This window comes from Vombatus ursinus, unplaced genomic scaffold (assembly GCF_900497805.2).
Source record: "Vombatus ursinus unplaced genomic scaffold, bare-nosed wombat genome assembly UNPS02014811.1, whole genome shotgun sequence".
Classification (NCBI taxonomy): Eukaryota; Metazoa; Chordata; class Mammalia; order Diprotodontia; family Vombatidae; genus Vombatus; species Vombatus ursinus.
In genome coordinates, this window is record NW_020954589.1 from 13,973,944 (window position 1) to 14,092,529 (window position 118,586).

Sequence of the window (118,586 nt, forward strand, 5' to 3'; positions counted from 1 at the left end):
TGTCAATAAATTCTTCATAGTTTGGAGTGAGAGAATGAAAGAAGATGTTCATAGGCCTATAAACTTTTGAAGTATTCCTGAAAATGTAGCAGACAAAGCCTGGACCCCTAGAAAAAAGTTAAGGAGTCCTCAATTCAAGGGCATGAAATGGGCTTACTTACTTAGTTGTAGGTTGGGATTCTGCAGAAGCAGCCAGTAAAAATTTAAGGAGTCAGTGATGGACTGGGATGTGAACAGAATTATTCCTTTGTAGATCTAAGGTTCATTCTAAATGATGACATTACATTTGGTGATGAAAAGCAACCTGGTGTAGATGAGAATATGTTGGATTTGGGGTTTAGGAAGACCTTGGTTTAAATTTGATCTCAGATCCTTTCTAGCAGCATGGTCCTGAACAAATCACTCAACATCCCTGATCCTCAGTTTCCTCATCTTTAAAATAGGGCTACTATGGTAAATATTATGATATGCCAAAAGATGTAGCCTTAGAGATGGACGTAGTGACATATAGACCTCGCTATTTTCCATCTGTAGGTATGAATCCTAAGATAACAGATTTGAAATTGGAAGCAAGTGTAGAAGAAAAATTGTGTACTCTCTTTTGGGTGAAAGGCTGCCAAAATCAATTTATGAATTCATTCATTCTAATTACAAGCATCTCTGCTTAGAGAAATCCAAAAAGGGAAAGAAATCCACCCTGCCTTTAAAAATTGCTTTCTTTCCCACAAGCCATTTTCACCCACAACTTACAATATTCCCCAAGACAAAATTCCACAATAAGATACAACAAATTTATAAAACCCAGGTTTAAAGCTCAGTTAAGAGTTTTAATTCTTCGGATAGTACTTACATTTTGGCATACCCTGAAGAATCATTTTCCTAAAAACATTCAAACCCTGTTTGACTGACCACTCTATCCAGGGTTTCAGCCTGGTCAATGGGGCACTCCAGAGGTACTTTTATAATCTGAATTAACTAATGACTTTCTTCTTTCTCTTAGTCTGATCATTACCCCCATCATTTCTGGGAGGAGTCCTTTCTGGGATGATTGGGACTTTTTCTTGGTAACTGGTTAGGCCTTGGATAAGAATGATGTTAAAAGATTTCAGTGCAGGACATTGGAAATTGATAGCTAAAGAAAACTGACATTGTGTAGGGTGCCTTGGGGGCAGCTAGATGGCACAGTGGATGGAGTACTAGGCCAGGAGTCAGGAAGACTTGAGTTCAAATCTGGTCCAAGACACTTACTAGCTGTGTGACCCTGAGCAAGCCATTTAACTCTGTTTACCTCAGTTTCCTCAACTGTAAAAGGAGCTGGGGAAGGAAATGGCAAACCAATCCAGTGTCTTTGCCCAGAAAATCCCAAATGGGGTCATGAAGAGTCAGACACGACTGAAAAACAATTGAACAAGAAAATAGGTTGCCTTTACTTAACTGTTTTTCTTTGTTACAATAGAGAGCTTAGTGTTAGGATTACTGCGGTTAATATTTAGAAATAATTGTTGTAAAAACAAAAAGCATCAATAAAATATATACACTTTAAAAAAAAGACTAAGCATATGAAAAATACTCTAAATCACTATTGATTATTGAAATGCAAATTAAAATAACTCTGAGCAATACTACTTCTAGGTCTGTACCCCAAAGAGATCAAAGAGGAAGCAAAAGGACATATATGTATATAATATATATGTATATATTTATATGTATATACATGCACACAAATATATACACACAAAATATTTATAGTAGTTCTTTTTGTGATGGCAAAGAATTGGAAATTGAGGGGGTGCTCATCAATTGGAGAATAGCTAAACAAGTTACGGTATATGATTGTGATGGAGCACTATTGTGCTATATAAGAAATGATGAGCCCGTTGATTTTTAGAAAAATGTGTCAAGGCTCATATGAACTGATGCAAAGTGAAGTTAGAAGATCCGGGAGATCATTGTGCACAGTAACGACAATGTTACAATGAAGATCACTTGTGAAAAACTTGGCTCCTCTGGTCAATACAATGATCTAAGACAATTCCGAAGGATTCATGATGAAAAACTGCTTCCACCTATAGAGAGAGAAATTATGAACTCTGAGTGCAAATTGAAGTATGATTTTCTCCAAAAAGAAAGCATGTCTTGCATACATATTTCCATCCTTTTCTTTAAGCTGGTTGTTAAGTATTTACCAGCGTATCCACAGCCTGATCCTACTACTGCCTGGAGCGGAAGCTCTGCTTGCTACCTGGGCCAGGTCACCCTTCCATCAGCAGCCTGGTGGCCCCCCCAGGCCCAAGGACTCACCATGTTGGTGCCAGACTTCACGTATTCACCTATAAGCTTCAGTCCTGCCGCAGCTCATAACTCACAAGCTCAAGCAATTCCCCAGCCTCGGCCCTACTCTCCGTAGTGGGGATTACAGGCATGCGTCGCCACACTCAGACTTGATGCGACTTCAAGACTTCTTGGGTTTCTGATGACGGAGACCAAAGAGAAGCAACAAAGTGATATTGGAGTAAGTGTCGTGGACTGTGAAATTTAAGAAAATCCAGGATAATGGAGAACAAACAGCCGACTCTCGGCTATTTCAAGAAAAGTGAAATAAATGCAAAGACAAAAATGGAAATTAAATGGATTCCAGGTCTTAAAGACATTGCTGAAGAGATGATTTTTAAAAAATGTTAAAAAGAATCAACTGTAACTCCTTGGGAATAATTTTTATTTATTTTTATTTTTAAATTCAACTTTATTTTATTTTCAGTTCCTTATTCTCTTTTCCCTCCTCCCCCTGTCCCACCCACTGAGAAGGCATGCAAAACAAATTGGGAATGGTTTTTAGAGAAGGAAAAAGATGAGTCACTTTCTTTTTTTTTAATTAATTTATTTTGATTTATCAACCATCACTTCCATAAGTTTTTGAGTTTTAAATTTTTCTCCCCCTCCCTCCCCACCTCTCTCCCCAAGACAGCGCACAATCTGCTATAGGCTATACATATACATTCCTATTAAACATATTTTCACATTAGTGATGTTGTAAGGAAGAATTAGAACCAATAGGAGGAACCACCAGAAAGAGGAAACAAAACACAACAGAAGAGAAAAAAATAGCAAATAGTGTGCTTCGATCTGCATTCAAACTCCATGGTTCTTTCTTTGGATGTGGATAGCATTTTCCTTCATGAGGCCTTTGGAGATGTCTTAGATCCTTGCATTGCTGAGAAGGGTTAAGTCTATCAATATTAGTACCTACCTGATTATGTTATTCCCTTTTTGAGGCAAATCTGATGAGGGTAAGGTTCAAACAACGCTCATCTCTCTCCCTTCTTTCCCTCTGCTTTAATAAGTTTCTGTGCCTTTTCCTGTAATGTAATTTACCCTTGTCTGCCTCCCCCTTTCCTTTTCTCTCAGTACATTTTCTTAGATCAGATTAATCCACTTACTTGGATCCATTTGACCCACTTGATTAGTTTTTTTTTTTATTATTACATCAAAGTCAACTTATACTCACCCCCTTTATGTATACCCCTTTAACATGGTGTAATAACAATACAGTTCTCAAGGGTTACAAGTGTCATTTCCTTTGTAGGGATGTAAAAAGTTTGCCCTTATCAATAACATGTTGTTTCTTTCTGTCCCATTTACCTTTTTATGTCTCTCTTGAGTCTTGTATTTGAAGATCAAATTTTCCGTTGAGCTCTGGTCTTTTTATCGGGAAGTCCCATATTTCATTGAATATTCATCTCCTCCCCTGAATGATCATGCTCATTTTCACTGGGTAGTTGATCCTTGGTTGTAATCCAAGCTCCTTTGCCTTACAGAATATCATATTTTACACCCTATGGTCTTTTAATGTAGAAGCTGCAAGGTCCTGTGTAATCCTGACTGTGGTTCAATGATATTTAAATTGTTTCCTTCTGGATACTTACAGTATTTTCTCTTTGACCTGGTAATTTTGGAATTTGGTTACTATATACCTTGGCGTTTTCAATTTGGGATCTCTTTCAGAAGGTGATCAGTGGACTCTTTCTATGGCTATTTTACCCTCTGGTTCTAGGACTTCAGGGTAGTTTTCCTTTATGATTTCCTGGAAGAGACTGCCCAGGCTCTTTTTTTCATCATGATTTTCAGGTAGACCAATAATTTTTAAATTGTCTCTCCTGGATCGATTTTCCAGGTCAGTTGTTTTACCAACGAGGTATTTTACGTTTTTATCTATTTTTTTCATTCTTTTGTTTTTTTGTTTGACTGATTCTTGCTCTCTCATAGAGTCATTAGCTTCCATTTGCCCAATTCTAATTTTTAACAAATTGTTTTCTTCTATTAGATTTTATACCTCCTTCCCCATTTGGTCAATTGTATTTTTTAGGGATTTGTTTTTTTCACCGTACTTTTTTTCCAATTGGCCAATTGTATTTTTTAAGGACTTGTTTTCTACAGTGAATTTTTGCCCTTCCTTTTCCAAGCTATTGACTGTCTCTTGCATACCTCTCATTTCTTTTCCCACTTTTTCTTCTACCTCTCTCATTTGACTTTTAAAATCCTTCTTGAGCTCTTCTAAGAGACTTTTTGGGCTTCAGACCAGTTCATATTCCCTTTTGAAGTTCCAGATGTGGGTTTATTGACAATGTTGTCCTCTTCAGAATTTGTGCCTTGATCTTCACTCTTCCCATAGTAAGAATCTATTGTACGTTTCTTTTTGCTCATGGTGTTTGCTTATTTCCTGGCCTTCAAAGAGATTGAGCTCTCCTGCTGGGGAGCAGAGGGCACAGACCCAAGCTTCTTGTGTTGGGATCCTAGAGCCTGGTCACTGGCTTTGTGTGCTGGGGCCTCCAGTGCTGGCAGTTGGAGGCTGTAGGGTTCTGGCAGCTTATGTGGTGTTGAGCTGGAATCAGCAACACTGGAACTCAGGGGGTAGGATTGGTTAGTATGACTTCTGGAGATTTCCTGCTCACCCTGGCCTTTCCTTCCTTTCACTTTCTTCCGCTCCTTTCAGATAAATGTTGCAGGATGTTTATCTGCCTAGGGCCCCTTAGAGTGCTGCTTCCCTTAGTTTTGCTGAGGCACTGGGAAACCCATTTATTGTAGAATGCTGAGGCACCTGGTGGTTTTCCAAGCTGGCTTCCACTGCTTCCTCCATCCTCACTGACGTACTCAGGGGTTCAGGTGTTGGTGTTTGTCTGCTCCACCACCTGGGTTTCAGGATCTCCTCCTGGTATGCTGAGGTGGGGCTTTCGGCTAGCTTGCTGGGACACCTCCTGTTCTGTACTGCTCCCCTTCTCCCAGGGCAAGAGAGGCCTTTCCCATTAATCCCTCAAGCTACTTGGGCTACCGGACTGCTGCACTCCATCTTTCTTCTGGTTCATCTGTTCTAGGGTTTTTCCTGGGGTGACATTTTCTGGGCTTTCAGAGGTTAATAAGGGAGGGTAAGAGCAACTTACTTCTTAATCCGCCATCTTGGCTCCCAGAAGTGGAAGCCAATGAGCCACTTTCTAACAATAAATTCGACCATCCATACTTTGCTGAAGAAGTTGTAGAAATAGGTACAAAGGTGGGGTGTGAGGAGGGAGGAATCCACAAGGTCTCCAGAAGAAAAAGCTGAGAGCAAGAAAGACAAAAGGTTTGAAATGGCTTTGGTTATGATGAATCATGAAGAGAATGGCAGGAAATAATTCGATTACAACTGGGGGTAAAGCAACAGGATCTGAATAAAAAGAAGGAACAGCTGATGAAAAGGAAGGAACTATTGGAAGATGACTTTGAGGTGAATGGTCCAGATATACCATCCCAGGCAATGCATCTCTCTCACTTCATTAGCTTAGATCCTTCCAATACTAATTTCAAGAGAACAAAAACTATGGGGGAAAGCCTGGCAAAGGCTGGACAAGGGTGACAAAGATATATATTCCCTATGCCAGTAGAATCTGAGACCCAACTCTTGTCCTTTCCCAAGGTGACCCAATCCTCAGGGTTCTACCCCTTGGCTTTTAGCCCACTTTTTCTGTGTCCCTTACTCCAGGTGAAAGGAAACAAATTCTAGAGTGTACTATGCATATGCAGATAGAAATAAATAACAAATAAAAAAGAGATCAATTAATTGTGCAGAAAGAAAACTTTATTTAGTTCATAAGAGCATTTAAAATATTACAAAGTTGTTAAATGTTTATCAGAACACAGTCAGATTAGTGAGATTCTGTTTCTTGTCAACTATCAGTTTTATTCTTGGTAGAATTTTTCAAAGAGATTCTCACCTATCATGCTCAGTTGTCAGACTATTTCTTGCTTTGGATTTGATCAAGAACAAGACTGGGAATTCTGATTCACAGAGAGAAGTTATTAGAAACCAGAGTTTCTGAACCTGAGGTATAGGCACGCTACTTTTGGAATTTTGCAATAGGATATTATAATTATTTGCTAAAAATTCCCCGTGCCCCCTTAACAAGCTTCTAGTACCTCTTGAGAGTATGCATACCACAGGTTGGTAACAGGTATACCCTAGGGTGGAAACACACATACCCCAGGGTGGGAACATACATGCCCTAGGGTGGGAACACACGTGCCTAGGTGGGAACAAATGTCCTATCACTAGCCTAATAAATGGTTTGCTATAATGAAGACAGTTAGCTTGAGCTTTTATTGATCAATGGAGACTATTCAGTAAAACAGTCATCATCATTTATGTCACAGAAAATATTCCTCTCATAAGTAATTTTCTTTGTGTATCTACACTATGCCTTGTGATTCTTCTGACAATATTTTAAATATACTGTAGGAAAGTGTCAGAAGCAGTGGGCTGAGCCTTGAAGGAAGAAAAGGATTCTAAGGGCAGAGGTGGTAAGGGAGAGCATTCCAGTCATGAGGTACAGCCTGCGCAAAGGGATGGACATGAGAGATGACATGTTATGTACAGGGAATAGCTAATAGGTCATTCCGACCAGGGGGCAGCTAGATGGTGCGAGAGATAGAGCGCTGGCCTTGGAGGCAGGAGGACTTGCATTCCAATCCAGCCTCAGATACTTACAAGCTGTGTGACCCTGGGCAAGTCTCTTAACCCTGTTTGACTCAGTTTCCTCATCTGTAAAATGAGCTGGAGAAGGAAATGGCAAAGCGCTCCAGTATCTTTGCCAAGAAAACTCCAAATGGGGTCACAAAGAGTCACACATGACTGAAACGAAATGACCAATCAATAAATTGGAGAATCTACAGAGGAAGGCAATCAGAATGGCGAAGGGCCTTAAGCCCATGCCATGTAAGGATCAATTGAAAGAATGGGAGATGGCTAGCCTGGAGAACACAAGTCTCAAGGGGAAATGATAGCTGTTTTCAAATATGTTGAAGGACTGTCGTGGGGAGGAGAGGTTAGCCCTGTTCAATCTGGCCCCAGAAGACAGAAGTTGCAGAACAGTCAATTTAGACTTACTGTCAAGGAGAAACTTCCTAATAATTTTTTGCGGTTGTTTGTTTAGTGGTTTCAGTCATGTCCAGCTCCTCGCAATCCCATTTGGGGTTTTCTGGTCAAAGATACTGGAGCAATTTGCCATTTCCGTCTCTAGCTCATTTGACAGATGAGGAAACTGAGGCAGACGGGGTTAAGTGACTTGCCCAGGGTCACACAGCTAGTAAGTGTCTGAGGTTGGATTTGAACTCAGTCAGAGGAGTCTTTCTGACTCTGGGCCCCGCGCTCTATGCACTACGGTGTCACCTAGCTGCCTTCCTAACAATTAGACCCATCCAAAAATGGAATGGGGTGCTTCCAGAGGTGGTGGAGCTCCTGCCCGCCGGAGGTTTTCAAGCAGAAGCTGTTTGATCATTTGTCAGGTATCTCACACATGAATTGGACTTTCCCTTCCCCTTCAAATTCCGTTAAGTACGGGGGCTGGGCCAGCGATCTGTAAGACCTCTCAGAGCCTGACTGGGAAATGGGGACAGGCTTAATCTAAAGCAGCATGTGCAGATCCTAGGGCCAGTGGGACCCACAGGGTGAGATCTCCTTCCGTCCTGACCAGGCTCCTCCTACTCTGACCATCACTGCGGGGAGGGGGTCAGGGATCCTTCCTCTTTCCTCACGTCTGAAGGCAGGAGCAGGACTGCTTGTTGCCCGGCAAGGACGGGCTCACTTCCTGAACGCCTTAGCCAGCCGGCAGGACAGTAGGGCTGCTGTTAGGTTTGGAGGCTGGAAGCCTCACCTTCATTTCTGTGCGGCAGAGCGTAGGGGAGAGGCGCCTGGCGCCCTGCAGGATGGAGAGAGAAGGAGACAGCTTGGTGAAGGTGTTTAACCTGCTGACTGTGATGGAAGACAGCAGGTATGGCTTGGGGAGACTGCCGTATGAAGAGGCTGTGCTAGCAGATAGAGGCTGGGCTGGAGCCTGGCGATGACAGCAGGAGGGCCACTGCTATGGGGGATGGGACACCTTTTTAGTACCTTCAGAATTAATAGGAGCAACCTATCAGATTTAGATCTAGAAAGGACCTCAGAGGTCATCTAGTCTAACCCCAGATGGGGGAAGAAACTGAAGCCCAGAGAAAGGAAGCGACTTTGCCTAAGGTCCCACAGATTAGTGTCAGAGGCAGGACTTGAACCCAGGTCCTCTGACTACAGAACCAAGGCTTCTTCCACTGGATCATGCTGTCTCAGTCCTTGGCCCCTTCACTGTGGTCCTCTCATCTCTTAGGAACCTTAGGCTACAATTAGATATCAAATCCATCCAAATTCCAAATTCCAAAAATGTTCCTACTAACTGCTGACTTTACGCCCATTTTCCCCCCTGCGTGGTGCCTCACTCTGTCTTACGGTTCTCAGCAAACATGTTTCATCCTGTCCTGGTGCAGTGTAGGGACCTGGAGGTTCAGGAAAACAGACTTAGGGAATAATAGTAGTTATGTAAGAAAGAGACTCTGTGTATGTGTGAGTGTGTTCTGAAATGTAAGTGTATATATGAGATGCAAAGGGGCGGCCAGGTGGCACAGTGGACAGAGTGCCAGCCTGGAGGCAGGAGGACTTGAGTTCAAATCCAGCCTCAGACACTTACTAGCTGTATGACCCTGGACAAGTCACTTCACCCTGTTTGCCTCAGTTTCTTCATCTGTAAAATGAACTGGAAAAGGAAATGGCAAACCACTCTAGTATCTTTGCCAAGAAAACCCCAAAACGGGATCACAGAGAGTTGGATGCGACCAAAACGACTTAAGGAGAACAGTAATATACGATACACATGCATATAATATGGGGGTTATGTGTATGAATGTATATTAAACATGGATATGTGTTTGTGTACTATATATATGCTCATGCATCTGGAAACTACTTAAGTAGGAGTCTGGTCTGTGAAAAGTTGGTATGGGGTTGTACAGCTCTCCCTGACTGAACTGTAACCTCACCTCTTACTCCCCCTCGCCTCCTTCTTCCTGTTTCCTTGGCTCTCCAATCTTGTCTTCTTCTGTCCTCCAGATCACTGCCTGGCTCCCAAAATGTCTCCCTCCTCCTCTCCCCACATTCCCACATACTCAGCTGGCATCATGCCTAATTGTAACCTCTTCCCATGTGTTCATCTTCTCATTCTTGAACTTCAGCTTTGAGTGGGTGGGGTGGGTCGAGACAGTGGACAGGGATTGGCCCTGCAGACAGATAAGATGGGGTACTACGTGGCAACTCCTGGAAATATGGCATTGCATAGTTCATATGTTTGGGGTGGTATTGGGGTTCTAGCTTGAACCTCTGGCTCCTGATGGTGTGAATGAATGAATAAATGAAAAGACATTTATTAAGTACCTACTATGTGCCACATACTCTGATACAGACAGAAAAATAAGACAGTCTGTTCTCTAAAGGAGCTCACATTCTAATGGGAGGAGGCAATGCATATAGGAGGGCTCTGCTACAGGGTAGATGGAAAGGCCTGTTAGTTCAGCAGCAAGGTGGGTGGTGAGACTGGAGGTTCTTGAGAGTACTTCAGCAGGGCAGATGGCAAGGGCCTGAAATCCAGAGGGTTCAGTGGCAAGACAGATGGTGAGGGCCGGCAGTATGGAGGACATGGCAACAGGGCATATGGACCTACATTCCCCAGCTTGGCAACTCTGTCCTCTCTCAGCAGCTGCAGTGCCCATCACCCATCCTGGAAGCTTAGGAGAGTTTACCTCAGGACAAAGCATCCTTAACATTCTACTTGTATATGCTGTATGAATGACATTCATTCTTTGATTTATTAAAAAAAAAATTTGCTGGGTACCCACTTTATGTTAGGTGCTATGAAGCATATAGAAATGAATAATACATCATCCCTGTCCACAAGGAGCCTATAATCTAGTGAGAAAGATACTAGAGCATGTACCCAAATAGCTATAATATTAGGCAGTATAAGTGTGGAATGAGTGAGGACTGAAAAAGATCTTCACAAGTCAAGATTAATCAGATGAATTTTGACAAAGATACAAGTTTTGTACTTGGTTTCAAAAAAATCATTTTCACAATGACATGACAAGGGAGTTGTAGTTAGACAACTTGTGTGTGTGTGTGTGTAAAAAGAACTGGACATTTTAATGACATACAAACTTAATTTGGGTCAATGATGTAACATGGCCACTGAGAAAGCTAAAGCTATGTTGGGATGCATAAAGAGCAATGAGGTATCCAGAATATAGAGGGGCTGTATCAGGAGCATTCCTTTTGGTTTGGGCTATCACGTTTTAGGAAGGACATTGACAAACTGGAAAGTGTGTAGAGGAGGGTCCCCAGGATGGCGAGAGGACTGGAGATGAAGCCATCTGAGGACTGACAGAAGGAATTCGGTATCTTTGATCTGCAGAACAAAAGACTCAGGGAACGTGATGGCTGTTTTCAAGAGTCCCAAGGGCCGTCTCATGGAAGGGGCCTTAGGCTCATCCATCTTGGCTCCAGAAGGCAGAACTAGGAACCATAGGAGGAAGATGCTGACAGAAGATTTAGGTTAGATAAAGGGGAAAACTTCCTCAAATGAATGCTGCATAGAAGAAGAATGGTCTTCCTCAGTGGGTTTCCCATAACTAGAGGTCTTCAGGCATGAGAACTGAGTAAACAGTTTGTCAGAGATATCTAGAGGGGATTGCTGTTTGAGGCACAGATTTGGGGAGGAAATTTATCTATTTACTAAAAATATTTATTTATTAATAAACAAGCATTTATTAAGAGCCAAGCGCTGTGCTCTCAGCACTTTACAAACGCCTTGTTTGATCTTCACAACAACCCTGTGAGGTAGGTTCTAATATCCCCATTTTATAATTGAGGAAGCCAAGGCGAACGAAAGTGAAGTGATTTGACCAGGGTCATACAACTTGTAATTGTTTGAGGCTGGATTTGAACCTGTGTCTTCCTGACTCTAGCCCAGCACTCTATCCACTGAGCCACCTAGTTGTTCCTTCATAGGAGCATATCTTCATAAATATCAAGCTGGAAAGGGTCTTTAAAGGTCATCTATGAAGGAAGTGGCAGACCACTGCAGTATCTTTGCCAAGAAAACCCCAAAAAGGGGTCACAAAGAGTTGAATGCAGCTGAAAACAACTTAACGTCCACAATCGGAATTCCAATCCATTCATTTTACAGATGAGGTCCTAGAGAGCTGAAGTGGATTGCCAACACCACAGACACAGTAAGGGGCAGAGCCAGGATTTTCCCCCAGGTCCTCTGAGTCCAAATCCATCGATCTTTCCACTGTACCACTGTACCGCTGTACCAACTCTAAGAGCCCTCCAATTCTTTTTTTTTTTTTTTTTTAGGCAATTTGGGTTAAGTGACTTGCCTAGGGTCACACAACTAGTGTCAAGTGTTTGGTCTGAGGCTGGATTTGAACTCGGGTCCTCCTGACTTCAGACCTGCTCCATCCACTGAGCCACCTAGCTGCCCCTAGAGCCTTCCAATTCTAAAAAATGTCTATTCAGGGGACAGGATGCATATCCCAGCTGAGGTTATAGATGAGGAGCTGGAAGAGACCTTAGAGGTCATGGGGTCCAACCCTTTAGTTTATACAAGGTTGCTGTTGTTTGTCTTTCATTCTTGAAGAGGGCCAATGACATCAGCAGGATAATGTCTTGACTTGCTAGTAAATTGGATTTAAGTGAGGCAGAGCTGTGCAAAGTCATCAGCCTCACTCTCTCCTCCAGCGTCGTTGGAGTCCAGCGGCAAGATGTAGGTCAAGACAACTGGGGATGGCTCTGGATCTAATGGGAGACCTCGGCCTCATCAAGCTAAGATCTTTCCCGGGTCTCAGTTGGTCTGAGACAACACCCATTCGGTGATTCAAGGCTAGGTAAGAATTGAGTCAAAAGAGGGCCTAGTTTACCGACCCAAAAGAATCAATCTGGAAGGGAGAGACCCTCCGGGTTTAAGCTAGAGGGGTTAAACGACCTCCCTAAGGTCACACAGGTAGGAAGCGGCAGAGCTGGCATATTTGCCAGTGAATCCAATTCTAATGGGTACACCACCTCTTTTGCAGGGGTGGGAGTAGATGACCTCCAAGGTCCCTCCCAGCTTTAAATCCAGGTTCTCGTGACAACTCTTATAATCCCCGACCCACCCCAATTCTCTTCAGTACTTAGGGCACTGGGGTTATTCCCTCCGTACTGCATCATCATCCCGCCCTTGGCGAGCCCCCATCGCCAGGTGCCCGTTAACCGCGTCTGTGTCTCCTCTCACAAACCTGTTGGAATTGGAGTCATCCATCAGGACGACCCTCTGTAGGTAGAACGCACTCCCTGAGGTGTCGGGGTGGGGAGGGCAGTAGAGGTGGGGTGGAGAAGTGCTTCCTGACTCTTTTTGGGGGGAGGGGATCTTCCTTAGGGGATCTACAACTATTTGTGCTCAGTAGCTCTTGGCTTCTCGAGGGCAGGGGTAGCATCAAGAGGAAACAGAAGCTCTACTGGGGTTTTTTGGGGGGAGAAATGCAGAAGCAGAAACCGAGACAAAATATAGAACAGAAAACAGTTACAGTGTTTCTGGACACAGCCAACAGAACTCTCATCCTGCTGGAAGAGCTGTGGTCAGAGGCAAGAAGGATGGGTCATAACTTTAGAGCTGAAAGGGACACAAGAGGTTATCTAGTCCAATTCCCTTATTTTACAGATGAGGAAACAGGCCCAGAGAGGCCTTGCCCTAACATGACATGGATGGTAAATGGCAGTGCTAGGATTTGAATCCAAGCCTTCAGGCTCCAAATCCAGGGCTCCAGTCATCAAGGAGTGTGGGGTAGTGGAAAGATTCAAGAGAACCTAGAGGCAGTGTAATGCTAGTGTGGTAGGAAGAGCATTGGACTGCAGTCAGAAAACTTAGACTGTAATCTCAGCTCTGTCCCTAACTTGCTAATATCCTCATTTTACAGTTGAGGAAACCGAGGCAGACAATGTTAAGTGACTTGCACAAGGTCACACAACTGGTGAGTGTCTGAGGCTGGATTTGAACCTAGGTCTTCCTGATTCTAGGCCCAGTACTCTATGCATTTGCTGTGTGTTCTTGAGGAAGTTAGGACTCAGTTACCCCCTCCTCAAAAGGAGGGTGTTGGATTAGATGAGCCCTAGAATGCTTCCCAGCTCCAAATGCTAGTCCCAGCTCCTTCACTTACTTGTAATCTTGGCTAAGTCACTTCTCTTCTACAAAACTCAGTTTCCTCTTCTGTAGAAAGTCAAATCAGTTAACACTTAAAAAAATTATTTCCGGCTCTCCACTGGAAGGGCAAATATGGAAGCTGTAGCTTAAATACTTTGTCCACATAATGAGAAGATGGGACTTATTGGAAAAGATCCTGATGTTGGGAAAGATTGAAGGCAAAAGGAAAAGGGAATGGCAGAAGATGAGATGGATAGGTAGCATCCTGGCAGCAAAGAATGCGAGCTTAGACAGACTTTAGGAGATAGCGGAGGATGGAAGGATGACATGAGTGAACACCGAACAACAAGGATTTACCTTGAAGGGTTGCTGGGAAACTCAAGACGGGTGATGCCTGTGGAGAAGCTTTGGAAAGTATAAGGGACTACAAGTGAGAGGGAAAGGGCAAATGAACATGAAATTCAGGGGAAAGAGGAAGTGTTCCGGGAGTGTGGAGAGGGGGATTGGGATGCGGGGAGGGAAAGGAGGAGCAAGGGAGCTGGGGCCTACTGAGCAGCCAGCTGAGATGGCTAACAGATTGTTTCACAGGTAAACACACAGGTAACACCATTTGTGGGGTAGGGCTCCTAACACTAACAAGTGTTATAGCACAGGTGCGCTTTTTCATCCGGTCAGACAGGAAGACAGGAATGGAGTCATAATAAGGGGTTGAATAAGCTTGCTTTACTCTAATCTAATATTCTTAAAAGAGGTTGATAATGGGAGCACCAACTCCTACAACATTCCCTAATCACACTTCTCACAGTGGCGGGTGAGAATGGTAGGAGTTACTGTTGAGGTTTAGAGATTTAGGGGTGGGGGCAGCTAGGTGGCATAGTGGATAGAGCACCGGCCCTGGAGTCAGGAGGACCTGAGTTCAAATTTGGCCTCAAATTTGAACATTCACTAGCTGTGTGGCTTAACCGCAATTGCCTCACCAAAAAAAACCCACAAAAAAACCAAGAGATTTAGGGGTGCTGGGACCCCAAAATCATGACACACAGGTCCCACCTGAACGAATTTGACCCAAGCCCTCTTTCAGCTGAAGACAAGGTTTATTAGAACATCGATCACAGTGGGTGAGATTTAAAGAATCCACCATATTGGCCAGACTCTTAAGGAATCTAAGTATTTGTATCTCTAATGCAAGAGGGTCAGATCTTAGGAATCTCAGCACCTTCATGGAGGTCAGATGGACCTTATATACAGAAAGACTGTGGGAGGGATCTAGGAGTGGCCAAGTGATCTGGGGTGATTGGAGGAGGGGCCTATAGAGGATCTGGATGGGAGTGGCCAGTAAGGTGGGGTGACTGTGAGGTAATTGAACCCAGGGACCAGGACCATGTGGCTAAGGGAGAGTCTAGATAGGATTAAGGGTGGGAAGTGGCAGGGGACCTAGAAGTAAGACAGTGGAGGGCTAGGCTAGGTTAAGGGTAATAGAGAATTGGGAGATTGGGTTTAGGGGATAATGAAAGGCCAGTTGTTAGGATTATAGCCTCAGGCTGAATTCCAGAGATTTGGCCATGTGGGAAAGTCCAGGTGATGAGGATGGGAGCTAGACCTCAAAAAGAAAAACCCTGGACTTTCCCACATGGCTTAATCTCTGGCGGTCCCCTGAGGCTATAGTCCCATCAACTGGCCTTTCATTGTGACTATGCCCAATCTCTGTTACCCTTAAAGTAGCTTGGCCCTCCATTGTCTTACTTCCTTGTGCCCCCCCCCCAGTCATTTCCCACCCTTAATCCTGTCGAGGCTCCATTCTCCCTTGGCCACCCCTGGAGTTCTATTACCTCAGACTACTTGGCCACTCCTAGATCCCTCCCATAGTCTTTCTGTATATAAGGTCCATCTTGTCTCTATTAAGATGCTCAGATTCCTAAAATCTAGCCACTGCTCAAATTCTTAGAATCTAGATAATACTTGCAGACTCCTAGATTCCTTAAGACTTTGGCTAATATGGTGAATCTTCAATAAACCTTATTTTTGGCTGAAAGAAGGCTTGGGTCAAATTCTTTCAGGCAGGACCCGTGTGTTGTGATTTTGGGATTCCAGCACCCCTAACCTCTAGACCTCATCATATGGTTCCCTGACCGGGAATCAAACCTGGGCCACTAGACCACCAGGGAGGTAAGACAATGGAGGGCCAGGCTTTGTTAAAGGTAATAGAGATTGGGCATAGCCACAATGAAAGGCCAGTTGATGGGATTATAGCCTCAGGGGAACACCAGAGATTAGGCCATGTGGGAAAATTTAGGGCTTTTCCTTTTTGGGGTTTAGCTCCCATCTTCATCACAAGGCTTTTCCTTTTAGGGGTTCAGATCCCATTCCCATCATTAAGACTCCTACTGGTCCCCTAAACCTCAAAGGGGCTGGTTGAGGCAAACACAGATTCTCCCCAAGCCTTGATGGGGGCCAATCAAGGCAGGCACATGCATTCCTCTATGCATTACCCAAATCCCCAAAATGGGTTCCCCACTTACTGACCAGTGCCCACTTGCTTTATAGGGCAATAGACAAAGAAGGCATCTTGCCAACATTAAGGTCACAGGTTAATTTAAGCAATATCATCATGACTTAGCGCAGCGCAGGCCTTTATTATGTCATCCCTATATCTCAATTGTGACTGCAAGGGGGAGATGTTTTCAACCATAATTCATGGGAAATATCCAGGATCCTGGAACTATTATCTAAAAAGGATTAACAAAATCTTCCTTACTCAGATGTAAGGCCTGAAAGGACCTTGGATCCAGAGAAGATAGCCCCAGGGAAGATGTCCTGGTCTTAAACTGTCTATAGATAGAGATAGGGATTAGATCTGTGGTTTTATTGGAAAGGTGGGCCTCCCAGATGAGGAAACTCCTACTACCGATGCAGGTTTCACCTTCTTGACAATTTACAGAGGGTAGCCCAGAGCAATGACAAATTAAATGATTTGCTCTGTATCAAGGGGCGGGGGGGGGGGGGGATCTGTCAGAGATGGGATTTGTACTCAAGTCAGTGTGGGGTGTGGAAACAGCATTTTTGTTGTTGTTCAGTTGTTTTTCAGTTGAGTCTGACTCTTTGTGACCCTTCTTGGGATTTTCTTGGCAAAGATACTGGAGGGTTTTGGCATTTCCTTCTCCAGCTCATTTTACAGATAAGGAAACTGAGGCAAAGAGGCATTTCCTTTTCCAGCTCATTTTACAGATAAGGAAACTGAGACAAAGAGGGTTGCCCAGGATCCCACAGATAATGCCTAAGGTCAGATTTGTACTCAGCTCTTTCTGACTCCAGGCCCAGCACTCTATCCACTGAGCCATCTAGCTGCCTCTTCCAAACCCATAGTCTGCTACAAAGAAGGGAGGTATATTTTATTTTTATTTTCTTTTTTTCATTATGAATTTAACAAACATCAACCAACAAGAACATTTCAATACACAAAGAAAAACAGAAAAGAACTGTATGTGAAGCTCTGAACTTCTATTAGTCTGGGTTGTTTTTTAAAAATGCATGTCATATTTAGCTCAATAGTAACAAAACCGCCCTTGCCTGTGTCGGTTTCTCAATTTCCATGCTCTTTTGCGTATTTAAAAACAAAAACAAAACATTTATTTTGACAATGTTTTCTTCCTCTTGGTCTTTTGTTTTTTGTATCACAATTACTGACACCCCCTCACACCCACACCCACATACCCACACACCCACACATATATATTCTTTCTCTCTCCTTCACACTTCCCCTTCTGCCCTCTTCCGCCCCCCCCCAAATACAAACCTTCTTTCAGAACACAGTCAATTCAACCAACAGACACAGTGGCCATATTGAAAAACGTGTCTCTGGTCCTTCAGAAGGTGCATTTTGCCACCCCTGGTGCCAAGCTCAATCGTCATAATTACAGTGCTCCAATGCATTTTTGTAGCTGTTAGTGCTTTTTCCGTTTACATGTATTCATAGTGTCTAATGCTTCTATGGTTCTTTTTATTTCATTTTTCATCAGTCTTCTAATGGGTTTTGGGATGCCTTGAGAAGGGTTGGGATCCCACTCCGTGGAGATGGTCAAACAGATTCTGAATGATCACTTGTGCATACAGTAGCAAGAATTCCTTTTTCTGTGTGTTTATAAGGTACAGGAGTGTGTTGATTAATGTTTAACAACTGGCTCTCTGAAAAATACAAATGAAACTCATTGGAAATTCAACAATTGGCTTCAGTACACCTCTGGGCACACACATATGCATATACACACACATATATGTACATCCCTGGGTACTCATAATACATACTGGCTGGTATAAACATACATATACATATATGCATACGTGTATATACAAATGTATTATCTAAATACCTATATATTTAGATAATATGATCATATCTCTCCATGATTTATCCACATCATATCTATCCATGCCACTTGTGAACTGTTTCCATACATAAAATATTTAAATTATAAATATAATTTAAATAATTACATATAATATTATTATATAACATAAAATATAGTATATTATATATAATATAGTATAATATATAAAATATATTTATATATACATATAATATAAAATAAATATTTAAATATGTTTGATACATACTATATTATTATCTATTATCTATTATCTATAATTATAAATATAACATATAAATATGATTTATTTAAAAATTATAAATATAATTTAAATAATTATATGTTATATTGTATACAATATAATATATAAAATATATTTATATATACATATAATATATAAAATAAATATTTAAATATGTTTGATGCATACTATATTATTGTCTATTATCTATAATATATAAATATGACATAAATGTTATTTATTTAAACATTATAAATATAATTTAAATAATTATATATTATATAATATAATTATATAATTACATATTATAATTATATAAATATATATTATAAATACTTAAATATGTTTGCTACATACTATATTATTATCTATAATATATAAATATAACATATTTTATATATGGAAGCAGTTCACAAGTCGCATGGATAGACATGACTTAGTCTGGCCTATGTTTGTGGAAAGTGAGAGGACCATGTTCACACTGATATCTGGGATATCAGCCAGATATCTGGGAGGAAGAAAGCGCAGGCAAAGTTCAGGACCAACAAGGCTGGGAAATCTCTTCTCCAATCTCCCAGATAGCTTTACAACTAGAATGATATCTATGCGCCACCCATCAAATATTTCTGATGTAGAGGGAGGATAGATTCAGGACAAAAGCTGCTTCTCTGGTCACTCTTAAGGGGGGAGGGAGGTAGCCCTTAGTCTATACTCACCAACTTGGCCTCTTCCCACCAAATACTGGTTACGCTAAGGACCATTATAAATAGTGACTAGAGATTAAACCCATTTACCAAACACAAATCAGAAAAATCCCATAGATTAAAATACACAACGCACACACACTCACACTCACACACAAATATACAGACAGACAGACAAAAATATGCCAGAGTAATCAACTCTCCAGCTGGAAGAGCTCTCAGCTCAAACCGGGAGAATTATCTGGAGGTGGGATGGAAATCGTCTCTCATTGTCTATGGAGTTGCGGGCTGTGGAGATCAAGGAACGTGATAGGGCCAACTCCCACGTATGCCCTTGGTTCAGAGGGTTCCAGTCTGATTTCTCTCAGTCTCTCTCTCTCTCTCTCTCTCTCTCTCTCTCTCTCTCTCTCTCACTCTCTCTCTCTTTCTCTCTCTTTTCTCCATCCCCTCTCCTCTCCTTTCTCTCTTTCCTTTCTCTCTCCTCTCACTCTCCTGTCTCTTTCTCCCCTCTCTCCTTTCTCTTTCTTTCTCTCTCTCCCCTCTCCTTTCTCTCTCTCTTTGTCTCTCTCTGTCTCTCTGTTCTTTTTCTGTTTCTTTCACTTTATCTCCTTTCTTTTCTCTCTCTGTCTCTGTCTGTCTGTCTGTCTCTCTCTCTCTCACACACACAAATTGTATATGAAGACATATACAGTGTAAATAGAAGGTAATTTCAGAGGAAAGACCCTAGTCATGGAGGTGGAGGGAGAGGAGAAGAACTGGGAAAGGCCTGCAGAAGGAAGGGAGTCTTAAAGGAGGCCAGGGAAGTGAGAAGGCTGGACTGAGGAGGGAGCACATTTCAGGCACTGAGGACAGCCAAGGCAAAGGCATGGAGTTTGGAGATCAAGTGCTGTATGTGAGGAATAGCAAAGAGGCCTGTGTCTATGGATTATAGAGTGTGTTGCTGTCATTGTTGTTGCTGTATCATTCCAGTTGTGTCTGACTCTCCGTGACCCAATTTGGGGTTTTCTTGAGAGAGATACTGGAGTGGTTTGCCATTTCCTTCTCGAGCTCATGTGACAGATGAGGAAACTGAGGCAAACAAGGTGAAGTGACTTGCCCAGGGTCACAGAGTTGGTAAGTGTCTGAGGCCGGATTTGAACTCAGGAAAATTGAGTCTTCCTGACTTCTGGCCCAGCACTCTGTGTACTGTTCTACCTAGCTGCCATTTGTAGAGTCTACAGATAGAAGTAAAAAGTAAGGAGACTGGAAAGGCAGGAAGGGGCCATGTTGTGAAAGGCTTTGAATGCCAAGGAGAGGACTTTATTTTTGATCCTAGGGATAATAGGGAGCCACTGGAGTTTACTGAATAGGGGGATGATATGGTCTAAACTGTACTTTAGCAGCCGAATCAGGGATGGATTGGGTGGACACCGCAAACTGATGATGAACTAGGTCCAGATTCTAACAGGAGGAGAAAACAGACTGTCACCTTTGGAAAATTGTATTGTGCTTTTAATGGCCCTAAGTTTGTTCCTGAAGCAAAAGTCCATCTTTTTAACAAAATATTCTTCCACTGATGTTGTGTCACATGAAATACCAGTCTCCCCCCTCCCCCCCCACAAAAATAAAGTTCGTAGGTTGCCCAGAGGGTCAGCTAGGTGGTACAGTGGATGGAGCATTGGGCTTGGAATCAGGAAGATTCATCCTCACTTAACCCTGTTTGCCTCAGTTTCCTTTTCTGTAAAATGAGCCAAAGAAGGAAATGGCAAACCACTCCAGCATCTTTGCCACAAAAACACCAAATGAGGGCACAAAGACACAGACACAATAACAAATAACCAAAGGGTCGTGGAGAGGTGCATGGTGGGCATGAGTAAGTCTCCAAGACATTCCCAATGAAGAATTCTGCTTTAGAAAAGATGCGCAGGACATCATCAGAGAACCGGGTGACCTGAACACAGTTTGGTCTGGTCACATACAGAGAGTAAGGATAGGCCACATCCTCCACCAGAATTCATACAGTATATCTCCACCAAGAGCCAGCAGAACACTGGGTACATCTTCCATTTTGGGGAAGACTCATTTACAAGATGGCACAGAGAAGATTCACACTGGATGGGCAGGTATCATAGATAGGTGATGATTTGCATTGTGGGAAAGCCCACAAAGATGAGATAACAGTTCCATTAAGATATCAAAGATGCTATGGGCTACGTTTACAAAGACAAAAATGAAATCATCACAGCCCCCAAGAACTCACCTTCCACTGGGTAAATTCAACATGTAAATGGAAAAATAAATAAAAGATAATTTGAAGAAGGAGGAAGCACTAACAGCTAGGGACTTCAGGAAAGGTTCCCCACTGGAGGTAATACCTCCTTGAAGGCTTCATTCTAATAGAGAATTGAAATTGAAAATTAAATTGAAAACCGAGAAAGATAGACTAGAGCTGAGCTGAAAAGGGCTTTAATTGCGCTTTCCAAGCTAAGGAGCTTGTATTTTATTCTAGAGACAATAGGGAGCCATTAAAGATTCCTGAGCAGGAGAGTGGCATTTAGAGAGGGGAGACATTGGAAACAGGGAGACCAATTAGGAAGCTAACCCAATAGTCTAAGTGAAGGGTGAGGAGAGCCTGAGCTAGAGTGGTAGCTACATGAATGGGGACAAGGAAGAAGAGTAAGAGATATTGAGGCCTTTGCAACTGTCACTAACCAGTCTCACTGACCTTGAGAACATCTCCTATATATGAGTGTATGAGAGGCAACATGATGCGGTGAGTTCTTGACTAGAATCCTGGAGCCAGGTGAGAGCTGGGGTCAAATACCAACTCTGGCATTTTATTAGCCCTATTTTCACTTTCCTCATCTGTCAGTGGTAACACTGGTGCCTCAGAGAGCTGGTGTTGGGAAAGTACCAGATAAGCTGTAAAGGGCTATGAAAATGTGACCTGTTGCTATCATTATATTTAGATCGGGCTTGCTTAATTTCCTGACACTTTTAAAATACTGCAAACCAAGAAACAAAATCAAGCTAAGTAGACCAAGTTCAGGAGAAGCAGGGAAGCTGGAGAGCTTCTCAATCCCATCCCTGCCCCGCCCCACAACTTCTCTTTCTCCATTTATTCCCTGTATAGTTTGGGGAGGAAGCAGCATCACCTCTCTCTTAGATGTAAATCACTAGCCTCAGCAGAAGCTCTCTCTGTGTGTCTCTCCTCTCTCTTTCTATCTCTCAGTCTCTCTGTGTCTCTCTCGCCCTCCTCTCTCTCTCTGTCTCTCTCTCTCTGTCCTCTCTCTGTGTGTCTCTCCTCTCTCTGTCTCTCAGTCTCTGTGTGTCTCTCTGCCTTTTCTCTCTCCCTCCTCTCTTTCTCTCTTTCCCTGTCTCCCTCTCTTTCTCTCTCTTCTTTCTCCTTTCTCTTTCTCATTTTCTCTTTCACATTGTCTCTCTCTCATTTTCTTATTCTCTCTTTTTTGTTTTATTCTCTCCCCCACCTCTTCCTCTCTTACTCTTCTTTTCCTCCTCCTCTCTCTTTCTAATTTTATCTTTCAAATTGTTCTCTCTCTCATTCTCTTTTTCTCAGTCTCATTTTCTCTCTTCCTCTCTTAGCTTCTCTCTTATTCTCTCTCTCCATCTCCTCATCTCTCTCGTTCTTTCACATTGTTCTTTCTCGTTCTCTCTCATCTTCTCTTTTATTCTCTTTCTCTACTTCCTCTTCTCTTTCCTTTTCTCTTTCACTTGTTTTCTCTCATTCTCTCTCTCCCCCTCTTTTTCTCATTGTCTACTCACATTGTTCTCTTTCTGGGTCTAATGAATTACTGGGCATTTAAAAGGCCTCTCCCTTTAAATTTAAAGGGCTGCAGTGGTCAAGTCAACAAGCATTTATTGAACACGTATTAGAGGTTGAACAAGAAGAGAAATCCTTCCACTCTTCATCACCCACAGTCTTTTATATATAGGCCTAAGAGTGAAGAATTGGGTGTAGTGGTACTTCGTAGGCTATTCTTCAAATCTCTGTGGCCAAATGGGCATCTGTTGAGGACGCTTGTGTTCACATGTGCATGTGAAGCTATGAACAAGTTTTACAAATGTGGGTGTGCACAAGATTCTTTTTGTTTATGTGTGTGCAAAGACCTATATGTGTTTGCAAAGACCATATATGATTCTGTGGGAGTGCACCAGTTCCTGTCTGAGTGTGTGTGTTTAAACAGGGAAGTAGGTTGTTCCCCAAAGACAAGAAACACAAAGTCCACTTTGACTCATGTTCAAAAGCTGAGGTTACTGAGAAACAGTGACCTGGGGACTGGAGCGGGATGGGTGATGGAGATGGTGGAAAACTTGTTTTCACTTCTGCCTTATGTGAGGGCTGCATTAGGGGGCTTCTGAAGTCCTCTCCAGTTCTAAATTTCTGAAAGTGTCATTTCCTTCCCTTCTTCCCTCCCTCCCTAGACTAGGAGCTGGAAACTCAAAGAAGAGTGAGAATATTAGACATTCCATCTCCTGCCTAGGATGGTAGCAATAGGCTTGTGGAGGTGGGAAGCAGGGTGTGTGGGCTTTTACTCCCCAGGCTTTCCAACCCTCAGCTCACCAGTTACCTAACTGGTCCTTCCCACATGAGCATGCCCGTTCAGTTCCTTAAGACACAGGTATCTGAAACAACTTAGAGTTAGGAAGGATGTTAGAAACCATTGAGTCTAAATTTTTTTTTTAAGTCAATTGGGGTTAAGTGACTTGCCCAGGGTCACACAGGTAGTAAGAGTCAAGTGTTTGGTCTGAGGCATCACGACTAAAATTTAAAAACAATGTTCTGTGGTTCTGCGTCCCATATCCAGGGCCTCTCACAAGCAGCAAGCCAAGGACAGACCTTCTCCCAAAAGCTACTCTGCCTCCTCCGGGGTGGGACAGCTCAAACCGTTCTCTCCAGGCCTTCTTGGGACCCCAGAAGGTGAGACTGAAGACCCCAGGTCTGAGCAAGAGCAGCATGGCTCCACATCCGCGAAACCCCAGACACTTACGGAACCCCTCTTTGATATGACTCCAGGGTCCTGGCAAAGTGAAAGTCTGGAAGAACAACTGGGACCTGGCCATCGGGCAGTCAGCACCAGGTTACTGAGCTCCCTGAGGAATAAGATCTCAGGTGGAGTCTGGAGGAAGTCATGTGAAGCTACAGTAAACATCAGGAAGCAGGTTCCTAAGGGCTGATGCTGGGGCAAGGGAGGTGACCCTGCTATCCATCACCCCTTACCCACTTGTCATCACATCTCAAAGAGTGTGAGCCGCTGGGGTCTGGACTCAAGGGGGAGTGAGCAGCCCTCTGAGAAAGAGTTGTCTGACCATCAAAGGCAGCATTTGGGCAATTAGATGCTTGGGTTTTTTTCCTGGGTTTCTCCCCATCTCCCGCTGTGACCTGGGATCCCTCCACCTTCGGAGCCTCTGTTTCCTTTCTTACCAAGGAGGCAATGTGATGATACAGTGGAAAATGCCTTTAATTGGGAGCTAGGAGGCCTGAGTTATAGCTCTGACTTTTCCATTGAGTAGGGTGACCCTGGGTAAATAATTTTATTTATCTGGGACTCAGTCTCCCCACCTATAAAATGGGAATAACACCTGTCTTGTGAGGATGTCTAAGATTCAAATGAGATAATATATATATGTGAAAGTACTTTGGAAAGTACAAAGTGCCATTCAAATAGGAAGCATTTTTATTAGTACCGTTATTACTTATCATCATGAATTAGTATTAGTATGTTACCAGTATAATAATGTGAAATTTTCAAGATTATTATGTATTAGGAATTTATTAGTGATAACAATAAAAATTGTTGGTGGAGTGAGAGGGTGACAATAAAAACCTAGGCTGGACCAAAGTCGGTTGCCTCACTACCATTTATATAGCACCTTAAGGGTTACAAAGTGCTATGTTATGACTATTACCTCATTTGGTCCTCACAGCACCCGGGAAGGTAGGTGCTATTATTATTATTCCCATTTTACATATGAGGAAACTGAGGTAGAGAAAGGTTAAGTGACTTGCCCAGGGTCATACAGTTATTTTGTATCCGAGGCAGGATTTGAACTCAAGTCTTCCTTACTACTAGGTACTGTACCTAGTTCTCTCAACAAATGTATATAAAGTGCCCACAGTGGCACTATGTTAAGCCCTGGGGAGACAAAGGCAAAAACCAGAAACAATTCCTGCCCTCAGGGGGTTTACATTCTACTGGGAGGTGTAACATGTGAGCAAATAAGTAAATACAATATACATTGAAGAAGGAGGGAGGACTAATTTCTAGCGGGGAATGGGAAGGGCTTTGTGAAGGTGGCGGCAGCTGACCTGAGCCTGGAAGGAGGCTAAGGAATCCTGGATCCCGAGAGGAGGAAACAGAGCATTCCAGGCACAGGGGCCACGGTAAGGCTAGTGACGTGGCCAGGATGCTGAGGATGTGAGGGCTGGACACAGAACTAGCAAGGGATTTGAATGTTAGAGGAGTTTGGCTCCCGCTGCCTCCTGCCCTGTCCTTACGACCTGTCGGAGAAAAGGTTCTTGTTTCCATTTTCTAATCCCCAACCTGCCTCCCCAGCTGCAGGAGCCAGAAGAGAATAAAATTGTCAGGGAGCTCCTGGAGACAGAGCAGGCCTATGTGTCCCGCCTCCATCTGCTGGATCAGGTGAGTGATTGACATGCCCCGCCTCCCACCTCCACCTCCAGGATTCCTCTCCTCTCATGTTTAAATGTCTTTCGTGTTCAGAGAGCACAATGCTGGGCACTGAGGGAGGGAATTGGCATGGCAACAGTGGAAAAGTGTGCTGGGTTTGAAGTCGGGGCCTTGGGTTTGAATCCCCACTCAGTTGCTTCCTCCTTAATAATAGTAATAATAGTTACATTAATAATACAATTAATTAATAATATAATAAACTCATTATATAGCACCTGCTATGTGCTAAGTGCTTTACAAATATGATCTCATTTGATCCTCACAACAACCCTGGGAGGTAGGTGCTATTATGATCTCCATTTTACAGATGAGGAAACTGAGGCAAACAAAGTAATTCACCCAAGGCCACAAAACTAGTAATAATAATGATAATAATAATAACAGCTAAAATTTATATAGCACCCACTATGTACCAGGCACTATGCTAAGCATTTTACAAATATGATCTCATTTAATTTTCACAACAACCCTGTGAGGTGGGTGTTACTATTATGTCCATTTTACAGATGAGGAAACTGAGGCAGAGGTTAAATGATTTGCCCAAGCTCACACAGCTAGTAATAATGATGCTATTGCTGTTGCTGCTGATAATGATGATGATGATGATAACAGCTAACATTTATATAGTACCTACTATGTACCTGGGCAGGTAGGTGGCCCAGTGGATACAGTGTTGGGCCTGGAATCAGGAAGATTCCTCTTCATGAGTTCAAATCTAGCCTCAGACACTTCCTAGCTGTGAGACCCTGGGCAAGTCACTTAACTGTTTGCCTCAGTTTTCTCATCTGTAAAATGAGCTGGAGAAGGAAGTGGCAAAACACTTAGTAAACATCTCTGCCAAGAAAACCCCACATGGGGTCACAGAGTCGGAAACAATTGAAAAACAACACAAACTATGTACCTATAACATGTAAGGTCTTTGCAAATACTATCTCATTTGATCTTCAGAATAGCCTTGTGATGTAGATGCTATTACTATCCCCATTTTACAGATGAGGAAACTGAAGTCAACAGAAGCTAAGTACTTTGCCCAGAGCCACATAGCTAGTAAGTGTCTGAGGCAGGATTCAAACTCAGATCTTTCTGATCTCAGGCCCAGCTGAACACCTAGCTGCCTAATAAACAATATATAAACACTAGCTAACTATTATTTATGTGGCCTTGGACAAGTGCTCTCTGGGCCTCAGTTTCCTCATGTGTAAAATGAGGGAGAAAGGGTGGCCTAAATACCTCTCAGGTTCTGAATTTATAATTTCACCCTTAGAGAAAGTTTCTGTTCCTTTAAGGAGCTGATGATTTCATATAGGAGTCAGAAAACTTCGGCCAGTGAATTTGGCCCCGGCCTGTTTTTGTATAGCCTAGGAGCTAAGAATTGTTTGTACACTTTAAAATAGTCAGAGACGGTTCACTAACCCCCGAATTCTTGTAGGAAGATGGAATATAAAAATCTTATAAAGCAAAGACCAGGTCTTTGCCAATTTAAACCTGACACTGCATCCGCGGGCCCATCAGATCCTGGCTGTGTGACCTTGGGCAGGTCACCCAGCTCTCTGGCACTCCGCTTTCTCCACTCTGTGTGCTGCTCTCTGAGCCGGACAGGGCGCCTCTCTCCTAGGAGGGCCGCCTGGCTGCCTGAACCCCTCTCCCATCCATCTGAATGAATTCTGCCTCCAGGTTTTCTTTGAGGAGCTGCTGAAGGAAGCTCGTAGCAGCAAGGCTTTCTCTGAAGATGTTGTTAAACTCATCTTTTCCAACATCTCCTCCATTCACCAATTCCACTCCCAGTTCTTCCTCCCAGAGCTTCAGAAGCGAGTGGACGAATGGTGAGTCGGGGTGGCTGGGTCCACCTGGGGAGGGAGAAGGCAGTGGGGTGCTTTGCACATAGTAGGTACTCCACAGATGTTTGTTGAATTGAATTGAGTTGACATAGTGGACTAGATATCAGGAGAACCAGCATGGGCACTGCGGATCTTGGGAAAAAATTTTCCCTCACCAGGTCTCATTTTTTTCTTCTGTAAAGGGGGGGAGACAATATGGCTCACTGAGGGCCAAACGTGGCCTGGCACCAGTTTTTGTACAGCCTGAGAGATAAATACAATTTATTTTAAAATGTAAGCACTATTTTTTTGCTCATGAGCCATACATACAAAAACACATGACAGGACAAATTTGGCCCTCCGGCCATGGCTTACTGACTCTTGGATAGTGGACGGAGGACTGGCCTTGGAGTCATAAACACTTGGAATCAGGTCCTACTTCTGATATATACTAGCCATTCTGACCACGGATAAGTAAATTAAATCAAAAGAAATATGTGTGTGTGTGTGTGTATACATATATATGAAAAGCACTCCTTGTAAATCTCAAGAATTGAGGTCAATGTGATCTATTATTTGGAGGCAACTATGTGATATAGTGGGCAGAGTGCCAGGTTTGGAGTCAAGAAGACCTGAATTTGAATCTTGTTCCAGTTGCCCACTAACTAAATGACCCTGGGCAAGCCTCTTTACTTCTCTCAGACTCAGTTTCCTCATCTGGGAAATGGGGATAATAAAAACTTTCCAAGGTTGTCATGAGGGTCAAATGAGATAATATGTAAAATGCTTTCTCACCTTAAAGTACTATATGAATGTTAACCATTACAAGTATCAGCACTACTTAACCTCTCAGAGACCAGCTTTCAAAGGCCAAGTTACAGATAAGTTGCATTGCTGGTGGAGTGTACCACACATGAATTCCCTTCATACAGGTGAAGATCCCTACCCCCTGGCACCCCACCCCCATCCCCAAAAGGAAGTTAGGTGTTAAAACTGATGATCATTCAGTTCTAAAATTCTTTGATTCCATCTCTTTGGAAAGAGTCAGAGATCAAGGAGAGGTGCTGGGGTTAATTTTACAGACCGAGCTATGTACTCCAATGAGTATAGATTGAGAGCTCATTATGTGGTCATCTCTGTGCTAAAAGGGAGTCACAGAAATGGAAGGCACAGTCCCTGTCTTCAAGGAGTTTATTATTAGACAAGGAGCCACTCCTTAAATTATTCAGTTATACTTCCTCACAACTTCCCTAAGCATAGGAAGAAGAAAAAGGAAACAATAATTTGTTAAGCACCTACTATGCACCAGGCAAGAGCAGCTAGATGGTATGGTGGATAGAGTGCTGGGCCTAAAATCAGAAAGACTCCTCTTCTTGAGTTCAAATCTGGCCTCAGACACTTACTGGCTGTGTGACCCTGGGCAAGTCACTTCATCCTATTTGCCTCAGTTTCCTCATCTATTAAAAAAGGAGCTGGAGAAAAAAATGGCAATCTACTCCAGTATCTTTGCCAATAAAACTCCAAATGGGCTCATGTAGAGTCAGACATGACTGCACAATGACTGAACAGTGCCAGGCACTGTGCTAAACACTTTACAAACATTTTTTCATTGGAGCCTCACAAAAATCCTGGGAGAAAGGTAATATTACAATCTCCATTTTACAACTGAAGAAACTGAGGCAGACAGAGGTTAAGTGACTTGTCTGTGGACTCACAACTTAGTAAGGGTCTGAGGCCAGATTTGAACTCAGGTCTTCACTACTACAGGACCACTGCTCTATTCATTGCACCGTCTAGCTGCCTTAATTAATGTTTGTTGAACTGAATTGACTTGAATTCTATAGTTGGATAATAAGAATTGGAAGGGAACTTTGAGGTCATTGAGTCCAATCCCCTCAATTTACAGATCAGGAAACTGAGGCACAAAAAGGTTAAAGTGACTTGTCCACAGTGACTCAGGTAGTAACTGGCATATAACAAATCCTCTGACACCAAATTCAGCATTCTTTGTGCTGGACGGCATCATAGTATTAATTGTGGTTGTCATCAGAGTTACTTCTTCCTGGAGGACATCAGGGCTATCCTGGTCTATTAGAATTATTGGCAACCCTTGCCATATCTGGATTATAAGGTCACAGATTTAAAATTAGAAGGGACCTTAAAGTCCATTGAGCCCAATTCCATTATTTTACACATGAGGAAACCGAGGCCCAGAAAAGTTGAGCGACACAAAAAGTCACAAAGTAAGTATCGGGTGGGATACAAACCCGAGTCTTAATTCCAAGTTCAATCATGCCTCACCCGCTGCACCACAAAGCCTAGATACTATTGGTCCAAAGGCCTGAGGATAAGGGATGAGGTCCTTGCCCACAGGGCTGCCGTCCCCCGCATTGGTGACGTGATCCAGAAACTGGCGCCCTTTCTGAAGATGTATGGCGAGTATGTGAAGAACTTTGAGCGGGCAGCAGAGCTGCTGGCCATATGGATGGAGAAGTGTCCACCCTTCCAAGAGGTCATCGCTCGAATCCAGGTGGAGAGCCTGAAGCTCTAGATGCCAGAGCGGGGGTGGGAGGAGGAACAGAATGGGCACAGGGATGGGAAAGGAAAGACAGAGAGGCCGTTCCACGTCCACCCTTGACATCTCAAATGAGGAGAGAACAAATTCTCATCTTTCCCACATCATCATTTGAAAATCTGAGGGCCTAGGAAAATACCTGTTCCTAAGCCCCTTCGTACGCATGCCACACATAAACCAAGAGTCACCGTCGGGGCCCGGTCAGCCGGACGGCCAGCCTGTCCTCACTCTGTCGGCCTCATCTCCCACCTCTCCCTTTCAGGTGAATGGGGCAGCACGCACTGTCCCATCAGACTCTGTCACTCCCCTCCCAAACTATGGATATCTCCGGCCAAATTCATATAATCCTAGCTCTGGGAGGGGCCTTAAAGGTCCCATTGTCCAACTCCCTCCTTCACAGAGGAGGAAACTGAGACGCAGAAAAGGCAAGGTCACACGGGAATTTCAGGACAGAGCTGAGGCTAGAATCTGGGTCTCCTAAATCTTCCCGCTACCCCATCCTGTATCTCTTCCCTCTGGATCCACCCCCAGGCCTGGAATATCTGCATTCTGCCCCATCTAGGCTGAGTAGTAGTCTGACCTTCCCTCCACTCCCACCCCCTCGCTTCCCTTCTTGACCCAAGAACAGCGAGGTCTCTGGCAACCTCACCCTGCAACATCACATGCTGGAGCCCGTGCAAAGGATCCCTCGCTATGAGCTGCTGCTGAAGGAGTATGTGCAGAAGCTGCCCCCTGATGCCCCGGACCAGGCAGATGCCCAGAGTAAGGTCTTAGCCCTACGGACGTGGGAGGGATAGATTGGACAGGGGCCTGGGAACAGAGCCGTTTCTTCATTTATTCAGTCAATGACCAAATGGCCTCATTTCCTATTCTGAGCCCCCGTTGGTGGCGCTTTGCTTGTGCCTCTCTTAGGACCCTCTCATGTATTGTGTACCTTATTCTACAGTTACATTCTTATTTTAAGTTATGTCTTCTTTCTTCCTTTTTTAAAGTTTATTTTTAGTTTTCAACATTCACTTTTATAAGATTTTGAGTTGCAAATTTTTTGCCCTCCTTCCCCTCCCCCCTCCCCAAGACAGCATGCAATCTGATATAGGCTTTACATGGACAGTCAAATTAAACACATTTCCACGTTAGTCATGTTGTGAAAGAAGAATCAGATATGTCTTATTTATTTCAATGTTCTGTTATTATTTGCCAAATGGAATCAAGAACCTAATACGTGCAACAAATAGATACAGGTGTTAGGAGAGATATTTTTTATTGTTGTTGTTTGTCCTTTGTTCTCAAAGAGGACCATGACATCTGGAAATTGGTGCCATGACTTGCAAGTGAATTGGATTTAAGTGAGAGAGGGCTGGGCAAGGTCACCAGCCTCACTTTCTCCTCCAGAGCCATCTGGGTCCAATGGCAAGACATAGATCACGATAATTAGAGATGGCCCCCACTAGGAGAAAAGAAAAGTATATAAGTCTCAGTTCCTACCCTTGAAGAGCTTATGGTCTTTATACCCTGGAGTGAGGAATCAAACCCTAGAGAATGAGATTCAGGAATTGTCTTAAACCAGAGGTGGGGAACCTGTGGCCTCAAGGCCACATGTGGGCCCTCTAGGTCCTCAAGTGTGGCCCTGGTTCCCCACCTCTGTCCTAAACTAAGACTGCTTAATATGGGCTCTGCACATAGTAGGTGCTTAATAAATGATTATTAAATTGAATGGCATTTCCCCACCACTGTGAACCCTTGGTAATATCTACCCTGTGTAAGCCTTCTCGACCCTTTTGCCCAAGGCTTTGTCTCTAACATGAGTTGGGGGTAGGAGTCAACTGGGAAAAAAGATACATGTCCTTCCTGACATCAGCGTCTCAGCTTAGGAACCAGCCCCAAATATTCCTTCCCCTAATAACCCATTGTAGACCTGCCTCTTTTTGGGGGGTTCTAAAGAGCCTCTTTCAGAACCCAGAACCGCCCCCCTCCTCCTCACCAGTTTTAGTGTACCAGCTTTCAGAAAGCAAATCCTTTCCCCTATCCATCCTTTTTGTGACTTTGTGACTCTCTTTCAGAAGCTCTGGACGTGATCTTCTCTGCTGCTCAGCATTCTAACGCAGCCATCACTGAGATGGTGAGCTGGGACCCCTCAGCAGGGTGGGAGCCTCAAATCCTAAAGTTTCTAGGATCTTCCTGCTAGGCCCCCTTGCTCCCCAAAACCCCCCACATCCCTGTGCTGTGGCTGCCCCCTCATTCCTGGACTTCCTCATCCCTGATTTACTTTGGGTCCACTATAACCACTTGCCCTCGAAGCTGCTATTTGCCTTGGATCCCGTCATCTGCTAACACACTCTCATTCCCTCATCCCTCTCAATCAACCCATGAACATGCTAGAGATGAAGCAAGATGCTGGGGTTACCAAAGCAAAAGCAAGGCAGTACCTGCCCTCAGGGAGCTTACATTCTATCAGAGAAAACAACTTGAGTTGTTTGAAACACACACGTAAATACAAAGTAATTCCTAGTGGGGAACCCTAGTAGTCCGTGGGACCAGGAAAGCCTCTCGGGACCAGGAAAGCCTCTCAGGACCAGAGATGAAACAGGTTGTCCACTTCTTGGCAGAGAGATGATGGACTCAGGATGAAGAATGAGTCATCTATTGGATTCCAAGGGAGAAGGCTTGGACAAGGTGCAATCTACAGAGAGCAAATTGGAATTTATTTTGTTTGACTATGTATATTTGTCACAATGATTTTGCTTTTCTGTTTTTTCCCCCAGTGGAGGGGGGAAGAGGGAAAGAAAATTAGTTTTTGTTCATTGAAAAAGTAAAATAAAATTTAAAAATTAACCCTCAAAAAAAAAAAAAAGGAAAGGCCTCATGTATGGGTCAAGTTTGAGCTTGGCTAGGAGCTTCGCTTGCTAAGAGGTGGAGGTGAGGAGAGAATGCATCCCAGGCCTGGGAACAACCTGTCTAAAAGTTATGGAAAAGGTGCTCACTCATACTCTCTTACATCTTCTGATATATGCTACCTCCCTACAGGGAAATCTTCTCAAGCTAGATCTATGTCTTCTTGTTAAAAGCATACTTTTCAGACAAAATGTCTTATTTAGCTCTCTTGTCTGCATGTTTCAGGGGTTCTTCCACTCTAGAAGTCAGACGGTTCTGGACTTCTGTGATCCAGGTTCTCCCTAAGAACCAGGGGATACAAAATGGCCTGAATGTACTTCATGTCCTTCCTGTATTGGGTTTTCTCCTTCTCTCTCTCCTTCCCCAGGAGCGTCTACAGAACCTGTGGGATGTGTACCAGCGTCTGGGCCTTGAGGACGATATTGTGGATCCCTCCAACGAATTGCTCCAGGAAGGCCCCATCCAGAAGATCTCCTTCAGACATAGCAGCACCATGGAGCGATACTTGTTCCTGGTAGGGGAGAGGGTCTCAAAGTACTGAGGCTGTTTGTCACTAGGATATGGGACTGCGAAGGTCTTTCTGACTCCAAGGCCAGCATTCTGGCCACTATACTATGATGTCTTTGCTCAGGTATGGGTTAGACCAGGTCAGAGGCGTGCTGGTGAATGTTTAACAACCAGCTCATCCAGAAAAAAAGTATGAAAGACACACCTAATCTGCATTATTAATATTTTCTCCATCTTTTTCTTAAGTCCAAGGGTTTTTTTTTAAGTTCTGCAGATTGAACTTTAAGTTCTATGAATTAAAGAGAACACTAACTCAAGCCCTAATTTGTAGCTTTGCTGATGTCAGAGGTGTAAATGCTTATACAGAAGATTTAACAATAGGCTTTTAGGAACCTATCTGATCCAACCTCAACACACCCCTGGACCAGGTGAACTCTGAAGTTCCTTCCAGTTCTGTTACTCTGTAGAAGTACAGGACAAACCCACCATCTGTCTGGTCTGGGTTCACTAAGTTCCTGCCACTGGCAGGAGAAGATTAAGGAGAGGCCTACTGAGTCACTCCTAGCTCTGGATCCCTTTGATGTTGTATCATCTAGGACAAATCATAGGCTTTCTGATGCCCTCAGGAGGAAAGAGTTAGCACAGGTAAATCTCTCTGGTGCTTCACCACACTGGGTCCTGCTCTCTAGGGGCTGTCTGTCCACTTCGTAGCCCTAGGGCCCTGTTGAGGATCATGAAGTTCAAAGACTCCTTTGACTGTTATGGCTGGAAGAACCTGGCACATGGAGATGACATTTGGGTAAATGCCATCCTCATCATCATGTAAACTACAGGAGACATGGCCATCTCCCCATGGTCCTTTGATGAGAACACGTGCCCTCGGAGACTAAGAATCTATTCGATTCCAAGCGAGAAGCTTGGACAAAGTGCAATCTACAGAGAGCAAGCTCTGAGCTGAGAATTTGAATTTCACTTGAGTTTGAGTGCCTAGCTCTGTCGCTTACTGGGCAGCTAAATAGTGAAGTGGATTGAGTGTAAGACCTAGAGTCAGGGAGACCTGAGTTTGAATCCTGCCTTAGACACCAACGTGTGACTCTGGGCAAATCATTTAACCTCCTTGCCTCAGTTTACTCATCTGTAAAATGGGGATGATGATAATAAAAACACTTTTCTCCCATGGATGTGGTGAGGATCACATGAGATAATACATAAAATGCTTTGTAAACCATAAAGTACCATATAAATGACAATTATTATGATTACTACTGCTCAGCATGAGCTCTTGGATAAGTCACTTAAATTCTATTTTTATTTTTAAGCAATTGGGGTTAAGTGACTTGCCCAGGATCACACAGCTAGTAAGTGTCACGTGTTTGGTCTGAGGCCAGATTTGAATTCAGGTCCTCCTGACTTCAAGGCCAGTGTTCTATCCACTGTACCACCTAGCTGCCCCCTAAGTCACTTAAATTCTCTGGGCCTAATTTTCCTTATCTGTAAAGGGCTGAGTGAATTCAGTCATTTTTCAGTTGTGTCTGACTCCTTGTGACCCCATTTGGGATTTTTTTGGCAAAGATACTGGAGTGATTTGCCGTTTTCTTCTCCAGCTCATTTTGCAGATGAGGAAACAGAGGCAAACAGAGTTAAACAGAGTGAATTGCCCAGGGTCATACAACTAGTAAGTTCAAATCTGAGGCCACATTTGAACTCAGATTCGCCAGGCCTGGTGCTTTATCCACTGTGCCACCTAGCTGCCCCCTCATCTGTAAAGGAGGATTATTAATACCTGCACTGAGAGATAGGGTGCTTTAGTGGCTAGAGAGCTGGCTTTGGGGTCAGGAATGCCTAGGTTCAAGTCTCATCTCTGACATATACTGACTGCGTGACCCTGGACAAAAGAAATATACCTCCCAACTCCCCTTTCCCCCCACTCTTTAAAACTATATGTTGCAAGATATCTGCATGATCTACATTTGGAGAAGGGATTTCTGTACTAGAAGTTCCCTGTGCTAGCAAAATCACAGATCCAGATGTTTAAAGTATATAGATAGATAAATAGATAGATAGATAGATAGATACACACAGACACACAGACACACACACACACACACACACACACATATATATGTGTGTATATATATATCTATATATGACCCATATTATTTGGCCATTGTGAGACTTAAATGAGATAATGTATGTAACTTTTTAAAGTGTTAGGTTCATGTTGGCCATTATTGTTTGAATGGTGACCATATATCCTTTCCTCCATCAGTTCAACAATATGCTGCTGTACTGTGTACCTAAGGTGATTCAGGTTGGGGCTCAGTTCCAGGTGAGGACACGAATAGATGTGGCTGGGATGAAGGTGAGATTCTCTCTGGCCCCTCCACTCTACTTATTGTATGGATATCTTCTGTTTTTATATTATCCCCCCCCCCCCAATATATCCTTCCCTTCTCCCCTACCCAGTAAGCCATATCTTGTAACAAATGTAAGATACATGGGAGTGGAGTGTGACTAAATATGTAGATGTGGTTTGTGGGTAGTGTGGATAGTATGATCTGAAATCTGATCTAAGCCCATCTGGTCTTTCCTCTTTTGTGGGGAGTAGGAGAAACATTGTCCTGGCCCTTTCAGCAGCTAAATGGGAGAAGGGACAGGTAAGCAGGCAAGGTCCAGGATCTCCAAAGCTGGGCAATCTGTCCTTCAGTCTCCAAGAGGGAGATAGATTGAGCGTATCTTTCTGCCACCTGCCAAATCTCTAGTCTAGGAGGTACAATAGGTTCAGAACAAAAGCTGCTTCCTTGATCACTCTTAAGGGGGGAGGGCAGCCCCCAGTTTATACTTGCTAGTTTAGCCCCTTCCCACCAAACAATGGTTACACAAAGGGCCATCATAAATAGAAAGAATAAGTAAGTTCATTTATCTAAGCAAAACAGTAAATAGAAGACATTCAGAGACATTCCACAGATTAGAGTATATCAGAGAATATACAAAAGTGAATGAGATCTTCAGCTGGGATTGAGATAAGATCTCAGCTCAAATTAGGAGAAAGATGATGATATCACCAAGGAGAGGTCCACTCCTCATAGTCTCCCTGGAGATCAAGGAACATGATGGAATCAGTTCCAGTACATGTCCTTGGATCACAGCTCCAATCTACCATTCAACTCTCTCTTTCTCTCTCTCTCTCTCTCTCTCTCTCTCTCTCTCTCTCTCTCTCTGTCTCCTCTCTCTGGGCTTGGAATCAGTGAGACTCATTTTCATGATTTCAAATCTAGCTCCATACACACTAGCTGTGTGACCCTGGGCAAGCCACTTAACCCTATGTGCCTCAATTTCCTTATCTGGAAAATGACCTGGAGAAGGAAATGGCAAACCACTCTGGTATCTTTGCCAAGAAAACCACAAATGGGGTCACAAAGAGTCAGACACAATTGAACAACAAACAAAAAAAAATAGAACTGTAGTAGCAAAATATTCTTGCCTCCCCATAAATGTAAGAAACCCTCTCCCATATATACATACAGATCAATGAGAAGAGCAGGTATATGCAAAGCTAGTATTAGGGTAAACACTAGAAGAGTGATGCATATTTAGTGATCACAGCTTCCCTTCTTAAGTTCTCAGAAATCCCTTTAAAAATGAGTTCTAGAATTATTCAAGTCAAGCTCATTAGTCTACAAGTCTGAAGAAGCTATCTTTTTTTCCCCTTTCTTGATAATCTGGACAAGATTTTCTTGTCTCTAGTGATATGGCACCCATCCCATTCTCTGGGTTTTTTCAGCTCTCACTGATAGTGGTTTGGCAATCAAATCTACAAATTATCTCAGTACTGGGGAATGTAGTTTATTTGAGACTAGGGACTCAATCTCATTGGGAGAAGTTAGGTGCTTGCTTACCATGGCCTCACTTAACCTGGGTTTCAAATTCTGTTAACCTCTTTTGGTCTATCTTTCCCAATTAGATTATTCTCTTAGGTAGAAAAAAAGGAAGAAAAATAGGAGTTGAATAGTTCAACCTTTTCTCCATCATCCATCATCACCAGTATCTTATCTCTTCTTTGACCTTCCTTTTGGCCCCCAGCATAGCTTATCAAAAGTCCCCTCCTCCTTTATCAGGGTGGAGTGGATAGAGTGCCAGGCCTGGAGTCAGGAAGACCTGAATTCAAATCCAACCTCAGACACTTACCAGCTGGGTGATCCTGGGCAGGTCACTTAACCTTGTTTGCCTCAATTTCCTCTGCCCTATTGTGCCACCTAACTGCCCCCCCCCTTTTTTGGTGACATTACCTGTCCTTGCTCCCATCTTCTGTCCATGTCTTTAAAAAGTCTAAGTTATTTGAATTGTCGATCTCCATCAGTGTCTCTAGAAAGCTCCTCCTTTCCTTCCTTATCAGAATAATTTACCTAGTTAGAATTTCATTATTGAGAGCATTCTACCTCTCTAGAGTCAACATTCCCTACAGAATCTTAAGCCCTGAAGTCCTGCTTATCTTTTCTCCTAACTCTTCACTCTCCCCAAATTTAGGGGAGTTCATGTATGATTCTCAGATGGGGTAGTCACTTCCTTCTAAGGTTTTGGTTGTTCCTACTTAAGCCAATAGTCCTTCCTTAGTAGTCAGAATCAAATCCAGAATAGCAGTTCCCCTCATCACTTCCTCAACCTTTTGCAGTGATCAGCCATTTGCTTTTAGCAAAGAGTTCCAGCAGATAGAAAAGCAGTAGCTTCAACTGCTTTATCTCCTCACCATGTATCCCTGAGTCGCACGGTGCCTATATCTTATTTGTGTACTTATTTCTGATCGCAAGTGAATGAGTGTCTAGAGATCGAGTTATGACCTCGTGAGCCTCAAAAGGATGGAAGAGCTGTGAGAGGTCCCCTTAGCAACTGGAGACAAAATTATCTGGTAGTAGCTGTAGCTGAGTTTGGTGAAACCCTGGATTGTGAAGCAACCTTTGTGACTCAGCCCAACAGTGGATTGAGATGGCAACTGAGATGCCAAGTCCTAGAATTACAGATTCCAAGCATACCCTGGCTGATTTTTCCTCCCAAGGTTCTGAAAAATTTCTGGCCCCGGGGAGGAACTATTACCGCCTTTTGATGTAACAGCCATCCATCCCAGAATCTACCAGAAGTGGGTGTCTTGTAACAGGTACACCTGGGAGAATATAGCGTCTCCTACGAACAAGTCTCTTAACTAGCTTGGCCAGCTCCTCCCAGGATGCAATGTCTCAGCTGCATGGTCAATCTTCTCCTGGGATAGGTCAAGCAGGTCACATCTCAAGACTGATTCCTCATCAGATTCAGTTACTGATGCTGTCAGCTACAGAGGTGTCTGCTGCCCACTCCAGTTCCTGAGAGGACCTCTTATATCTCTTCTCACTTTTGAAGTTCTCAAGGTCACAATATGAGTTATTCCATCTCTGGGTACTCATTCACCTAAGATTAGAAAATAAGTAAACAGCAGAAACAGGAACCACAGGTTCAGAGAAATGTGGTAGCCAGGTGAGAGCAGCTGAATCCACTGCCCTTTCCTCCACCTGGAGGCTCATAGCAATCTTCCTCACCAGTTTCAATCCAATACATGGAACACTGGAGAAGGATGAAGAGAAAGGAAATAAGTATTTAATATTAATAGAAACCATCACAGAAGAAAAAATGTAAAAAGATCCAAGGATGCACATAGCAATCCATTTTATATGAACTCAATTCTTGCTCTTTCATCAGCCCTTCTAGCTCCAAAGCCAACCAGAAAACACATAGTACTAGTCTCTCAGTCACTCAAGGCTAAAAGAAGGCAGCTAGAATGCACAACAGATAGAGTGAAGAAAACCTGAGTTCAAATCCTTCCTCAAACACTTACAAATTATATGACTGTGGGCAACTCATTTTATTGCTGCCTGCCTCCATTTCCTCCACTGTAAAATGGGGATAATAACACCACCTACCTCTCGGGGTTATTGTGAGGATTAAATGAGATAATATTTGTGAAGTACTTAGTACGTTACCTGGTACAGTACATTAAATACTTGATAAAGGTTTGTTTCTTTCCTTTCTTCCATAATGTTCCATGGGTTGAAACTGGATAGAGATTATTTGCATGCATTGTATATCCTACCAGGAAGGGCAAATTCACATATGTGCTAAGGACCCCCATCTTACCACTTTGCTTTGAAATTTCTAATTTGCTCCATTTATTGCCCAAACTCTGCATATCTATACATGGACTCTGAAGCTGTGAATATTATTACTGACTTTCTTTCTGGATCTTATCTCCTGGGAATTGTTTTACAGCCAAGGATTTAGAAGTCAGAGATGCGTCACGTGTGAGGAATAGCAAGTAGACTAGCGTATTCAGACTGTAGAGGATATTGAGGGGAATAAAGAACAAGGGGCAGCTAGGTGGCGCCACAGTTCACGGAGTGCTGGGCCTGGAGCCAGAAAGACTCATCTTCGTGAGTTCAAATCCGGCTTCAGACACTTGCTAGCTGTGTGACCCTGGGCAAGTCACTTCACCCTGTTTGCCTCAGTTTCCTCATCTGCAAAATGAGCTGGAGAAGGAAATGGCATACCGCTCCGGTATCTTTGCCAAGAAAACCCCAGTTGGGGTCATGAAGGGTTGGACACAACAACAAAATTTATGAAGATTCTAAAGATAGGAAGGAGCCGTGTTGAAGAAATTTAAAAGCCAGGCAAAGGAATTTATATTTAACACTAGAAGGTAGAGAATTTATTGAGTAGGAAAGTGACATGGTCAGACCTATGTTTTAAGAAAATCATTTTTGCACCTGAGCAGAGGATGGATTGGAGAGGAGACAGATGGGAGGCAGGGAGACCAAATAAGAAGCTATTATAATAATCCAGGGGAGTAGGGATGAGTGCCTAAACTACAATGGTGAAGACTGTGTGAGTGAAAAGAAGGGGATATATGCAAGAGATTTGGGTTTTTTTGCTTCAGTCTGCTTTTCTCTGATTTATTTATTTACTTTGTTTGTTTGTTTTTGCTTTTGGTGGGGCAATTGGGGTTAAATGACTTACCCAGGGTCACACAGCTAATAAGTGTTATGTGTCTGCAAGAGATTTTGTGATGATAGAAATGACAAGATTTAGCAACACATTATCTATGTGGAGCGGAAGAGTGAGGAGTCAAAGATGACAATCAAGTTGTGAACTTGGATGACTTGAAGGCTGATGGTGTCTTCAAAAATAGTAGGGAAGTTCAGAAAAAGGATGAGTTTAGGGGGAAAGGGGAGCATACTGAGTTTGAGATGCCTATGGGACCTCCAGCTAGAAGCGTCCCATCAGTATTTGGCAACGTGGAATTGGAGCTCAGAAGAGAGGCTGCGGCAGGATATATTTAATACAAGGTAACTGATGAGGTCACTAAGCGAGAGAAGAGGGACCAGGAGACTACCTTAGAATACACCCACAAGGGCAGCTAGGTGGCGCAGTGGATAGAGCACCGGCCTTGGATTCAAGAGGACCTGAGTTCAAATCGTCTCAGACCAGATGCTTGACACTTACTAGCTGTGTGACCCTGGGCAAGTCACTTAACCCCAACCGCTTCTCAAAAAAAAAAAAAAAGAATACACGCACAGTTAATGGATGGGACTTGGATGATGATCCAGCCAAGGAAACTGAGAAGGAACAAAGAGAGGGCAGGGTCACAAACCCCCAGAAAGGAGAGTGTTTTCAGGAAGAGGTGACCAATAATGTCAAGACAGGATAGAGAGATCAAGAATGCTATAGAAAGTCAAGAAGGGTAAGGGTGGAGAAAAGGCTGGCAGTAAAAGATCACTTAGTAACTTTAAAAAGAGCAAAAAAAACTTTAAAGTGTTTCTGTTAAAAGATAAGGTTAGAATCCCTATTTCAGACAATATTTAGAAGAGTGAAAGGAGAGAAGGTGAAAGGACTGGATGTAGATGGCTTTTTCAAGGAGTTTGATTAAGAAAAGGAGGAGAATTACAGGATGATAGCTAGTGGGGATGGTAGGATCTAATCTGGGTTTTTGAAGGACAAGGGGAGACTTGGATCTTTCCCCTTTTCATAACTGGTCAGCACGTGGGCATGTAGTTGCTATTTGGCACACTGGAAGAAACCCAAGCACGGCACATTCTCTGTGTGTCAATGGATCATTTCCCTTGCCTTCATGCTTGCTTTCACACCACAATCCCCAGTTCTCTTTTACTGGAAACTCTCACTGGCAAACCACTTGTTCTCCATACCTGTTGTTTATTTAGGAGAATAAATAAAGAGGGTCTGTCTGAGTTCCTAAATAAAAATTTTATGAATAGGTTTTCCATCTTTTTGTCAGGGTTTTCCTCCTTTCTTCTGCTATTCCCACTCACTGGATCTGCAATTCCTAGATTATAATAATATTAGTTTTATCTTAAAGAGTGACTGGTCTCAGCTCTTGGTGATCTTCTACAGATATCCAACTTCTGGTCAGTTTTTGCCTTTCCCCTTTTCTCTTTTTTTCTCAGTGGTCAATGAGAAATCAAAAGGAAGCAATGTGAAGTATTGGATATAGCCCTGGTCTTAGAGTCAGGAAGATTTGGGTTTGAATCCTGCCTCAGGCAGTTAGTGATTGTATAATCCTAGGCAAGTCTCTCAATTACTTTGAGCCTATTACAAATCCTCATTTGCAGGGGCAGCTAGATGGTGCAGCAGATAGAGGACAGACTCTGGAGTCAGGAGGACCTGAGTTCAAATCCGGCCTCAGACACTTGACACTTACTAGCTATGTGACCCTGAACAAGTCACTTAACCCCATTGCCTAGAAAAAACAAACAAACAAAAAACAAATCCTTATTTGTAAAAGAGCATAATAGGGTTGTTACCAGGAACAAATGAGATAATGTGACTCTCAAAGGGTATATGGGGGAAGAGGTCACATCAGTCAGTCAGCAAACATTTATTAAGCACCTACTATGTGTCAGGCACTGTGCTAAGTGCTGAGGATACAGAGAAAGGCAAAAACAGTCCCTAAGGAGCACACAGCCTAATGGGGAGACAACATCAAACGACTATGTAAAAACAAGATATAGACAGGATGAATTGGAGATAATCCAAGGAGGGAAGGCACTAGACTTAAGGAGGAATGGGAATGACTTCCTTTGTTTATTTATTTTTTTTAGGCAATTGGGGTTAAGTGACTTGCCCAGGGTCACACAGCTAGTAAGTGTCAAGTGTTTGGTCTGAGGTTGGATTTGAACTCAGGTCCTCCTGACTTCAGGGCCAGTGTTCTATCCACCTAGCTGCCCCCTCAAATGACTTCCTTTAAAAGAAGGTGGGATTTTAGCTGAGACTTGAAGGAAGCCAGGAGGTAGAGATGACGAGGGAGAACATTCCAGGTGTGAGGGGGTCGCCCGTGAAAACTCCCAGTGCTCTGTGAATTGCACAGAACTTACACTTGCAATCTCTTATGAATACAGCAGCATCCTGGGAAATGTATATAACACACACTTGAAATTCCATGCAAAATCTCCCAATTCTGCTCTTCCTCACACTAAAAAATACCTTGATATAAACAAAAATTTTGAGAAACACTGCAGTAATATATGCAAAAGTACTTTGCAAACTTTAAAATGCTATATAAATATGAGTTATTATTTATTCCCTGCCTGTCTCAGCACCTCCTGTCATAATAAAACCATGTGCATTTATAAAAAAGGAATTTTAAAAGCTGCCTTGTTGCATTCTAGGCAGCTGCCAACTCCCCTACCCCAAGCCTGGCACTTTACCTAAGCCCCTGAACTATCCCTCTGTGCCAGACCCAACAGTCAAACCATGTTGACTCCTAATTAGACGGAGAGGGTCAGGAGCAGGAGCTGTTGGCTACTGTTGGCAGCCTGGAGCTGGCCCCAAAAGTGCACCTCAGGCTGGCATTTTCTGGGCATGGCTCTGCTTGCCTATTCTTGGAGAGGCTGTAAATTATTATATGGAAGCTTATCTGCCCTCGATTTGGCTCAGGCTTTTCTTCCTGAAGTCCACCCTCAGCCTTCTGGGCAATGAAGCATTACTTCTTCCAGTGAACACAGAGTCACTAACCAGGGCCTACATTCTTAGACATGCCCAGGATGTCTACATGCATACAAGCTCATGTTGTGCAGATAAGCATAAGAGGACATTTTCAGGAATGCAATATAACACAATAAATATTTTTAAAAGTACCTACTATGTGCCAGGCACTGTGCTTAGTACTGAGGACACAAATAAGAAAAAAGAAGACAGTCCCTGCCCTCAAGGAGCTTATATTCTAATGGGGGAAGACAAAGCACAAAAGGGAACTAGAAAGTGGGGGAGGGACAATGTACCCAGTATGGGGGCTTGATGATAGTGGAGAGGCATCCGAAGAGTTCAGCCAGTGGGACATGAAGAGTTTGCTGGGCTTCTGAGCCCTCTTTATATGAAGGCTTTAGGTGCTGAGTACCAAAGCAATCTTTTTTTTTTTTTTAGGCAATTGGGGTTAAGTGACTTGCCCAGGGTCACACAGCTAGTAAGTGTCAAGTGTTTGGTCTGAGGTCAGATTTGAATGAGGTCCTCCTGACTTTAGGGACGGTGCCCTAACCACTGTGCCACCTAGTTGCCCCAAAAGCAATCTTTCTGATAAGCTTTTTCCTTTTGCTTTTTGGTGAGGCAATTGGGATTAAGTGACTTGGCCAGGGTCACAGAGCTAGTAAGTGTTAAGTGTCAAGTGTCTGAGGTCACGTTTGAATTCAGGTCCTCCTGACTCTAAGACTGGAGCTCTATCCGCTCCGCCACCTAGCTGCCCCTTTCTGATAAGTTTTGATGAGGAATGTGTCTCTGGATCATGGGCACAATCTTAGCTAGGGTGTGTGTGTGTCTGTGTCTGTGTGTGTGAAAGAAAGAGAGACTCATACATACTCACACATATATATCACATATACAACACATGTCCTACATAAATATATGTGTCCTATATAAACATGTGATATACATTGCATATAAATATATTTGTCATATATAAATATATGTGAGTTACATTTATATATATATATCATATCTATATGGCAGGAGGGGGAATACTCTTATTCCCCATATGCGGCTTGACACTCTTCCCCACAGTGGTTCAGAGACTGCCAGTCCTGTGTCTTCGAGGACTTTGCCGGTTCTCTACTAACCTAAACGTCCAAAAGGTTAGAGGAGAAGATGGACCTCTGGAAAGGGAGAGGGAGTAGAGTCCTAGACCAGTGGAGGTCAGGGGATAGGAAAGAAGGTGCAGTGTGAGACTTCACCCAAGGTCTGACTGTCTCTCTCAGGGTCTGCCTCTGACGCTGTCTCTTACCTACCCCCTCTCCCAACTTCCCATTCAATGGAATCTGTCCCAGGTGCTGAAATTCCTGACTCAAATCTGGTCACGTGGATACGTAATTTGTTGGAGGGATATGTTGACTATGTGTATCTCAAAACATCTCTACATGCGTCTCTTCCCAAGTCTGTTCCATGTGTTTATGCATTTCTGTTAGTATCTGTGCATGTACGTGTCTCTGAGCATGTCTCTAAATGTATGTCTAAGTAGGGATGCCCGTGGAAATGTTTGCAGGTGCGTGTGTCTCTGAATATTCCTCCCTGCGTGTGAATCTCTGGATATCTCTGAGCCACTTATATACCTATGTATATCTAGGGGAGAGTGTATGTGTGTGTGCAAATACACTATCCTTTCCTGGAGAGGATACCATTTATCAGGCAGAAGGGAAGGCGATAATCCCAATGTCTGCTATTCATCTGAGGTGTGTATCACAGAATAATAGAATTAGGTGGGGCTTTAGAACGCAGAGTGCCAGAGCCTAGAACAGGGACGTCAAAGCCGGGAGAGGTCTTAGAACACAGAGCACCAGAGCCTAGAACAGGAACGTCAGAGCTAGGAGGAACTCTGAAAGCCATCCATTCCAGTCCCCTCCTTTATCCTCATTGACTCAAGAGCCAGTGCCTGTGGTTTGAAACCAGGCTGGTCTAAAGGCAGAACCCTGAAGTCACCCAGGGAGATGTGGCCTCCTCCTTCTCCAGGCTTTAGCACCCTGGTCCCTGATCCCTGCCCTCCCCCTTCTCTTCCTGAGGGAAACATCATGTGTGGTCTTCTTGTCTGGACTGTAATTTCCAAGGGCAGCATTTCTCAAACTAATTTGGCCACAAGAAATTCTTGGACTTGAAATCTATTGATGGAATCCGTGAAAGCTAGTTAGGAGGGGCTGAGAGAATGAAATACCCAGCCATAGAGAAAAGCTAGGAAAATGTTGGAACAAATTAAGTGAAATGTAAGCCTATTTTCATGCCAAAAAATGTTGCCACATATAATAAATATATTTGATCCATGTATAATTTGTTCTAGGAGAAGATTTTGATGCTAGTGATATTTTCCCTTCTGAAGAAAATATCATGGTAGCCCTGTTGGCCTTGGAGTCAGAAAGAACTGAGTTCAAACCCTGACTCAGAGATGTATTAGCTGTGTGACCCTGAGTAAGTCACTTAACCTCTGTTTGAGTTTCCTCATCTGTAAAATGGGAAAATAATTGCACCTACCTCCCAGGGTTGATGTGAAGATCAAATGAAATAACATGTAAAGCATTTGGCAAGCCTTCAGGTGTTATACAAATGCTAGCTTTAATTATCTCTCCAAAAGGGAAAATATCACTAGCATGAAAAATTTCTCACAGGCCCACATACTCACATTGCCCCAAACCTCCAGGGTTCAGAGGAACATTTGGAAAGTTTGTTGGATTCCCTCACAGCGACAACTCTCAGAGGTAGGTGCTATTATTATTCTCATTTTACAGTTGAGGAAACTGAGGCAAACAGTGGTTAAGTGACTTGCCCCTGGTCACACAGTAAGTGTCTGAGGCTAGATTTGAACTCTGGAAGATGAGTCTTCCTGACTCCAGGACTGGTGCTCTGTGCACTATGGCACCACCCATAAGTACAGCTGGATGCCCGCTGTCAGGTAGATTATAGAGGGAATTCTATTTTGTATATGGGGTTTGACCACATTCCCGCTGACGTCCTTTCCAACTCAGAAATTTTGTGATTCTGCAGAGAGCTGACTTCTAGAATGCTGTCCAACTCAAGGGTCTAATATATGTGCATTTGTACGGTAGTAGACTGGACAGCAGTGACCGCTTCTTCTCCAGGTTGCAGACTGCCTGCCTCCCCCTCTTTTATGAACCCGCCGGGCCAAAGCCAAACTTGATGTGACCCAGAGCACCCAGTGGGATTCCTTGCTGCTGCTCCTGAATGATTCTTCTTACCCTCTAGGTCCGGGAACTGAATGATGTGGAATTTCCTCACTCTTTCTTGGTGTCCGGGAAACAGAGGACCCTGGAACTACAAGCCCAGTAAGGCATCTTGAGTGTACCCTACAAGGCACAGGGGTGGGGAGCAGACAGGACACCTGTGGGGTCGGATGAGGGTGGTCATGGGGAGATGGAGCCTGACTCTCCTTAATGGATATGTCCTATTTTGGGGCAGGTCTCAGGAAGAAATGAACAGCTGGATCCAGGTAACCTCACCCTCACTCAGCCTGGGAGGTGGGGAGTGGGGAGGGGAAGGCGGTCACAGCTTCAGTAGAGAGAACCCCTTTCCAGCTTTTCTATCCTGCCATCCCCAACTCACAAACATGCCCACAGATCACTTCTCCCAAGACCTTGTTCTCCCTCTGCCAAGTGAATTGAGCTGAAGTCCCAACCCCCTTCCATTTGTCAGGGTCACCCACCCAGGGACAACCTGCTAAATGAGGGAGATGGGCGTTTTCAGTCATTTAATCAGTGTGTAGCTCCTTCAACCGAAAACGATCTCTCCTTTGCCCATTACGTTCTGCCTTGTATCATCTTTATTTATGCACGTGTCCGTGCATTTTGTTTCCCCGGCTAGATCATGATTCGCTTTAGGGCAGACACAAATTCATTTTCATGCGTGAATCCACTATGCTTAGCACATAGTAGGTGGTTAGTAAATACTTGCTGATTCATTGATGTCATTGCCACCACCAGCACCATAGAATGGTAGACACCTTGAGGGCAGGAACTGTGCCATTTTTTATCTTTACATACCCGATGTCCCACATATGATGGGTGCTTAATAAATGCTTGTTGAATTGAATGTGTGGAGAGCCTACGGTGCACCATAATCAGGTACTGAGGAAGAGAGAAAAATAAATATGAGAAAAAATCCTTGCCTTCAAGGGACTTCATGTTTAACTAGGAAGATATGGCGTAGGCACATCAACTTATCAGAAAGCATTTATTAAGCTCCTACTACATGCCAGGTACTGTAGTAGGCTCTAATGATACAAATACAAAGAATAATTAAGTCTCTGCCCTCAAGGAGCATACAGTCTATCAGGAAAGATAACAACACTCTAAGTACTAACTAGAAAGACATGGCACAGACACATCAATCAATCCATCAATAATAATTTACTAAGCCCCTACTATGTGCCAGATACTGTAGTAGGCCATAATGATACAAATACAAAGAATAATTAAGTTCCTGCCTTCAAGGAGCATATACTCTATCAGGAAGTGTAACAATAGTATAATTACTAACTAGAGAGATATGGCACGGATGCATCAATCAGTAATAATTTATTAAGGCCACACTGTGTGCCAGCTAGATGATGCAGTAGATAGAGCGCCAGGCCTGGAGTCAGGAAGACTCATCTTCCTGAGTTCAAATCTGGCCTCAGACACTTCTTAGCTGTGTGACCTTGGGCAAGTCACTTACCTTGTTTGCCTCAGTTTCCTCATCTGTAAAATGACCTGGAGAAGGAAATGGCAAACCACTTCAGTATCTTTGCCAAGAAAACCCCTAAATGGAGTCATGAAGAGTAGGACACGACTGAAAAATGACTAAACAACAACACTGTGCTAGATATATACTAGTTACTGTGGATACAAATACAAAGAATTATAAAGTCCCTGCCCTCAGGGAGCATATATTCTATCAGAAAAGATAACTAACAGTATAAACAGAGCATGATAAATGCCCAGTGGCATTATTATGTTATGATGATGATGATGATGATGATGATGATGTCCCAATGGGACATAAACACTATAGGAGTCAGCTGGGGTGATCAAGGAAGGCTTCTTGGAGGAGGTGACTTGAGATGGACCTTGAATGATAGGGCAGATTTAAATAGGCTAAAAGAAATGGGAGGAGCCTTTGAGGCTTCCTTTATCTCCTGTCTGGAACTAACCCAGCCCTGCTTTGGGGGGTGGGTGTTGAGGTGTGACCTTCCTTCCCACTTGGAGGTGTTTATGCTCAGCCCCTGCCTGTGACCCAGGGTAGACACTAGCTAGTGAATTCATCTTCTTTCAGGTCATTGGAATTCCCCAGGTTACTGTGTGGCTGTGAGAGATCTGCGGGGAGGCCCAGCGTCCTTGGATATGGGGAACTGGTCACTTCAATTACTGTATCATTCTTCCTGTTCCCAGGCTTGCCAGAGGGCCATTGACCAAATTGGGAAGAGGCACGAAACCTTCAAAGCCGCGGTCCAGGGGCCTGAGGGAGACACAGAGGAGCACCAGGTAAATTGCACTGAGCCTTGCCCCTCCCCACAAAGAATACCCCCTGTTTCTCCGCTGTAGCCAGGCCTGCCCGGTGTCCCACATATGATGGGTGCTTAATAAACGCTTGTTGAATGGAATGTGCTGAGAGCCTACAATGCACCATAATCAGGTACTGAGGGAAGAGAGAAAAACAAATATGAGGAAAAGTCCTTGCCTTCAAGGGACTCAATGTTTAACTAAGAAGATATGGCGTCACCTGTGCAGTGTAGGAGGTTCTACACTCCTGCTCCCCCCACCTCCAAAAAAAAATCTTCCTTGCATCTGAAATTTCATGTTTCCAATTTATTTCTTAATATAATTTTTTTTCCAATTTATTTCTTTGGCATCTTCTCCCTGCAAATAAATTCTGAATGAGAGAGCCCATTCCAGTGAGGAGTTAGTGAAAGAGCAGAGCTGTGCAGGATAACAGCGAGAAAAACACTGAATGAGGCAGCTAGGTAGTGCAGCGGTTAGAGCGTGGGACCTAGAGTCAGAAAGGCCTGAGTTCAAATCCGGCCTTAGACACTTGCTAGGTGAGATGACAAGTCACTTCAGATAAGCTTCCTTATCTGTAAAGTAGGGATGGGGCCACTAGGTGGCGCCATAGTACACAGAGTGCTGGGCCTGGAGTCAGGAAGACTCATCTTCCTGAGTTCAAATCTGACCCAGACGCTTACTAGCTGTGTGACCCTGGGCAAGTCACTTCACCCTGTTTGTCTCAGTTTCCTCATCTGCATCTCTGCCAAGAAAACCCCAAATGAGGTCACCAAGTGTAGAACATGACTGACATGACTAAGCAACAAAAGTAGGGATAATAAAATGAGATAGTATTTGTAAAGTGCTTTGTAAACCTTAAAGCATGATGTAAATGCTAGTTCTAATAATAATAATAGTTGTTATTGTTAAGTTTGAAGACCTAGATTCGATTCCCAGACTCACTATTCACTTCTGTGACCTTGGGCAAATCATTTCCCTTCCCTGAGGCTCAGTTTCCTCATCTGTAAAATGGGGCAGAGGGGTCAAATGAAATAATCATAAGGTACCTCATAAGATCTATAACAGAAGTTTTTTTCTTTATTAATGTATTTTAATTTATCAACAATCACTTCCACAAGCTTTTGAGTTTTAAATTTTTCTTCCCCTCTCCCATCTCCCTCCCCAAGACAGCACGCAATCTGATATAGGCTCTACATTATTAAACATATTTTCACATTAGTGATGTTGTAAGTAAGAATTAGAACCAATAGGAGGGACCACCAGAAAGAGAAAACAAAACAAAACAGAAGAAAAAAATAGCAAATAGTATGCTTCGATCTGCATTCAAACTCCACAGTTCTTTCTCTGGATGTGGACAGCATTTTCCATCATGAGTCTTTTGGAATTGTCTTAGATTGTTGCATTGCTGAGAGGAGCTAAGTCTATCAAAGCTGGTCATCACACAATGTGGCTGTTACTGTGTACAATGTTCTCCTGGTTCTGCTCACTTTGCTCAGCATCAGTTCATATAACTCTTTCCAGGTTTTTCTGAAATCTGCCTGCTCATCTTTTCTTATAGCACAATAGTATTCCATTACATTCATATACCACAACTTGTTCAGCCATTTCCCAATTGATGGGCATCCCCTCAATTTCCAATTCTTTGCCACTATAGCAGAAGTTCTTAACCTGGGTGATGGTGGTGAACTTTCTTTTTGTTTTAGTACTTTGATAATCATTTCAATATAATTTATTTCCTTTGCAATCTTACCTATTTTATTTTATGCATTTAAAAACATTATTCAGAGAAAGGAGTCCATAAGCTTCAGCAAACTGCCAAAGAGACCCAGGGCACCCCAAAGTTTAAGAACTCCTGCTCTAAAGTATATGGATGCGGGGGTGGGGAACAATGACTGGCCCAAGGGGTGCTGGGGGGGGAGGGGAGATCAGCTATAAAGGAAGACAGGGCACAGGAAGGGGAAGAGAGGGACATTGAGGAGAAACTGTCTGCTATGTGGCTGCAGCCCCAAGGGGGCTTGGCTGAGGAAGGAACTCTGGGGAGAGGGCAGCTGTCTGGGGGTGGTGTGAAGCTAGGAAGCCCCAGCCAAAGGGATGGAAAAGGAAGGCTAAAGACGGAGGGTGAAGGAAGGGAGTGAGCAAGACGGCATCTGGGAAAAAGACAGTGTGCTCCAGGGGACGGAGCCCTAGGCTGGGAGCCTGGACGCCTTGGGTTCTCATCCTGGCTTTGCTACTAAATTGTGTGATGTGACCAGGGGCAAGTCACTTTCCCTCTATGGTTCTCAGTTTCCTCATTTGTCAAGGGGAAATGATATTAATGCCTCAGAGTTGCTCTAAGTCTTAGTATTTCAGATAGAGTCTGGGAAAATATGAAGTGATAAATAGTTGCAGAGATGGAAGATGAGCGAAGGGAAGAGGGCCAAGAAGTTTCTAAGTCTCCACCCCTCTGCTCAGCTGAAGTCTGAAGAGCTGGGCATCAGAGCTCCCCAGTGGGTCCGTGACAAGATGGTGACCATGTGCATGCGCTGTAAGACGCCCTTCAATGCCCTCACCCGAAGACGGCACCACTGCAGGGCATGCGGCTATGTGAGCACCTCTCCTCCCTCTTCCCTTTCCTTATCTTCATCACCTTCCTCCCTCCCTCACCTATCCCTCCCCTTTCTCAACAGTCTGTCTCTTTCAGTCAATCAACAAACATTTATTGAGAGCTTATTTGCCATGTGTTCAGCACTGTGGTAGGCACTGAGAGGAATGCACAAAGTCATAACTAGGGTAGGACCATAAGGGCTTTGTCCCAAGTCATTGAAATTTAGATGGCACAAAAACTGAACGCATGTAGTTCAGCAGTTAGAAGTGACTATAGTTGTTAATTCGTCTCTCCCATTCAACCAAATATATCTTAATTATATTATTTTTAAATCATGAATTACAAAATTGATTTCCATAATGTTTTGTGCTACTTTCCACAGGCGAGAGGGCATTTGTGTTTCTTGCCTGGCACATAGTAAGCTCTTAATAAACACATTGACTTGATTTAGGTTTTTGTCCCAAGGAGCCAAAATTGCTGCTTATAGCACTTGGGGACATAAAAGTAGTACACATGGTCCTAGCCCTGTTTCCTCCCCTTTCTTTTCTTCTATTCTTTCTATCCTTTGCTGGCTTCTTTTCTCTTCATTATCCTTGACTATTCTTCTCCTGGGACTCAGTCCCAAGGCTCCTGATCTTCTTTCTCTGCGCTCACTCTTTGGGGACTTCATTCATTTTATGGCTTCAATTATTGCCAAAGGTTGTAACTACAATGACACATTTATTGATATTGCCCCCTTTTTTGGGAGAGGGGATGCAGACTTCAGCTAGAAGTGACTTACATGGAAGCAATGCCCATCAGCCCTGTTCCTGGGCTAGGAAGCTGTGTCACCATAGGTGTTGGCAACTTGGACAGAGCCCCAGCTGCCCCCCCCTTAGCTCTGTACTTTGAAGAGCGCAATGAGGGCAGTAAATATTATTGATTGATAGCCACCATTTTGTTTCCCTCTGCCTATCCTTCCTCTTCTTGCTCTCTTTCTTTCACTGCCCCCAATTCATAGACACATATACCCATCTAGTCTCAGGCCAGGCCAGTGCTTGCATTACCCCTGACCCCAGTTTTCCTGCAGGTGGTGTGTGCTAAGTGCTCTGATTACAGAGCTAGGTTGAAATACGACGACAATCGGCTCAACCGGGTCTGCCTCGAGTGTTACGTCTTCCTCACCGGAAACCTCCTGCCAGACGACAAGGAAGATAAGAAGAAAGGGATCCTGGAGGTGAGGAAGGGATGTGGACGCCCTCCAGTGCTACACTGTCCATTTCTCCCCTCCATTGTTCCCGGCCTCCATCTTCTGGCACATCTTCCACCTGTCTATTAACACCCACCCCTCCACTTCCCTCTCTCTGTCCTAGCCACAACAGACACCATTTTCAGACCAGATAAACATTACCACCATGGGAATGGATCCAAACTAAGCCCATCCCTTTTTCCTGCTCTTAGATTGGGATTCTCTGCCTACTCTATCTCTGGGCAGCTAGGTCCAGGCCTGGAGTCAGGAAGACCTGAGTTCAAATCTGATCTCAGACACTTACCAGCTCTGTGACCCTGGGTAAGTCACTTAACCCTGTTTGCCTCAGTTTCCTCATCTGTAAAATGACCTGGAGAAGGAAATGGCAAACCACTCTAGTATCTTTGCAAAGGAAACTCCAAATGGGATCATGAAGAGTCAGACACGACTGAACAGCAACACTCTATCTCTGTGTTCAAGGGAATTCTGAGCTTCACTACCCTGGGCTTCCTTTGTCTCATTCTTCAAAAAATTCTGAGGGTCTTCCACTCCCAAACTGATTCTTTTATGAAGGCAAACTAGGCCCTCTTTTGCCTCAGTTCTTGCCTAGCCTTTAGCTATTGAATGGGTGTTGCCTCAGACAAACTGAGACCTGGGAAAGACCTTAGCTTAAAGAGGCCAAGGTCTCCCCCTGCATCCGGGGCTATTGCCTGTCATCCTGACCTACGTCTTACCATTGGACTTCCATGACTCTGGAGGAGAGAGTGAGGCTGACAGCTCTTGCACAGCCCTGCCTCACTTAAATCCAGCTCACTTGCAAGTCAAGACATCACCCTCCTGATGTCATTGGCCTCTTCAAGAAGAAGGACAAACAACAATCTTCAGAACTCCACCCCAGCTCCCTGGCCCCAGCACTCGCCCTAGTTTAGAGCTTGCATTAGGGAGACTCAGAGTCCACTCCGGGACTCATCTCTCTAGAGCCCAGAATGTATCTAGACTCAGAGAATTTTTGAGTTGTCAGGGGCCTTACAGGTCAATTCAGAAACCAGGGCCCATGTTTTCAGATAATCCGGAACAAAATAGAATTTTAGTTTCTGGTTGGCTTTACTCTTGATTTGACTTAGAATAAAAGAAAAAAGGAGGCACACCACCCCAGTGCACACATTCCACCCCTGATGTAAACTTGCAAAGACAGAACTGATGGACCCTTGCCCACATTAAGAGGAACTGAATAAGTCAAACCAAACCTGAGTTCTTATGCCCCTCGGACTTCCCTGACTCCCCACGTGGCTGTTTTCTTCTCTCTCTCTTCCTTCTTACCTTCCTTCCTTCCTCCCTCCTTTTCTTTTTCTTTCTCCCTCTCTGTCTCTCTCTGTCTTCTTTCTGTCTGTTCCTTCCTTTCTTCTTTCCTTCCAAGAGAGTAAACAATTTCCCCACAGTTGCTCATATTCAAACTCAAGTCTCTCCTGACTCTGAATCCAACCAATGCCCCATACTACCATGTTGTCATCCCTGCCCCAGCCCCTACCTCTTCCCTTCCTCTACCTGACCCTTGTGTCCTGGATGCTCCAGTTTGCTAATGTTCTCCATTGCATCCTGACTGTGGCCTGGAGTCTTCTGTCACTTTTCCTCCAGTATCTTGTCATCTCTACCCAATCCCATGAATGCAAGGCTGCCCTGGTGTTCAATTCTTTTTTTTTTTTTTTTTTTTTTTAGGCAACTGGGGTTAAGCCCAGGGTCACACAGCTAGTAAGTGTCAAGTGTTTGGTCTGAGGCTGGATTTGAACTCAGGTCCTCCTGACCTCAGGGCTGATGCTCTATCCACTGCACCACCTAGCTGCCCCATGGTGTTCAATTCTTGTTGCCCCAATGTAGGTATCCCAGCAATAATGATAAAGGTAGCACATATGTACACACATTACAACGCAATTCAACATTTATTAAGTGTTTCCTGTGTTCCTAAGGTGATATGCTAGCCACTTAAGGAGATACAGACCTAATTCAAGAAGCTTACAGTCTAACTGGGGGCAGAGAGCTACAACACAAACAAATATGTGGTGAGGTTGAGTGGGAAGGGGGCAAAGGAGTGATTCAAGGTGTTTTAACCCCTCCTGGTATACCTTCCAGCCTCACCTACCTCCTTCTTCAAGACTCCCCTGTCCCACTGTCCAGTGGGAACAGAGAAGGCTGGAGGCATGTGGTCTAGATCTGCCCCCTCTGCTATTGTCAGCTCTCCATATTGCTAATGGCAAAGTATTCTCCCAACCTCCAGGGATGGGTATTGTGGTCTAGTGTAATAGACAAATATCCATCTGGGAGTTAGGAAGATCTGGGTTCGAGTGCCGATAAATACTGGTTTATGACCCTCTAAGCCTGGGCAAATCAGTTAACCTCCCAGTGGCCCTACTCCTTCACTGCCCCGTCTGAAAATTCTCTAAAGCTATAAGTTTCAGAGCAGCAGCTGATCTGTCAGTCAGTCAGCTCTCATTTATGAAGCACCTACTATGTGTCAGCACTGTGCTAAGTGCTAGAGATACCAAGATCAAAAAACAATCCCTGCTCTCAAGGAACTCACAGGCTAATGAACTAGTACTGGTGTGTCCACCGGGGACAGGGAACCTCCTATCTGAATTGAAAGCTCAGATCTGGACCCCAAACTTCTCCAGAGCACGGGAGCAACTAAGGCTCTGGGAGGAGGGGTGTTCCGTGTGTCTTCTCCCTCTCCTCCACCAGGGGGCTCCACTAGGAGGGCATTGGTCTGGATAGTGCTACATTGTTAAGGCAAAGAGTGGAAACAGCATCCCTGGGGCTCAGGAATCTTCTCTGGGACACAGGGTACCCCAGGTTTTCTCCTGCCACGAGCACGTGCCCAGTGGCACCTCCACACAGTTGCACACATGCACACTCACGTACTTGAACGCCCGTTTGGAATGCCTTTGCTCCCCCTTTCTACCTCTCCAAATCTTGCCTCCATTGCAAAGCTCACCTCCTCCATGAAGCTTTCCCAGATTGATCCTGCCCACTCAGATCTCTTCCCTCCTCCCGGCTCATATAATCACACCTGGAAGGCACCTTTCAAGACCCTCCTTTTACAGGGAAGGAAATTGAGGAGAAGGTTATTGGTTTCCAATTCCTCCTAGCTCTTTGGGGGGATTGTTTCACACAAACTGATGGGTGTCCCTGTGCATTTCCCAGAAAGAGTCTTCGAAGGTATCGGAACAGAGCCTAATGTGCAGCTTCCTGCAGCTCCTGGGAGACAAGTGGGGGAAGGGCAGTAGCCGAGGCTGGTGTGTCATCCCCAGAGATGACCCCCTGGTGCTTTACATCTATGCTGCCCCACAGGTAATCCCCACCATCAGTAGCCCTTTCTGCCTCTCCCAGAGCCCACCTTCACATTTGCTATCTCCAGCTGTTACAAGAGAAGTAAGCAATAAAGGTATCATCTCTCTCTTTTTTTTTTTATGGGGGGGGAGAAACCAGGTGACTTGCCCAAGGTCACAGAGCAAGTCAGTGATGCAACCAAGATTTGAACCCAAGTCTCCTGACTTGTAGTACAGTGTTCATGCTTCAGGTAGCGATTACTTTTCCCTTTTTCCTTGACACCCACGCCCATGCCTCTTGAAGGGTCCTAATCCTGTCACTCTGTAAGGAGGAAGGGTACTCCTAAACAGGATAAAATTGACCATTATCAATTTTCCTTTCCTTTCCTCCTTTCTTCTCTCCTTCTCTTTCCTTCTCTCCTTCCCTCCCTCTTTTTTACCCCACTTTCTGCCTTCTTGACTTCCCAGGATATGAAAGCTCACACCTCCATTCCCCTGCTGGGGTACCAGGTGACCAGTGGACCCCTGGCCGATCCCCGAGCATTCCAGCTCCAACAATCTGGTCTGGTCTACTCATTCAGGGCTGAATCTGAGGACCTAAAGGGGCAGTGGATGAAGGCCATAGATCGGGCAGCCAGAGGTCCGAGCTTCACCAGAGCAGAGGGTGAACTGTCAGACTGAACTGGGGTGAGGGGAGCTGCATCTTCTTTACCTCTGAACACACACATACACACACACACACACACACACGCCTGCTGATAGGCTACTCCTTCCTTTGAGGTAGAATTATTTTCATCCTCTCCTCTATTAATTCTCATCTCTCTGAATGAAAACAGATGGGACCCCAGAAATGAAACCCTGCATTTAGTCACTATAAATAAGGAAGCTTGTATATCTGTGTTGCTATCCTCTGTGGGAAATGAGAGACTCAGAGGGATGACCCTTTGCTGAAGGGCACCCAGGATGAGGGTGACCTCAAGGCTAGAAATAAAAACAACAGAAAAAGAAATAGCAAGATGGAGGAGGAGGGTCAGAGAGAAGAGGAGCCAGGGGAGGGGGGGTGTAGTGGAAAGAGTTGAACTTCAAGTTGCAGGAGCTGCCTGAAGTTACAGGATCTGCATTCAAATGAGGTTCTCCCACTTACTACCTGTGTGACCTTGGGCAAGTTACTTGGCTTCCCTGGGTCTCAGTTTCCTCACCTGTAAAAATGAGGAGGTTGGACCAGGTGAACTGTAAGGTCCCTTCCAGCTCTAAATCTCTGATCCTGTGATAGAAAGAAAGGGAGGAAGGAAGAAGAAGGGAAGGAGAAAGAGAAGAGGAATGATGGAGGGAAAAGAAGGAAGAGTTAGGTTTAGGGGTAGAGTTTAGAGTTAGGGTTAGGGTTAGTGGGGAGAAGAGAATAAAGAGGGAGAGAGTTGAATTGAGCCCAATATCCCTGGGGGACAGACCCCTCTAGTCAACCCGTCATTTTAATGATGCTGGGACACAGGTGACTGCCAGAGGATGGCAGTGTACCAGGAAAGCCATTTGCATGGCCCCTCGGTCCCTCAGGATGGAAAAGGGGCGTGTTGCATGAAGGCGATGACCCAGGATGATAGGCACTTTTCAAGGTGGCTTGGAAGAAGGATGGTGGGTCATGGTGGGTCATGTTGAGGAAAGGGCCCTGTGCTTGAAAATGGAAGGGGTGAGTCCAAGAAAGAGGAGCGGGCTGCCCCAGGTGACCTCCCACCCGCTTCACATTCTGCCCCAGTGTATCCCACCCCCAACCTCCACTCCACTTCTCATGCCAGATCTTTCCCTAGTCCTGGCTTCCCCAGCTCCGGCACAATCCGCGTTCAACTCTCCAAGCCCGCCACAGAACAGGCAGCTGAGATACAAACCCCAACGCCAGACCCCCGGACAACTGGCCCTGCATACTGTGCCTCAGATAATGCCCTGCAATGGAGCTCCCCAGGGACCTCTCTCCTCCCTCTCCCAGAAGCAGAGCGAGGAGCGCTTGGCATGGAAGGGTCAGGCAGCGGCTAAAACACACCACGTCCACGAGAGGGCGGGCCACCACCACGGAGCACATCCCCTCACATCGTCCTCTGCTTTAGAATCACAGAATGCCTCCTTCTTCGTTTTATACACATAAACTCCTTTGCCTAGAGGAGACCGGTGGACTCCCTCCGAGAGGGTGCTTGAGCAACAAACAGCAATAATAGATAACATTTATGTGGCGTCTTTACATTTGATCCTCCTAATAAGTCTGTGAGGTAGGGGCTATTATTAGCTCCCCCATTTTACAGATTAGGAAACTGAGGCTAAGAGTGGTTAACTGACTTGCACCAGGTCATATAGCTAATAAATTTCTGAAACAGGATTTGAACTCAGGTCTTCCTGACTGACCTTCTATCCACCATCTCTCTCTGTCTCTCTCCATATATATGAATATGTATATATGCATATATGTGTGTTGCATATACAGATATACACATGTACTCATGTTATATTTGCATGTACATGTGTATACACATATGTGTTTACATATATATACACGCTCATATGTGAGTGTATATATTTGTGCTTTATAGCATACACATACATGCAATTATCTATATACATATATATGTATGTATGTCTCCATATGTGTATGTGTGCATGTATCCCTTCCCCAACCCTTTTTGTCCAATGAGTGGGCACCAACAGAACATAATGGCAGTAAGGCACACACGCAGACAACATATGTGGCCAAGACAACTTCCAGCTGCCAATCTGCAAGGCCTCCATGCCTTTTTTGTTTTTTTGGCTAGGCAATGGGGTTAAGTGACTTGCCCAGGGTCACACAGCTAGTGAGTGCTTTGTGTCTGAGGCCATATTTGAACTCAGGTCCTCCTGAGTCCAGGGCCGTCACTCTATGCACTGCACCACCTAGCTGCCCCTCGATGCCCTTTTTTCTCACCAGTGAGCATGGCACCTTCCTGGAGGGGCTTCTCAGCGAGGCTTGCTCCTCACCCGGCACGATGTCTCTGTTAGCCGAATCAATCTGATAGAGCCCTTGGGCTCACTTTTCAATGGGCGGCAGTGTTGTTTGGAGAATGACTGAGACTGATTGGGAGAGCGGGAGAGACAGTCATTGTCCTCTCCCGTCTCCTATACCCACCCCAGAATCACATCCCCACTATGCAGGAGTGAGGAATTCCTGGGGGACAAGTTGGGGGGTGGGGAGAAGGATCAAGAGCTTGGTGTTTACTTATTCTTTAGATTGTTAATTAGGAAATGCAGGAAGGTCTAGCAAATAGAGGGTCTGCCTTGGAGTCAGGAAAAACCTGGATTCAAGGCCCATCTCTGACACGTTCTGTGTGACCCTGGATGAATCCCTCGTCCTCATAGGCAGTGTGGTTGGACCTGTCACCTCAGCTGCTCGGCGTATTACCAAATACTCCTTCCAGACTCCGGGAAGAAGCAAGGGGAATGTGGTAGATAAAGAGTCTGGAAGAACTGATACATGGGCTGGGTGCCCCTGCCCACCTGCCACCTCTCTGTGCCCTTGGGCCATTCTCTGAGGCTAGAAATTGCAGAGCAGATATCAAACCTGCACGGCTTCCTCATGGGAAGTTCCCTATACCAGTGAACTCACAGGTGTGGACAAAAGAAAAAGGTGAACTCTCTGTTTGTGTATATGGTTGTCCCAACCAGGGGAGTATAAATGCGAACCTCATGCTGGATGATTGAGTATCTTTATTCATTTCTGTGTCTCCTTCAGAGCCCTGAACCATTCTTTGTGCTTTTTAAGGTCATTCAGCAAACACTTATACTCTACTATGCACAGGGCACTCAGCCGCAAAGATTAAAAAACAAACAAACGTGAGAGTCCCTGCCCTCAAAGAGCTTACTGTCTACTCGAGGAGGGATATGAGGTACATAAGTGTAATACATACAACCTCAGATGTGGTGAGGACCAAGGAGAGAGGCAAAGCGCCATAAGGAAATTAGAAAATTCTGGTGCTTTTATCTGGAGGGACTCAGGAGTGTTTTCAGGGAAAAAGGGGACCCTTGAGCTGGGAAAGTGGGTTTATTTTTATTCAGTGCCCTGCACATAGTAGGCTCTCAACAAATAAGTGAATGAATGAACTAACCAGTGAAGTGCCTGCCCCTAACAGGGCCCTGTTCTGAGAAAGGATCCCTTTTACTCAGGGTGGCTGGTCACTTGCCCCTTTATCTCTCCCCCTCCTGCAGCCTCAGCACCAGGGATGCCTTCAGAGCTGTCTGTCTCCCTCCTCCCCCCTTCCCTCCACTTCTGAGGCAGGCTGCCACGTCTTCCTGCTCTACCAGCACAGTCTCTCCCCACCACTTGCAAACCTCCCTTTGCCCTCATTCCCCCTATGGCCCCGTGCCTGGGCCAGCTGCCCGATGGGTCTGTGCCAACAGAAACAGCTGAGAGTCACCTTTCCCTCCGTGGGAAGCAGAGAGCTGCCTGGGCCCTTCCTGCAATGCTGTGTCATGGTTCTCACTGGGCCCTGTGAGCCTGGGAGAGGCCTGACAAACATTCAAACACTAGCTCTCTCTCTCTCCATTTTCTCTTTCTCTCCCTCCATTCTCTCCCCCTTCCTGTCTCTCTCTCTCTCTGTCCTTCATTATCTCTCCATTTTCTCTTTCTCTCCCTCCATTCTCTCTCTTTCTCTCTCCCCATCTGTCTCTCCTCTCTGTCTCTGTCTCTCTGTCTCTGTCTGTCTCTCTCCATTCTCTCTCCTCCTCTGTCTTTCTCTCTCTCAATCTCTCTCTCTCCTCTCTGTCTCTGGCTGTCTCTGTCTCTCTGTCTCTCTCTGTGTCTGTGTGTGTGTGTGTCTCTCTCTCCCTCCTCTCTGTCTCTGTCTCTGTCTCTCTCTCCCCCCTCTACTTTTTTCCTCCGTCCTATTTCCATTCTCTCTTTCTCTCCTTCCATTCTCTCCTCCTCTTCCTCCTCTCTCTCTCTCCTTCATTATCTCTCCATTTTCTCTTTTTCTCTCCCTCCATTCTCTCTCTTTCTCTCTCTTCCCCTCTGTGTCTGTCTGTCTCTGTCTCTCTCTCCCTCCTATCTCTATTTCTGTCTCTCTCTGTCTTTCTCTCTGTCTCTCTCTCCCTCCTTCATCATTTCTCCATTTTCTCTCTTTCTCTCCCTCCATTCTCTCTCTCTCTCTTTTCCCCTCTGTCTGTCTCTCTCTGTCTCTGTCTCTCTTTCTCTCTCCTCTCTGTCTCAGTCTCTCTTCCTCCTCTCTGTCTCTGTCTCTCTCTCCCCACTCCACTTTCTCTCTTTCCATCCTCTTTCCATTTTCTCTCCTGCCAGGCTAGCTCTGTACCCCCTCCTTCTCAGCTGTCTCTGCACGGAGTTGACAATGCATCTTTGTCGACTTGAATTAAATTTCAGCTCTTCTTTCGCTGCTTTAAGACAGCATGGAGGGGCAGCTAGGTGGTGCAGTGGATAGAGCACCAGCCCTGAAGTCTGGACTCTGACCCATACCGGCTGTGTGACCCTGGGCAAGTCATTTAACTGCTCAGTGCTCTAGGCAATTCTCTAAGACTATAAATTGCAGAGAAGGTGCTGCTGACTTGCGTTGGTAGAGAAGTTTCCTTACCTGGGAGTTCTTTATATTAGTGAAATCCTGGCTTTCATCTCTATTCCCCTATGGGGCGCTGTAGCTGGGCCTGGAGTCAGGAAGACCTGAGTACAAATCTGGCCTCAGGCACTTCCTAGCTCTATGCCCTGGGCAAGTCGCTTCACCCTGTTTGCCTCAGTTTCCTCATCCATAAAATGAGTGGAGAAGGAAATGGTAAACCACTCTAGTATCTTTGCCAAGGAAACCCCAAATAGGGTCACGAAGAGTCAGACGTGACTGGAATGACTGAACAGTAACAAAAACAGCCTTGAGGAGAGTGGAAGATGGCAGGCTTCTTCTGCCCAGTGCTGCAGAGCCTATGCTTGGAAGAGTTCTTGCATTTCCTCTTTCCCAGCCTAGCAGGACCAGTAAGAAAAGGAAGAATACATCTCAGAAATTGTCATGGAAAGCAATGGGAAAATGCATTTCATTTCTAGAAATTTTGTCTTACAGAGTTTTTCAGGAACTTTTCTATTCTAGGAATCAAGGTTCATCCTTATAAGTGGATAAGGCTATGACCTAAAAAGTTGACATCAGACAGACCTAGGCTCAAATCTCACCTCTGACATCCACAGGCAACAGTGCCCCGAGACAGCTGGCCAACACAGTAAATTGCAAAACTTAGAGTAAATGCTGATCTGTCAGTCAGTCAACAAGCATTTATTAATAGCTAATAGTTTAACAATAGGGGCTCCTAAATGATGGAGTGGATAGAGCACTGGGCCAGGAGAACCAAATCCAGACTCAGACACTTCCTAGCTGTGTGACCTTGGGCAAGTCATTTAACCCCTATTTTCCTCATGGATCACTGCCCTGTTGTGGTGGTAGTTATCACTAGCTGACAAAGGTGATCCCCTGGAAAAAGAAATGGTAAACCACTCCAATATCTTTGCCAAGAAAACCCCATGGACATCTGGCTCATAAGGTCATGAAAAATCAAACAACAAATAGTTAACAATTGTATAGTGCCTATTGCATTATAGGCAATGCACTTTACAATTATTGTCTCACTTCATCCTCACAACCACTCTGAAAAGTACGGTCTATTATTATCCCCATTTTACAGATGAGGAAACTGAGGCTGAGATTAAGTGACTTGTCTAGAGCTAAACATTTATAGTAAAGCCAGATTTGAATGCAGTTCTTCCAAGACCAGGTCCAGCCCTCTAGCTACAGCGCCACCTAGAGGCCTTTTAGCCTAGTAAAAGACAAGACTCAAGGACAGTGGTTTTTTGAACTGGTTAATCCTAGAGTCTAGGTTGTGAAGGGGTTAAATGACTTACCCAGAATCACACAGCTAGCAAGAGGCTGAGGTTGAATTAGAATTCAGGTCTTTCTGGCTCTATCCACTGCACCGCCTAACTGCCCGTGTGAGTGCTGACTATGTGCTGGGTACCATGCAAAGCACTGGGGATAAAAGAAAGACAATCTGGGAGCTCTCCACATTAATGAAATCACATGTCTGGTTTTTTAAAAAGGCTTGGTCAGACTTCATTTTTCTGCAATGTCTGGAAAAGCTTTGGCACTTAGAAGATTGATATGTAATCAGAACTAGAGCTGTGGATTCCTGTGAACTCAGCTTCAAGCTTGAAGGTTTGTCAATAATTCCTTCTCTACATAGAGTAAATAAATACTCCCAACCCAGAAAGTCCCAATCAAGCAATTTGTTGTTCAGTCGTGTCTGTCTCTTTGTGACCCCATTTGGGGTTTTCTTGACAAAGACACTGGAGCAGTTTGCCATTCCTTCTCCAGCTCATTTTACAGATGAGGAAACTGAGGCAAACAGGGTGAAGTGACTTGCCCAGGGTCACACAACTAGTAAATGTCTGAGATTTGAACTTAGGAAAATGAGTCTTCCTGACTCCGGGCCTGGCTCACTATCCATTGTGCTACCTAGCTGCCCATAGCAAACAGTTAACTAGCTGGCACATAGTAAGGACTTAATAAATGCTAATTGGTTGATTGATAGAATAGTCAAGGATGACTCCAAGGTCATAAAACCTGGGTAACTGAGAAGAAACAGTGAGTTAGGATGAGGGGCAGAGTTAGGGGGCCAGAGTGGGGAAGATGGCACTCTGACAACTGCATACTTCACAAAATGCTTCCATTTACACCATCTCATTCAGTCTTCACAACAACCCAATGAGACAGATAGGGCAGGTTGTATTCTCTCTTGAAAGATGAGGAAATTGAGGCATAAATTCTCTAATTCTCTTAATTCTCTAACGTACTTCTGTACGTGCCTGAAGTCTCCTGGCACATCAGTGACAGAACTCACAATAGAACTCAGTTCTTTGTCAAGGGTTCTTTTTGCTATAATTAACACCAGGATTCAGAATGACTTCTTTAAATAGCACCTTCCCTGTTCAATTTAAAATGCCATTATATTTTAATCACACGTAAATGCTCAATAACATTTGCTGAATGATGGAATGAATGAAAAAAATTAACTTAGCTTAAATTTTATAATAGGGATATAGCTATTGAGTGATTGAGTGAGGAGGAATTTTTTTTCTATATTCCCATATTGGACTTTGTATTTGGGGTGTGTCTCAAGTTCTGGGAATTTTCAACATTTTAAATCAAAATAACAAAGGCACACAGTGAGAATGCTCAGAAGTCTGCTCCCGGTCTGGGGCTTGTCTTGGGCAGGATAATTTTCGAGGTAGAAGCCCAGCTCCTCCTTAAGCAAGAGCCCTGTCTATCCAAGCTTGTTTTCTGACTAACTTTCACCTTCCCTGAGGACTTGCAGAGTCGTTAAGTGTTTTGATTTAAATGGCCTTTTCCAGTAGGTCGTGCCAGGACACAGGACTGATGGAGCTGGAGAAGGGCCTTAGCGACCATCCAGTACAATCCCGTTATTAGACAGATGAGCAAACTGAGGCCCCAGGAACAGAAGTGACTTGCCCAGGGAGCAGCCAGGAAAGTTCATGGCAGGGCTGGGATGAGAAACAAAAGCTAAGTGTAGGACTGAGGCCCTGGGTTTCCTGATTTTCAAGATTGCTAAATAGGACATCTGTCACCAACAATGAATGTAATGATCTTAACTGTGGACAAGCTGTTTCCTTACTGTTTTCACCATGAGTGCACCTTCCCTCCCCCCTTTTCCTCCTGCCTGGAGGAGGGAGGAGGTTGGTTCTAGGAACTTCATCTCCCCTTTCCATCCATCATCCTAAATCCATAGACTTTGGGTCTGGAAAAAATCTTGGAGATCATCTCATCCTGCTTTTCTATAAAAAAGGAAAGTGAAACCCAAGATAAGTGACTTTCCCAAGGTCATACAGATGGTAGGGAGCAGAGCTGGCTTTCAGTTCTAGATCCTCTGACCTCAGTGCTCTTTCTATTGAGCTATGTTTCCCCCACATCCTGGATCAGATGGCCTTTAGGGTCCTTTCCATCCTCCATCCAAGAGTAGCTAGGTGGAGTAGTGGATAGAGTGCTAGGCCTAAAGTCAGAAAGACTCATCTTCCTGAGTTCAAATCCAGTCTCAGACACTTGCTAGCTGTATGACCCTGGCAAAGTCATTTAACCCTGTGTGCCTCAGTTTCCTCATCTGCAAAATGAGTGGAGAAGGAAATGGCAAACCCACTCCAGTATCTCTGCCAAGAAAATCCCAAACGGGGTCACCAAGAGTCAGACAGGACTGAACAATGACTCCTTCTGCCCACTAACTGTCTTACTCTGGTTAGTTTTTTTGTGGCACTGATAACCTGGGGACTATAAGGTACTGCCTTAGTATAGTATATACTACAGTATATATATGTGTGTGTGTGTGTGTGTGTGTGTGTGTGTGTGTGTAGTGTATATATATATATATATACTGTATACATATAATATATATACAGTATATATAGTATATATACTATATATAGTATGTATATGGCATATATATACTATAGTGTACTATACTATAGTGTATAATATATATATATTATATATATATAGTATAGTACTATAAGAGACATTCTGATGCAGTGGAAAAACAGCAACAACGTTGAATCTGGATATAAGATAAAGCATTTATTAAGCCCTTAGTGTATGCCAGATACTGTTTTAAAGAATTACTGGGGATATGAATATAAGAAAACAAGAGCATTCCTACTCTCCAGGACCTTACATTCTAACAGGGGGAGATACAACATAAAAGTAAGGGTTTGGGAGCAGAGGGCGGAGAGGTCTGAGGACCTGGGTGTGAATCTTGGCTCTCCTACCTAATGCCCTATGACTTCAGGCAAGTCACTTACCCACGATAGGCCTCAGTTTCCTCATTTGTAAAATAAGGGAGTGATAGACCCACTAGATAATCTCTAAGGTATCTTCCTGATCTGCATTATAGGATCGTAGATTCAGAGCTGTTAGGGACCTTAGTGACCATTTAGTCAAACTCCATCATTTTACAGATAGGTATCATTTAAATAACACTTTGAAGTCTGCAAAGTGCTTTAGCTGTTAGCTCATTCGATCCTGACAAGAACCCCAAACAACCCTGGAAAGTAGGGGTTGTCATTATCCCCTTTTTGCAGATGAGGAAATGGGCAGAGAGAGGACCCTTGTCCAGTAAATTTCTGAGGGAGGATTTGAACTCATGTCCCCTACTCTGCCACTAATTCCCTAGATAAGGGATTAACTCCCAGAAGCATGAAGTCTTCAAGATTATGTGAACAATAAGTAGGAAGGGCAGCATTCAAACCCAGGCCCTTTGACCTCCAATTCCAATGTTCCTATACCACGCTGGCCTCATGATCACAGTTTAAGGAGCCCCTTCACCCCTACATAAGCCTATGGGCAAGTCGACATGCAGAAAGAGGGTACATGTGGATATAGGAACCCAACGGACCACCCTTGGATGTCGGCAAAGAACAAAATCTTGCTGATGTGAGTCCTCTGTCTCAGATACAGAGGGCAGTTCCTCCATACCTTGATAGATGGTCTTCCTTGGAGGGCACAGGGGCCCTTGGTGGGCCATCACAGTGACCTTGGTGGGGCTAACCTGCTGCTGAGCCCCCCTGAATTTAGCCAGGCTACTGATGGTACCACTCCAGTGACTGACACATAGTTTGACGTTCAGCTTGGGATCCACAAGTATGTTACACGGCCTTGGAAAACCAAGGGTTCTCTCTGTGACTCTGCATGACAGTGGCAAGGGGAAGATTGCTGGATATTTTTCCTTTTTTCTTTCCTTTTTTTGTTTTTTTCTTCAGAATACGGCTAATGAGGAAATTTGTTTTGCATGACTTCATATTTGTAATGGGCTTTGTTATTTTTTTGCCTCTCAATGGGGGGAGAAAAAGACTGGGAAGGAAGGAGAGAATCTGGAATTGAAAATAAAATTTAATTTTTAAGAAAGAGTCATCTTAATGGTATTTTCTGAAGAAAATTAATTATAAACACTTTAATATAATCTAGTCATGTAGTTACATTTTTAAGTGATAACATAATATTATGATTTGTAATATTCTTCATTTCAGAATAAAATAATTCCATGATCTCCCCAAAAATGTTTTTAAATTTAAAAATAAAAAAAAATATTGTTGGATTTGGAGACACAAGATCTGAGTTCAGTTTTAATCTCTGCCACTTACTGACTATGTGACCTTAAGTAAAGTACTTTTACTAGGCCTCAGTTTCCTCATCTGTAAAATGAAGGGGTTAGGGTTAAATGGTCTCTAAGGTCTTTTCCAGTTTTAAATTTATGATCCTATAGATCAATGATGAGTCATCAAAATATATCAGTCAGTCAATAAGCACTTATTAAACACCTATTACGTACCAGGCACTGTGGTATCCACACATCTGGATTTTTTCACAGTCCTAATTTCAAGAAAAGAGAGTGCTTTTTTTATAGAGTTTCGGCAATTACGAACATTTTTTTTTCCAAACTGATTTTTTTGGTTCAGAAAGTAGGGTTACCATAACTTACAATGAGAAAAGAGTAGGGCTGCAGAGGGCAAAGATAATGCTGTCTTGCTACAAATTAAATGTTTGTCAGCATCCCTTGGGCCACAGGATGTCCTATGAGGAAAGAGATCTCTCCATCTTCAGAAAAGTTAGGTCCCTATCAATGTGATGTCAATGAATTTCCATAGATTGAACCTCAAAGTCAGGCCTAGGCATAAAGACAATCAATCAATCAACCAACATTTATTGTTGTCATTCAATTGTGTCTGACTCTTGGTGACCCCATTTGGGGTTGTCTTGGCAGAGATATTGGAGTGGTTTGCCATTTCCTTCTCCAGGTCATTTTACAGTTGAGGAACTGAGGCAAACAGGGCTAAGTGACTTACCAAGGATCACATAGCTAATAAGTGTCTGAGGTCAGATTTGAACTCAGGAAGATGAATTTTCCTGGCTCCAGGCCTGGTGTTCTATGCACTATGGCACCACCCAGCTATCCCTATTAAGCACCTACTATGTGCCAAGCACTGTACTAAGGTAGGGTGCATCCAGGAGCACTTTTTTACATTTCTTTTTATAAAGCCACATGTAAAGGGGGGGTACCAACCTGGACCTCTCTGACAGATCACCTGTACTCTGGGAAAGAAACACAAAACAGAAGAGGCATCCAGGGACTTGAGGTCCAACCTCAGGCTCTCCTCTGGCTGCCATGTGCTCCTTTGACCCACAGCTTCTGCTGGGTAGGGGTAAGGGAGAGAAATTCCCTCCCTTGATCACTGAAAGTCCAAAGGAGAGCTAGTAGGACCTGAAGGGACACTCTCCAAAGACAGAAGTGGGGTCTTTGGCCTTTTCTTTTAGACCTTTTTGAGTGGGTGCCTCTTCCTGACCCAGTTGTCAATCCTCTTCAACACAGCCCCCAGCAGTGTGGATACAACACATGGAGACCAACCAGATGGTACTGGTCACTCATATCTGTTAGCAAGGGGCCAGAGGGCATGTGACCCACAGAGAGGGCAGGGGGCAGGCTCATCCCCATGCACATTTTATAGGATGGTCCCTGCCATAGACATAATTTTTGTGCTAGGAAATTTAATTTCATAGAAAATTCAAAATTCATAAATATCTACTTGGTGGGTTCTCTAGGGACAGTAGGATACCAATAATAAAAATTTTCCAATTTTTTGGGGGGCCACAAGTGCCTTGTTCTGGCTCTAATCAATCAATCATTCAACACTCAATCAATTAGTCAATCAGCAAACACTGATTAAACTACTATGTGTTATTCATGGATTGTACTGGGTACTCTAATCGAACTCTGCTGTTTGGGGTGTCTGTTTGTTTTTGCTGGTTCCTTCATGAGACAAGAATGTGGAAAGGTGGTATAGTAGAACTTGGAGGCAGGAGAAGTTGATTCTTGTCTGGCCCCTGCTATGTGGCCTTGGATTAATTTTCTGTGTGACCTTGGGCAAATAACTTCCTCTCTCCAGGCCTCAATTTCCTCATCTCTAAGATCCTTTCCAGTTCTAACATCCTGTGGTTCTGTGGTGTGTGTGCATGCACGCACATGTGCATGTGTACATATTCATGAAGCACTCATATACAATTCACTGTGCTAAGCACTAAGGGAGGTACAAAAATCCATTTATTTATTTTATTTTTTTATTATGAAATTAAACATCAACAAACACGAACATTCTATAGACAATTTTGATGTCACTCAACATCTTCAATCATGTCTGACTCTTCGTATCTCCATCTGGGATCTTCTTGGCAAAGATGCTGGAGTGGTTTGCTCATTTTACAGATAAAGAAACTGAGGTGGGGGGCAGCTAGGTGGCGCAGTGGATAGAGCACTGGCCCTGGAGTCAGAGGATCTGAGTTCAAATCCAGCCTCAGACACTTAACACTTACTAGCTGTGTGACCCTGGGCAAGTCATTTAATCCCCATTGCCTCACCAAAAAAACAAAAAAATAAAACAAACAAAACATGATTGAGAGAAGCTTAAAACATTTACATGAGGAAATACATTTGTATGGGGCAGCTAGGTGGCACAGTGAATAGAGCTCTGGCCTTGGAGTCAAGAGAACCTGAGTTCAAATCCAGCCTCAGACACTTAACACTTACTAGCTGTGTGACCTTGGGCAAGTCACTTAACCCTGATTGCAAAAAAAAAAAAAGAAAGAAAGAAAAGAAACCGAGGTGAACAAGATTAAGTGACTTGCCCAGGGTCACACAGCTAGTAAGTGTCTGAGGCTGGATTTGAACTCAGGTCTTCCTGACTCCAGGCCCAGTGGTTTATTCACTATGCCATCTAGAGGCCTCTTCAATAGACAAAGAGACCAGAAAACAGGATTTATAATGCAAAGTTTAGAAAAGACACAATACCTACCCTCAGTGAGCTAACCATCTAGTAGAGAAAGAAGACAGGCACAGTAACCCTAATATAACAATATATACATGATAAGTTCACCAGTAAGGCACAAAGTAAAAAAGTGAGATATGAGAAGGAAATAATTATTCCAGACGTGAATCAAGACTTCATGGGGAGGTAGGAAAAACAGAAATCGGCTACTAATTGAATGTAAAAATCTAGGGAGAGGGAGGAAATAGGGACAAGAACAATGGCTCCCAATCTTTGGAGTTGAGTTATTGCAGGGGGTTGTTTTTTCTCAATGAATACCTATCATAGAACTGGTATAATCTGAGGACCTGAAAAACATTTTTTTCACTACTAAAGGGATCCTCAAACTTGAAAAAGTTGAGAACCACTAGTTTCAGACATGGCTTCTAGAAGTCCACCTGTTTAAGCTTTCAATCCAATAAGCATTTATTAAATGTCTACCATGTTTGAGGCCCCGTGCTAGGCATTGGGAGTACAAAAACAAAAAATTGAAACAGACTGATGTAAAGAATAGTGACCGGTGATGTGGAGGATGACAGGGGAGAGATGAGTTGGGGTGTGGGGAACCATTTTGTTCACGCAAATTGCCCTCAGACCATAGCATGCAAATCTCTCTTAGAGGCAACCATACAGACTTTTCACACTTTCTGGTGCTCTTTACAAGCTAAGTCCATCCTACTTTTGAAGCCTTGGTACGCATTACTCCTCTTCACCCATTCCATTGCCTTGTCATTGTTCATCCCATGTAACGTTCTATTTTCTATGTCTGTGCCTTAGCAGAGGCTGTGACTGGAATGCTCCCCATCTTTCCCTTTACCCCTTAGAAGCTTATCTATGGGCATCTGAGTGGAATAGTGGATAGAGTGAAGGGCCTGGCATCAGGAAGACTCATCTTTCCGAGTTCAAATCCAGGTTCAGACACTTATTAGCTATGTGACATTGGACAAGTCACTTACCCCTATTTGCCTGAGTTCCTCATCTGTAAAATGAACTGGAGAAGGAAATGGCAAACCATTCCAGTATTTTTGCCAAGAAAACCCCAAATGGGGTCACAAAGAGTTAGATACAGTTGAAACAACCAAACAAAAACATATGGCATATGTGTATATATACACATATACATACATCCCCCATCTGATATATATGTATATATTTATATGTGTATGCATATTTATACATATATAGATAACCTTTGTGATTCCTTTTTAAAAATTTTTATGCATTTTTGGAAGTTATTCTGAGAAAGAGTCTGTAGGTTTCACCAAACAGCCAAAGGGGTCCATGACACAAAATAAGATTCAGAATCTCTCTAAAGTCTAGATTAAAACTTGGCTGAATCTTCTGCTGCTTAGGGACCCCTCACACCCCCCAAAATTACCTTCAGTTTGTTTTGTATGTTTTTTGTGTTTGTGTGTGTGTGTATAATACGTAAGTATGTATATATAGACATATATATATGTCTCTCTCTCTCTCTCTCTCTATATATATATATACAGTTAAATGTTTACATGTTGTTTCCCTCTGAGGCAATGATGCAATCCTTGAGGTCAGTACTGCTTTGTATATGTCTTTACATCCCCAACACCTGGCCCAATGCCTAGCATGTAGTAGACAAACAATACATGCTTGTTGATTGATTAGCATTGTTTCTCATTCTCATTTCCTGGCTCTCCGTTATTAGACAATCTGACCTGGTAGAATGCTTCCTCCATAGAACAACTTCCTGCCTAGAACCAAAAACAAGCTGGTTCCCAAGTTGGGATACATGAAGCCCCAAGGGGTATGAGAAGCTTGCTAAAGAGGGCATAAGGTATACAGTTATACATCTCGACTTTACCTACTGTGGTTTCGATATATTGTGGGTCGGCATAAGAAATTAAATGGGAATTTTGGGAGGAGTTTTGTGGAAGTCACAGATGTCATGAAAATGCCAGCAGATGATACAAAAAAAGGTTAGAAACTCAGAAGTGCATAAAATACGTATCGTATTGGATAATATCAACATATTTCATCTTTTAATACCATAATAATTCAGACTTCTTCACTGGTATGAAGGGAGAGACAAAAAATTTTACATGAATTTTCCAGATCAGGTGGGCGCTGAGCCCCTAAACCCCACGATGTGGAAAGGATAACTGTAATTGGTAATTAACTATATTATCCTATTGAAATTACTCTATTTTCTTTCTCACATGCATATGCATGCAAGGAAATTGTAGAATATATTTTCTTTCATATTGAATAGGGAGTACAGGAAGGTTGGATAAAAGCCAAGATGTACAGGGCCAGAAAAATGCTAGGAACTCTTGCTCTGGAACTTCTAGAAACCATTCTCTCTTAAGCTGCCTGGAGTCTCTGAGATGGCCCACAAAGGTCTTCCTCCAAACCCAATGAACCTCAGTGACCTCACTCATGTCCAACTCTTCCTGAGCTCTTCTCTCTTTAAAATTTACCTGAACTGAGAATACTGAAAGGAGAATACTGTTAACCCGGTATAACCCATCAATACTTTAGTATGAATTACTTTATAGGTCACGTAGCAAAGCCCCACGTAAATGGACACAGAGCAGATACATTTTTGTGGGTTTTTTGGGGAAAGGAGGCTTGAGAAGAAGGCAGGAAATGGAGAGGAGGGGGAAGGCTTAGAACATAGGATAATAATTTTTTATAATGTTCTAGTAATATGAAATATTTTCACATCCATATTTCATCTGTTACCAGGTAGAAGAGGTATTATTAACCTCCTTTTACAGACGTGGAAACTCAGGCTTAGAGTAGCCAAGTGAAGAGTGCATGCTGACTGAGCCAGGGCTTGAGTTTCTGACTCCTATCCTCTTTCCACACCACAGTGCTGGGATACCCTGGAGGGCCAAACTGAGGTGGACTCTTTCCCTACTCTTTCACAGAAGCATCATTTTCATTCCACCCACTGTGCTCTGTCATGTTCCCTCTTTTCTTCTCACTCTCTCTGATCATAGCAGCTTCCATGGGTTCAGCTATTAATTTTCTGTAGACATGCCCTAGATCTACATATCCACTCTCAGCCTTTGGAGAGGTCCTGTGGATGGAGCTGTCCACCTAGAATTAGGAATATGAGTTCAACTCTGACCTCAATCACTTACTAGTTGTCTGACTCTAGCCAAGTCACTTAATCTCTTTCCTCAACTGTAAAATGGGGGTAATAATAATGTGTACCTCCTAGTGTCAAATTGTCAGGATCAAATAAAATTATTGCAAAGCAGTTAGCATGGTAGGTGCTCTATAAATGTTTATTCTCTTCCTTTTTTCCTGAATTCCAGTCCTATATCATCAACTACATATTGGACATTTCCAATTGGATATCCCATTGCAACTCAGACTCAACAGGTTCAAAACAGAACTCATTAACTTTCCCCTCAAAAACCTCCCCACTTCTTATTTTCTCAATTTCTATTGAAGGTACCACCATCTTTCCAGTTGTGTTATTTAGTCATTTTTCAGTCATGTTCAACCCATCGCGACCCCATTTGGAGTTTTCTTGGCAAAGATTGGAGTGGTTTTCCTCTTCTTTCTCCAGCTCATTTTACAGATGAGGAAACTGAGGCAAACAGGGTTAAGTGACTTGCCCAGGGTCACACAGCTAGTAAGTGTCTGAGGCCAGATTTGAACTCTAGAAGACTAGTCTCCTTGCCTACAGGCCTGGCTCTATATCCACTATACCACCTAGCTGCCCTCTCTTTCCAGTTATCCCGATTCAAAACCACTGAGCTATCTCTGACTTTTCACTTTCTCTCACCCCACATATTTAATCAATTGTCAAATGTTGTCAAGCCTACATGACATAATACATCTCATATACATCTCCTTCTCTCCACTCACGTGGCCACCACTGTAGTTCAGCCCTTTATCCCCTCTAACCTCTACTACTGCAATAGATTCCTCATTGGCTCTCCCCCCTTCTGGCTTTTCCTTCTCCATCCCCTGGATAGCTGCTAAAGCAACATTCCTAAAGGATAGGTCTGACCATATCCCACCTCTGCTCCATCACCTCTTCCCTATCTAGAATAAAATACAAACTCTTCTTTTTTTTTCTTTAAGGTCCTTCATAATTTGGCTTCAGTCTCCCTTTCCAGGATTGTTGCACATATCTTTCTTTCATATATGTTTCAGCCAAACCTGCCTGCTTGTCTGTATAGAACACTCCAATCTCTTACCTCCGTGCCTTTGCAAAGACTGTTCCCCCTGCCTGGAAAGCTGTCCCTTCTCATCTCTCCCTCATAGAGAATACCTAGCTTTCTCCAAAGATCAGCTCAAGTGTTAGGGGAAGCTAAGTGGCACAGTGGTTAGAACACCAGCCCTGGAGTCAGGAGGGCCTAAGTTCAAATCCAACCCCAGATACTCACTAGCTGTGTGACCCTGGGCAAGTCACCTAACCCTGAATCCCTCCCCCCACCACGAAAAAAGTCAGTTCAAGTATCAGCTCTTACAAATAGCCTCTCCTAATTGTGAGTGCCCTCTTTCTAGAAATTGCTTTGCATATATTTTGTATTTAATTTCTGTGTACATGTTGTTTCGTTCCATAAGAGAACGTAAGTCCCACCAAGCCTGACCTGGAATAAGAGATGAGAAAATGTATCTCTTTCCTTTATTGGAGAGATTGGGGGGTGGAAGGTGGGAGAAACTGTCATAATTTTTTAAAGCAAAAAGTTGAAGAAATGTTGCTCATTTTTATTATAATCATCTCATGGTATGCAGGGCTACCCCCTACATCCCTTTTGGGAGGATGTCTTCTAGCAATGTACAAAATTGATCGATTTGTAGGGGAAGCCTATGCTGTCAGACTCCGTTTACAAGGTATTTATTTCTCTTTTCTCCTTTTTTATTCTTTGTTACAGGGATTGGCTCTCTGTGTAGGGATGGGATATATCTGGAAATGAAGGTGATAAGAAAAATGAAAGGTATAAATAATATTTCACATTTTAATTTCACTTTGAAAATAGAATGTAAGCTCCTTGAGGGCAGGGGCCAAATTTGTTTCTGCTTCCCCATAGCCTAGCACAGTGCCTGATATATAGTAGTCCCTTAACAAATTCTTAAACTAAATTGGGAACCTGACCGTCGGACAGCTAGGAGCAAGCAGCAGGGTCCCAGACCTTTAATTTAGTGGAAATAGTGTTGTCTGTAGTCAGAAGGAGCTCAAATCCTACCTCCGACACTTTCTACCTTTGTGACCATGTCCAAGTCACTTGATTGCTCTGGGCCTCAGTTTCCCCCTCTGTAAAAAGAGAATTAGAGGATCTCTAAAGGCCCTTCCAACTCTGACAATTCTCTGAATAGAGAAGTGGGAGAGGGGGATGGGGAAGAGGTGAAGAGAGAGGGTGGAGGCCGGAGGCCTAGAGCCCAGGGGGGTGGAACTCCTAGAGCTTCTTAGAAAGAAACTGAAAACCCCTAAGGAGAAACTCAGCAACTTCCTGTTCTTCGGTAAGAGGAACTTGGAGCTGCCCCTGACAAGAAAGTCTTGACCATCCCTTTCTCGGAAACTGCCTCACAGAGACCGCAGGTGGGGGAGGGAGTGAGGGAGGGGGGAAGGGGGGAAAAGAGGGGACGGACAAGTAGTGGCCAAGCCCTAATGTTTCTAGGCTAGGGCAAAATTATTTTTATAATTAATATTAATAATAATAATAATAGCATTATATATTTTTTTAGGGTTTGCTTTGCATATGATATCTGATCTTCACAGGAACCCTGGGAAGTAGGCGCTTTTAAAAATCATGAAACTCTTAAAGACACAGCCTTTCAGTCCTATATTCAGTGTCAATCAATCAACAAGTATTTATTAAGCACCTACTCTATACCAGGCACTATGCTGGGTAATGGAATTACAAGAGAATGAAACAATCCCTACTCACCAGGAGTTGATTTTCTCACATGGGAAGTTACATATGCAGTTACAAAGTAGCTCATTACAAGGGAGTTGGGGAGGGGCATTGACATTGAGGGGATCAGGAAGGGCTTCACGGAGAAAGTAATACTTGAGCCTCCTCTTAGAGGAAGAGAGGGGCTCTGTGATGCTGGGGGTAAGAAGGGAGAGCGTTCCAAGCATGGGGGATGACCAGTTCTAGACCACGGGTTCTAAACTGGGTGGGGGCTTGGTCATGGATTCCTTCAGCAATCTGGTGAAGCCTCTGGGTTCCTTCTCAGAATAATGTTTTTAAATGCTTAAAATAAAAGAGATTACCTTCCAAAATTATAGTTAAATATAGTTATCAAAATATTTTTTAAAACAAGTTCACAGACCCCAGGTTAAGATCCCTTATTAGCTTTCCAGGGCTCTCAGGCCTCCCTCCCCTTACTTATGCCCATCTACTGGGCAATCTCCCAGACTTCTCCCTCCCTACCCCCTCAGGACCTGGCACTCAGTTGTTGTGATCATGGGTACAGCGAGCTAATGTGTTACCTACTCAGGTTATGAGGTGGTGCCAATCAACCAATAACCAAAACAACGAGCTGGGCTAGAAGTCCCTGCTCCCCTACTTTCCTAGTCAAGTAAGGTCACCTATTTCACTGAATGACCTTAGGCCTTGCTTCTTATTGGCTGAGCTGGGCGGCTTCTTCTTTCTAAACTGTAATTTCCTCATCTTCAAAATGGAGATGATAACATTTCACCTACTTTCCATCAAGTCAAATCAACAAGCCTTCATAAAGTGCCTACAACTACTGGGCACAGTGCTAAATCCTGGGGATACAAAGAAAGGCAAAACCATGATAACTACCCTCAGGGAGCTCACAGTCTAATCGGGGAGAAACATGCAAACAATTATGTACAAAAATATATATGTATATTGGACAGCAATAATTAAAGATAATCTCAGAGAGGAGGCCTTAAGGTTCTTAGGGGGACCTGGAAAAGCTTCCCAAAGAAAGTGGGATTTTAGATGAGACTTGAAGGAAGCCACAGAAGCCAGGAGATAGACATGAGGAGGGAGAAGAATTCCAAACATGGGGGAGAACCAAGTGAAAACGTGCAAAGTGAGGCGATGGAATGTCATGTTGGAGGAACCTTGAGGAAGCCACTGTTACTGGATCATAATATGGGGGGAAGGGGTTGTTACAGGAGGAAGGCCTTTGCAAACCTTAAAACCCATAGAAATGAATGAATGAATTAATTAATTAAAAAGCATTTATTAAGCACCTACTATGTGCATATTATGTGTTTCCTGTCAAGAGAAATTGCTTCTGGGCAGCTAGGTGGTGCAATAGCTAAGACACTAGAGTCAGGAGCACCTGAGTTCAAATAAGGCCTTAGACTGCAGGCAAGTCACTTCACCCTGTTTGCCTCAGTTTCCTCATCTGTAAAATGAGCTGGAGAAGGAAATGGCAAACCACTCCAGTATCTCTGCCAAGAAAATCCCAAAGGGTCATGAAGAATCATACATGACTGAAAAATGACCAAAACAACAACATTCAGTTCAATTCAACTAATGCTTTAAGAACTCCAACTATGTGCAAGGGGCTTCTGCTAGGTTCTGAAGATAGGAAGATGGAATCTAATGAGGGGGAGAGATATGGTGTGCACACAAATAAACATGTTAAAAAATAGACTGACATAGGGCAAAGAAAAGTTTAAGATGAAGTGTTTTAAGATAATCTGAGGCAAAGAGATCACTTTTTGTGAAGTCTGAAGTCAGAAAAACTCCTCTTCATGACTTCAAATCCAGCCTCAGACACTTACTAGCTGTGTGACCCTAGGTAAGTCACTTAACCCTGTTTGCCTTAGTTTCCTCATCTGTAAAATGAGCTGGAGAAGGATTAATGACAAACCACTCCAGTGTCTTTGCCAAGAAAACCCCAAATGGGGTCATGAAGAGTCAGACATGACTGAACAACAACAACAAATGTGTCAAACACCGTATTAACTACTGGATATATAAAGAAAAAAATGAGAGTCCCTGCCCTCTAAGAGCTTACATTCTAAAAGAGGTAAATGACACAAATGGGAGAGTGATTATTCTCACAAGCGATGTTTGCAAACCAGCACTTTCCCCAAATGAAACGGATTTTCAGGGCCATGGCCCTCAAGTCATATATTACCTGAGTGATTTGAATCCTGGATCAACCACATGTATCACCAGGGGCAAACCACACCTTTTCTGTGCCTCAGTTTCCTTTCCTATAAAACAAGAGAGGTGGATCACATCATCTTTAAAGTCTCTTCCTACCCTAAATCCCATCATCTCATATCACTTCTACTCTCAAGCTTCAGTTTCCTCATCTCTAAAATGGAGGTAATAACCCTTGCCTTGCCTGCCTGACAGGAGCATTATGAGATCAAATGAAATCATAGGCACAAAACATGATTTAAATTTGTAAGCTATCATTATTATTCCTATTATTATTTTGCTCTCCCTGGGAATTAGGCACTGTCTCCAGAGCTCCACCCTAGTCAGGCCCCAACCCCAGACAGGCTCCGGACACCAGTAACAGATAGTGGGAAGCAATTAATTGAATTCCCAGCCATCTCAAAGCAGTTATCTGGCCAAGAGCAAGTGTGCCTGGGTGACTTGTCTATTGGGAAGCACACCTGTAATCACAAAGCCCCTGTGAAAGCATGAATCCAATTCAACATGTCTCCATGAAGTTCCCCATGTGCCCAAGGCATCATGCTGGATGGTGGAAAAGATAGATACAGAGATCGGTACAGAGCAGTCTTTGCCTGCAAGAGACTCTAGCCCAGTTCTTTCCTTTATGTTTTGGTGATCGGTTGATTGACAGCTTTCTATTACCTGGGTGGGTAACATATTAGCTCATTGTTACCCATGATCACAGCAACCAAGAGCCAAGACCTAAGGGGATAGGGAGAAAAAAGCTTGGGAGATTGCCCAGTACAGTCTGATATAGGGGATCAGTCTTGGAATATAAGGATTGCTGATAACATTCTCTCCCACTTGCTGAAATGTCAGTGTACATGTGCCTGAAGGCAAGAGGCCAGCTGTGTGGTCTGCCCTACACAAGGGCCACATCCGCTGGTTGGCCCACTTCTCTTTCCAGCAGGTGGCGCTGCAGGCCCTTCTCTCTGGCTTTCATTCATACAGTCACAGGTTCAATAGGAGGCAGAGCGGGAAAAGACCTCAGAGACGGAGGCCAACGCCCTCCATATTGCACAGCAGCAGAACTGGTAATGCAACTCAGATCTTCACATTCTAAATCCAGCACCCTCTTTGGGTTACATGACTTGTTCATCCATCCAGCCAGCCAGCCAGCCATCTATCCATCTATCCATCCATCCATCCATCCATCCATCCATCCATCCATCCATCCATCCATCTGTCCACCCACCCATCCATCCATCCATCCATCCATCTGTCCACCCACCCATCCATCCATCCATCCATCCATCCATCTATCCAGCCATCCAGCCATCCATCTATCCATCCACCCATCCATCTATTCATTCATCCATCCATCCATCCATCCACCCATCCATTTATCCAACAAGTCTTTATTGCATCATTCATGTACATTCAGGCTCACAGAATTTAGAATTGGTAGCTTAGAACTCATTCAGGTCACTGGCAGTTTTCAAAAAATCCAAACTATCAACAACCACATAAAAAAAATGCTCCAAATCACTAATAATTTAGAGAAATGCAAATTAAAGCAGTTCTGAGGTTCTACTTCCTCCTGCCTAGCAGATTGGAGAAGATGACAAAAGGGGAAAATGACAAATGTTGGAGAGTTGTAGGAAAATAGGCACCTTAGCAACCATTGGTGGAGCTGTGAATTTAATTAGTCCAGCCAGGGTTGGGGAACCTGTGGCCTCAAGGCCACAAGTGGCCTTCTAAATCCTCAAGTGCCGCCCTTTGACTGAATCCAAACCTCACAAAACAAATCCTTTTTATTAAGGGGATTTATTCTTTTTTTTTTTTTTTTTTTTTTGCTTTTTGGTCAGGCAGTTGGGGTTAAGTGACTTGCCCAGGGTCACACAACTAGTAAGTGTTAAGTGTCTGAGGCTGGATTTGAACTCAGGTCCTCCTGACTCCAAGGTCAGAGCTCTATTCACTGTGCCACCTAGCTGCCCCAAGGGGATTTATTCTGGCAGTCAAAGGGCCGCACTTGAGGACCTAGAAGGCCCCATGTGACGTTGAGGCCGCAGGTTCCCCACTCCTGCTTCTGGAAAGTAATTTGGAATGATGCCCCTGAAGTTACTGACGTATGCATGAACTTCATTCTGGTTACTCTACTACTAAGCCTGTGCCCCAAATAGATCAAAGAAAGAGGAAAAAGACTCAAATGTACAAAAATATTTATAGTAACTTTTGGTAATAGCCAACTCATGAAACTGCAGGGGTGCCTACCTATGGGGAAATGGCTAGAGAAATTGTGGTATGTGGATGTCATGGAATATTCTTATACCGTAAGAAGTGACAAAATGGACAGTTTTGGAAAAAATCAAGAAGGCTTCTACGAACTGATACCAAGCCTAGTAAGAAGAACTAAGATAATAGTTTATACCATGACAACAACATCATAGAGAAAAAGCCACATCCACGCTTATCATTCTCTTCTTTGTTGTTGTTTGGTCATTTCAGTCATATCAGACTCTTTGTGACCCCATGTTGGGGTTTTCCTGCAAAGATACTGGAGTAGTTTGCCATTACCTTCTCCAGCTCATTTTACAGATGAGGAAACTGAGGCAAACAGTGTGAGGCGACTTTCCCAGGGTCACACAGCTAGTTACTTTTGCCTTATTGCGTCCCTGGTTTCCTTCAAAGACCAACTCAAGAGCTGCCTTCTACAGGAAGTCCATTCTGATGCCCTCTGTGGTCAGTGCCCTCCTCAAAATTCCCTTGTGCCCATTTTGTAATTAATTCTCTACATACATGCTGCTAGGTGGCCCAGTGGATAGAGCACCAGTCCTGAAGTCAGGAAGACCTGAGTTCAAATGTGGCCTCAAACACCTACTAGCTGTGTGATCCTCTGCAAGCCTCTTAACCCTGTTTGTCTCAATTTCCTCTTCTATAAAATGAGCTGGAGAAGGAAATGGCAAACCACTATAGTATCTTTGCCAAGAAAACCCCAAATGTGGTCACGAAGAATCAGACGTGACAGAAATGACTCAACAACAACAACAACCTCTTCTAGACCTTTCTGCAGCATTCAATGCTGGTAATCACCTACTTTTGTAGATAGCTGGAATGGTCAATGGAATCCATTTCGCCCAGTCCCTTTGTTTTATATATGAGTAAACTGAGGCCCAGGGAGGTTGTGTCTTGCCCTGTCCTCTCCTCGCTTCTCCTGAATGTGATGTCTCCTACACCCAGGAATGTGCTAGTGTCGGCTCGAACCATCAAGCTGATTGTTAAATTCAGTGTGACCGTTTATACCTCAGAAATCAGCAAAAAATCAAGACTATTGTTTTGTTGGTTGTTTATGCTTAAAGTGATTAAGAAAACATTAATAATGCAGATTAAACTTAAAAGTGTATAGCTCTTACAGTTTTTACTAGTGTAATGAGGGAGTGGACCCTGTGTGACTGTGGACAAATCACTTAACCTCCCTGGGTCTCAGTTTCCTCATCTGTAAAAATGAGATTTTGGACTAGATGACTTCTGAAGTCCTTTCCATCTCTAATATATGATTCTGTAACTTGGGGATCCTAGCCATCTGTTTGATTTCCCTCTCTAGTCTCAGTTTGTCCGAGGCAACACCCATTCAGTAGAACTGGTTTAGATGAGCAAACTGAGACCTGGGAAAGATCTTAGCTTAAAGGCCAAGGTCTCCCACTGCATCCGGGGCCATTGCCAGTCATCCGGATCTGTATCTTGCCACTGGACTCACATGGCTTCTGAGGAGAGACTGAGGCTGGTGACTTGCACAGCCCTCCCTGACTTAAATCTACTTCATTTGCAAGTCACCGAATCTCCTTCCTGATGTCATGGTCCTCCTCAAGAACAAAGGACAAACAATAACCCACTTCACCTCCCCACCTCTTCTGTCTGCCTTTTCAATGATTGCATCAACTGAGTTGGGAGGAGGGGGGCCCACTCCCCTCCCTCATTACGCTAGAAATAAATTAATTGCTTGCTACTGGAGCAGTTAGGTGGCACAGTGGATAGAATGTTGGGCCTGAAGTCAGGAAGACCTGAGTTCAAATCCAGCCTCAGACACTTCTTAGCTGCGTGACCCTGGACAAGTCACTTCACCCTGTTTGCCTCAGTTTCCTCATTTTTAAAGTGATCTGGAGAAGGAAATGACAAACCACTCCATTATCTTTGCCAAAAAAACCCCAAAGGGGCCATGGAGAGTTGGACATTATTGAAATGACTGAACAACAACAGAGGGCTGGGATCTTTTTATCTCTTGATATTCCCAGCCCCTAGCACATAACAGGTGATCAATAAATAATTATTGAACGAATGAATGATCAACAATGTGTGTTATGAATTGGGCAAGAGGGATGGTGGAGAATGGGAGCAGGAGTGCTAATAATAAAAAGGTCACAAAGATTAACAAGACACTAGTTACTGCTGTGACCGAGGCAAGGTTTTTCTCCTTTCTGGGCTTCAGGTTCCACCTCGGCATAGTGTTGAGCACATGTAGGTCCTCATGGCATTCTGCAGACAGTGCTGTATGGTGGAAAGAATGAGGAATTTAGAGTCAAAGGATAGAATCAGGAAGCAACACACCACAGAGGACCCTTTGTGGCTATGGACAAATCACTTAACCTCCCTGGGTCTCAGTTTCCTCATCTGTAAAAATGAGGTTTTGGACTAGATGACTTCTGAAGTCCTTTCCATCTCTAATATATGATCCTGTAACTTGGGAATCCTAGCCACGTGTTTGATTTCCCTCTCTAGCCTCAGTTTACTCATCCAAAGCAAGGTGGTTGGCCTTGTTTTAATAATAATAAATTATTATTTATAATTAAATAATATATATTATATAATGTATTTAACAAATAAATATAAATTTATTATTACCATTAATTTGGGGTTTTATAAGCATTTATTATCTCCCTCCTGAAAATCCTGATAACAAATATGCACAGTCCAGCAAAACAAATTGTCCCCCCTCCATCGATCACGTTCAAAAATGTATGTTTCGTTCTTCATTTTAAATCCATTCTGTCTCTGATAGGAAGTGGGTGGAAGTTTATCTTCAGTCCTCCAAACTAGCACTTTATCATTGCTACAATCATCTTTCAAACTTGTAAAAAAAAAAAAAAAAAGACATAAACAAAACAGTCCCTGTGCTCTAGGAACTTATATTTTACCAGGGGTGAGGAACAGCACCAATAAATCAACATTTATTAAGCACCTACTATATGCTAGGCACTGTGCTGAGTCCTGGGGATACAGAAAGAGGTAAAAAACAGTCCCTGCCCTCAAGGAGCTCATGATCTAACGGGGGAAACAAGATGCCAACAGATATGTACAAACAAACTACAGACAGAATAAATCAGAAATAAATAAGAGAGGAAACTGACTGTTAAGTGGTACTAAAAATCTCAAAAGAAGAACAGGAGGGCCCTGGCTAGAGCAGAGGGTAGGTCCAGATAGGGGAAAGTCTTTTTTTTTTTTTTTGGTGGTGGTGGTGGTGGAAACCATGAAGGAAAGAGAGACTGGATGTACATGTTCTGCTCAGAACCCTTTGGTAAATCGAGACTGCCTACAGAATCAAATTCAGACTCCTCACCATGCCCGTCAAGGCCTTCTCCAAGCTGGCACCACCTTACCTGTCCAGCCTTATCTCATATTACTGCCCTATATGCTCAGGTTCCGGCCCAACTGGATTACTCCTAGTCACTAGAACACACCCTACGCTTTCCCGCCTTCCTCCAAGACTGCTCACGTGGTTCACCAGGCCTGGCATGCTCTCCCTTCCCCTCCCTGCCTGCTTAATTCCTTATGGGATAAAAGAGCTAGCTAGCTAGAGACTGCCAAGGTCATCTAGTCCAAACATCTCATTTTGCGGATGAGGCCCAAAGACTGAGTGATTTGCCCAAAAGAGCATACAGCCAGGATCTGAACCCAGGACTGCTGATTCCAAATCCAATACCCTTTCAACTGAAACTTTCATCCTTCAAAACCAGTTCAAAACTCCTTTAGGAAGCCCTTCCTGATAACCCCAGGTCACAATGTCCTTCCCTCTTAGGATTTCATGTTGTGCTTTGTTTTATATCTTTTTTTTTTTCAGAATTTTTTTTTTTTGGTTAGGTAATGGGGTTAAGTGGCTTGCCTAGGGTCACACAGCTAGTAAGTGTTATGTGTCTGAACGCGGATTTGAACTCAGGTCCTCCTGAATCTAGGGCCAGTGCTCTATCCACTGCACTACCTAGCTGTGCCTATTTTATATCTTTCTAATGCCCCCCCCCACCCCTCCTTTTTTTCTCCTGTGATTTCATCTGTACAGAGAACTCCCCGTGAGAATACTCTTTTTACCAATTTAGGTTAGCATCTCTTTTTTTTTTTTAAAGGGAAAAGAGTATATTTCAATCTTTGGCATGTTTTGTAACTTATGGTCTTAGAAAGCTGTTGGGGCACTGAGAGATGAAGTGATTTGCTTAGAGTTTGTTGCTGTTCAGTTGTTTCCAACTCTTTGTGACCCTATTTGGAGTTTTCTGGGCAGAGACTCTGGAGTGGTGGTTTGCCATTTCCTTCTCCAGCTTGTTTTACAGATGAAGAAACTGAGGCAAACAGGCTAAAGTGACTTGCCCAGGGTCATGCAGCATCTGAGGCTGGATTTTCCACAGTACCACCTGGCGGGCCCTGTTGCCTTCAATTACACAGACCACATACCGTCAGTGGCAGGACTTGAACCTAGGTCTTTCTGACTCCGAGTCTTCCTCTTATTATACCAGGCAGCTCTAAAGCACTTACAGGATCATAGATTCAGGGCCTAAAGGGGAGTTACAGGCCATCTAGTACAGAGTCAAAGTGCAACAGAACCAAATTAAAATGTAATTGGGTGGTTTTCCAAGTCAATATGCTGCCTGCAGGGATCTGTTTCTATTTGAGTTTGACACCACTGGTCTAGTCCAACCCCCTTATTTAATTTATTTATTTATTTATTTATTTATTTGTCTATTTATTTATTTATAGGCAATTGGGGTTAAGTGACTTGCCCAGGGTCACATAGCTAGTAAGTGTCAAGTGTTTGGTCTGAGACCGGATTTGAACTCAGGTCCTCCTGACTTCAGGGCCGGTGCTCTATCCACTGTGCCACCTAGCTGCCTCCTTATTTTATAGATGAGGAAACTGAGGCTCAGAAAGATTAAATGAATTGCCTGCGATAACACGGGTAATAAGTGGCAAACATGTTCAAACCCTGGTTGTCTGACTCCAAGTCTATCACTGTTTCCACTGACCCTTACATATCCTGTAATAATATTGTTACTGTAATTATTTGTGTATGTAGCCTATCCCTGACTACCCTGAGCTCCAAGAAGGCAAGAACTAAACTTTGTATCTCTCTCAGGGCCTACCACAGTTCTCTGCATACAGTCAGTGCTTAATAAATGGTTGCTGAATTGAATAGGAAACACATTCAGTTCCCCTGGAGGCGACAGAAAGTCTCCTACTCATTCATCTTTCAACTAGCAGCATAGTCTTTGATTTCCAAAGCACATTCACAACTGTCCCTATCTTTCATTTGACCCTAGCAATAGTCCTGGATGATAATTTGTTCAGTTCTTACTATACCCATCTTACAGGTAAAACAACTGAGGTCTAGAGGAATAAGTAACTTATTTGTCCAAAGTCACCCATTGAGTTAATAACAGAACGGGAATTAGGAACCAGGCTTCTTGACTCCCAGTGAAACGCTCCATCATACTGCCTCCCATGAATCACTAAAAATAATAAAAACAATAATACTTACATATTATTATAATTATATCATATATTATTATATTACACTATAACTTTGCAAAGTGCTTTACAAATATCACATTTGGTCCTCACAACAACCCTATGGAGGCATTCTTAGACCCATTGACGAAAGTGAGGCAAACAGAGATTAAATGACTCACCCAGGGTCATACTACTAGGAAGTGTCTAAGACAAGATTTGAACCCAGGTTTTCCTGACTCCAGGCCCAGCACTCAATACACTGTACCACCTAGCTGCCTATCTTCATAATAATAATAAGAGTCAACAAATGAATTAATAATAATAACTGGCATTTATATAACTCATAGAGAGAGCCAGGTAGTGCAGTGGATAGAGTGCTGGATCTGGAGTCCAGAAGACTCATCTTCCTGAATTCAAATCTGGCCTTAGACAGCTCTAGATGTGTGATTCTGGGCAAGTCACTTAACCCTATTCATCTCAGTTTCCATCATCTGTAAAATAAGCTGGAGAAGGAAATGACAAACTACTCCAGTATCTTTGCCAAGAAAACCCCACAAGGGGTGGTGAAGAGTTGAACATGACTGAAACAACTGAACAAAAATAACAAAATCAGTATAAAGTGGATAGATTGCTGGACTTGGAGTCAGGAAGACCTGAAGTCGAATTCCACCTCAGACACTTACTAGCTGTGTGACCCTGGGCAAGTCACTTAATTTCTATCTGCTTCAGTTTCTCATCTGTAAAATAAGGATAATGATAACATCTACTTCCCAGGGTTCCAATAAGGATCAATAGATATATTATATGTCAATTGTTTTCCAAAACTTACAGCAATATATAAATGATGGCTAGTATCATTGTTATTATTTTTTCACATTCGATCCTCAAAACTACTCTGTGAGGCAAGTAAGAAATTATTGTCCCCAATTTACAAATAGAGAAGTGTGTGTGTATAGGTAGAGTAGGGGTAGGGAATTCTGCTCTTGACCCTTAACCCACAAATAAGGACAGCATGAAACGTTTATGTTTCTAAGTTAAATATAAGGAGTTGTGATGAAAACAAAGTTTTAGTTACCATTTGGTACAGTGGCCAATGAGTATCCAACATGTTCCTCAAGTGTCTAACTTAAGATGACTAGGTACTCACTGTCAAACAACTTGAAAGCAAGCTAAGTCTGCTCATAGGTGTGCCCTAAATGAGACTTTTAATACAAGATAATGTCATCCCAATGCTATTCATAGACTTCTAAGGGTGTGCCCCCTTTAGCCTTCAGAAAAGCCAGATTCACCACCCAGATTCTTGAATGCCCTAGTTTTGCCGAGATCCACTAGAAAAAAAATTAGCATTTTTTTTGTTCTAGACTGTAATAGGACAGTCAGTTCCAAGTTGCAAGTCAGACGAGTTCCTTTGAAAGAACTTTTGTACAGCTGAACGTTTAAGTACTGATATCTGTGGCATTACTACAACCATTGTTAAGTATGGAGGCTGACATGAACGATAAAGTCCTAAGAGTTGGTAGCTAGGTAGTTCAGTGGATAGAGTGCTGAGCCTGGAGTCAGGAAGACCTGAGTTCAAATCCAACCTCAGACACTTACTAGCTATGTTACCTTGGGCAAGTCACTTAACCTCTGTTTGCCTTTATCCACCGGAAAAGGAAAGGGCAAACCACTCAGTTACCTTTGCCCAAAAACCCCATGGACAGTAAGGTCTACAGAATCATGAAGACTGAAGAAGAACATGTGTCCCAAGAGAGGGCTGTGCCTATCAGTGCAGCCAGGACTGCACAGAGGACTCCTTGTTAAAGATCTGCCTCAGGAGGAAGATATGGAGAGCATTTTGTGAGATGCTATGCACACTTTAGGGAGATAGGGGAAAAAAATTCACTAACCAATATGAGGAAAACAAAAAAATGTCATCTCTTTTTTTGTAACTACTCTGAGAATGTGGATCCCTCTAAAATTCCTAGCAAGACAAGAGTTTCAAAATGTACTTGGAAACTGAATACTAGACCTCTCACAGAGGATAAGAGAATACTGCATTGGGTTAAGATGCTACTAATCAATGCAGGAATAATTGGAGACAGAATGTCAGGAATGACATGGAAGAAAAAAATCATCTGAAGAACCAGGAGAAGTTACAGAAACCCATAGAAAGACCCCTACACTTCATAGCATATGGTACTATATCACCATGAAACCACAGGTGGAAGTCATATGGTAAGAATGCTTACAGACACTATAAAAGCAACTTAGTGTTGGAGAGAGACCATGATAAACAGTTTTGTTGTTCAGTCATATCCAACTCTTTGTGACCCTATTTGGGGTTTTCTTGGCAAAGATACTGAAGTGGTTTCCTTTTAGCTCAGTTTACAGAGGAAGAAACTGAGGCAAATAGGGTGAAGTGATTTTCCCAGGCTCACACAGCTAGTAAGTGTCTGAGGCCAGATTTGAACATGTGAACATGAGCCTTTCTGATTCCAAGCCCAGTGTTTTATCCACTGAGCCATTTAGCTGCTGTTAGACCCTACCCATATGCAAAGGGCAAAGCCCCTGGGAGTTTGGAATTGGGATAGTCAATTCAGGGACTGATTGAAAGAGGAGGAATAAAACCTGAAGAAGTGAATGTAGTTTAACTGAAGTAAGTGGGCAGGGGTATGGTAAACTCCTAAGGACTGAAGGCATGCCTTGTTAGGCCTGGGAAGCAACAGAAGCCGGCAAGTTTTGATCAGCTGCTGGACAGAGTAAACCAGTTTATGAATGATTTACAAGCTGCTGAGAATAATCTAACTTGGGAAAACTCAGCACAGCCTAGCTCCAGGACAGCTTCCCATGTGTGGGCCACAGAAACCAGGCAAGAGACCACCTCTAATCATTCAAACTCAAGGACAGGAACCTACATAAAACCTGCTGGGAGACAGAACAGCAAACAATGTTCAACTGGCTAAGGGACCGGAGGTCCTCTCCTTTGATGCAAGGATATTACCAACAGCTAGCAGGAGAGGGGACAGAGACACCTTCTGCCATACCTATGATCTAGATGGACAGAGGAATGATGTGGACATCCAAGAAAGGAATGCAGAGTTGGTGTGAGAGGTTGAATTTCCAAGAAACAGCATCAGTAAACTGTTCTCAGAGCCTCAAAGATCATCATTATCATCGCTAACATTCATACAACACTTTAAGGTTTGCAAAATCACTTTACAAATATTATCTCATTTGATCTTCACAACTAGCTTGGGAGATAAGAGTTATTATTAGCTCCATTTTACAGATGAGGAAACTGAGGCAAACAGGAGTTGAGTGATTTGCTCAGGATCACACAACCAGGAAGTATCTGAGGTCAGATTCAAACTCAGGTCTTCCTGATGCCAGTTGGACCTCTATGGACTATACTACCTTGCTGCCTCAACATATATTTAGTAAATACTTATTTTAGGTCAAGATGTGGCACAGTGGATATAGCACCAGATTTGGAATCAGGAAGACTCAGCTTCATGTGTTCAAATCCGGCCTCAGACATTGACTAGCTAAGAGACCCTGGGCAAGTCACTTCATCCTATTTGTCTCAGTTTCCTCAACTGTAAAATAAGCTAAAGAAGCAAATGGCAAACCACTAATGTCTTTGACAAGAAACCCCAAATAGGGCCAACACAGAGTTGTATATGACTGAAAAATGACTGAACAGCAACGTAAGACAAACACCATGTTAAGCACTTAGGATACGAAACAGAAACTGAAAACAATTCCTGCCCTTAAGGAGGAATGTACTAGTTTTTGGAGCAACGTGAGTAAGTGGGGAAATAGATGTGGAAAATGTGAGGAAAATGTCGGTACAAACAATATTTTCCTTTTTGGAGGTATAATAATAATCACATTAACACTTTAAGGTTTGCAAAAAGTGCTTTATAGCTGTCATCTCATTTAACCTTCACAATGACCCTGGGAGCAGGTGCTATTATTATCCTTATTTTACAAATGAGGAAACTGAGGCTGAGAGAGATTAAGTGACTTGCCCAGGATCACACAGTCGGAGTGTGTCATGAGGTAGGATTTGACTTTAAGCCTAGTGCTCTACCCATTGCTCCACTAAGTTGCCTCCTTAGCAAAGATGCTAAGTTGACTTCGACTCCAGTCTGGACCCATAGAACCCCACATCAAAGTGAGAGTGAAGATTGAAAATGAAATGCAGCAGCTTCAGCATAGAGGGGTTGAAGATGGGATGGATGGTTGAATGTCCAAGATGCCCTGAATTAGACAGTGAGTGGTCATCAATCTTAAATTTGTACAGTGGATGCTACTGGATTCTAATATGAGAAGACAAAAAAGAGAAGGCAGTTACCCTCTGTCTTGCTGGATTTTACCAACCTGAACACAGGCTTCAAGTCATCTCAAGAGTGTTTGCCACTTTTGAACAGGTTATGGAGAAGGTAGTTGGTGACATAAAAAAAAAGTGAGAAGGCTATCTGAGGCACCCTGAGAGCTAGTCTGCAATCCATTGATAACACCATTGAGAACCTGGGACTTTCACTCAAAAGCTAACTAAGCACTGGTGAATGTGAATTCTATTGCACCAAATCAATCCTCTATGCCTCAGTTGTCTTTGACTGGCATGTGAGAGTTGGATGACTGGCAGTGAGAATAAATGCATAATGAAGGAATAGGAGAAGTAATACAAGCAATAAAGGGAGAGTCTGACCCTCAGGAGCTCAAATTTCATTCCTTGGAGGGGACTTTATTGTTCACACAATGGGGAAAATTGGAGCTGTGCAGTGACATGCTGTACTGAATGATAACTGATCCCATACATGGTACCAGCAAGCAAGTGATGCTGCCCCCATGCCTTTCATGTTATGGCCATGAAAGCATTACATGATGACTTTGGACATCTGGGTCAAGAAAGAGCCATTGAACTAGCGAAAAATTGATTTTGGTGACCCCAGATGGTCACAGATGTGTTTCCAAAGTGCGACACTTGTGCTTTATGTATCCAAAGGAAAGTGCTACCACCTTGTCCTATATTCTTGGAGAGTATAAGCACCAGCAAACCACTGGAGCTTGCATTGACTTTTTGTTGCCAGAGCGAAACAGTCTGAGCATGAGCCTTATTCCAGTGATGACTGACCAGTCTGCCCAATATCAAAGGAGCCAGCAAGCCCGAGCAGCTAAGGAGAGCAATTGTTAAATTTTCCATATGAGCATTTGTACCTTGGAAGTTGGCATAAGCTACAAATCAGGGCTTGACTTACTGTTTTATTGATTGTCTAAGCATAAGAAAGTGATGGAGAAAATGTCAAAATGTAGATTAAACTTAAAAGAATGTAATGCATACATGTTTTGGGGGGGGAGAGAGTAGTTAAACATTTAACAGCACATCATTGCCTGGTATGCAGAGGCCAGGTGATTCCATGGATAGAATGCTGAACTTGGAGCAGGAAGACTTGACTTCAATCTAGCCACAGACACTAGCTGTGTAACTCTGGGCAAGTCACTTAACTTCTGTTTGCCTCAGTTTCCTCATCCGCAAAATAGGGATAAAAGTAAAAGCTACTTTTCTGGATTGTTTTGAGGATTAAATGAGATAATATTTGTAAAGCACTTTGCAAATCCTAACGTACTATATAAATGTTATTATTACTGTTGTTGCTGAGGCATTTTGGAGGGGAAAAAATCTAGGCATATGGCTTCCCAGTCAGATTCAATCTAATCAAGGTAGAGACTGTGAAAGCAAACTGCTTAAGAAGGTATTAGCTTTGGCAGGTATCAATACATCTGGAACCACACTTTTCCTTCTTCAGGGATGCCGTCAGCCAACCTCCTGAAAGGAACCCTGCTCAAGATTCTAGGAACCTTGCAGTGTGAGCAGAAATCTCAGTGGAGACAGCATGTGATATTTCAAGCCCATACATACAATGCTACCAGGAATGATATTATAACATTTACCTCATTCTTGCTAATGTTTGGGACCATGTTTGCCTAATTGATGTGTTTTGGAGTTAGAGTTAGAAGAGACAGAAGACAGAGAGACTCATAATCAGCGTCTATCTCGGTTAAGAAATAGTCAAAAAATGAGACCTTTCCTTTAGTGATATAGCTTTTGGTAGAAACATGAGTTTGTATAATGCTCCAGTTTGTTGTCAAGATCACCGCACAGATAATAACATTCTACTGAGAAATCCTGACTTACAGAGAACACAAAGGGATAGCAGATTTATGGAAAGCCACATATTACCGAGTTTTTGTGGAAAGTCTGGGAAACTTGCTGGTGTACAAGGTAGCCCCAGAAAATGGTGAGGACCCCATAAAGACACTACACTAGAACCATCCACTATCTATTCAGGAGTTAGCTGAACTTCCTGATGGCTATTAAAGAGTCAGCCAAATGGACTCTGAGAAGAGCCCACCCCCCTATCACAGGGAGATTTACAGAGCTTGGTAATAGCTCAGCAGTTGAGGATTCCTATGAGGATGGAATTAGGTACTGTTACCCACTAGAGAGGCAGGGAACTCAGTCAAGAATACCCCAGCCAGGGGCAGCTAGGTGGCACAGTGAATAGAGCACCGGCCCTGAAGTCAGGAGGACCTGAGTTCAAATTCAGCCTCAGCCGCTTGATACTTAACTAGCTGTGTGACCTTAGGCAAGTCACTTAACCCTGATTGACTCACCAAAAAGCAAAAAAAAGGGGGGGGGGCAAATAGGTGGCGCAGTGGATAGAGCACCGGCCCTGAAGTCAGGAGAACCTGAATTCAAATCTGGCCTCAGACCAAACACTTTACACTTACTAGCTGTGTGACCCTGGGCAAGTCATTTAGCCCCAATTGCTTAAAAAAAAAAAAGAATACCCCAGCCGCAAGGGAACTTCTCTGCTCCTGACAGGGGAGATCCCTACTGAGAGGCAACCCCTTTTCAACACAATAACACAGTTATAGAGGATCCCAGGAAACAGAGTATGCCTATAAGAGACTGGGAGAGCCAGTCTAAGACATTCAGAAGCTCAGGACTGGAATTATAGGAGGCAAATAGTTAACTGCTCCCAAGCTCAGAAAATCATGGTAGAAGTGATTATTTGGCCAGTGACCAGACTTACCTATGATGCATCAGAGAAAAACAGGAAAGGTGGTTACTTATATACCAAGATGAAATTTATCAATGGATTATGCATAATGTATGCTTTGCGTGCTACTGCAATACATTTTATGTGTTTTATTATACCAGGCTTTATTGCTATTGAACTATGTTTCTGAACTTGGATGCTGTGTTGATTATACATGCTGCTATACAATTTTTTGCATATGCTGCTAATATGCACTTCTCTGACATGTATCACTGAAATGCATATACGTGCCATCTTGTTAGATGGGTACTGTATACAACTTTATTATGTGTACTCTATGAGAGTACACATTCAGTGTTGTGTTCGATGTTCATTCTACTCTGTGCTGACCTTATGTTAACTGTGTTGGCCAGGTGAGCTAAGGGAAATGCTAATGTCTTACACACCCACAGGCTCCTGGTTCCTCCTAAGAAATTTGCAGAGACTTCAAATTTTTCACCGAGGAGAAGATGAAAGGGTGTGTCCTGTTTAGATTCTGGCGAAGTTGAAACTTGGAAAGGGAAAGACAGAGACATTAAAAAGTAAAAGGGAAGTCCCTTCAAGTGTCAAGAAAGTATTACATAGCTTGGATGGGGTTTGAGGTTTGAATAGATGAACTATATATGAAAAGAGCAGCAAAGACAATGAATTTGCCCCAAGTCACAAACTGTCTCTATATCTTTATCCCTACTCACTCGTCTGGATAAGACTCCAAAAGATACCTGAAAACTGGAAATTCAAAGATCATAGGATCATAAATTTAAACCTGGAAGAGACCTTAGAAGCCATCAAATCCAACCCCCTCATTTTATAGATGAAGAAACTGAGGTACAGGGAGGTAAAGTGATTTTTTCCAGGGTCACACAACCAGCAAATGTCTGAAAAAGGATTTGAGCCCATTCATACTGACTGTAATGAATGAAATAACTGAGGAAACAAAGGTTTGAGCTTCTGAGCATATTGCTTTATTAAGCAATGCATGTCAATTGCACAACAAATCCAGACCAAGCCTCCTCAGCTTGGCAATAGATTCTAAACACAGGGGAGGACAGATTTTTAGCCATTAAAAGAAAACAATTAGTAGGATATAAACCAGAATACAAGATTAAGTAATCTGATTTCTAATTGGAGGAAAGTTTAGGAACTCTTCAAGTTGGGAGGGGGACATGTGAGTTTTAAGAGGGGAGGGGGTACAGTGAGCAGGTGAACTTTTCTAGATATGAAACAAGATATCACTCAATTCTCATGATTAACAAGCAGGTGGAATTTATAGGAAAATAAAATTTAAGACTCAAAATGGAGTCAGTTTTACAAAACGAAGTCAGTTTGGTTCACATAATTCCCATAGCTCTTCCATAATTCCAAGCCTAATGCCCTACTCACTTCTACTCCTACTGGCTGGTCGCCATAAGTAAGGATGAGATCCCTCACCGAGGGATTCCCTGTTCTCAACAAGGAAGAACTGTGGAACAGAGCCTCTCCCACCTCCTGCCATGAGATGACAACTTCAAATCCAAGATCCTTAGGGGAACCAAAGAGGAGAAGGTTCTGCTAATCCTTGGCTGCATTACCGCCCATATTGAAAGAGCACAGTAGAGCTCCAGCTGAAAGAAACACTTTACTACTCCAGATGAAAACAGCCCTGTAATATTTAGTTGAGCCAGCTAAGCTAGAGATAGTGGATACTGCAGATACCCATAAAAGAGCAAGCCCAAGGAATCCCACATATCCACCTGCCCAGCAGAAATACCATACTCTGTGAAGAGCCCAGTAGCTGAGTGATCTGCTAGACCTAGCCTGGCAGTCAAGCTATCCATCCAGCCAAGATGCCATGCCCTTTGAAAAGTAAACCACGCCAGCCCAACCTAGCAATGGAATGACTCATCAGCTTTCAAACTAATACCTCATCTTACAAATGGAGTCTTGAGGACTCTCCAGAGAAAGAAAAGACACTGAGTCCCTGAAGTTCCAGAGATATGGGTTGCTTTGGCCATGTGTTCCCTATATATGTACAATATGACCATTGTATATTAAGATTGTGCCCACTTTCCCCTAACACAAACTATATATTTGTGAGAGAGTTCATCCCAGGTTTAGGGGAGGAGAGGGAGCAAAATGTTTTATAACCACTGTTCTTGCTATGACACTTGAGTGAATGTCTTTTAAAAAGAGCTAACTGAGCTTGTTGGTTGATTATTAGTGAGAAACACACTAGTGGGTTACCTTCATGAGTTACAGTATTAGTAGTAGTCAAACACAGGGTTTTCCCTAAAACCTGAGAAAGCAACTGCCATTCTGAGGATTTAGCTTTTGGGTTTTAATGCAAGTTGAGGGACTGAGTACAGACAGGGTGCTACATACTCATAGAATGTTAGATCTGAAAGGGCCTTGGAGCCCGTCTACTATAGGCCAATGTCATCCGTTCTTTGTAGGGCCTTGAATTCTAGTTGCCCTGATCAAGAACTGTGCGTATTCTGGAATTGCTGACCCAGTGAGATAAGGTGGAAAGAGCTCTGGAATGGGAGATTTGGGTTCTAGTCCTCTGGCATTGCTGCTGATTTGATGTGTGAACTTTTATTCAAGTCACAAAACTTCTCATTGCCTCCATTTTCTGATCTTTAAAATGAAGATGACACCATTGTCCTATCTGGCTCATAAGTTTGATGTGAAGATTGAATGATTTCCCGGTTAATTTCCACCCATCCAAGGGAAGAGGAATAGTGAAGTGGGACCTCCCATCTGTTCATCTGACTTTCCAGCTTCCTTTGGGAAGTGGAGTGGCAATCTTCACTAAAGGATGAACACCCTCACACTTGGTCAATACCCTTCACATCCCAGTGATTCTGAACCCATTTAGGTCATCATCCAAACCCTATTTTAGCATCTACCTCCCTCCCCATTCAGTTCCTTATTTGCATCCCTCTCAGTCCTCTCACCCCAAAGTTTCAACCTAACTCCGTCTAGCCCTTCTGCTATGCCTTCTGGGATGCCTGTTCCATAGGCAGCAAAATTCCCTTCATCTTAAATCTTTTCCTCACCCATTCCTTCTATGTACTAGCTCTTACTGAAACCTGGCTTTTCCAATAACACAAAGTCCACTCTTTTTAATGTTGGCTGTACCTTTACTCATTCTCCTCAGCTCACTAATTGAGAAGGGGGTGTTAGAATACTCCTCACTCTGCACTTCCATATTCTCTCCATATATCCATTACCCAGGCACCTCATGCTACCACTCAATCAAAATTCAGATAGCAGTTTTCTACAAACATCCATTCTCTTTCCTTCCTCAATGAGTTCCAAATACATGGCTCATAATTTTTCTCTCATCCCCAACTTTTGCCTTCATGCTTGGGGATTTCAACATACATATTGACTTTCCTTCAAACACCCTAACCACTCAGTTCTTCAACCTACTAACTTCCCATGACCTGCTCCTCCACCCATCTCAGCCACACACAAAGATAGTCATACCACAACTATGCTGGTCTCACCATCATCCACAAATGTACCACCTCTATGTTTAAGAGTTCTGAAATCCCCTTATTCAATCATAATCTGACTTTTTACCTCTCCCTCTGACTTCCCTTACATAATCCTACTTTTTACCTACACCATGACTTCCAGTCCCTTGACCCCTTAATCCTCTCCCAGGCCATCTCCCGTACATTAGCCACTCTCTCTTCCTTTCTCCGTCTTGGCTCTATGTGAACCAATTCAACTCTATATTATACTCCTCTCTTGAATCCCTAACCCTCTTATTATTTCATTGATTATGTCCTGCTAAGGCTCAGCCTTGGATCTCTCCCATCATTTATTACCTCCTTATGCTGTTGAATGAAGATGGAGAAAATCATATAACCATTTTGACTAGTTTCACTACAAATTTACGTTATGCAACCTCAACTGGACCCTCAATGCTGCTAGGCAATCCTTCTATAACTGCCTTATCAAATCACTACTCCACTCTCCTCAGTAGTTCTTCTAAACCTTTTCATCCCTTTCCAAAAACTCTCCAGTGACTCCCCATCACCTCCAGGATCAAATACAAAATGCTTTGTTTGGCATTCAAAGCCTTCCATATCCCAGCCCCCTCCTACCTTTCTGGCCTTCTTACACCTTGCTCCTGGACATGCACTCTTTGATTCAGTGACACTGGCCTCCTGCCTATTTTACAAAAAAGACCCTCCACTTCTAGGCTCCACACACTCTCTCTGGCTGTCCCCCATGCCTGGAACACTTTCCTTCCTCATCTCTGCCTCATAGCTTCCCTTAATTCTCAACTAAAACCCCATTTTCTACAGGAATCCTTTTCCAGTCCCTCTTAATTCTAGTGCTTCCCTGCTCTTAATTATTTCCTGTTTATCTTGTATATAGCTAATTCATTCATCTTTGTTTGCTTGTTGTATCCCTCAATAGATTGTGAGCTCCTTGAGGGCTGACCCTGTCTTTTGCCTCTTTTTGTAATCACAGTGTTTAGCACAGTGTCTGGCACATCGTAGGTGCTTAATAAATGTTTATTGATTGACTGATTGAATGAGAGTTGATCGAAAAAATTGTAAGTTGAAGTAAGTAATATGTAATGTAAATGAAGTAAATACGTAATATGAAGTAAGCTCAGAGCTCTAAGGAGAACTGGTGAAATGGGGTTTTGCCTTTGGGTCTCCAAACACCACTTAGACTCTTTCAGTATATTACAAACAACTGAGTTTAGCACCTAGTGAGCAAGAATAAATAGTTAAAATAGGAAACAATCAGACACCCCAAGTGAGTCCCCCCCCCCCCACCCCCACACATACACACTACAAGTAATGGCTTCACTGTGTCCTAGACATTGTGTCCTGTGTCCTAACTTATTCCACAGGAACTGAATTTTAAAAACAATAATAAAAACAACAACAACAACCACCATTTATATATCACTGTAAGGTTTGCAAAGCACTTTACAGGCATTGTCACTAGAAGACTGGCCAGGTGATGTTCCTGACCATCTTCTAATGCACGTGGATCTATGGTGATAGAGGAAGTCATGGCTCTTTCCAAAAACTGAAGTAAGACTTTGAAGTTTTTTTTAATTTTGAAAATTAAGATTTTTAAATTTTATCTTCACAATAACTGTGGGAGTTAGGTGCAATTATTTTCCTCATTTTACAGATGAGAAAAATGAGGTAGATTAGAGGCTAAGTTATTTGCTCAGAGTCACATAGCTATTAAGTGTCTGAGGCCAAATTCGAACTCAGTGCTACCCTAACTAGAGACTCAGTACTTTATCTACTGCTCCCCCTTGCTAAAATACTGATCTGAGGACATGTTTCCTAGATCCTTCAAGGTAGGGTTATTATGATATTTCTATTAAAAATCCATCTCATCTCTCAATCTTCAATTTTTTGAAAGAACGTAATCAGATGTCTATGGTTGCTTCCTCTGTAACTATAGATCCTTATGCATTAGAAGATGGTCAAATGCATTCATTGCTTGGTGGCCAGTATTCTAGTGAGAGCCTTATGATCTTTTTTAGGCTGGTCCTCATATAGCAAATATCATTACATCCCACTTGTAGTGGGATGTAATCCTAGGAACCCTCTGATCTGTACTGTCTTTGAGACCCAGTGAGATGAGTCTTCTTGACTCCAGATGGGGCACTCTCTCCACTATGCCACCTAGTTGCTCTTCAGGGGTACACAAGGTCAAAATTATGAGATGTTTTTATTTCTAATATATTAAATATCAATAGACATAACTCACATAAACAAAAGCTCTTTGAGGTCCTCAATAATTTTGAAGAATGCAAGGGGATCCTGAGACCAAAAAAGTTTGAAAACCTGGGCTAGATGATGTCTGAAGTTCTTTCAAATTGCAGAGAGGGGAAAACATGCTCTGTGATCCTGGCCATCCCCAATTTGGTATACTAACTAGTTATGCAATTCCAGAGTCAACTTTATTTCTTTTTATATTTTTTCATGAATTCTACAATCCAACTAAATGGGAGTACTAGTTGCCCCCCAAACTCAATACTGAATCTCCCACTTCGATGCATTTCTAAAACCTGATCTCCATATCTAGGATATGCTCCCTCTGCATCTGTGTCTCTCAAAATTCTTAACCTTTCTTCAAAGCCCAACTCAAGTGCCACCTTTTCTGTGAAGCTTGTTCTGAGTCCCCCTAGTTCTTAGAAGTATAGATGTAAGTTCCTAAAGGGCATGACAGTTTGATTTTTGTCTCTGTATCTCTGGCACCTAGCATAATGTCATATATATACATATAGTAGGTAATACATGTTGTTAGGCTGAATTGAATTAAATCTGGAACACCACCTTCCACTCTTCCCATACATGTACTGTATTCTGCAATCACACTCTTCTATAGTCTGTGCCCCCTACATGCACCAGGCTTTTCTGCAGCTATGCCTTTGCTCATTCTGTTCTTTTTGCTAGTAATAGCCTGACCTCTTCCCTCTACTGATGCTGGTCAAAATGCTGTCATCCTAATAAGGCCCAGCTCATATGCTACCTCTTTTTTAAGAAGAATATTTTATTTTTTCCTAATTACATATAAAGATAATTTTTAACATTAATTTCTTTAAAATTTTGAATTCCAAAATTTCTCTCTCTCACCTCCCCCTCCCTGAGACAGTAAGCAATTTGATGTTATACATGTACAATCATGAAAAACATATTTCCATGTCAGTTATGCTGTGAAAAAAGACGTAGGCCAAAAGGAAAAAAACAAACAACTTGAAAAAAATAAAGTAAAAAACAGTATGCTTTGACCTGCCTTCAGACTTCATCAGTTTTTTCTCTGGATGTGGATAGCATTTTCATCGTGAGTTCTATGGAATTGTCTCAGATTGTTGTATTGCTGAGAATAGCTAAGTCATTCACAGTAGCTCATGGCACAAAGTCGCTGTTACTGTGTATGATGTTCTCCTGGTTCTGCTCACTTCACTTTGCATCAGTTCATGTAAGTCTTTTCAGGTTTTTCTGAAATCAGTCCTCTCATTATTTCTTATACTGCAGGGCTTCTTAAACTTTTTCCACTTGTGACCCCTCTTTGCTTTTCAGCCGTGTTCGTTGGCATTGTGTGGTGTGATGGCATGAGCAGTGCGAAGTGCGTATGCTTTGTGTTCAGAACCAAGGCTGCAGTGAAGTTGCACGATGTAACACAGGCAAGTGCTGCCAGAAACACTTCGGATTCATTACAGGTTTGATTTTTAATTAATTTTTGGTCCCTTGAAAATTCAGAAACTTTTTACTGTTGCCAAATTGGGGTCATGACCCACAGTTTAAGAAGCGGTCAGACTTAAAGCATAGTAGTATTCTATTAGAATCACAACTTGTTCAGCCAATCCCCAATCATATGCTACCTCTTGAGGAAATTGTGGCATAGTGGAAAATGTTTGCAGTCAAGTCGCTAAACCTTTATTAAGCACCTACTGTATGCCAGCACTGAAAACACAAATAAAGGCAAGAACAGTCCCTGCTCTGAAGGAGCTCACAGGCTAATGGAGGCTATGACATGTAAACAACTCCGTACAAACAGGAGACATACAGGACAAATTGAAGACAATCTCAAAGAAGACATTACCATTAAGGGAAACAAGAGGTCCAGGGTTTTGAGTACTAGTCCTGCTACTTACTGCTCACGTGGCCTTGTTCAAAATACTTTGTTTTTAAGACTTTTACTACCCTCAGAGAGCAATTGCCAGGTTTAGCTAATATAAAGCACTTTGGAAAACCTAAGGTGCTATATAAAAATCAGCTGTTTTAATTAGTCCCACAAAGGGACGTGTTCGGAATCCCATAGCACTTGGTTCCTTTCTTGGTTTTTTAAATTATTTTTAGGCAATTGGGGTTAAGTGACTTGCCCAGAGTCACACAGTTAGTAAGTGTCAAGTGTTTGGTCTGAGGCCAGATTTGAACTCAGGTCATCCTAACTTCAGGGCCGGTGATCTATCCACTGCGCCACCTAGCTGCCCCTGCTTGGGTCCTTTCTCACTGCCCTTACCCATTTTGCCTTGGATTGGAGTGACTAATGCACATATTTTAAGGTGAGATAGAAAGAATTCTGGATTTGGAGCAAGAAGACCTGAGTCTGGATCTCAGTTCTGCTCTCTCTGATGTATCATTTAATTCCTCTGGACCTTAGTTTCTCCACCTGTAAAATGAGGAGATTAGATCTCTAAGGTCCCTTTCAGCTCTAAATCCACGTTCCTATGAGCTCCTCTACTTGACTGCAATTTCCTTAAGGCCTGGGACTGTATATTAGTCATCACTACACCCCTCTCAGCACCCAACACGTTCCCCTGAGCATCATGTACATTCAGTCAACCTCTCGTTGTCCCGCTCCAATGTCTCACCCTCATGTGGCACAGGTGGGGCTTTGTTCATGAAGGTTATGCTAAGGGATTGCAAGTTTTAGCAGGTCCTACAAAACTGGAAAGACTTCAAGTATGGGCCTAGTGATGGATGGTGGGTCTGTTTCCTGAGAACCTGACTAATGAAGTTCAGAAAGGTTCATTATTGGGTTGCTGGCAGAGTGATGAATTTTTTGGCAACAGTAATTCTCAAAGACCCCCTACTAAGTTGTAAAGTAGTGGAGGAAGAATTGTGGATCCTTGAATTACAGAAATTACTGAGTTATTGCACCAGAGGAAGTACATAATGTGTCCAAATCACGAGTAATAAGAGAAATGTAAATCAGAATAACTTTCAGTTTTCACTTCACGCCCAGAAGATGGGTTAAGATGACAAAAGATGAAAATGGCCATTGTTGGAGGGGCTGTGGGAAGATGGTCGCGTCAATGCACTATAAAGAGGTGGTGGGTTGAACAGGTCTGCAAAACAATTTTTAATTACATATATATGTATTATATATATATATATGTATTATATATATATATTTGGGGGGGGGCGAGGCAATTGGGGTTAAGTGACTTGCCCAGGGTCACACAGCTAGTAATTGTCAAGTGTCTGATCTGAAACTGGATTTGAACTCAGGTCCTCCTGACTCCAAGGCCGGAGCTCTATCCACTGCACCACCTAGCTGCCCTTAAATTATATTTTAAATGTCCTTAAACTGTGCATGGAGCAGCTAGGAGGACCTGAGTTTGAATCCAACCTTAGACACTTACTAGCTGTGTGACCTGGGTGAGTCATTTCACCCTATTTGCCTCACTTTTAACCCAGTGATACTACTACTAGGCATATACCTCCAGGTGGTCAAAGACAGAGGAAAAGGTCTTCTGTGTATATAAATGTTTAATAGCATCACTTTTTATAGTAATACATCACAGGGAGGAAAAGTGGAGATCCATTCACTGGGAAACAGGGATAGGGATAGAGACTGGACCTTTTATTTCATTGGTACAGAGAACTCCCTGGAGGAGGAAACCCCCTCTAACAATGTAGATTGCCACCCTTTCTGCAGTTTATAGTCATAGATATGATATGTATGATTGCAATATATAGTTGCCTGACACTACACTGACATGTTAAGGGACTTGACCAGGGTCAAAGGTGGGGCTTAAATCCAGGTTTACCTGACTCAAGGGCCAGCTCTCTATCCATTTTTGTTGTTGTTCATTTGTTTCAGTCATGTCTGATTCTTTGTGACCCCATTTGGGGTTTTCTTGGCAGAGATTCTGGAGTGGTTTGCCATTTCCTTCTCTTGTTTATTTTACAGATGAGGAAACTGAGGCAAACAGGATGAAGTGACTTGCCCAGGGTCATAATGCTAGTAAATGTCTGAGACCAGATTTGAACTCAGGAAAAGGAGTCTTCCTGGCTTCAGACCCAGTGCTCTATCCACTGCCATTCTGCCATGGTATATGAATATGCTGGAATACCCTTGCAGTATAAGAAATCTTATATATAAAGAATTCAGAGAAACTTGGGAAGAACTGATGCAAAGTGAAAGAAGAAAAAAATAGCTAACACAATTACCACCATACTATAAAGGAAAATAATATTGAAAGTCTTCAGAACTCTGACAAAAAAAACCCCAATAGCCATTTGTCATTTCATTAGAATGATGGCAAAGCATGCCACCTGCTATCAGAAGAGAGGTGGACTTTAGGTGAAGGAGAAATACCTTTTTAGACATGACTAATATGTTGGTTTGTTTGACTATCAAGGAAGGAGTTTATAGGGTGGGGAGAAGGAAGTCATTGAAAAGTGATGATGTTGTAAAAAGAGTATCAATAAAAATTTTTATTTAAATAGAAAAAAAGAAAAAGATAAGATAGCATCGTATGATAGAAAGAACAGTGGGCAGAGTGGTCAGTGGAGCATGGCATGATAGATAAAATGTTGGAATCAGGAAGGGCTGGGTTCAAATCCTACCACAGATACTTACAATCTGTGTGACTCTGGGCAAGTCATATAACCTCTCTGTGCCTCAGTTTCTTTATTGGTAAAAATGAGGAAATTGTACTCCATGGCTTCCAAGATTCCTTCTAGCTCTAAATGTATAATCTTAAGATCTATAAGTCCTAAGTTCTAGGTCTAGTTCTACTCGGATCTCAGTTTACTTATCTGTAAAATGACAAGTTTGAACCTTTAAGGTCCCTTAACAGCTCTACTGTTCTCTGAAATAAGGATACAGACAGCAAATATTTGTTGAATGTGAATGAATGAATGTCCCCACTATGAGATATTCAGGAGTCTTTGGGCTTCCGGCTAATGACCAGATCTCCTCCCAGCAGAGAGATCCCTTCTGCTGAAGACATCCTTGCCAGAGTTCTCTTTTACATGAGACTCTGTTACATAAAGGAGCTAGAGAAGTGAAACTTCTTTTAGGAAAGAAATCTTTCAGGGAGTCAATTGCTAGGAAAACTCTAAGTCTTGCTGAGTCTTTCGGGGCCACGCCAAGCAAATAGGGGAAGCAGAGGAGGGTGGTAGGGGAGACAGACTGATTAGTCAAGAATGGGCGGGGTCCCTCTGAGGGGGAGGCAGGGCTGCCTCCACCTTGCACAATGTTTCCCAACCTCTGGTCCTTTCCAAGCCATATTGGGGTGTTTCCTGACGACAGGTAGTGACCTGTTGCCCTGTGTGGGAAGGAAGCTTGGCGGGATACCTACCATTTCATTATCTGTGACTCACCTACGACTCACCTGTCACAGAATGTTCTATTTACCAGAACAAAGTAAAATGCTCTGAACCTCTGAGTAATTGTAAAGGCCACACTAATTCCATTCAATAAACATTTCTTGTGCACTTATTTATCACAAGGCAATCAATGTGCTGGGCACCCGAAGACATGGCCTAGAACCTGCTCTCAAAGAACTTAAATTCTAATGGATAAGAAAGTCTCAAATACAGATAACTACACCAAACGCAGGGGAGGGAAGCAGCTACATGGTCGAGTGTAAAGAGCAATGAGCTTGGATTCAGAAAGACTCATCTTTGAGAGTTCAAATCTGGCTTCAGACACTTACTAGCTGTGTGACCCTGTGTAAATCACTTTACCCTGTTTGCCTCAGTTTCCTCATCTGTAAAATGAGCTGGAGAAGGAAATGGCAAATGATTCTAGTATCTTTGCCAAGAAAACCCCAAAATGAGGTCACAGATAATCAGTCATGACTGAACAACAATAAACATTATGAGGGTAGATACGGCGTTTAGAGCAAAGCAGAGGTTTAGGCAAAGAGCTACTTGAAGTTTGAGGAAAGAGAGGTCCCTTTGCCCTCGGTGGGTCAGGGAAAGCTTCTTGGAGGAGGTGACAACTGATTTGGGTCTTGAGGAAAGGGATGGGCTATTTATAGGAGGAAGATGCCAGGGGAGTCCATTCAAGGCACGGTAGACAGCTGGGCCTCAGCCACAGGCTGGATAAGAATATCTAATATCACTGGAATGTAAAGTACAGGAACAGGAATGATTGGGAGATGAAGATGGACATGTTAAGCTGAAACCAGACTGCGGTTGGCCTTCAGTAACAGGGGAGTCAGACACAACTGAAAATAACTGAACAAATGATTATGGGGATGATGATGATGACGACGATGATGAAGATTGTGATGCCAAGACCTGAGGTATAGGAAATGGTACCAAAGGTTGTTGAGTAGAGGAGTGACCTGTTCAACAAATTAGAAAGCTTCATGTGGAAGATCTGTTAAAGGAGGGAGATAGGAGGAGCAGGCTGTAACTCTCCCAAGCCTGGCACCTGCCTCACTCTCCACTCCCTCCATAACACACAAGCCCAGAAGTCAGAGCAGTGAGGTCCCCACGCAGGGAAAGTAGCACCAGCAGAGATAAGGTAAGCTTCTGCAAAAGGAGGAACTGAGCTCTAAAGCAGGGGTGTTTAAATATGCTGAAGTCACGGAACCTTGTACTCACAGCATTCAGAGCTACAGGGCTCCCCCAGTCCAATGCCCTCATTTTACACGGAACCTTTGGCCTAGAACCCCCAAGTTCTGAGTTTACCTAGCTGGGATTTAATCCCAGGAGCCTTTTAAAAAAGGATAAAGCAATAGTCCTGTATTGTAGCATAAACTTTACTCACATAGACACCCAGGCCAGGACATGGGGGAACAGGGGCAAGGACAGAGGCATTCAGGGAAAAAGATACCACTGGGTTTCACTCCCCAATAGGGAAAGATCCACCTGAATCTCAAATGCCAGAGGAAGTGGCATATTGTATTTATAGCTCTGTTCCTGGAGGATCAGTGGTGATTGTCTTCAAGTCATATAAGAGGAATAGTGGCCAGCAATGGAACTTTCAATGAACTGCCCTAAAACCTGGCATATCCCACGTATACTAGCTCATGTCTCAGTCTCTACAGGGGGTAAAAGAGACCCTCTTCTTTTCCTCTCATGCAAGCACTCAGGGTAACAATGTATATCAGATATGGGATAGGCTTTATTTCACCTCAAAGAAAATCTGGAAAATACAGAGGACACACAGGAGTCGATGATAATCAAGACACGCCCTTTCCACTGGTTCTGTAGCATCTGAATAATCCATCATCATAGCAGAGGACAAAGCCCAGGTTTTGCTTCCTCCCTTCATAGCTCAATCACTTGCTGATCCCCTACCTCTGAGGTCATCTCCTTAATCCTAGGAACTCTTGTCACCCATCCAGAAGACTGAGATTTGGGAACTTCTAGCCCTGAGCAGAGAGGGGTGTGCTGGAGCTAGCTCCAACCAGCTTCTAGAAGCTGAATGTTAAATTTTCAGCGTGAGGATTTATAGCTCAGATATTGGCAAGCTACAAATCAGAGACCGACTTATTGTTTTGTTGACTTAAGAAAGTGATGGAGAAAATGTTAATAATGCAAATTAAATTTAAATGTATGTCCTGTGAACATTTTTTTTTCAAAGAGCCTGTTGTTAAATATTTACCAGCACATCCCTGGATGAGACTTTGCCCTCTTTTGAAATCCCCAAATATTTTGCCCCTCATTCATAGCAGTGAGGAACATAGTTGAGGGTAGTGGACAAGACTGGAGTTGGAATCAGGAAGCCATGGTTTGAAATTCTGCCTCGGACCTAGCTGCAGCATCCTAGCCACTCATTTAACCTCTCTCTGTCACAGTTTTCTCATCTGTAAATTGGGGGTAAAAATAGCACTGACCTCACAGGGTGTTGTGTAGATCAAATGAGATAATATTTGTACAGTGCTCTGTGAACCTGAAAGCTCAATATAAATGGTAGCTATTATTTCAGCAGTTTCTGACTTAGAGCGCAGCTCTCTATACTCCTGCCTGTCTGATTTCTCTTGGAGGCTATAAACTCTATTAGAGAAGGGATGTTTCTTAATAAGAATAACTCACAAAAATGTAGAGCTTTGAGTTTAACGTGGCAGACTTTTGAAGGCAGGTAGTACTATTAGTAACCTCACCTTACTGGTGAGGAAACTGAGGCTCAAAGACATAGGTTACATACAGAGTTAGTGACAGATTTGAACCGATGACTTGTGACTTCTAATGCTATGCTCTTTCCATTCCACCACACTGAGTCCTAAGAAAGCTTTCAGGCCAGGCTCTATATTCCTCTCTGGGCTCACTAGATGGATATCAATCAACCAACAAGCATGTTTTAAGGGCCTGTGTGGTAGAATGGTAGGCAGTGAAGATACAAAGGCAAAAGTTAAGTACCTGCCCTCAAGGAGCTTATATTCTATGGTGGAAACAACATGTCCATAAATAAGCACGTATAAAACATACATGAAACAAATACAAGGTAAACTAGGGAATTAGTCAATAAACTTTCGTTAAGCACCTGTTATGTGCCAGGACTGTGCTAAATGCTGAGGTGGAGGGAGAGGAGCAGCACTAAAAGTTGGGGAAATCAGGAAAGACTTCACATAAGGGGTGGAGCTTAAGTTGGCCAAGGAGAGCCCAGCCATTAGGATCATGTGCAGTGTGTTTGGCCAGCTGCAGGCCCCCATGTGGACTTCAGCATCTACACAGGTATTCTACAACTGTTTCCTGTTCACTTGCCAAGTGGTAAAGAAAGGGTCTCCTCAGCTTGCTACCGAGCTGGAACTGAGCACGCATATAAGAGACCCCTAACTCTCTCTTTCCCAGCAGTCACTGAGGCCAGGATTGCTGTAAAGTTCTGAGATAATGGCATTGACAGCCTCTTGCTGCCTGCTACCTAGGACCACACCTAAGGGGATCCATGGCCATGAACATGGTACCTTTATTTCTTTTCCCCTTTTCATTTGTTCCTTCCTGCTCTTGGGAGAAATATTGGAGACTGACCAGGCTAGGCTACAACTTTGTGAGTTTCCATAGGTCAGTCTCTGCAGTCCATACTAGAGTTTGCTAGCAGTCAAGCCAGGCAACGAGTCAGCAAGATTCTAAGGAACAACTCAGCCCAGTAGTCAACATCATATTCAACTGAATCAAGGAAGCAACTTTGCCTATAAGGACTTGGGAGCTTTGAAAGGTAGGAAAAGCAAGTGACCGGAAGGGCAGCTGAGCCATCAGCGGAGCCCAGACAGGAGCAAAAGGTGGATTCAGATTCAACAGTAAATCAGACCCAACATCCAAAGCCTGGTTTCTACAGGCAAGGAAGTGACTTCACCCATTGGCTATTGGGCGCCATGAGCTTTGTAGGGCCAACGCTTTCAAGAAACCATTTTAAGTTTGAGGCTACTTTCTCTAGGGACCTAGATGGCATAGCGGACAATGTGCTTCCCATTAGGCTGATTGTGTTTATACTTTCATCCTTGCTATATCTTTTCAGTAAATATCCCTTTTTTAAAGCTAATTGTTGCTCATTGGTTAAATGAAACTGAGGGGCTTATCACAGTGTCAATCAATGACATAGGGAAGATATTAACTGTCAATGGAGATTGATAATTGTTGTTGTTCATTCTTCATTCTCAATGACATCAGGAGGGTGATGTCTTGACTTGCAAGTGAGCTGGATTGAAGTGAGGCAGAGCTGTGCAAAGTCATCAGCCTCACTCTCTCCTCCAGAGTCACGGGAGTCCAGTGGTAAGATATAGGTCAAGATGACTGGCAATGGCCCCAGATGCAGTGGGAGACCATGGCCTTTTTAAGCTAAGGTCTTTCCCAGGTCTCAGTTTGTCTGAGGCAACACCCATTCAGTAGTTAAGGGCTGGGTAAGAATTGAAACCAAAAATGGTCCACTTTGCCTTCACAAAAGGCAGAGAGGGGAAGACCCTCAGAATTTCTGGCCAGAACAGAAACAATTACATTCATTCTGAGCAGGCAAAACCCAAATGATGAGCAAGTAAGGCTTGGGCTGGGATCTACTATTGGTCAATGATTTCTTGAAATATAGGTCAGTAAAACCAGGCTTTGATAAAGCTCATTGGGATTCAAATGGAGCTTACTTGACTATGTCTTTAAACCCTAATCCCTCTGGCTCTCAATGATTGATAGTGGAGGGAGCAAACAGAATGGGGGGCTGGAGCAGATAGCATTAGGGGACCCACTCTGCCCCTCAGGCATCCCTCTTGGAGTCACCACTGTTTGGACACCTGACTTTGTCAGTCCAAGTGGGATAAGGATCTCCAGAATCTATATAAACTACAAAGGAAATAAGGGATTATAAGAGGTATAAGTGAGGAAAGAGGGCATTCTGGGCATGGGGCACAGCCTCTGCAAAGGTGTAGAGATGGAGACTGCTAACAAAGGAGATGAATTGATTTGGGAATATCTGGGAGCCTTGGGAAAAATCCCTGAGAGACACCGGGGATGTCCTTGGAAGATCTTGGGAGATTTTGCAAAGTCCCTACGTGATAGCTTCTCCTTTCCTAGCTCTGGCGTCAGATATCCCCAAGCTCAGATTTCATGGGGTCAAGAGCCCTGAATAAAGTCCTGTTCTATGGTACTGAACACGGGCAATAGAAAAAAACAACCTGCTGTTTCTAGAGAATAGCACAACCCTTTCCTGTATCCCAGTTTCGGCCTCCTGGGCTGTGTCCCCGACTACTGACTTGGCAAATTCCTGATTTACTTGACTTGTTTTTCTCACCTCAGTGAAAGCTGTGCCAGAAAACTGCCTCCACTTTCACAGACCCTGCTGTGTGAGAACATGGGGCTAAGGGACCAGAGGGGAAGGAAGTGGATCAACTCAGGTGAGGAACTGCAAACAAAGGAAGGTTTCTGAATTATTTCACTGGTAGAATTAAGGAAGTGGGATGATTTCGACATGTCTTAATTCAACAAAAACAATCATTTTACTTCATTTAGATTCCCACTGGGCTCTGAGGTCCCTTTCAGCTTGGAATCCTGAGGATCCTACGGCTTGCCTGAGGTCACAGGGCTCGTAACTGGTAGAGTTAGGCTTGAAATATAGATTTCCTGATGTTTGGTCCAATGCTAGAACTGTGCTAAGTGTTAAGGTTAGAATGGGGAAATATCTAGTGCTACTATGTGCCAGGCAGTATGCTAAGAGCTTACGGACCCTGAGACACATAGCTAGTAGGTGTTTGAGGTTAGATTTGAACTTAGGTCTTCCTGACTCCAGTGTTATATCTGCTTTAACCTAGTTGTGTCCTTGGTTCTTAAACCAAAAATGGCTTCATAATTATATTATATATTATACTAACACTATACTAATACTAAATAAAGATAAGATAGGCTTCCTATCATTGAGGAGCTTATAGTTTTGTTTTGTTTTTTTTTTTTTAGGTAATCGGGGTTAAGTGACTTGCCCAGGGTCACACAGCTAGTAAGTGTCAAGTGTTCGATCTGAGGCTGGATTTGAACTCAGGTCCTCCTGACTTCAGGGCCGGTGCTCTATCCACTGCACCACCTATCTGCCCCGAAGACCTTATAGTTTAATTAGGATGCTGCTTCCTGAAGTTTCTTTTCTTCCTCTCCTCCCACTCCCCCATCAAACACCTTCACCCTTTTCCAGCAACCCTTAATGTATTGTCTTACCCTATTAGAAATTAAGCTCCTCGATTATCTTACTCGTTTGTATTGGTATACCTAGAGCTTAGCACAGTGCCTGGCACATAGTAAGTCCTTAACAAATGCTCTATCTATCTATCCATCCATCCATCCATCCATCCATCTGTCCATCTGTCTGTCCATCCATCCATCTCTCTATCTATCCATCCAGCCATCCATCTATCCATCTATCTACACATGCAGAAACAAAAGTGGTTTGGGCACTGTTTTGATTCAGTACTCAGCTGTGGAGCATTGGTCCTGGAGTCAGGAACTGAGTTCAGATCTTGGCCTCAAACACTTACTAACTACCTGACCTTGGGCAAATGCCTTCATCACTGCATGTCTCAGTTTCCCCAGCCATAAAATGGGGATAATAATAGCACCTATCTCCCAGAGATTGTTGTGAGGATCAAATGAGATCTTTGTAAAGCACTTAGCACAGTGCCTGGCATATAGTAGGTGCTATAGAACTGTGAATTATCATCATTATTATTACCAGCAACAGTAGTAACCAATTATTGAGTACTTGATACAAAGAAATCACCTCAAGAGATAATGGAAGAGACACAGACTATGAGAAAGAGGAGTCCTTGCCCATATAAAACTTACTGTTTAATAGGATACAACTATTTGTACAAGAAAGTAGAATGGTTTGTGGATCAGAGGATTTGGGGTGAGAGAGGACCATAGAGGTCATCTAGGTTAACACCCTCTTCATCTCAAAGGACAGCTAGGTAGCACAGTAGATACAGTGCTGGGCTTGAAATCAAAAAGACTTATCTTCATGAGTTCAAATGTGGCCTCAGACACTTCCTAGTAACCCTGAGCAAGTCACTTCACCCTGTCTGCCTCAGTTTCCTCACCTGTAAATTGAGCCAGAGAAGGAAATGGCAAACCACTCCAGGATCTTTGCCAAGAAAAGCTCACATGGGGTCAGGAAGGGTCGGTCATGACTGAACAGCCTAACAACCTAACAACAGCATCATCATCTCAGCTGAAGAAATAAGAAAGTAACACAATCTAATCCACAGGCATAGTCTTTTTAGGAATGTCTGCTAGTTTCAGGAACATCTTTAAAGAAGGAGTTAGCCACCGTGTGGTAGTGAGGAAACAGCGCTGACTTGGGAGTCAGGGGATTTTAGTTCAAATCCTGCCTCCAGCCCTTACCTGAATGATCTTTGGCAATTCACCTCAACCTCCACGGGCCTTCATTTCCTCAACTATAAAATGGACAGGTGGGACAAGAAGGTCCCTCCTCGCTCTTTGTTGTTGTTCAGTCATTTCAGTCCTGTCCAACTCTTCACGACCCCATCTTGGCAAAGATACTGGAATGGTTCGCCATTTGCTTCTCCAGCTCATTTTACAGTTGAGGAAATTGAGGCAAACAGGGTAAAGTGACTTGCCTGGGGTTGCACAGCTAGTAAGTGTCTGAGGCTGGATTTGAACTCAGGAAGATGAGTCTCCCTGACTCCAGGAGCAGCATTCAATCCGCTGTGCCTCCTAGCTGCCCCTTCTAGCTCTGGAATCTGATAAATTTTCTCTAGAAAGGTCACCGTCCAGAGGAGTCTCTGCCTTTAAAAAATTTACCTACCTGGGTCCCCAAAGCTTATAAACATAAAACAATTACTGAACCATTGTTATTATGCTTGTATAGAGCTTACCTTAGTTCATACTCCCAACCCTTTGAGGCAGGTAGTAGAAGGATATCTCTCCTGTGACCTGTGATTTCATTGGCGTATGGAGCTCCAGGTGAGTATTATTATCCCTATTTTAAAGGTGAGGAGATGGAGGCTCGGAGAGGGGCCATGAGTTTCTCAGGGTTACGCAGCCTGGTGTCATGGAAAGAGCACTAGAAAGTGTGAGACAGGAAACCTAGGTTCCGATTCTAGTCCTACCATTTGTGTTTACTTATCCTTCATTTTCCGATCAGTGACGCCACAGATGACGTCTTGACTTTCAAGTGAATCGGATTTAAGTGAGACAGAGTTGCACAGAGTTGTCAGCCTCACTCTCTCTTCCTGAGTCATTGAAGTCCAGTGGCAAAAAAGTCAGGACGACTGGTGATGGCCCAGCATGCAGTAGATGACCCTGGCGTCCTTGATATCTGACCAACCTCTAAGAGCTTCAGCTGCCTTCATGTCCACTGGAACGTATGTCAGCCCGTCTGCTGAGATGGTTTTATGGGGGTGTGGCCACCAGGGTGTGAGTCAGAAAGGTAAGAAGAGAACCAGGAGAGAGTGGTGTCCCAAAAACCTAGAGAGGAGAGTGTATCAAGAAGGATAGAGTGATCAACAGCGCCAAAGCTTGCAGAGAGGTCAAGGAGAATAAGAATTGAGAAAAGTTCATTGGATTTGGCAACTTAGACATCATCAGTAATTTTGGAGAGAGAAGATTGAGTGGAATGATAAGGTCAGAAACTGGACTGTTAGGTGTTAAGAAAGAATGACCAGAGAGAAAGTAAAGGCACCTATTGTAGATGGCCATCTTGACTTTAGCTACAAAGGGCAGAAGAGATAGAGGATTATCGTCAGAGGAGGTGGAAGGGATGAAGTGAGAGTTTTTTCAGGATAGGGGAGACCTGGGCATGTTTGTAAGCAATAGGGAATGAGTCGGTAGAGAGGAAGAGATTGAAAAATAAGTGAAAAAGTGGGGGTGACAGAGAGGCAGTCTGTTGGAGAGAGGGGATGAAATGGGATCACTTGAAAAGTAGAGGCATTAGCCCTGGTAAGGAGTAAGGCCATTTCATCCCGTGGGATGGGGATTAAAGAGGAGACAACGAAGAAGGCATCTGAGTGAGAGGAAATGAGGAAGAGGGGAGAAGAGAGAGTTCAGGGTGAAGGCCTTCAAATTTTCCTGTAAAATATGAGGCAACTATCAGCTGAAAGGGTGAGGGCAGGGGGAGCAATGGAAGATTTGAGGAGGGATGAAATTTGGAACTGCTGCTGTGAAGTAGGAAAATGAGTTGATAAGGGAGGTGTACCAAGGTTGCCGAGCAGCAGTGAGGGCCCAGTTGAGGTTGTGAAACATAAATTTGAAGTGGACTTAGAGCAGTTGTGATTTTCTCCACCATCATTCTGCAGTGGATATGTAAGTGCAAAGGCAATGAATGGTGAGTGATCCATGGCTAGGGTTTGGCTGGACATAATTGTTGATGTGATCAAAGGACTTATTCAAGAGAGGAACACGGTGTAGAGTTGAATTTGCTCACCATGTGATCAAGATGGGGAGAAGAAGAGAGCGCGGATAGTGCAGGGGAGGTCGCCTGGCAGAAAATTAAGGGGTCAAGAGATGGTTTTGTAAAGGAAGGAAGAAGAAGAGGTGAAGAGCTGATAGATGATGGTAGGATAAGAAGATTTCAGAGTTCTCAAATATAGAGGTGATACATTTGTGGGTGATGGTAAGAACAAGGGATGACCATCTATGTGTGTGGTTGAGGGGGGTGGAGCAGTAGCTCATGAGAAGCCAGAGGGTTGAAAGAACTGAATGATTAAGGTATTTGAGGGAGAATCAAGATATATGTTGAAATCTCCTGGTTTGAGGTTAGGAATTGAAAAGTAGAGAAAAATCGTGAGTCAGGTACTGAAATCTTCAAGGAAGGACAAGGAGTGACCTGGGGGTCTATGGACAACAACAGTCAGGATTTTGATTGGGTGGTAGATATGAATAGCAAGAACCTCAAAAGAAGAGAAGTTGTTGAGTGATGGATATAGGGAGAAAACCTGAAGTGGTATTGGGGAGCAAGAAGTATTCCAACGTCCCCTGCCTCAACCAGTGAGCCAAGGGGAATGAGTGAAGGTGCAGTCAGCTCTGGAGAGGATGGCCAAGGAGGCTGAGTCATCAGGGGGAAGGCAGGTTTCTGTAGGAAACAGAAGGAGTGAGAGAGGAAAAGATTTAGGATGAAGGAAGTTTGTTACGTATGGAACAGACCTTCCAGAGGCACAATGGAAGGGCTAGGGGGAGTTAGGCTGAAACTTTGAGGTGGGAGGGTTGAGGGGGACGGGGTTTGAATGATGACCTGCAGGGGTTCAGAGTCTCTGGGATGTGAAGGGTATGACCAGGTGTGAGAGTATTCATCACTGAGTGGAGGTTGCCACTCCTCTGCCCTCAAAGGACAGGCACAGCAGGAGATGGCAGGCCTGAAATCAAAGAGAGGCTATTCTCCACATCCCAGCTGGGAGACTGGGCTAGCAGCAGGAGATGATAAATGCCTTATGCTGTTACAGGTAGAAGTGGTCGCTTTGGGTCGTCTAGAACACACCCAGCCCAGCCTCTCGTAGCCTTTCCTCAGGGGACATGCTCGGCCCAGCAGGAAAGGGAAGGCATAACGCACTGGTGTATGGTCTGAAGTCTTTTCACCTGAAGAGGCTGCTGCGGGCCAGGGACAGGTAGACTCCTTGCTTTGGGGTAGATAAAGAGGCCCCTAGAAACTTTTCCTTAGCACCCTTCCTCCCCTCGCTGCTCGATTCCTTTTTTTTTGAGATTTTTTTTTTTTTTTGCTAGGCAATGAGATTAAGTGACTTGCCCAGGGTCACACAGCTAGTAAGTGTCAAGTATCTGAGGCCGAATTTGAACTCAGATCCTCCTGACTCCAGGGCCAGTGCCCTATCCATTGCTGTCCCTCCCCTCGCTGCTCCTTGAAGACCCTAGGATCATAGGATTCCTAGCTAGAAGGGACTCAGAAGTCAACTAGTCCAAATGCTTCATTTTACAGAGAAGGAAACAGGCTCAGAGGTTGAAGAACTTAACTCATGGCAGAGACCTCTAACTCTGTCTTCAATCCTTTTACCTCTGTGGTACATTGCCTAGTTAAGCCAGGATTCTATTCTAGATCACCTGGCTCCTTAACCAGTGAATTCTCTGCTATCTCCATACTGCTGAACTATGCTATTCTGACTATAGGCAGGGACAGTGTGAGGTAGTCAGGACGGACTGCAGTAGTCAAGGAAGGCTTCATGGAAGAGGTGAGATTAGAGCTTAACTGAGAAGAACAGGGTTCTGCCAAATGGAAGGGACTGGGAGAGGCCTGAAAGCAGGCCCAGTCAAGGGTGAGGATGATTTGTTTACTTGGAGGAGACCTATGTGCCCAGGTGCTTATTTGGGGAATTTGGGGAATCACATCTCCAACTTCCCCTTGCTAATGAGATGATTATACATTCCCTTCATCTGCAGGAAATCTTTGTATTTACTAGTTACCTGGAATTTGCCAATCTTTTCAAGTCCCTGAGCCTCAGTTTCCTCCTCTATAAAATGAGGGTGATAATAATAATAATACTGACACTACCCATCTAATTGGGCTGTAGTGAAGAAAGCACTCTGTAAATTGTATATCAGTAGACAAGCATAGACCTTCCAAGAGCTTGCTTTGCATAAAACAACTATTTACAAAAAAAAAAATAAATTATTTTGGAAGACTCTAACATTTTGCATTCAGGGAAATGATACGATCTTAGAAGAACTGAGCTGACCATGGCTCACTGGAATGTAGTCCTTTCTCTGTCCAAAATGTCTCTTCTAATGCTGTGTGCCTGGTCAACAGCATCTCCGTAGCAGATTGTAAAAAGCTCTGGTGCAGATTTCAGAATATCTGGGTTTGGATATTCCTACACAAGCCATATTCCACGCATGACATGTACTCCCTCAACATTTTTACTTCTTATAGTGATAGCTATAACTAGAACAGGATGACTTGGGCTTTGCCCCAGGATGCTGACATGAAAAGCACTTTCTCCCCTTGGCAATCTTCCGGTTTACCATCCTGACCTTCAGGAGTGGCCTTTACCTGGCTCCCAAGACAACACCCACACTATCCCCCTTCCCAGGGCTGACTTCTGGGAGTCCCTGACTGCTATCTCCACCCGATCTAAGCCTTCTCCAATTCCTTCAGGGGGCTGGAGGGAAAGGGATTTTCTTCGATGCTAGAGTGCCATGGTCTGAACTCTCCGGAAAATGGTAGCCCTGTTCTCCTGCTACAACCACACCAGAGGTATACTCTCCGCCCCTCCATCTACTGACCCCCATAACTAAATCTGCCCCAAAACAAGAATTCCTAGAGACAGCTCTATTCAAAAACTTTGACTTTCTTCAGGAATCAGCTCAGCCACCACTTTCTACGAGAATCCTTTCCCTATCACTCCAGGGCTTCATGTTCCCTTCCTCTTCCAATGACCTTGTATTTACTTCCCTGTGTCCATGCTGTATCTGCCCATAAGAATGCAAGCTTCTTGAGGACAAGCACGGTCTCGTTTTTGTCTCTGAGTCCTCAGCATCTCACACAGAGCCTGGAACATGGTTGGGGTTACACTGATATTTGGTGAATTGAATCAATTGCTGAAGTTCAAATGCTGGCTTGCTCATTGTTTTTGGACTCTCGTTCTGCCATTTTCTGGTAGATAAACAGCACAGGCCTCACAACTAGGGGGAAAAAACATTATCTAGAGTTAGAACACCTGGGTTTGAGTCCCCAGCTCTCAAACTATCTAGCCATCTGACTTGGCTCAAGCCTCATTTTTCTCATCTGTAAAATAATAGAGAAAGGTGGACTGGTCTCTAAGGCCCCTGTGAGTTCTGACATTCTGTGCTTCTGTGATAAACATCATAGCACTCTGGGAATGTAAGTTATTGTTATTTTCCATAAAAGAGGGAGAATAATATTTGTACAACCTACCTCAAAGGAGTGATGTGAAACAAGCACTGTGTAAACGTGAACACAGTAGAATTGTAGGTTAATAACATCACTGCTATAACATCAGAGTAGTGAGCCCCACGGAGTGACGCAGGCTTACTTTGGCTCTGACCTTCAACCCATTGTCCTTCCACAAACACTCTGTCAACAGTCCAAACCAGTTGTGGCTTTCAGCACGTGACTAGTTATTTCTTCTTTCAAGGGTAACAAGAGATGATGCTACCCAGATAAAAGTTAGAAGTAGCTCCCTTTTTAGGGGCTTTTGGTGGGCCAAAAGTGTCTTTGCCCATGTTCTCCAAGTAGAAGTAGAGTGTGTTTCTGCCAGACTCTGGCCAGCTGGAGTGGCATTCTTAACCAACCACCATTTAACCATCATCCTTCCTGGTTCTTATCCCAGGACTAACATGTATGCTAACCATGCTACCTTGAAAACCAAAGATAGACACCATCAATGTTTTGCCAGGCCAGTAGCTGACCAATTTCCACAGAGCCCAGGTTGCTGTTCTAGCCATTAGGATTGGTACCCCAATGGTCATCTCCAACAAACTCATCACTAGTGACATCATCAGTAAACATTGAATCTTATAGATTCAGAGCTGAAAAAAATCTGAGATCATGCAATCTAACCCCTCATTCTACAAATGAGTAAACTAAGGCTCAGAGAGTTAAGTGCCCTGCCCAAGGTTATACAAGGAGCAAGTAGCAAAGCCAGAGTTTGAACAGACTCTCATAATTGCTCATCACTACTTCTCCTTGGGGAAGTCCTGAATTTCACAGACCCCTAAGGAGACTCAAACTCTTTAGTACTGGTACCCTTTTAATGATTGATTATGGATAAAAAACATAGGCTGGAGGGAGATCAAAAAGATGATGCTGAATTGCCAGTTTGGGGAATCTTGTCCTGCCATTTTCAGTGAGTTGTCTGTTATATCAGCTGCAAAGGTCTCACAGACAGGAAGAGAAAGAATCCTTATTCCTCGAGTTAGAAGTCCTGGGGTTGAGTTCTGACTCCAATACTTACTAACCATCTGAGTTTCAAAGAGTCTTTTCTTCTTTCTGAGCCTCATTTAAAATGGTGGGGAGACATGGACACCTACCTGCCTGGTTTATAAGAACTTTAAAAAATCATTGTAAAATAACACGGGTCAGAGCATCCAAATGTGGCTATGGATGCCTATACAAGGCCAGCCCTACATCTTTTAGTTAGACATTCTCTCAACAGCTCCCATTGCTGAAGCTGGCTCTGGCTATATTTCCTATTGCATTAATCAGTTAAAAGGTAAGGGAGTATTGCTTTTGCAAGACAGACCACATTAATAGGCCACCTATTTCCAAGTTGCATGATGTCAGCCCTGGTTTCATGACTTTAAAATTCCATGACTCTGTGTTTCCCACAGGGCCTCCACCATCTGCCCCCAATCTACTTGTCCCATCTTATTTCCCACTACTCCCCCACATGAACCAAGCTGTTCTCATGGTATCTTAAGCTAATAGAGGTATTCCTCCAGATTCCTCCAGATACCAGCACCTCCCCCCAAAATTACCTTCTATTTCTTTCATTTATACTTGTATAGGTACATGTTGTTTCCCCTGGTAGAACGGAAGCTCCTTGAGGACGAGAACTGATTATTTCACTTTTGTCAGTCAAAT

At 43.4% G+C, this 118,586-nt stretch overlaps 1 protein-coding gene across 5 annotated transcripts; it reads left to right on the forward strand.

Moving 5' to 3' along the window:
* The first annotated feature begins 8,074 nt into the window (after positions 1–8,074).
* FGD2 (FYVE, RhoGEF and PH domain containing 2) lies at positions 8,075–58,322 on the forward strand. Of its 5 annotated transcripts, none has more exons than XM_027876522.1 (18): positions 8,075–8,297; positions 23,680–23,792; positions 23,889–24,034; positions 25,429–25,515; positions 27,238–27,386; positions 29,754–29,910; positions 30,579–30,717; positions 32,016–32,074; positions 33,215–33,361; positions 35,624–35,716; positions 46,627–46,706; positions 46,840–46,870; positions 48,807–48,899; positions 51,369–51,500; positions 52,571–52,717; positions 55,925–56,071; positions 56,518–56,736; positions 57,840–58,322. In XM_027876522.1, exons 1-17 carry the CDS (start codon positions 8,233–8,235, stop codon positions 56,728–56,730), a joined length of 1,998 nt encoding a protein of 665 aa, XP_027732323.1. In that variant the 5' UTR covers positions 8,075–8,232; the 3' UTR covers positions 56,731–56,736; positions 57,840–58,322. The 5 variants fall into 5 exon arrangements, with proteins under 5 accessions (XP_027732323.1, XP_027732324.1, XP_027732322.1 ...); XM_027876523.1 differs by having other exon boundaries at positions 57,852–58,322; XM_027876521.1 differs by lacking the exon at positions 57,840–58,322 and having other exon boundaries at positions 56,518–56,941.
* The last annotated feature ends 60,264 nt before the right edge of the window (positions 58,323–118,586 follow it).

Excerpts from the sequence above, each read along its gene's own strand:
- FGD2 (XM_027876522.1), top strand. The coding sequence starts at position 8,233 with ATGGAGAGAGAAGGAGACAGCTTGGTGAAGGTGTTTAACCTGCTGACT. Across the intron at positions 46,871-48,806 it reads AAATGAACAGCTGGATCCAG|GCTTGCCAGAGGGCCATTGA; the intron begins GTAACCTCACCC and ends TCCTGTTCCCAG. Across the intron at positions 52,718-55,924 it reads AGAAGAAAGGGATCCTGGAG|AAAGAGTCTTCGAAGGTATC; the intron begins GTGAGGAAGGGA and ends TGCATTTCCCAG.